Source organism: Coregonus clupeaformis, chromosome 14, assembly GCF_020615455.1.
Source record: "Coregonus clupeaformis isolate EN_2021a chromosome 14, ASM2061545v1, whole genome shotgun sequence".
NCBI lineage: Eukaryota > Metazoa > Chordata > Actinopteri > Salmoniformes > Salmonidae > Coregonus > Coregonus clupeaformis.
Genome location: NC_059205.1, coordinates 13,421,880 through 13,525,132, shown reverse-complemented (window position 1 = coordinate 13,525,132; position 103,253 = coordinate 13,421,880). Strand labels below are relative to the sequence as shown.

Genomic DNA, 103,253 nt, shown 5'->3' with positions numbered 1-103,253 from the left:
ACATGTTCAAATATTGATATAAAATTGTGTAAGCGCTTACTGGGGAAACCAAAGGGTGTGCAGTGTGTGTCCCTACCCTATGAACATTCCAAAGTTGGTTTGAGGTGTCTAGGTCACATGGTCAAGGAGCTATTGATTTTTAAGTTATGTTTTCTATAAATATATATATATATTTAAAAACATAGGAATCATTTTATGAGAAAACTAAAGAGTGTGCAACATGCCTCTCTGTGTAAAGAATAATGGACAATTGAAATAAGGTTGCTAAGTCATGTGGTGTCAGAGCTATTGACATTTTAATATTGTGATCATGCACTTTGTTGACAGTTCCTAAGTAGCTGCATTGACAGTGGCCAGGCTGCCTACACCATTGCTGTGTGATTATGAAACTCGGGTCGGAATCTAGAAAATAAGACCTGTGCAATGTTGTACACCTTTTTTCCTTCATAAAGAGACTAACCTTGGGTATGTAACTCAAATTGTTCGCAAGCTATTGATGTTTGAAGGTCCGAATGTCTGGCAAATATCGAATCTCAAAGCAACTTTACCAAGGTACGGAACCGTCCTCTTTCCATTCCATCACAGCTGTCGTGATTTTTTTGAATACGGTATGACTTTACTCGCATAAAAACCGTGGATGGAAACGTGGTGACTGCTTCTCCAGTTGCTACTGCAGCACTCCACACTGTATAATAACTGTTGGCAGTCATCCAGCTCACAAAGAACTCCATGGCCATATATTGACAACGGGAGGTACTGTAGGCTATTTCTTGATATGAATGAAATTAGCCAATAGTTATTGGTCTAATGAAGCAAAATGGAGTCATTATTAATTATGGTAATAAAGGGAACGATTATCATTGTAAAATTTTATCAATTTAATAAATTTAATCGATGTTCTTTTAGACTTTTTATACTTTTAATAATTCGTGTTATTAGTATTAGTGTTGAGATTATTTGAGAATCTCGAATCTCAAATAATCTCAACACTAATAACACGAATTATTAAAAGTAGTGTAGTGTTATCATTTTATTTTCCCTCAAATATTTAAAGTAATATCTGATACACTTGCGTCTGTGCTACTTGCGTTGACTGATGCATCTCTCTCTCTCTCTCTCTCTCTCTCTCTCTCTCTCTCTCTCTCTCTCTCTCTCTCTCTCTCTCTCTCTCTCTGTCTCTCTCTCTCTCTCTCTCTCTCTCTGGCTCAATCCCTCATATGATATGTTTATAGGCACTGGAGTCGCCCGCGCTACTGTCGGATTGCCAGTTGAAACGCATTAGTGGCTCTCTCGCTTGATTATAATAAGCGCAGAGGGGTAGAGTCAGAGCGCGCTATGGCCTCTAAAGAGACCACCGCTGCAGGTTTCGTTAACGTCTGCAGGGAAAATACAGGTAAGCGCAAAACTGCTCTTTTAAAAATCACTGTCATGCTCAACACCTGCTGTAGCCGACAGACTATATTTCCTCGGCAGAATACAGAGCCTATCGCTGTTATGAATTCCAATGGTTATTTTATTTAACAGTTCACTCTGTTTGAGGTTTAGGCCTATTTGCGTTTGTGTGTGATCTCTAATGAGTTAGTGCAGCAGGCAAATTACATGTTCTCCCTGGGCAGGCTAAAGGCTGTGTAAGCCCACATCAGTTTATGATAACCTGTTATTCCTATCGATCCGAATCGAAATATGCAGGCTACGTTGAGATTGCTTTGGTTCTGCTGCCTGCTCTGTATTTACCACAATCATACTGTAAACGGTTCTTTGATCCACACTTCGTTCAGTAGCGAGTTGGTTGTATGTGTGTTACTGCAAATGCGTGCCTGCCTGTGCGTGTCTCTGGGTGCTTTGACTTGGCTTTAATATGAGTTTGTCTTTGAGTGTGTTTGTGTGTAGGGGTTATGAGCGAACAAGCATTTTGTGTGAAGCATGCAGGCATGAGTTTCTGCATTGAGAGGCTGGTCCTCTTCAGTGAAGAGATGGGCTATAGTGCCCTTAGGGTGTGCAGCGCTCAGCATACCACTGCTTAGTACACACACACAAACACACACACACACACACACACACACACACACACACACACACACACACACACACACACACACACACACACTGAGAGTTATATTTATACACACTTGTGACAAGCAGGATCACACTCACATTGGTCACACATGCGAACACAATGGTATTGTCTGACACACACACACACATTACACACACACACACACACCGACTTACACCATTGGACAGAAGGGTGTTAAAAGGGTGTCTCTCACTGTTAAATATCGTGACGGCAAATTAATCCCTTGTTTGTATCTGGACTTGGCTGCGGTAATGACCAGTCAGAGCTAAAGGTACAGAGAGAGGAAGGAAGGGATGTGTGGTGGGCACTCATGGCGAAAGAGCAGGTCCATTAGACAATCAAGGCAGTTTTTTAACTTCGCCAGCAGATCCGCTTGCTTTCAGCTACTCACAGGCTTCCTGTGTAGATTAAGACACGGCAGAGCCAGCACGAGATACAGTACCAGTCCAAAGTTTGGACACATCTACTCATTCAAGGGTTTTTCTTTATTTTCACTATTTTCTACATTGTAGAATAATAGTGAAAACATAAAAACTATGAAATAACACACATGGAATCATGTAGTAACCAGAAAAGTGTTAAACAAATCAAAATATATTTTATATTTGAGATTCCTCAAATAGCCACACTTTGCCTTGATGACAGCATTGCACACTCTTAGCATTCTCTCAACCAGCTTCACTTGGAATTATTTGAGCTGTTCTTGCCATAATATGGACTTGGTCTTTTACCAAATAGGGCTATCTTCTGTATACCCCCCCTACCTTGTCACAACACAACTGATTGGCTCAAACACATAAAGAAGGAAATCATTTCCACACATTAACTTTTAATAAGGCACACCTGTTAATTGAAATCCATTCCAGGTGACTATCTCATGAAGCTGGTTGAGAGAATGCCAAGAGTGTGCAAAGTTGTCATCAAGGCAAAGGGTGGCTATTTGAAGAATGTCAAATATAAAATATATTTTGATTTGTTTAACACTTTTTGGTTACTACATGATTCCAAATGTGTTATGTCATACTTTTGATGTCTTCACTATTATTCTACAGTGTAAAAAATTTAAAAAATAAAGAAAAACCCTTGAATGAGTAGGTGTGTCCAAACTTTTGACTGGTAGTGTATGTCTCGCAGAAAACATACCTCAATCCAGGGATGAGAAATGTATTGTACTCTCGAATTGTCCCATTATTCCAACTGTTGAACTGAGAAGATTGAATGACTGCTAAAAGAAACAAACAGTTGGGAGTACAACGCATTTCTCATTCCTGGATTGAGGTAGTGTGAATTCAGAAAGAGTGGGACAGCTTCATCCTGATACGTTTATTGCTTGGTCTGACAAGAAAAAGTAAACACTATTGTTACTAAGCACTTGCAGATAAACCACATGATCAAAAGCACATCTCTTCATTGGTGTGACATCATAGAGCAAGCTTCAAAGTGGGAGCTCACTCTGCGAAGCACACAGTAAGATAAGTGGCATCGCTTTTTTCTGTTTTGATGTTAAGGTTATAAAACGGTCATAGATAATGCACTGTGCCAAATTGTGATGAAATGTGCATACTATTTACTGATGCATCACTATACATAAAAAAGTTGCCAATATTTTGTTTACATTTTGTAATTCAGTCATTTTTGTTGTTGTCCTGCTTTACCAACTGTATCTAGCTAAAGTAGGACAGCATGGAGTAGCTAAAGTAGGACAGCATGGAGTAGCTAAAGTAGGACAGCATGGAGTAGCTAAAGTGGGACAGTCTTATAGGCTTTTCCAATGGAGGAAAGAGATCCAGTTTACATTAGGGACCCCCTGTACTTAGGTTAGGCAGGGCCCTGGTTCTTGTAGTACTAGATCCTGTAATTTATTTTGTGTAGTACTGTTATTAGTATTGTTAAATCAGAATTCAGAAAAAGTGGGTCTGTAACCTGTTCAGGCATCTATCCAACATATTAGCCCAACAAATGTTTCCTAATCACACAAAATTGAATTGTCATTGGAGTACAATTAGGATTATAATAACGGTGTCCCAGTTGATCTAACCTGCTATCCCAGTCTACCAAATGCAAACTGAAAATATGGTTTTGACTCAGTGTACACAAATGAGTGTGTCCTGCCTCTGTGAATATGATATCAACATTAGTTGTTTTGTGTGATTAGGAAACATCTTGAGGATTTCAGAAATGTGTTGGGCTAATATGTTGGATAGATGTCGAAAGAAGTTACAGAAGATGGAAATGCAAAAATGGTCCCACTTATTCCACATTCACCCTACGTTTTGCGAGACATATCTTGCGCCGGCTCCACTGTGTTTTAATCTAAGCAGGAAGCCTGTCCGACCCTAATGAAGCTGTAAGCAAGTGGGTCGGATCTGCTGGCTAGGTTTTAACTCATCCTCTCCTCTCCCATCTCTCTCTCCCATTCCCTACTTCTCTCTCTAATTGTAGTTCAGCATATGCTGTGGCCGGGCCATCTGTGGGAATGGCCAGTGTTAAGGGCTTTAAGTGAGTGGGTTTTAAGCATGAAACACACTGAGAATCTCACTGCCGATAGACTGCCGATAGGTACTTATCACAGTGGCAGGCCGTTCCTTTTCTTGCTAGAACAAAAGCGGTACCTGCTGCTTGCCGACCCGGTAGCGACGAAACTGCCGATGCTACTTGTAGAATCGCAATGCTCGTCAGTGGCCAACAACTTCACTTTGAGCTAATCAGAGAGAAAGAACCCCGACGTGGGGGAGCCAACAAAAAAAGGGAAAAATAGGGTATTTTCTCCGTACATCCACAGATGAACCAGTCACACTTCATATGCCATGTAGGCTTTGGGATGGTACACTATATATACAGTGAGGGAAAAAAATAAGTATTTGATCCCCTGCTAATTTTGTACGTTTGCCCACTGACAAAGACATGATCAGTCTATAATTTTAATGGTAGGTTTATTTGAACAGTGAGAGACAGAATAACAACAAAAAAATCCAGAAAAACGCATGTCAAAAATGTTATGAATTGATTTGCAATTTAATGAGGGAAATAAGTATTTGACCCCTCTGCAAAACATGACTTTGTGGTGGCAAAACCCTTGTTGGCAATCACAGAGGTCAGACGTTTCTTGTAGTTGGCCACCAGGTTTGCACACATCTCAGGAGAGATTTTGTCCCACTCCTCTTTGCAGATCGTCTCCAAGTCATTAAGGTTTCGAGGCTGACGTTTGGCAACTCGAACCTTCAGCTCCCTCCACAGATTTTCTATGGGATTAAGGTCTGGAGACTGGCTAGGCCACTCCAGGACCTTAATGTGCTTCTTCTTGAGCCACTCCTTTGTTGCCTTGGCCGTGTGTTTTGGGTCATTGTCATGCTGGAATACCCATCCACAACCCATTTTCAATGCCCTGGCTGAGGGAAGGAGGTTCTCACCCAAGATTTGACGGTACATGGCCCCGTCCATCATCCCTTTGATGCGGTGAAGTTGTCCTGTTCCTTAGCAGAAAAACACCCCCAAAGCATAATGTTTCCACCTCCATGTTTGACGGTGGGGATGGTGTTCTTGGGGTCATAGGCAGCATTCCTCCTCCTCCAAACACGGCGAGTTGAGTTGATGCCAAAGAGCTCCATTTTGGTCTCATCTGACCACAACACTTTCACCCAGTTCTCCTCTGAATCATTCAGATGTTCATTGGCAAACATCAGACGGGCCTGTATATGTGCTTTCTTGAGCAGGGGGACCTTGCGGGCACTACAGGATTTCAGTCCTTCACGGCATACTGTGTTACCAATTGTTTTCTTGGTGACTATGGTCCCAGCTGCCTTGAGATCATTGACAAGATCCTCCCGTGTAGTTCTGGGCTGATTCCTGCTTGGCGATGGTCTTGTAGCCCATTCCAGCCTTGTGTAGGTCTACAATCTTGTCCCTGACATCCTTGGAGAGCTCTTTGGTCTTGGCCATGGTGGAGAGTTTGGAATCTGATTGATTGATTGCTTCTGTGGACAGGTGTCTTTTATACAGGTAACAAGCTGAGATTAGGAGCACTCCCTTTAAGAGTGTGCTCCTAATCTCAGTTTGTTACCTGTATAAAAGACACTTGGGAGCCAGAAATCTTTCTGATTGAGAGGGGGTCAAATACTTATTTCCCTCATTAAAATTAAAATGTATAACATTTTTGACATGCGTTTTTCTGGATTTCTGTTGTTGTTATTCTGTCTCTCACTGTTCAAATAAACCTACCATTAAGATTATAGACTGGTCAGTGGGCAAACATACAAAATCAGCAGGGGATCAAATACGTCTTTCCCTCACTATACAAAAGTATGTGGACAACCCTTCAAATTAGTGGATTCGGCTATTTCAGCCATACCCGTTGCTGACAGGTGTATAAAATTGAGCACACAGCCATGCAATCTTCATAGACAAACATTGGCAGTAGAATGGCCCGTACTGAAGAGCTCAGTGACTTTCAACATGGCACCGTCATAGGCTGACACCTTTCCAACAAGTAAGTTCGTAAAATTTCTGCCCTGCTAGAGCTGCCCTGGTCAACTGTAAGGGCTGTTATTGTGAAGTGGAAATGTCTAGGAGCAACAACGGCTCAGCCGCGAAGTGGTAGGCCACACAAGCTCACAGAACAGGACTGCCAAGTGCTGAAGCGCATAGCGCGTAAAAATAGTCTGTCCTCGGTTGCAACACTCACTACCGAGTTCCAAACTGCCTCTGGAAGCAATGTCAGCACAATAACTGTTCGTCGGGAGCTTCATGAAATGGGTTTCCATGGCCGAGCAGCTGCACACAAGCCTAAGATCACAATGCGCAATGCCAAGCTTCAGCTGGGGTGGTGTAAAGCTCGCCGCCACTGGACTCTGGAGCAGTGGAAACGCCTTCTCTGGAGTGATGAATCATGCTTCACCCTCTGGCAGTGCGACGGACTAATCTGGGTTTGACGGATGCCAGGAGAACGCTACCTGGCCCAATGTATAATGCCAACTGTAAAGTTTGGTGGAGGAGGAATAATGGTCTGTGGCTGTTTTTCATGGTTCGAGCTAGGCCCCTTAGTTCCAGTGAAGGGAAATCTTAACGCTACAGCATACAATAACATTCTAGACGATTCTGTGCTTCCAACTTTGTGGCAACAGTTTGGGGCCCTTTCCTGTTTCAGCATGACAATGCCCCTGTGCACAAAGCCAGGTCCATACAGAAATGGTTTGTCGAGATCGGCGTGGAAGAACTCGACTGGCCTGCACATAGTCCTGACCTCAACCCCATTGAACACCTTTGGGATTAATTGGAGCGCAGACTGCGAGCCAGGCCTAATCGCCCAACATCAGTGCCCGACCCCACTAATGCTTTTGTGGCTGAATGGAAGCAAGTCCCCGCAGCAATGTTCCGACATCTAGTGGAAAGCCTTCCCTGAAGAGTGGAGGCTGTTATAGCAATAAAGGAGGGACCAACTCCATATTAATGCCCATGATTTTGGAATGAGATGTTGAGGTGTCCACATACTTTTGGTCATATAGTGTAGCTAGCCAAGTGCACAGACACAATGCACACAGCACTAAATACTTCCTCCAAGCTAGCTAACCACTGTAGCTAGTATTGCTATTATAATTAAATTGCAATGGATTAACTCGTTTCCATGAATCAGCTGCCTGTGTTAGCTGCCGAGTTAGTGCAGTGTCCTTAGCTAGCTAGCTGTGTTTTGCTAGTTAGTGAAAATGCTAACTTTAGCTAGCTAGCTAAACATTTGACTATGGGCTGGCACTGGTGTAATGGGATTATGGACAGTGAATTCTTGCTAGGTAGTTATCTAGCTGTGGCCATAGTATCAACAAGGGCTTTCTACAAACTAACAACATTAGCGCAGATAGCTTCAAATCTAGACCATAAGCAATACGCTCGGATATGCATTGCCAAATAACGCAACTGCCGACTTCTGGTTTGGAGAATTTTAACAAGGCATAGTGGCTGACGACTTCCAAGGTCTTTGCTATTTGAACACAAAATAGGTTGACTGCCGACACTCTGTTCAGAGGTGCTAAGTACTGTCGGCAGGCAAACGCTTGACAATCCTACCGGTGTCTGAGCTTTTACAGAGATTAAAGTCGATTACCACTGCGTTAACTCTCTGTTTGTCTTTGTCTGATCCTTCCTCGTCATCCCCCTCTTCCGTCTTTTGACCAATCACATCAGCTCTTTTCAAATCAGATCTTTTTCAGAGCTGATAAGATTGGTCAAGAGACCAATTAGTGAAAAAAGATCCGTATTGGGCTGCCTGTGTAAACGCAGCCTTAGTGTTTGAAAGCTTATGGTGTCTTTTGGATATGGCAGCTTAAGAAATATTGTGATGTGTATCAACTATTTGATAAAACTTTGATAAAACTTCCTTTCATATAACATTTTGCTAAAGCTGTTTGCCATGCCCCTCTGTCTTTTTTGTCTCATAATGTTCCTGTACCTCCATATCAGTTCCGTCTCTGGGGCTAAATATAAAACCAGTTTCGTTTCCTCTTGTTTTCTCCTGTGGTCATGTGTGTGCAGTGGTGTTTGTAATGTAAGATAGTGTTTTTGTGAGGGAGTAATTTACTTGCAGTATTGACTTTTGTTTTATGCCTTCTTTCCACAGAGAGCATCAGGAGTCTCATTGATAAACAATCTATCAAGTTTATGCAAGCTGTGAAGCAGGACACCAAGCACAGCAAATCAGAGGACAGGATACTGGTGAGGCCCCTTCACAATACACTCTACTGTCAGAAATCTGGTCTATCTGGTCAAGTCAATGCAGTGTATTTTGTACTTTAAATTAGAGTCCAATCCATTTTAATGGGGCATTCAAGCTTGGTGGTCCACACACTCCTCTATGAGCAAACGGTACACCAGTGGGGAATTGAGTCCATCCTTTCAACCTTTATTAGAAGTGGCAGTGTGCCTCTAATGCCAGAAGCGAGGGGATGGTGTTTATGTGTGTGTGTGTGTGTGTGCGCGTGTGTGAGTGTGTGTGCTCATGCCAGTGTGTGTGTGCCTGAGGGTGTGTAGGTGGACTAAGAGGTGTCCTAGCAGCTTGAACGAGCCAACACAGACACTGCTAGACATTGCTGCTATTGAGACATCCTCAATTAGTCACCCGCATCCGTTACTAATGACACACACACACACACACACACACACACACACACACACACACACACACACACACACACACACACACACACACACACACACACACACACACACACACACACACACACACACACACACACACGACACCAGGGTGGTAGATGAGTGAGAGCACAAGTTCATTTCCTCTTCCTGCTGAGTGTAAACTGGTGCTGGGGAGAGAGAAGACACACCGGGGAATTCAGCGGACATAAAAATCTAACTATTAACTCTTTCTCTATGTCATTCTTGTTCTCTCCCTCTTTCTCTACTCCACATCCCCTCTCTCATTTGCGTGGTTGACTCTCTCTCTAGTACATCTCCCTCTCTATCTCACTAGCTGTCATTAACACTCACCCCCTCTATTTTTCTTTCTGTCTTTGTTTCCTTTTATTCTCCTCCGTATCTGTCCATCCCTATTACTCTCCCCGTCACCCCTCCCCCTCCCTGCTCTCTCGCTTTTCTTCCTCCTTATCATCTCTCATCTTTCCCTTCTCTCCTCCCCTCCTGTCCTCCTCCATCTTTATCTCAACACAAAACTGTATTGAACCACTCTGCTCCCTCCTTTATCTGACAGAACTCAATTAGGCCTTACGAGAATGTTAGTCTAAATGGGTTTTGCTGATGCAACTTCTCAAAATACTTACGGCGTAACATGGCATGATGACAAGTAAAATATAGCATAGAGGCCTACATGTGTATTGTGCACATGCAAATGTTTGTAAATGGGCAGAGCTTTTGGAACAAAGTGTACTGTCTCTAAAACACACACAGGCATGCATGCAGTGAGCTCGCTGTTGAATATGTAGCCTACTACACTGCATCTACTCTTTGTTTGTCCCTCCCTCCCTGTCTCTCTCTCTCTATGTCCTTTCTCCCTCTGGGGTTGTGCTGGTATCCAGCTGTCTGTGTGCGTCTACTGTTCCAGCTGTCACGCTGTGCCTCACAGACACATGCATGCACACACACACACACCCACACACATACACACAGACACAGACAGTCTCAGCAAGACATCCACCACCGTGCTGGGGGCAACGTTACGAAGAGTAACAACATACGCCCAGATACACAAACAACCACATAAACACACCCTGTCATGCACACACAAACTGGAACACATACAGAGGACATGCATTTCGGAGTACTCATTTGAAGATTAGCGCCAACTCCAAAACAAAACATCTTCAAAGACAGAGAGGAGAGAAGGAGGGAGGGGCAGAGGAGAAGGAGGGGTGATGCGAGTCGAGGGGGGCACCAGGGAAAGGGGTGATGAGAGCTCAGAGCAGCGGAGGAGAGGGGGAAAGGAGACGACGGAAAGGAAGGAAGAAATCTGATGTGTTTTGATGCCCCAATTGCTGCCTTTTCTACCCTCGTCCATTATTTTTCTCCATCCGTTGCTCCGTTTTACCCGCCATTGATTCCCAGCTCCATCTCTCCACACTAATAATGCCCTATTACTGGGATGTGATTGCTACAGTGTGACACTCCAAACACACTCGGATCACTCAAACCTTCTCTCCACTTCCAGTCGCAAAAACCTTCAAGCGCTATGATGAAACTGGCTCTCATGAGGACCGCCACAGGAAAGGAAGACCCAGAGTTTCCTCTGCTGCAGAGGATAAGTTCATTAGAGTTACCAGCCTCAGAAATTGCAGCCCAAATAAGTACTTCACAGAGTTCAAGTAACAGACACATCTCAACATCAACTGTTCAGAGAAGACTACGTGAATCAGGCCTTCATGGTCGACTTGCTATAAAGAAACCACTACTAAAGGACACCAATAAGAAGAAGAGATTTGCTTGGGCCAAGAAACAGGAGCAATGGACTTTGGGCCGTTGGAAATCTGTCCTTTGGTCTGATGAGTCCAAATTTGAGATTTTTGCTTCCAACCGCTGTGTCTTTGTGAGACGCAGTGTAGGTGAACAGATGATCTCTGCATGTGTTGTTACCACCGTGAAGCATGGAGGAGGAGGTGTGATGGTGTGGGGGTGCTTTGCTGGTGACACTGTCAGTGATTTATTTAGAATTCAAGGCACACTTAACCAGCATGTTAACCACAGCATTCTGCAGCGATATACCATCCCATCTGGTTTGGGCTTAGTGGGACAATCATTTGTTTTTCAACACGACAATGACCCAACACACCTCCAGGCTGTGTAAGAGCTATTTAACCAAGAAGGAAAGTGATGGAGTGCTGCATCAGATGACCTGGCCTCCACAATCCCCTGACCTCAACCCAATTGAGATGATTTGGGATGAGTTGGACCGCAGAGTGAAGGAAAAGCAGCCAACAAGTGCTCAGCATATATGGGAACTCCTTCCAGACTGTTGGAAAAGCATTCCAGGTGAAGCTGGTTGAGAGAATGCCAAGAGTGTGCAAAGTTGTCATCAAGGCAAAGGGTGGCTGCTTTGAAGAATCTCAAATATAAAATATATTTTGATTTGTTTAACACTTTTTTGGTTTCTACATGATTCCATATGTGTTATTTCATGGTTTTGATGTCTTCACTATTATTCTACAATGTAGAAAATAGTAAAATATAGAAAAACCCTTGAATGAGTAGGTGTATCCAAACCTTTGACTGGTACTGTAGATCTCCACATTCCCTTTTAGTCTCCCTAATGATATTAGCTGTCTCTTTTCTCCTGTAACTACAAGGTACAAGGAGGGATCTGTCGACAACTTAGGCTACTTGTAGAGACATTCAATGGCAGGAGAGAAGGAGAGCTGTTTATCTTAAACACAGCAGAGTACCTCTCTCCGATTTCTATTAGCACCACATATTGAAGAATGAAAAGACTTTAATTGAATCAAGGACGCTTTTTGTCATGTGAGTTCTGGCAGTCAGCTAAAGAGGTTGACACATGCACATCATTGTTGGATAAAACTGTTGGGGAATGCCGTAATGGTTCGATGTCTGTAGATGGCAGGCATCTAATGGTGGTATGATTGATCTGTTGATCTGATGATAGATGTCTTACTACAGGGATATTACTCTGTCTATAGAAAGGGATGTGTTAGTCTCCGTACCCTCCCCCCTCTCTCCCCTCCCCGGTTGCTCGGTTGCAAGTCTCTTTGGATTAGGTTTGTGCAGACTTTTATGTGAGCAAAAATCTGCAACAAGATGTGTTTTTAAGCCATGCTTTTTCTCCCTCATTTGCCTCCTCTCTCCATCTATCTATCTAAATCCATCTCTCCCTCTTTCTCTCCGTCTCTTTTTAAAGGCTGCTTATAGAGCAGGACCTGGGGCAGCTGTGCTTTCAAATGCGCCCTTACTCTCTGCCAGGGAAGATGGAAGGGTTGTGTCCTTTTGATGCTGGGTTCATCTGGGTGAAAGCAGACTGTCCCCAGTGTCTCTTGGGGATTGTGTGTGTGTGCACACTAGTGTGTGTGCGTGTGTGTGTGCGCATGTGTGTGTATATGGGTGCATGTCTCCGTGAGTATGTGTGTGCGCACAAGTGCGTGTGTTTGGGTGGCCGCTCGCACTTGTTTGAATGCAGGCGCGCACACCCGTTCTTCAAAGCTGTCTAAGGCAGAGCCAGAGAGATGGGATCCTAGATCAGAGCAGCCAGGTCCCGGTTTCTCAAAAGCATCTTAAGGCTAAGTTCATTGTTAGAACCTTCTTAGGAGCATCGTTAAATCTCAGAGCTGTTTCCCATTTCCATCGTTACTAGTTCAGGTTTCATTAGTTGTACGGGATACACATGGTATACACCGTCCAACAAAATACTTAATTGCAGGTTCCTTCTCGACAATGCAACAACAATAAGAAAGAATAAAAGATAAGAATACGAACATAAAGTAAATGGTTCAGTAGAATATAATAAACATTTTAGCATAAGTATAATACAGGAAGGCTGTCACGGTTTCGGCCGAGGCTGCCTCTCTCCCTTGTTCGGGCAGGTTTCGGCGTTCGTCGTCTCCGGAATTCTAGCTGCCACCGCTGTTTGTTTCTTGTTCGTTTGCTTTGGTCTGTTTGTTTTTCACACCTGTTTCTGTTTTGGCTTAATTAGTGTCCTATAAGTTTCTCGTTGTGTTTGTCTAGTGTTGTGTGTAATTGATTTCCGTCAGTTGTGTGTATTTGCTCGGTTGAGCTTCTCTCCATTATACTGGAGTATTTCCGCACCTGTTTGTGCGTGGTTACTATTTTGTCGCACCTGTTTGTGCGCGGTTACTATTTTGTCGCACCTGTTTGAGCGCAGTTTCTTTTCGCCTTCGTGCGTATTTGTTGCCCTCCGGGCAAAGTTTCCATTTGCCTTGGTTTGGCCTAATATACAAGCCTTTGGGAATATCGTTCTGAGTCCTGCGTTTGATTCCACTATTACACCTACCGCACGCCTGACAGAATTACACACCTTCAATGGAATCAGCAGGAGCCGAAGCAGCTCAGACGAGACTGGAGGCCCAGGTTCGGGACCAACGAGAGCAGATCCAACAGATGGGGACCGCCCTGCAGGAGGTGATTTCCACCATCCGAGGCTGGGGTACGCCTCCACCACCTCCCTCCCTGCCAGCACCATCGGCCAGCCCGCTCATTCCAGCGCCGGAACCTCGAGGGAGTCCGACTATCTCTCCCGAGGGCCTACGACGGGACCGCGGCTGGGTGTCAGGGATTTCTACTCCAGGTGGAGTTATACCTGGCCACCGTGCACCCGGCCCCTTCGGGGCATGAGAGCGTGTCCGCCCTGATCTCCTGCCTGGCCGGTAAAGCGTTGGAGTGGGCCAACGCGGAGTGGAGGAAGATCGACGCCACGACGATTACATACGACGAGTTCTCCCGCCGCTTCAGGGCGGTGTTTGACCATCCCCGGGGGGGAAAGCGGCGGGGAGCGTCTGGTCTTCCTCCGGCAGGGGAGGAGGAGTGCCCAGGAATTCGCTCTTGAATTCCGTACTCTAGCGGCAGATGCAGGGGTGGAATGATCGGGCCCTCATCGATTTATACAGATGTAGCCTACGAGAGGACGTCCGTCGGGAGCTTGCTTGTAGGGACACCAGCCTCACTTTCGACCAGCTGGTCGACATGTCCATCAGGCTGGATCACCTGCTGGCTACCCGCGGACGTCCTGCGGAGGGTCCGTCCATTTCACCCTCCAGCGCCTCCGAGCCGTGTCCTATGGAGCTCGGGGGCGCTGGCGCTAGAGAAAGGAGGAGTCGGCAGGCTAGGGGGTCCATCCACTGCACCAACTGTGGTCGGGGAGGACACACCGCGGCTAGGTGCTGGGGATGGCCTCCTAGGGGAGATGACGACAGGTCCCGCACTGGGGATTCCCTCCAGGTGAGAAGGCGCCCCCACTCACCCAGAGCTCACTGTTGCCCATTTTTGTATACCTGTCAGTTTTCCACAGGTAGCACCTCATTCCCAGCATAAGGCGCTGGTAGATTCAGGCGCGGCTGGGAATTTTATTGATAGAAAGTTTTGTTTAGCGTTAGGGATTCCCCTTACTCCTGTTGATGTTCCTTTCCCCGTTCATGCCCTAGATAGTCGTCCGTTGGAGTACGGGCTTGATCAGGGAGGTCACAGCGCCACTTAGGATGTGTGCGCAGGGGGATCATCAGGAGATGATTCAGCTGTTCCTGATTGATTCTCCTGCGTATCCGGTGGTGCTGGGCATGCCCTGGTTGAGTACCCATAACCCAGCGATTTCGTGGCAGGAGAGGGCTCTGATGGAGTGGTCTGCTCAGTGTGGGGGTAGATGTTTGGGCGTTTCCGTAGGGGCTACCTCGGTGGAGAGTCCAAACCAGGTGCCCGCATTGCCCGTTCCACCTGAATATGGGGATTTGGCTATTGCGTTTAGTAAGGCGAGGGCGACGCGGTTGCCACCCCATAGGCAGGGGGATTGTGCGATAGACCTCCAGGCAGGAGCTGCGCTCCCACGGAGCCATGTGTATCCTCTGTCTCAGGAGGAGAAGAAAGCTATGGAGATTTACATAGACGAATCTCTGAGACAAGGATACATACGGCCTTCCACTTCCCCTGCGTCCTCGAGTTTCTTTTTCGTGAAGAAAAAGGATGGTGGTTTGCGTCCGTGCATCGATTACCGTGGTCTCAATCAGATTACGGTGAAGTATAGTTATCCACTCCCGCTGATTGCGACCATGACTGAGTCGTTGCATGGGGCGCGTTTCTTCACGAAATTAGATCTCAGGAGCGCGTACAACTTGGTGCGCATCAGGGAGGGTGACGAATGGAAAACAGCCTTTAGTACCACCTCGGGCCATTACGAGTATCTGGTCATGCCATACGGGTTGATGAACGCTCCGTCAGTTTTCCAATCCTTCGTGGATGAGATCTTCAGGGACATGCAGGGGCAGGGAGTGGTGGTGTACATTGATGACATTCTCGTGTACTCGCCTACCCGGGTCGAGCATGTGGCCCTGGTGCGAAGAGTGTTGCGGAGGCTGGTGGAGCACGACCTGTATGCGAAGGCAGAGAAGTGTCTGTTTTTCCAGGAGTCGGTCTCCTTTTTGGGTTATCAGTTGTCTGCGTCAGGGGTGAAGATGGAGGTAGACCGGGTGTCGGCCGTGCGTAATTGGCAAACACCAACTACTGTGAAGGAGGTGCAGCAGTTTTTGGGGTTTGCAAATTACTACAGGAGGTTTATCCGGGGTTTTGGACAGGTGGCAGCTCCCATCACGTCTCTGTTGAAGGGGGGTCCGGTGCGTCTGCAGTGGTCGGCCGAGGCGGACAGGGCGTTTGGGAGGCTGAAGGACCTGTTTACCTCGGCCCCGGTGCTGGCGCATCCGGATCCCTCTTTGCCGTTCCAGGTAGAGGTGGACGCGTCGGAGGCCGGTTTAGGAGCCGTGCTTTCACAACGGTCTGGCGCGCCACCTAAACTCCGCCCCTGTGCTTTTTATTCCAAGAAGCTCAGTCCGGCGGAGCGGAACTATGACGTAGGGGACAGGGAGCTGTTAGCCGTGGTACAGGCTCTAAAGGTGTGGAGGCACTGGCTTGAGGGGGCTCAACACCCTTTCCTCATTTTGACGGACCACCGTAACCTGGAGTACATCCGGGCGGCGAGGAGGCTGAACCCTCGCCAGGCAAGTAGGAGTATGTCCTTGACCAGGTTTACTTTTAAGATCACGTACATCCCTGGGTCACAGAATGGCAAGGCAGATGCGCTGTCTCGGCGGTATGACACGGAGGAGAGGTCCGTGGAGCCCACTCCCATACTGCCTGAGTCGTGTCTGGTGGCACCGGTAGTGTGGGAGGTCGATTCTGAACTCGAGCGGGCGTTACGCACCGACCCTAGTCCACCACAGTGCCCGGAGGGTCGGAAGTACATTCCGCTCGAGGTTCGGGATCGATTGATCTATTGGGCTCACACGTCACCCTCCTCTGGACATCCGGGTATCGGCCGGACAGTGCACTGTCTTAGTGCCAAGTACTGGTGGCCCACGTTGGCAAGGGATGTGAGGGTTTATGTTTCCTCCTGCTCGGTTTGCGCCCAGTGTAAGGCGCCTAGACATCTACCTAGGGGTAAGTTGCTACCCCTGCCCGTTCCACAACGACCATGGTCCCACCTCTCAGTGGACTTTATAACAGACCTTCCCCTCTCCCAAGGGAATACTACCATCCTGGTCGTGGTGGACCCGGTTCTCTAAGGCCTGTCGTTTGCTCCCCATGCCGGGTCTTCCTACTGCCCTACAAACTGCCGAGGCACTGTTTACCCATGTGTTCCGGCACTACGGGGTACCCGAGGACATTGTGGCTGATCGGGGTCCCCAATTCACCTCCAGAGTCTGGAGAGCGTTTATGGAGCGGTTGGGGGTCTCGGTAAGCCTCACCTCGGGTTACCACCCGGAGAGTAATGGGCAGGTGGAACGCGTAAACCAGGATGTGGGTAGGTTTCTCAGAACATACTGCCGGGACCGGCCGGAGGAGTGGTCGAGTACGTTCCCTGGGCCGAGATGGCCCAGAATTCCCTACGCCATTCCTCCACTAACCTAACTCCATTTCAATGTGTGTTAGGTTACCAGCCGGTTCTGGCACCCTGGCAGCAGAGCCAGATCGAGGCTCCTGCGGTGGATGAGTGGGCGCGGCGCTCGGAGGAGACTTGGAACGCTGCACACGTCCACCTGCAGCGGGCCCTCCGACGTCAGAAGGCGAGCGCTGATCTCCACCGCAGTGAGGCACCGGTGTACGCACCTGGTGATCGAGTCTGGCTCTCTACCAGAAACCTGCCCCTCCGCCTGCCCTGTCGGAAACTGGGTCGGCGGTTTGTAGGGGCCATTTAAAGTCCTGAGAAGGTTGAACGAGGTATGTTATAGGTTAATGTTACCTGTGGAGTATAAGTGTATTAACCCCTCGTTCCATGTGTCCCTTCTCAGGCCGGTGGTAGCGGGCCCACTCCAAGAAGATGAGATCTTGGAGACTCCTCCGCCCCCGTTGGACATCGAGGGGGCACCGGCGTACTCCGTGAGATCCATCTTGGATTCGAGACGTCGGATGGGGGGGTCTCCAGTATCTAGTGGAGTGGGAGGGGTACGGCCCGGAGGAGCGGTGCTGGGTGCCGAGGAGAGACGTTTTGGACCCGTCGCTCCTGACGGAATTCCATCGGGGGCATCCGACGCGCCCTGCGCCGCGTCCTCCTGGTCGTCCCCGAGGCCGGAGTCGGCGCACGTCTGGAGCCGCGCGTCAAGGGGGGGGTACTGTCACGGTTTCGGCCGAGGCTGCCTCTCTCCCTTGTTCGGGCAGGTTTCGGCGTTCGTCGTCTCCGGAATTCTAGCTGCCACCGCTGTTTGTTTCTTGTTCGTTTGCTTTGGTCTGTTTGTTTTTCACACCTGTTTCTGTTTTGGCTTAATTAGTGTCCTATAAGTTTCTCGTTGTGTTTGTCTAGTGTTGTGTGTAATTGATTTCCGTCAGTTGTGTGTATTTGCTCGGTTGAGCTTCTCTCCATTATACTGGAGTATTTCCGCACCTGTTTGTGCGTGGTTACTATTTTGTCGCACCTGTTTGTGCGCGGTTACTATTTTGTCGCACCTGTTTGTGCGCAGTTTCTTTTCGCCTTCGTGCGTATTTGTTGCCTCCGGGCAAAGTTTCCATTTGCCTTGGTTTGGCCTAATATACAAGCCTTTGGGAATATCGTTCTGAGTCCTGCGTTTGATTCCACTATTACACCTACCGCACGCCTGACAAAGGCACAATTTATAGTCCAATATTGACATGTTTTAGGAAAGGGGTGATTGGGGGGCATGTGCTTAAATTCTGCAGTATTTTGCAATCATAATAAGCGTTAGGTAGCAGCAGTTGTGATGTGTGTGTAGCATGAATGTAGATATGTGTGTGTGTATGTGTGTGTGGATGAGTGTATATCTGTGTGGGTGTGTGCATGAGTGAGTGCATGTGTGCTAAGGTGTGGAGAGTCAGTGTAGGTGGTCAGCAGTCTGATAGCTTGTAGATAGAAACTGTCTCTGAGCCTGACGGTAAGGAAGTGAACCGCTCGTGGCTGGGGGTGTGGGGTCCTTGATGATGCGGCGGGCCTTCCTTAGGCACCGTTTCGAGAAGATGTCCTGGATGGGTGGGAGCTCGGTCCCAGTGATGTAATGGGCCATCTTCACCACCCACTGGAGGGCCTTGTGGTTGTGGATGGAGCAATTCCCGTACCAGGCCGTGATGCAACGTGTCAGGACGCTCTCGATGGTGCAGTGGTAGTATTTGGAGGACACAAATTTCTTCAGCCGTCTTAGGAAGTAGAGACGCTGTTGCACCCTATTGACAAGTGTGTTGGTGTTGTTGGTCAAGTTCTCAGTGATGTGGATGCCGAGGAACTTAAAACTGCTGACTTTCTATATTGCAGTTCCATTGATGTGGATCGGGGCATGTTTCCTCTGCTTCCTGAAGTCAACAATCAACTCCTTTGTTTTGCTGGCGTTGAGGGCGAGGTTGTTGTCCTGGCATCACAATTCCAGTTCACTTACCTCCTCCCGATAGGCTGACCCGTCGTTGTTGGTTATCAGGCCTACAACCGGGGTGTCGTCAGAACTTGATGATGGAGTTGGTGTTATGCAAAGCCACTCAGTTTTGGAGAATCTCTTATAAAATGGGTCAAAATCATGTATAGTAACCCTAGGTGTAAAATAGTAAATAATGGCTATTTCTCAGAAAGTTTTAAACTGTCAAGAGGAGTGAAACAAGGTTGTCCACTATCGGCATATCTATTTATTGTGGCCATCGAGATGTTAGCTATTAAAATCAGATCCAATAATAATATCAGAGGATTAGAAATACAGGGCTTAAAAACAAATGTGTCATTGTACGCAGATGATTCATGTTTTCTTTTAGATCCACAACTAGAATCCCTCCACAGCCTCATAGAGGATCTAGATACATTTTCTAACCTCTCTGGATTAAAACCAAATTATGACAAATGTACTATATTACGTATTGGACAATACAATTTTTACATTACCATGTAGTTTACCAATAAAATGGTCTGATGGTGATGTGGATATACTCGGAATACATATCCCAAAGGAAATAAATGATCTCACTTCAATACATTTTAATAGAAAGTTAGCAAAAATAGATAAGATCTTACTACCATGGAAAGGAAAATACCTGTCAATTTGTGGAAAAATCACCCTGATTAACTCTTTAGTACTATCCCAGTTTACCTATTTGCTTATGGTCTTGCCTACGCCTAGCAAACAGTTTTTTAAATTATATGAGAAAAAAAGATTCAATTTTATTTGGAACGGCAAGCCAGACAAAATTAAAAGAGCATATTTATATAATGAATATGAATTCGGAGGACAGAAATTATTAAATATTAAAGCATTAGACCTATCACTAAAATCTTCAGTCATCCAAAAGTTATACTTAAATCCGAACTGGTTCTCAAGCAAATTAGTAAGATTGTCTCACCCACTGTTCAAGAAAGGCCTTTTTCCCTTTATTCAGATTACAACCTCTCACTTTCAGTTATTTGAAAAGGAAATAATCTCCCAAATGTCACTATTTCTAAAACAAGCCATAGAAAGTTGGTTGCAATTTCAATTTAATCCTCCAGAAACGACAGAACAAATAATGCAACAAATATTGTGGTTAAATTCAAATATACTAATTGACAAAAAACCTTTATTTTCTGACAGAATGTTTAAAAAAGGTATAATCTTCGTAAATGATATCATCGGTAGGACTGGTGGAGTTATGTCGCACATGCAGCTAACAAAAACATATGGAAATGTCTGCTCTATCCAAAATTACAACCAAATAATTGCAGCCTTACCGCAAAAGTGGAAGAGGAAAGTTGAAGGGGGGAGAAAGTAAGGAACTTGTCTGTCGGCCTTGCATTAAAGAACATAATTGGTTAAGGAAAACTGTGATAAATAAAAAAGTATATCAGTTTCACTTAAGGACCAAAGGATTGACAGCCGTCCCATATAGATTGCAAAATAGTTGGGAAGAGATCTTTGACGTACCGATCCCATGGCATAGTGTTTATGAACTGACACGCAAAAACGACACCGGATTCAAAAATTAGAATCTTTCAATTTAAATTATTATATAAAATTCTTGCTACCAATAGAATGTTATTTATATGGGGGATACAATCTTCCCAGCTCTGCAGATTTTGCTGTGAAGAGATAGAATCATTAGATCATTTGTTTTGGCTCTGTCCATTTGTAGCTTGTTTTTGGACACAGGTCCAGGAATGGCTAAAGGATTGCAATATTTACCTGGAACTAACCTTGCAGATAGCATTACTGGGTGATCTGAAAAGTCATAGTCAATCAATCAATAATATAATAATACTTTTAGCAAAAATGTTTATTTTTAATTCACAATCTGTAGAAGCAATGAGAATAGAAAGGTTCAGAACTTTTGTAAAACATCACAGTACGGTTGAAATATATATGGCAAATAGAAATCCTATATGGATGGTGTTAAGAGATAGATGGGAGGTATTGAATAGAGTTGAAGGATGGGACTAATAACAAATAACAACAAATAATAACAAAGATAGCTAATAATGTAAGCATACTGTGTCCATAATAAGTATATAGGTTGTATGTTGGGAGCTTTTGGGAAAGAGCACAGTTAGAAAGATATGGCATTTAGAAGCAAACCGGATGGACATCATGAAAATGATCGGAGAGGTTGAGAGTAGAAGAAGTTCAGGAGCAAAAAAAAAAAAATATATATATATATATATATATATATATAGAATTATTGTAAAATTAACTCTGTCCATAAGGTGTAGATAGTAAGTATAGACCGGAAGTAGAGGCCTGGGCGTTGTTGTTCACTAATTTACTCCAAGTAGGGAAAGAATGGTGGGGTTGAAAAGTAATAAAGGGGAATATATATATAAAAAATAAAAAAAACATGGGGGATTGGAAGTGATGCAGACAATTACATTAATAGAAGATACAATCTATCTGCAATATTAAGCTGATCTATCCCCCCCCCCCCAAAAAAAAAAAAAAAAAAAGCCACTCAGTCGTGGGTGAACAGTGAGTACAGTAGAGGGCTGAAGACACACCCCTGGTGGGCCCCTCTGTTAGGAGTCAGTGTGGAGGAGGTGTTGTTGACCAGCCTCTCAAAGCACTTCATGATGACCGGGGTGAGTGTGACAGGGCGATAGTCATTTGGGCATGTCACCGTGTTTTTCTTGGGCACTGGGACGATGGTGGTCTCCTTGAAGCAGGTGGGAACTACAGCCTGGTGACTGGGACAGGTTGAAAATGTCAGAGAAGATGCCCGTCAGCTGGTCAGCACACTTTGAGGATGCGGCCAGGGATGCTATCTGGGCCAGCGCCTTTGTGAGTATTCACTCTTTTGAGAGTTTTCCTCATAGCCTCGGAGATCGAAAGCACCTGGTCATCCGGAGCAGTGAGAATCTTCCTGGATGTCCCTAATGGATTTGCGGAGCTCGTTCGTTCTGCTAACATTGAATGCTGCGGTACGGGCTCTAAGCATGGTACGGATATCTCCGTTCATCCAAGGTTTTGGTTAGGGTATGTCCGTATTGTTATTGTGGGTACAACATCATCAACACATGTCTTAATGAAGCCTGTGACTGATGTTGTACAGTATATTCCTCAATGTTGATGGATGAGTCCTGAGTTGATGAGTCTTTGAACATATTCCAATCAGTATTCTCAAAACACTCCTGCAGCATTGAGTCTGCCTCCTCTGTCCAGCGCCAAACTATTCTCTGTGTTGGTGGCTCCTTCTTGATTTGCTGCTTGTAGGCGGGGAGTAGGAACAGAGAGACGTGATCTGATTGGCCGAAGTGGGGGCGGGGGATTGCTTTGTATGCGTCACGGATGTTTGTATATACATGGTCCATCACATTGTTTTTGTATTTTGGAATTTTTTTTAGGGGTACTTATTACAGCGTAATTACCTGTGTAATTACACTGTAACAAGTATTGTAGGTAATTGTAAAAACTCATAGTTACACTGTAATGACAACATGTAACTGATGGTAATTGCAGTCTGTAATTACAGAGGTGTAACAACAAATGCTTGTTACCATGTTTGTTACAAATGGGCAAGTTTCCACTAAATTCACCAATTTAGTGTTTTGTTTCTTCTCAGCTGCATCCGATTCAGTACCAACTGTCACAAGGTTGTAATCTCTCGTAGACCGAAGCACTGGGTGTCCAAGATTAGAATGGGTAGAGGCTCAACAGGCTCTGATTACCTACCCGTGAATGCACACTGTTCAAAATCTCCACTCAATGTTGTTGCTAGCAGTTGCCCCCCAAACGTGTATCATCTGGATTAACTTGGTTGAGTTTACAAAAACAGATCAGATATCGGTCAACCTAACTGACAGGGGTCTACGATATGGGTGTCACCCCAGATTATAATCAATAAAATAATTTATAAGCCCTGCTCTCCTTTCTTTTCAAAAAATTTTTTAGGGGGTAGATCATGTCACACCCTGGCTCTGGGGACTCTATATGTTGAGCCAGGGTGTGTAAATTCTATGTGTTTGTGTTCTATGTGAATTATCTAGTTGTTCTATTTCTATGTTGGCCAGAGTGGTTCTCAATCAGAGGCAACGAGTGTCAGCTGTTGCTGGTTGTCTCTGATTGGGAACCACATTTAAACAGGCTGTTTTCCCACAGTAGTTGTGGGATCTTGTTCCGTGTTGGTTGTATTTTGTAGCCAAGGACTTCACGTGTCGTTATCGTTTGTTGTTTTGTTCTTGTTATCACTATTGATAATAAAGTATGTTCGCTCATCACGCTGCGCCTTGGTCCTCCTCCTTCGACGATCGTGACAGAAGATCCCACCATACCAGGACCAAGCAGCGTGTCCAGGAGCAGGCAGCCTGGACGTGGGAGCAGATATTGGACGGGCAGGGGTCCTGGACCTGGGAGGAAATCCAGGCCGGGATGGATCGCCGTCCGTGGAAGGAGACGGTGGAGGCGCGACGGAGAGAGGAGCAACGGCGTAAACAGTGTCGTCGTCGGAAGGACGAGAGGCAACCCCAAAAAATGTTTAGGGGGGGCACACGGCATGGGCGACGGGGCAGCAGGAGGCAGCTACAGGGCGTATTGGGAGGTTGGGTGAGGAGGCCACCAGGTTAAGGGGGCTATTGGTCCAGAGGGAGCAGGAGTTAGTGGTTCAGAGGGTGGAGCTACTGGAGGCGATAAGGGAGAAGGTGAGAGTAGAGGCACGGCGAGAGGAACTGTGTAGGCAGCTGAGGGAGCGGAGGGTTATGAAGAAACCCAGTCCCGCTCCTCACACCAAGCAAGTGGTGTGCGTCACCAGTCCGGTCCGGCCCGTTCCTGCTCCCCGCACTAAGTTGATGGTGCGCGTCGCCAGCCCGGCCCGGCCTGTTCCTGCCCCTCGCACCAAGCCTACGGTGCGCGTCGCCAGCCCGGCCCGGCCTGTTCCTGCTCCCCGCACCAAGCCAATGGTGCGCGTCGCCAGCCCGGCCCGGCCTGTTCCTGCTCCCCGCACCAAGCCAATGGTGTGCGTCGCCAGCCCGGCCCGGCCTGTTCCTGCTCCCCGCACCAAGCTAATGGTGCGCGTCGCCAGCCCGGCCCGGCCTGTTCCTGCTCCCCGCACCAAGCTAATGGTGCACGTCGCCAGCCCGGCCCGGCCTGTTCCTGCTCCCCGCACCAAGCTAATGGTGCGCGTCGCCAGCCCGGCCCGGCCTGTTCCTGCCACTCGCACCAAGCCTACGGTGCGCGTCACCAGCCCGGCCCGGCCTGTTCCTGCTCCCCGCACCAAGCTAATGGTGCGCGTCGCCAGCCCGGCCCGGCCTGTTCCTGCTCCCCGCACCAAGCTAATGGTGCGCGTCGCCAGCCCGGCCCGGCCTGTTCCTGCCACTCGCACCAAGCCTACGGTGCGCGTCGCCAGCCCGGCTCGGCCTGTTCCTGCCACTCGCACCAAGCCTACGGTGCGCGTCGCCAGCCCGGCCCGGCCTGTTCCTGCCACTCGCACCAAGCCTACGGTGCGCGTCGCCAGCCCGGCCCGGCCTGTTCCTGCCACTCGCACCAAGCCTATGGTGCGCGTCGCCAGCCCAGCCCGGCCTGTTCCTGCCACTCGCACCAAGCCAGGGGTGCGAGTCGTCAGCCCGGTACGGCCCGTTCCTGCTCCACGCACCAAGCCAGGGGTGCGCATCGTCAGCCCGGTCCGGCCCGTTCCTGCTCCACGCACCAAGCCAGGGGTGCGCATCGTCAGTCCGGCACAACCCGTGCCTTGGTCACCGGTGCCTGGTCAGGTACCGGTCAGCTGCTCCACACCGGAGCCTAAGCAATCTGCTCCTACGATGTCCAGTCCAGCTCCAGCCAGCGGGGCCAGACCGGACCAGGGGCGCTACGAGGGGATGGTTGAAGGGTGGTGGTCAAGCCCGGAGCCGGAACCGCCTCCGAGGAGGAATGCCCACTCAGCCCTCCCCTGTTTGGTTTATGTTGAGGCGCGGTCGCAGTCCGCGCCTTTGGGGGGGTACTGTCACACCCTGGCTCTGGGGACTCTATATGTTGAGCCAGGGTGTGTAAATTCTATGTGTTTGTGTTCTATGTGAATTATCTAGTTGTTCTATTTCTATGTTGGCCAGAGTGGTTCTCAATCAGAGGCAACGAGTGTCAGCTGTTGCTGGTTGTCTCTGATTGGGAACCACATTTAAACAGGCTGTTTTCCCACAGTAGTTGTGGGATCTTGTTCCGTGTTGGTTGTATTTTGTAGCCAAGGACTTCACGTGTCGTTATCGTTTGTTGTTTTGTTCTTGTTATCACTATTGATAATAAAGTATGTTCGCTCATCACGCTGCGCCTTGGTCCTCCTCCTTCGACGATCGTGACAGATCAGCTTAAATATTGCTGATAGATTGTGGCTTCTATCAATGTAATTGTCGGCATCATTTCCAATTCCAATTTTTTGGTAAATATATATATTTGTATATATTTTCCTTATTTATTATTTTCACCTAAACCCTATCATCCCTCCCCTAATTGGAGTAAACTAATGGACATCAATACTTAGGCTTCTACTTCCAGCTTTGACATACTATATACATATATTTTACATTAGCATCATTTTACATTAGTATATACAGTATATTTTACATTAGTTGTCTTGTTTTTTTGTTTTTGTTTTTTATTTTCAGTCCTACCCTTCAGCTCCCCTCAACCCCTACCATCTATCTCTGAACACCATCCAGTTTAGATTTTTATTAGCCATATATTTTTTCAACTGTGCTGTGATGTTTCACAAAAGTCCTGAACCTTTCTATTCTCATAGTTTCTACAGATTGTAAATGAAAGATAAAATGTTTTGCTAACATTATTATTATATTATTGATCGATTGACTATGACTTTTCAAATCACCCAGCAGTGCTATTTGCAGAGTTAGCTCCAGGTAAATGTTGTAATTCTTCTGCCATTCCTGAACCTGAGACCAAAAACAAGCTACGTATAGTGCATTCGGAAAGTATTCAGACCCCTTGACTTTTTCCAATTTTTGTTACGTTACAGTTTTATTCTAAAATGGATTTTTTTTATCCTCTTCAATCTACACACAATACCCCAAAATGACAAAGCAAAAACAGGTTTTTAGAAATTTTTGCAAATTTATAAAAAACAAAAAACAGAAACACCTTCTTTACATAAGTATGTAGAATCTTTGCTATGAGACTCGAAATTGAGCTCAGGTGCATCCTGTTTCTATTGATCATCCTTGAGATATTTGTACAACTTGATTGGAGTCCACCTGTGGTAAATTCAATTGATTGGACATGATTTGGAAAGGCACACACCTGTCTATATAAAGTCCCACAGTTGACAGTCATGTCAGAACAAAAACCAAGCCATGAGGTCGAAGGAATTGTCCGTAGAGCTCCGAGACAGGATGGTGTCAAGGCACAGATCACAGGAAGGGTACCAAAAGATCTCTGCAGCATTGAAGATCCACAAGAACAAAGTGGCCTCCATCATTCTTAAATGGAAGAAGTTTGGAACCACTAAGAGTCTTCCTAGAGCTGGCCGCCCGGCAAAACTGAGCAATCGGGCGAGAAGGGCCTTGGTCAGGGAGGTGACCAACAACCCGATGGTCACCCTGACAGAGCTCTAGAGTTCCTCTGTGAAGATGGGAGAACCTTCCAGAAGGACAACCATCTCTGCAGCACTCCACCAATCAGGCCTTTATGGTAGAGGGGCCAAACGGAAGCCACTCCTCAGTAAAAGGCACATGACAACCCGCTTGGAGTTTGCTAAAAGGTACCTAAAGGACTCTCAGACCATGAGAAACAAGATTCTCTGGTCTGATGAAACCAAGATTGAACTATTTGGCCTGAATGCCAACTGTCATGTCTGGAGGAAACCTGTACCATCCCTACGGTCATGCATGGTGGTGGCAGCATCATGTTGTGGGGATGTTCAATCTAGTCAGGATCGAGGGAAAGATGAACGGAGCAAAGTACAGAGAGATCCTTGATGAAAACCTGCTCCAGAGCACTCAGGACCTCAGACTGGGCCAAGGTTCACTTTCCAACAGGACAATGACCCTAAGCACACAGCCAAGACAATGCAGGAGTGGCTTCGGGACAAGTCTCTGAATGTCCTTGAGTGGCCCAGCCAGAGCCCGGACTTGAACCCGATCGAACATCTCTGGAGAGACCTGAAAATAGCTGTGCAGCGACACTCCCCATCCAACCTGACAGAGGTTGAGAGGATCTGCATAGAAGAATGGGAGAAACTCCCCAAATACAGGTGTGCCAAGCTTGTAGCATCATACCCAAGAAGACTCTAGTCTGTAATCGCTGCCAAAGGTGCTTCAATAAAGTACTGAGTAAAGGGTCTGAATACTTATGTATAAATGATGTAAACTCCTGTAGCTCAGTTGGTAGAGCATGGCGCTTGCAACGCCAGGGTTGTGGGTTCGTTTCCCACGGGGGGCCAGTATGAAAATGTATGCACTCACTAACTGTAAGTCGCTTTGGATAATAGCATCTTTTAAATGAGTAAAATGTAAATGTAAGATCCCCGCTGAACACAGAATCAAGATGTTTATCTGTCTCTCTGTGACCACCGATAACTTCAGAATGAAGTTGACTACAAATACAAAGTTACCAATGTCTTTGCAATTGTTACAAACGGAGTATAAAAAGATGCTTCAAAAGACTGCATTAAAAGATAAATACAGTATAGGCTACATGCCTATTATGTTTAAAACATATTGAAATAAATGTAATGTTCATTCAATTGAGCTCTATTTTGTTTGTTCTATTTTGTTACAACTTCGTCCGTTGTAGGAACGATGCATTGTTAAAACGCTCGTAAGCCTAAGTTCCATCGCTATTGGGAAACCGGACCTAGGTCTGGCAAACTATGTGGCTTCGTCTCCCAGAGGCAGCGCTGTGACGCGTTGCAGGTCTCGTTTGAAGTGCAGACCCAGAGCTTGATGATTAATATAAGCCAAGCCATCCCCCTCCCTTCCAGCCTGCCTACCCACATTCCCTCCACACAGACCCACTCTGGCTCTGCCTGGCTCTTTGAACTGTGAGTGTTCGACTCTGTGCATTCTTGGCTGGAAGGGCACCTCTGCAGCCCCCATCACAGACACTCACGTCTCTAAAGATTCTCTTTAAGACTCGAATCCTCTGCCTCTTTAAGATTCTCCCTGTATGTCTCAGACAGCCAGGTTAAAGTCCCCCTATCTCATCACACAGGTATCTCATTGGCTGTCTGATCCGGCTCGGCCAAAGTCATCTCCCCTCGGATATTCGGATTCTGATTGGTCATCTCAGAGCAGCTTGGAGAACCGTCTACTGAGGAGTCTGATGAGATTTCACAGACCGTGGGGCAAAGTTATATTTTTCCTCTCTTCAAGGTTGTGATTGGACAGTTCAATCAATCAATCAATCAAGTGTATTTATAAAGCCCTTTTTACATTAGCAGATATCACAGAGTGCTTATACAGAAACCCAGCCTAAAACCCCAAAGAGCAAGCAATACAGATGTAGAAGCACGGTGGCTAGGAAAAACTCCCTAGAAAGGCAGGAACCTGGGAAGATATCTAGAAAGGAACCAGGCTCTGAGGGGTGGCCAGTCCTCTTCTGGCTGTCCCGGGTGGAGATTATAAGAGGACATGGCCATTAAGGTCAGATCGTTCTTCAAGATGTTCAAACGTTCATAGATGACCTGCAGGGTCAAATAATAATCACAGTGGTTGTAGAGGGTGCAACAGGTCAGCACTTCAGGAGTAAATGTCAGTTGGCTTTTCATAGCCGAGCATTCAGAGGTCAAGACAACAGGTGCGGTAGAGAGGGCGAGAGAGGGAGGGAGAGAGGGAGGGAGAGGGAGTGGGAGAGAGAGGGTCGAAAACAGCAGGTCCGGGACAAGGTAGCACGTCCAGTGAACAGGTCATGGTTCCATAGCCGCAGGCTCAGACCCCTGTCTCTGATTAGGTCCGCTAACCTAGATTCTCAATTCGGTACACAGTACCTTGAATGTACCAAACAAATGAGTGGTTCATTCGGTGTTCGGTATGGGGCTCTTGACTTTTAAATCAAGTGCAAAATCCATACACCTGGGTCGGAAAAGGGCAATCCTGCTTTGTGAATAATGTACACAGACTCAGAAGTGACCATTCCATCCCAAACCTCAGTGGTTAGATCGTAGGTCACATTAGATGACCTTCTATTAGATACTACTTGAGATGGTATAAAGTGCAAAGGTGGCCGGTGGCACCTTAATTGGGGAGGACGGGCTCATAGTAATGGCTGGAACAGAATTAATGGAATGGTATCGAATACATCAAACACATGGTTTCCATGGTTTCCATGTGTTTGATACCATTCCATTTACTCCATTCCAGCCATTATTATGAGCCGTCCTCCCCTCAGCAGCCTCCTGTGGTACAGTGGGAGTATTACAGGACCAGCCACCAGTCCAAAAGACAAAAGTGTATTTAAAAAATGTTTTATGGGAAGAATTCTAGATGTATTGCTTTCTCCGATGTTCATATTCAATTCTAATATCCAACATGTTACCCCTGATTTTGATTGACACTTATTTTCGAAACAAACATACTCTTAACCAAAATCAACAATCCATTGATTGGTATTAATAATGATATCTGAATAGATGGTGAATGATATTTGAAGAGAGCGAATACCATGTCGGGCTGTGTTCAACCTCACACTCAATCAAATCAAAGCCCACCATAAGACCTACATTATTGATGCCCGTGTTTACGCACCTATCTTTTGTGTCTGATGACAAAGGCTTTGCATCTCTGTCTCCTTTCTCTCTCTCTCTTTTCTCTCTCTCTCTCTTTTCTCTCTCTCTCTCTCTCTCTCTCTCTCTCTCTCTCTCTCTCTCTCTCTCTCTCTCTCTCTCCTTTCCCTCCCCCTCTCTCTCTCTCTCTCTCTCTCGCTCTCTCTCTCTCTCTCTCTCTCTCTCTCTCTCTCTCTCTCTCTCTCTCTCTCTCTCTCTCTCTCTCTCCTCCCCCCCTCTCTCTCTCTCTCTCTCTCTCTCTCTCTCTCTCTCTCTCTCTTGCTCCGAGCCTCTCAACCATCATCAAAACGTGTTCTCTCCTCCTCTGATCAGAGAACAGGTTTATATAACTGAGTTTTCCAACATGTCAGGGCATTCTGACATCAGTAACAATCTCTGTAATAGGGGCTCTCAAAAGGCCTCGTTTCAAAGGGGGTTTATTGAGTCTTTCCTCTGACATACCTCAGGGTCTACTCCCTGGCTGCCTAGCTGTCCTGGCAGTCTCATCAGATACAGCTTGATCCACCATCAATGTGCTAACTTAGCTAAGAATAGCATGGAGAGATGCCCAATATGAGGACTTTATTCATGAGAAATCTGTTGTCTCCATCTCTCCCTCTCTCGCTCTGTCTTTCTCCTTAGCCTCTCTGTCTCTCTCTCTCTGTCTCTCTCTCTCTCTGCCGCACAGTGGGGTGCCATTAACGATTCAGCACAGAGAGACCTTGAGGAATTGAAAGTGACAGAGCAGAAAAAGAAAATAAACCTCCAAGCGAATAAGAAAGGCAAGAGAGACGGGGAGGAGAGAGAGAAGAGGAGGGCGGCGGGGGCAGGGAGGGAGGGAGGGAGGGTACAATGCACAGAGAGGTGGATGGCGAGATGGGAGGCTTAAGAAGATAGTTCATTGGAATAAAGAACAGATTTCTATAGAGAAAGAAATGGAGGGATGGCAGGGGGTGAGAGAAGAGAGGTGTTAAAGAAAATGAGAACTTACTGGAATTGGGTTAAGATTTGGGAAGGAGAGGGCAAAGTATAAACTTAAGGATGGAGGGAAGGATGGGGGGATGCAGGGTGTGTGTAATAAAGGCGTGGACGGAGTATGCTAATTAGGACATTTAAATTATGAATGAGATTAATTACTTCTTCAGACTCGACTTTGAATATATGCACACTTTCCCACCCGCCAACCACTTAATGGTAATCCCCTGCTCTGGATAAAACTGGATTTATTTTTGCCTTTTTCTCCTGTTTCCCCATGTGTCTCCTCAACTCCTTCCTCCTAAATCAATTCAAGCTATGACACATTGACAGTAGAATCAATTGAAAATAACTGCCTTAAGTAATGAAATGTCACCATCACAATGTCTTAAAATGCTAGGAAGTAACGTCTAGGCAAGACTGAGTAATGTGATGTTTGAGTAAACAGATATGATGGTTGGTCCCCTATATTGGTGTTTGTGCTGTGTTATTTGTTGCGATGATGATTTGCATTTTGTATTTCCTTCTGTCTGACAGCAAAATTAATCTCTTCCCTTTATAGGTTCTGGCAACATGGCGAATGTATCTATTTGCTGTCAAAGTCCCCACCAAGGTAATTCACAATTGTTGACGTTTAATAAACTAATAGTGTTGTTTTTGATGATGATGAGTATGATGTTGATGAGTATGATGATGCTTCTGAGGAAGATTATCATTCACATTTTTCAGTAAAGGGAAGACTTGGTCATATTGATTACTATAATAACTATCAATATCATTTCAGGTGGAGGTTACTTTCAACTTCCTGGAGATTCGGGCAATGAACACTTATCCAGATCATCAGGTGAGAAACTGTTTTATTCCCACAACCAACCATCTGCCTCGTTTCACATTTTCGATAAATGTTTGTTTACCAAAACTCTTTGAGGGTACTGAGTTTCAACGGCATTAATATTCCTAAGAGTGTTTATTGGGCATAATTAGTTTTAGCTTTACCGATTTTTGTCAACTGAGAAACAACCACCACAATGATCATTTGCATTTAGCTCTGCCTTAAATTTAATGAGGTCATCTCACCCCTTTCAGGTTGTCATAGACACAGACAAGTCGACCCACTCCTTGAGACTGCAGTCACAAGACCACCTTGATCACATGATGAACCATATCAACGTTGCCCTCTCACGAATATTCAATAACTCCATGTATGCGTAAGTCTCACTTGTGAAATCCCCTACTGCTTCGAACCGTGCTATGTAGTCTGTAAGAAGAGAGAGCCTGGCTGCAGAATCATCAGGATTGACTCTGTACTGAGTATTGACCTTTGAGACTCATCTACAGTATATTATATTCCAAAATATCTGTTTTCCAATAGATAATTTAACAGGATACAGAGAGAATGTAGTTAAAAGAACTACAGAAGGTTAAAGTAAAGACTAGTTAGGGCTATTGAGCTAAAGTAAGGATTAGGGTCAGTGATTAAGTCAGACAGGAGAGTAGTTGGGTCTACTATACAACTTGATTAAGGATACTGTGTATTTAATGTAGTAGTAAAGTCAAGTCACAAACATGCATAAGATGCAGTATACTGTATACATATTGCTTGTTCACTGACTGAGATGTTAATATCTTTCTATTTCTTTCTCTTTCCTCCTTGTTTCCCTCCCTCCTTCTCTCGCAGTCCGACCATCTGTCGAGCAGAGGGGGACGTCTCTGATGGAGTCCTCCAGTTTTCACCAAACTCTGAATCATCTGTAGAGACTCAGAAAACCTGTGGTGAGCCACCTACTCACTCACTCACTCACTCACTCACTCACTCACTCACTCACTCACTCACTCACTCACTCACTCACTCACTCACTCACTCACTCACTCTCAAACTCACACTCTTTATTGAGTCAGTGACACATTTTGAATTCACCTGTAGCATATATTATTATGTTTAGAACCAACTAATCTATGACTGTATCTGATCAGTAATCATTTTAATCTCTCTAACTCAAGTTCTTTCAAGCTCTTGTCTTTATCTCACCTCAACATGAACTTTGTTTCTCTTTCTTCTCTATCCCTCTCTTCTCATCCTCGCCCTCTCTCTCTCTCTCTCTCTCTCTCTCTCTCAGGTGGTTTCTCTGAGACCTACGCAGCTCTGTGTGACTATAATGGCATCGGCTGTAAGGAGGAAGTGCAGTGGGTAAGAATACCACATATGCATTACATCAACCTAATGTCGTACTCAATCAATGGAGTTATACTGTCAGTATCGTTGGGACCATCATATTTGTAACCTGACTCTTTCTATCTCTCTCGCTCCCTCTCTCTCTCTCCCCTCCCTCCCACCCTCCCTCCCAACTTCGCCTCTCTCTTAGGATGTGGACACTATCTATCACTCTCAGGACAACAGGGAGTTCAACCTGCTGGACTTCAGCCACCTGGACAGCAGGTACACCACCTGTTCTGTATGCATAATGATGCTGCTGAATACTGCTGTTCTATGCCCTTTCTCTTCCCCCGTCATCCCCTCATCCTGTCCACTTACATTCTAGCCCTACTCTGCTCTCAGATGTGACTATGTCAGTAAGTGAGTGTCAGGGGTACAGTGTAAAGCTTTTATGGGACTTCACCTGTGTTAGGTGCTCTAATTAAAGCCAGGATCCACCACCTCCTGTGGGCTGGCACTCCCTAACTCTCCGACTACCCTGTCTCCCTGGCAGGAGGCAATTGTGGTGCATCCCTCTGGGCTGTGTCCTTTCACATTCCCCCAATCCTTTCTGATTCCTGCCTTCTACAGTTACAGCCTCTGACACGGCCATGCTTTTTCTGCTGACTGTCGTCCTCTTCTATTTCATTTCATTCTTCATGCTATGAAAGTGGACACATTTCTCTCTCTCTGCTGCCTGTGTGGCCCTGCATGAATAGCCCAGCAGGTTCACACATCACACTGGGCATGCTGCAGTAGCTAAACCTGGTTCCTGTGTGTGTGTGTGTGTGTGTGTGTGTGTGTGTGTCTAGGTGTGTGTCTCTCTCTGGAGTATAGCTGGCAGACTGTCATGCTCAAGAGCCCTACAGCCCCCAAGGGGACCAATAGTGGTTGTAAACAGTACTCTTCTACACATGGGCTGGAAGAGCAGCTCACACTTTTAATGGAATTGTTGATTCTGTTTTGGACTGTTTTGCTAGCACAGACTGGACAATGTTCCGGAATTCTTCCGATGGCATTGAGGAGTACACGACATCAGTCACTGGCTTTATCAATAAGTGCATCGATGACGTCGTCCCCACAGTGACTGTACGTACATACCCCAACCAGAAGCCATGGATTACAGGCAACATCCGCACTGAGCTAAAAGGTAGAGCTGCCGCTTTCAAGGAGTGGGACACTAACCCGGACGCTTATAAGAAATTCCGCTATGCCCTCCGACGAACCATCAAACAGGCAAAGCGTCAATACAGGACTAAGATCGAATCGTACTACACCGGCTCCGACGCTCATCGGATGTGGCAGGGCTTGCAAACTATTACAGACTACAAAGGGAAGCACAGCCGCGAGCTGCCCAGTGACAAGAGCCTACCAGATGAGCTAAATTACTTCTATGCTCGCTTCGAGGCAAGTAACACTGAAACATGCATGAGAGCATCAGCTGTTCCGAACGACTGTGTGATCACGCTCTCCGTAGCCGATGTGAATAAGACTTTTAAGCAGGTCAACATTCACAAGGCCGCAGGGCCAGACGGATTACCAGGACGTGTACTTCGAGCATGCGCTGACCAACTGGCAAGTGTCTTCACTGACATTTTCAACCTCTCCCTGTCTGAGTCTGTAATACCAACAGGTTTCAAGCAGACCACCATGGTCCCTCTGCCCAAGAACACTAAGGTAACCTGCCTAAATGACTACCGACCCATAGTCACGTCTGTAGCCATGAAGTGCTTTGAAAGGCTGGTCATGGCTCACATCAACACCATTATCTCAGAAACCCTAGACCCACTCCAATTTGCATACCGCCCCAACAGATCCACAGATGATGCAATCTCTATTGTGCTCCACACTGCCCTTTCACACCTCAGCAAAAGGAACATCTATGTGAGAATGCTATTCATTGACTATAGCTCAGCGTTCAACACCATAGTGCCCTCAAAGCTCATCACTAAGCTAAGGACCCTGGGACTTAACACCTCCCTCTGCAACTGGATCCTGGACTTCCTGATGGGCCGCCCCCAGGTGTTAAGGGTAGGTAACAACACATCCGCCACGCTGATCCTCAACACAGGGGCCCCTCAGGGGTGCATGCTCAGTCCCCTCCTGTACTCCCTGTTCACTCATGACTGCATGGCCAGGCACGACTCCAACACCATCATTAAGTTTGCCGATGACACAACAGTGGTAGGCCTGATCACCGACAACAACGAGACAGACTATAGGGAGGAGGTCAGAGACCTGGCCGTGTGGTGCCAGGACAACAACCTCTCCCTCAACGTGATCAAGACAAAGGAAATGATTGTGGACTACAGGAAAAAGAAGAGGACCGAGCATGCCCCGGCTGAAGTGGAGCAGGTTGAGAGCTTCAAGTTCCTTAGTGTCCACATCACCAACAAACTAACATGGTCCAAGCACACCAAGACAGTCGTGAAGAGGGCACGACAAAACCTATTCCCCCTAAGGAGACTGAAAAGATTTGGCATGGGTCCTCAGATCCTCAAAAGGTTCTACAGCTGCACCATGAGAGCATCCTGACTGGTTGCATCACTGCCTGGTATGGCAACTGCTCGGCCTCCGACCGCAAGGCACTACAGAGGGTAGTGTGTACGGCCCAGTACATCAATGGGGCCAAGCTTCCTGCCATCCAGGACCTCTATACCAGACGGTGTCAGAGGAAGGCCCTAAAATGTTTCTAAAACTCCAGCCACCCTAGTCATAGACTGTTCTCTCTGCTACCGCACGGCAAGCGGTACCGGAGCACCAAGTCTAGGTCCAAGAGGCTTCTAAACAACTTCTACCCCCAAGCCATAAGACTCCTGAACGTGTAATCAAATGGCTACCCAGACTATTTGCATTGTCCCCCCCCCCCTCTTTTACGCTGCTGCTACTCTCTGTTTATTGTCTGTGCACAGTTGTTAATTATCTATGCATAGTTACTTTAATAACTCAACCTACATGTACATATTACCTCAATTACCTCGACTAACTGGTGCCCCCGCACATTGACTCGGTAGCGGCACCCCCTGTATATAGCCTCGCTACTGTTATTTTTATTGCTGCTCTTTAATTGTTTGTTACTTTTATTTCGTATTATTTTATATTGTATATTTTGGTGATTTTTTGGGGTATTCTTTCTTAAAACTGCATTGTTGGTTAAGAGCTTGTAAGTAAGCATTTCACGGTAAGGTCTACACCTGTTGTATTCGGCGCATGTGACAAATTTAATTTGATTTGATTTGATTCAGGGAACTCGTGCCAGTAATTTGGTGTATGAGGGAGCTGCTGTTGGCTTGTTGGGAACACTGGTAGAGGTTGTGGATAGTACACACGCATACAAACACACACACACACACACACCCACCCTTTAGCCAGCCAGAGTGAAGTCCCCTCCACAATGGCATGAGAAATGAGAACACAGCCCTCAGCCATGCTACACTGGACTGGGCCCTAATGATTTACAGTAATGGAGGGAGGGCGTTCCCCTGTAAGAGCGCTCTCTCCCCCTCTGTTGGTTTCTCTGTCTGCTGCTTCATCTCTCTCTCTCTGCCTCTCTCTCCCCCTCTCTCCCCCCCTCTCTCTCGCTCTCTCTCTCACTCTCTGCCTCTCTCCCTCTCTCCCTCCATCCCTCTCTCCCTCCCCTCTACTGGACATATGGTGTTTTGGGCAGGATAAAACGGTTTTAGGCCGTTGGCCAAGATCGAAACATGGCTGTGTGGAACCTCACACTGAGTAATCCACTGACCTGGCCTCTCTCAGTCAGCCCATTGATCCTTCTCTCTGCCCTCTCTCTTTCCTCAGGCCCTCTCTCTCCAACAAGGAGAGTGTGCTGCAGAATCATACATCATTTCTGAAGCCATCCATATGGCTCTCTCTGATTAATTTGTTTTGCCAGAGAAAAACATTTTGTTTTGTTTGGCTGTGGGAATGTAATGAGTTTTTGATGAGTATTTCGAGTTGATACGGCTCTATTGTATAAATGTAAGCTTGAAATTGTGTGTGTCTATTTCAGGGACCTGGCGGTAATTGTGGCTTCCATGGCATACAACACTTGGTTCAACAAACTCTACTGCAAAGACATGCGCATTGTAACTATCCACTTTACATTACTGATTGCATGTGATATCTACATGTCCCCTGTAGCTCAGTTGGTAGAGCATGGCGCTTGCAACGCTTGGGTTGTGGGTTCGTTTCCCACGGGGGGCCAGTATGAAAATGTATGCACTCACTAACTGTAAGTCGCTCTGGATAAGAGTGTCTGCTAAATGACTAAAAATGAAAATTTAAATTTCTGGTTATGTTTCTTAAACCTGTCAGCCTGAGAACATCCATCTGTGTTTAGACTGGACTAGCAGGGTTTATTTATTTGTAGTTGGTTAAAACTGTGTTTTATCCATCAGGAGCCGGTCCAGTTATGTAACACTGTCTCTGTTTGATCTCCCCAGGGTTCAGAGGTGGTGGAGCAGGTCCTTCACACCGTCAGCAAGTCCAGCAGTCTGGAGGAACTCACTCTGGAGAACGCTGGCCTCAAATCGTGAGTCTCCTCATCTCCTCACCTCCTCCTGTTCTGCCACTTCTCTCCCTTTCATCTCCTCTCTTTTTATCTGTCTAATTATTTTCTAACCATCCCAACTTCACTGCGGAGTTGAGCTTTTTCTCTTCCATGACTCAGATATACACAGATGTATAATGTATCACTGGAATCATCAAAGTCATCTTTTATCCCTCTTCTCTTCATATTTGCTATTTTAGAGATTTCCCTCAGAAAATGGCGACGGCTCTGTCAGAGAATCCTGCCTCTGCAATACACTCTCTCAACCTGGCCCACAACACCTTAGACAACCAAGGTACTTGATTAGTCATGTGTTTGAATACCAGTCTGGGTGCATCTTTCTCCGTGTTTGCTGTTTGCTTGGCAGATGTGTGTGTGTGTGCGTGTGTGTCCTCTATTCATGTTTGTGTGTCAGGGTTGTATGCGTGCCAAGAACTCTCGTTAGTACATCCGAATCTGCCTCTGACACCTGTCACTTCCACTCACATGACTGTGTGTTTGTGGCTGTGTGCCTGTAGACGCCATGTACTACGATTAGCTTTTTTGTCTGCGTGGATTATGCATGGATGTATGTGTTGATCTTGCTGATCATGTATGGGGTTGTCAAGGGTGTGTGATTGTGTATGTTTTCTCTGATCTATTCATGTTCATGTGTGTGACTGTTTGCTTGTGGACGTGAGTGTGAGCAGTGTGTGTGTGTGTGTTTCATTCTGACACTCTCATGTGTGTTTATTTTCTCCAGGAGTGTCCAACCTCATCCAGCTGGTGTGTCGTCTCAACAAAGGCCTTCGTCTGCTCAACCTCTCCAAGACGTCCCTCTCTTCTAAGGGTGTGTTAATCCGTCTGTCCTCCCTCTGTCCCCTGGGCCACAGTGCCCCCCTGTGGTGGTCACCTCTCCTCCATGAACCGACACGTGCGCAACTATAGGGCGGAACAGACAGGGTTGGCTTAGATTGTTGACAACATGTAAACTATATTTAGTCTCCAATGTTTATTGAAAACATCATGTTGCACAATGAGCACTTGGTGTCTCTCAAATACATTGTTACAGTTGTTGGTTAGCTAGCTAGCGGATTTTAGCCATATTAGCATAGACATGACATCAGTCAAAACACCTCAAAACAAGACATGGTATGAAGAAAAATATAAATCTAACTGAAACGAGCCACTCACGATTCCCCTCATTGCAGTTTCTTGTCATTGTTGCTAGCTATCTGGCCATCCAGAATCACAACAACTCAGACTTCTGCCCCATTGAACCGTGCGCATTGTTTTCGTGACGTTCTCAGCTAACCCGTCTATAGGGCCTGGGGTTTTCAAGAGAATTTCATTCTTGAGCCATTCAGGGTCCTAAGGTTTATGTTCTCTTATATTTGTCAAGTGCACATTTATGATCAAAGTCTATTTATAGATTGATAGATTTACAGATGACTCATCAAAAAGACAGTCATAATACACTACCAGTCAAAAGTTTGGACACACCTACTCATTCAAGGGTTTTTCTTTATTTTTACAATGTTTTACATTGTAGAATAATAGTGAACACATCAAAACTATGAAATAACACATATGGAATCATGTAGTAAACAAAAAAGTGTTAAACATATCAAAGTATATTTTATATTTGAGAATCTTCAAATAGCCACCGTTTGCCAGCTTTGCACACTCTTGGCATTCTCTCAACCAGGAATGCTTTTCCAACAGTCTTGAAGGAGTTCCCACATATTGTGAGCACTTGTTGGCTGCTTTTCCTTCACTCTGCAGTCCGACTCATCCCAAACCATGTCAATTGGGTTGAGGTCGGGGGATTGTGGAGGACAGGTAATCTGATGCAGCACTCCATCACTCTCCTTCTTGGTAAAATAGTCCTTCCACAGGCTGGAGGTGTGTTGGGTCATTGTCCTGTTGAAAAACAAATGATAGTCCCACTAAGCCCAAACTAGATAGGATGACGTATCGCTGTAGAATGCTGTGGTAGCCATGCTGGTTAAGTGTGCCTTGAATTCTAAATGAATCACAGAGCAAAGCACCCCCACACCATAACACCTCCTCCTCCATGCTTTATGGTGGGAAATACACATGAGGAGATCATCCGTTCACCCACACCACATCTCACAAAGACACAGCGGTTGGAACAAAAAATCTCAAATTTGGACTCCAGACCAAAGAACAAATTCCCACTGGTCTAATGTCCATTGCTCATGTTTCTTGGCCCAAGCTGGTCTCTTCTTATTATTGGTGTCCTTTAGTAGTGGTTTCTTTGCAGCAATTCGACCATGAATGACCTGTTTCACACAGTCCCCTCTGAACAGTTGTTGAAATGTGTCTACTACTTGAACTCTGTGAAGCATTTATTTGGGCTGCAATTTCTGAAGCTGGTAACTCTAATGAACTTATCCTCTGCAGCAGAGGTAACTCTGGGTCTTCCATTCCTGTGGCGGTCCTCATGAGAGCCAGTTTCATCATAGCGCTTGATGGTTTTTGTGACTGCACTTGAAGAAACTTTCAAAGGTCTTGAAATGTTCCAAATTGACTGACCTTCATGTCTTAAAGTAATGATGGACTGTAATTTCTCTTTGCTTATTTGAGCTGTTCTTGCCATAATATGGACTTGGTATTTTACCAAATAGGGCTATCTTCTGTCACAACACAACTGATTGGCTCAAACGCAGTAAGAAGGAAAGAAATTCCACAAATTAACTTTTAAGAAGGCATACCTGTTAATTGAAATGCATTCCAGGTGACTACCTCATGAAGCTGGTTGAGAGAATGCCAAGAGTGTGCAAAGCTGTCATCAAGGCAAAGGGTGGCTATTTGAAAAATCTCAAATATAACATATATTTAGATTTGTTTAACACTTTTTTGGTTACTACATGATTCCATATGTGTTATTTCATAGTTTTGATGTCTTCACTATTATTCTACAATGTAGAAAATAGTTTTAAAAAATAAAGAAAAGCCCTGGAATGAGTAGGTGTGTCCAAACCTTTGACTGGTACTGTATGTGAACATGAGGTATCACATTGATGGGCAGAGGATTGCCTACCTGCTCCCTCTCAGAGCCACATGCCTGTCTGCTCTGCTGTCTGCTCTGTTGTTTGCTCTGTTGTCTGCTCTGCTGTCTGCTCTGTTGTCTGCTCTGTTGTCTGCTCTGCTGTCTGCTCTGTTGTCTGCTCTGCTGTCTGCTCTGTTGTCTGCGCTGTTGTCTGCTCTGCTGTCTGCTCTGTTGTCTGCTCTGCTGTCTGCTCTGTTGTCTGCTGTGTGCTAATTTCCTCTTTAATCTGGGCGAATTAGGGATGTGCTTAATCTACTGTAGTAGAGTAGAGCACAGGCCTAACTATTCCACAGTCTTTGCCTCATTGCTCTAACTGTAACCTTTCATTCCAGGCTTCAAAGTAAACATGAGAGTACAAGGTCTGGCCCTGCAAGTCTGCTTTCATTTTGGCCAAATGTTGTTTTTTGGGCTTTATTGAGTTCACTGCTCACTGATCCTGTTCTTGTTACTGTTTTCTTTCTCTAAATCTCTGCAGTGAAGAGATTTGAATTGGCTGCTCTAATGTAATGGACCAAGGGCCATATTTGTATTTTGGTTTCAGATGGAGAGTTTTATGTGATTAGTAGTTAGCTTTGATAGTTGGCCAGTTAATAGTGGGGATCTGAAACTCTTTCCCTCCTCCACTGCAGTTACTTTATTTCTCTATGTCAACAGGCTATTTCGACGTATGCATATTTATTTTTCATTCATCACCCTCTCCCTTCCTCTATCTTAGGAGTGGTGTCTCTCTCCCAGGCCCTCTGCTCCAGTGATGACTACTCCAACTCTCTCCTTCACCTGGACCTGAGCAAAAACCCTGGGATTCTGTCTGGGGAGGAAGCCACGGTGAGACCGACACATAAACGCCACATGTACACGCCCACGCACGTATTGTAGCTCGCACGTAGCACGCACCCATGCACACAACCACACAAACACACACACACACACACACCTCTCGTTAAAGGCGCTCTCTCTGTCTATCTCTCTGCAGAACATGTACCTGTTCCTAGCCCAGCCAAACTGCCTGGTTCATTTGGACCTCTCTGGGACCGACTGCACTGTGGACTCGGTTAGTAGTGTCTCCATTCTAGAGTGCTTCATGCTTTGATCATACAGTTAAAAGTGATACATGCTTTGTCTGGTCAAGGGTCAGGATAGTCTTAACTAACATACTTATTGAAGTGGACTTTGTGATAATTAAAGTGGAAGTGTGGACGCCCTGATCGGGATGTGCAGTATAACAGTTCTGGGATTCTACAAACGTATAAACATTAAGTTTAATCTGTATAATTTGGGAAGGAACATTCTGCCCCAAAAACAAGAAGATTATGCCTCTTATGTTGAGCATGAATTTTGTAGAGAATATTACAGTGTGTTCTAAAACAAGAAGCTTCTGGTCTGCCATAGCTCGTTCCCAACTCATTCCTCTTCCTCTGATGTCTCTTTGGGATGAAAGGAGGCCACTCTCTGTTATGGATGATTTTTCGTGACGATGTTATTGTGTTCATATCTTGTTTTCTCCAGTATAATCTCCCCTGTAGAGAGTCTGGTTGACTTTGTTAGAATGTCACTTTATTGTAAAATGACTTACTGACGGTGTTAGCAAAATTATCATGAAATTGCCAAGGTTATTTACATGATTGATCTTTGTATGTATTTGTTGATGTGTTAACATAATATGTGATTACTAATGCTAATATATTGGTTTCTCTCCATAACAGTTATTTGGTGCTCTGTTGAGGGGATGTTGTGCTGATCTCTCTTACCTGAATATCTCCAAGAATTGCTTCTCTCACAGGTGAGGTGACTGTCTTTCCCCTTGAATGGACCGTAATCCAATTCTATTCACTTAACTTTTTTTATCCCTGAGGGGCTACCAGCAGTAAGCCTACACTACAGCTTATCCTCCCTCAGGAAAGTGTCCATGTAGACATTTCAGTAAGAAGTCAGCACAACATATTCTGTCAGAGATAGGCATTTACCCCTGTACCACGTAGACAGAATTAGATTGAAATGTGTACAACTGTACAAGACGCCCCCTCATCCATCTATTCTGTCTCTGAGCCAATGTTTACCTAGAGCAGGCTGGAGCAGAGCATCCATGATCCATCTCTCATCTGCTCTCATCTGGCCTCCCTCAGGACTGGCAAAGCAGCAACCCCATCTCCGCTCCGCAGATTAATCCATTATGGAAAAGTTTGTGAAAAATGAGGCTAATTTTGGAAGGGAATTATTGTTCAAACCCCAGGCTCTCTACGCACCAGCACTTTCTCGCTCTGCCTCACCTCCCCCGCTCCCGCTCTCTTCTCTCTACTATCTCTCTCTCTCTCTCTCTAATATTACAATACAGCAGGTTGGCATTTATTGTCATGAATCTTCTCCTGGAGGCACCTCTGCAGAGTGGTCAATAGCTGGCATAGCCACAAAGTCATCAAATCTGATTTTAACCCTAACCTTAACCACACTGCTAACCATAATGCCTACCCCTAACCTTAAATTAACCCTTTACACTCGTGGTAATTGGCCTATATGGATAGGACTAAATTGAAATGTTTCTTATAAAATAAATATGAAATGCATAAGCATGGTAGCAATTGAAAGGGAACAGTTTGGAGATTATGGGAAAATGATTAGACCAAAGTTGAGGACACACAGTTCACCTGACACAAGACTGAATCCAAACATTACACTGTTGATTTTACAGTATGTGCATTTTACATTTACTGTACTTTTCACTGCATTTGTTGATAACGACATCTGAAAATACTCTGGATACATTCAGTGACATGATAAGAATAATCCTGGAAATGTGGGGTAGGTGCAACATATGACAAAACAATTACAAGGGTTTGAGTGAGAGGACTAACTGGTGTCTCCAAGTTCAACTATAAGGTGCTTTTCTGAGCTCTCCTAGCTGTGCCATTAAGGCACTAGAGTAAGCACAATTGTAGTTGTTTTGTTTGGAACAAAACCCTGCAATCCTGTTTATGCAATCCAAAAAGGGTCCATTTTAAATTGCAATCTGGGTCAGCTGGGCATTATTTGAATGCTTGTTCTACTGCCAACATGACTAACTATGTTATAAAATACAATCTTACAGTGTTAGGCTTTCACAAGGCAATTCAGAGAAACAGATCGTAATTTTGATGCGCATAGAAAGGAGTCATGAGTGCATTCAGGTTTGTGTTCCGTATTGCTGTTCAGAACAACCCAGGGTATGTTGCCATGTCATCTTGTAACTGTACTGTGCCTTCTGAAAGTATTCACACCACCTTTAACTTTTCCAACTGTTACAGCCTGAATAAAATGTTTATTCAATTGAGATTTTGTGTCACTGATCTACACACAATACCCCATAACGTCAAAGTGGAATTATGTTTTTAGAAATGTTTACAAATTAATAACAAATGTAAAGCTGAAATGTCTTGAGTCAATAAGTATTCAGACCTTTTGTTATGGCAAGCCTAAATAAGTTCAGGAGTAAAAATGTGCTTAACAAGTCACATAATAAATTGCATGGACTCAATCTGTGTGCAATAATAGTGTTTAACATGAGTTTTAAATGACTACCCCATCTCTGTACCCCACACATACTGTACAATGACATACAAGTACAGATTTAACCACAAAGACCAGGGAGGTTTTCCAGTGGTTCTCAGAGAAGGGCACCTATTGGTAGATAGGTAAAACAAAAGCAGACGTTGAATATCCATTTGAGCATGGTGCAGTTATTAAATACACTTTGGATGGTGTATCAATACCCCTATTCACTACAAAGATACAGGCGTCCTTCCTAACTCACTTGCCGGAGAGGAAAGAAACTGCTCAGGGATTTCACCATGAGGCCGATGTTGATTTTAAAACAGTTACAGAGTTTAATGGCTGTGAAAGGAGATATCTGAGGATGGATCAACAACATTGTAGTTACTCCACAATACTAACATAAATGACAGAGTGAAAAGAAGGAAGCCTATACAGAAAAAAATATTCCAAAACATGCATCCTGTTTGCAATAAGGCACTAAAGTAATACTGCAAAAAATGTTTCAAAGACATTAACTTTTTGTCCTGAATACAAAGTGTTATGTTTGGGGCAAATCCAACACAACACATCACTGAGTCCACTCTTCATTTTTGGTGGTGGATGTATCATGTTATGGGTATGATTGTCATCTGCAAGGACTAGGGAGTTTTTAGGATAAAAAGAAATGGAATAGAGCTAAGCACAGGCAAAACCCTAGTGGAAAACTTGGTTAAGTGTGCTTTCCAACAGACACTCAGAGACAAATTCACCTTTCAGCAGGACAATTACCTAAAACACAAGGCCAAATATACAGTCGTGGTCAAACGTTTTGAGAATGACACAAATACTAATTTTCACAAAGTCTGCTGCCTCAGTTTTGATGATGGCAATTTGCATATACTCCAGAATGTCATGAAGAGTGATCAGATGAATTGCAATTAATTGCAAAGTCCCTCTTTGCAATGAAAATTAACTTAATCCCCCCAAAACATTTCCACTGCATTTCAGCCCTCCCACAAAAGGACCAGCTGCCATCATGTCAGTGATTCTCTCGTTAACACAAGTGAGAGTATTGACGTGGACAAAGCTGGAGATCACTCTGTCATGCTGATTGAGTTAGCATAACAGACTGGAAGCTTTAAAAGGAGGGTGGTGCTTGAAATCATTGTTCTTCCTCTGTTAACCATGGTTACCTGCAAGGAAACACGTGCCGTCATCATTGCTTTGCACAAAAAGGGCTTCACAGGCAAGGATATTGCTGCTAGTAAGATTGCACCTAAATCAACCATTTATCGGATCATCAAGAACTTCAAGGAGAGAGGTTCAATTGTTGTGAAGAAGGCGTCAGGGCTCCCAAGAAAGTCCAGCAAGCGCCAGGACCGTCTCCTAAAGTTGATTGAGCTGCGGGATCGGGGCACCACCAGTGCAGAGCTTGCTCAGGAATGGCAGCAGGCAGGTGTGAGTGCATCTGCACGCACAGTGAGGCGAAGACTTTTGGAGGATGGCCTGGTGTCAAGAAGGGCAGCAAAGAAGCTACTTCTCTCCAGGAAAAACATCAGGGATAGACTGATATTCTGCAAAAGGTACAGGGATTGGACTGCTGAGGACTGGGGTAAAGTCATTTTCTCTGATGAATCCCCTTTCCGATTGTTTGGGGCATCCGGAAAACACCTTGTCCAGAGAAGACAAGGTGAGCGCTACCATCAGTCCTGTGTCATGCCAACAGTAAAGCATCCTGAGACCATTCATGTGTGGGGTTGCTTCTCAGCCAAGGGAGTGGGCTCACAATTTTGCCTAAGAACACAGCCATGAATAAAGAATGGTACCAACACATCCTCTGTGAGCAACTTCTCCCAACCATCCAAGAACAGTTTGGTGACGACCAATGCCTTTTCCAACATGATGGAGCACCTTGACATAAGGCAAAAGTGATAACTAAGTGGCTCGGGGAACAAAACATCGACATTTTGGGTCCATGGCCAGGAAACTCCCCAGACATTAATCCCATTGAGAACTTGTGGTCGATCCTCAAGAGGTGGGTGGACAAACAAAAACCCACAATTTCTGACAAACTCCAAGCATTGATTATGGAAGAATGGGCTGCCATCAGTCAGGATGTGGCCCAGAACTTAATTGACAGCATGCCAGGGCGGATTGCAGAGCTCTTGAAAAAGAAGGGTCAACACTGCAAATATTGACTCTTTGCATAAACTTAATGTAATTGTCAGTAAAAGCCTTTGACACTAATGGAATGCTTGTAATTATACTTCAGTATACCATAGTAACATCTGACAAAAATGTCTCATAACACTGAAGCAGTGAACTTTGTGAAGACCAATACTTGTGTCATTCTCAAAACTTTTGACCACGACTGTAAACTGGAGTTGTTTACCAAGACGACATAGAGTTTTCCTGAGTGGCCTAGTTACAGTTGTTACTTAAATTGGCTTAAAAATCTATGGCAAGACTTAAAAATGTAACACATAAAAAGGTCAAGGGGTGTGAATATATAAAACGTAGTGTTCATAAACGTTGACACTGTATATGACATGAGTTTTATTATATGGAAATGTGAAGTGCACATTTGGACTCACAGGTGTTTGGCTTGCTTGTATGACATCAAAGCGGCATTTATTATAATTCTCAACGTCTTGTCTTTCAAAATACATCGAGTCCTTATAATTTACAGCATTTCCCTCACTCAGACAACAAAAACATTTCAAAAGTTGCCCAATTTGCGGGAGGAATGGGTTGCAACTTTTTGTCACTTGCGTTGCTCAAGTTCAGAATGGCTGTCAGTCAAAACCCATACAGCGCTCTGAAGCACAGTGCCTGAGCTCCCATGGATAGCATGTTACTGTACAGCCACTGCATTCCAATTTAGGTGCTTATCAGTGCCCAAATCTGCAATTTTCAACACAGTTAAGACCAAAAAGCACGATTTTGTTTTCATGAACTTTTACGATATATATCCAATTTTGCAGCTGGCCCATCTAGCGGAAATCTCTCATTTCTTCCTCCAGGGCAAGATTCATGACAATTAACGTCAACCTGCTACTATAGAGTTCTCTCACCCTCCCTATCTATCCTCTCTTTCTCCATTCCTCTCATGCCTCTCTTTCTCTGTCTTTTCTCTATTGCATCTCTTTCTCACTCGCTCTCTTCTCTTCGACATGTCCCCCCCAATCCCTCCCCCTCTGTGTGTCTGTCCTTCACTAGGTCATGGTATTCAGCTGTATGTGTGGCAGTAGTCAGTGGAGCCTTGGTTGCTCTGCCTGAGCTCTGATCTCACCACATGAAATAGAATATGAATCGGTTTGAGCTGATAAGAATGAAAGACTCATGGAAATTAAACAGCCAGCACTATCCTCTCTCTCTCTCTCTCTCTCTCTCTCTCTCTCTCTCTCTCTCTCTCTCTCTCTCTCTCTCTCTCTCTCTCTCTCTCTCTCTCTCTTTCTCCTCTCTCCTCTCTCTTTCCTCCATAGCATTGACTGCAACACTGTTCAGTGTTTACCCTGGCCCCTCTGTGCTGTGTGTATCTGCTGCCCATCTCTGTGTGACTGAAGCCAGTCTTAAGTCCCCTGCAGCCACGCTCTGACAGGATTTATGCTGATGAGCGCATAGGTCGGCAGCACATGTTGGGAACACGGACCTGTTATTATGCCATGCTCTGACATGAGCCCCCATAAACCCATCTCTTTCTTTCCTTATTTCTGTCTGTCTGTCTGCCTGCCTGCCTGCCTGTCTGTCTCTCTCTCTCTCCCTTTCTCTTTCTCTTTCTCTTTCTCTTTCTCTTTCTCTCTTTCTCTCACACACTCTTTCTTTCTTTCTTTCTTTCTTTCTTTCTTTCTTTCTTTCTTTCTTTCTTTCTTTCTTTCTTTCTTTCTTTCTTTCTTTCTTTCTTTCTTCCTCTCTCTCTATCTCCATCTTCCCCTTGTTTCTATCTCTACACCCTCTATCTCTCTCTTTCTGTCACTACCTGCTGAATTATTTGTATGGTCAGGCTAAAATGAGTGTTAGTTATGCTGTTCTACAATTTAGGAATATACCGTCCCCTGTATTACAATGAAATGCCTGGACGCTTCCGTTATCTGGTATGGCTCAGAGGGCTTTTCCTGACATGCTCAGAATTAGTTCGCTGGTGTAAAACCAATATGGGCCGCTGAAGTGTGTGTATGTGTCCACAAGGAAAATATTTCACGCTCAGTTGTGTTAACAGATGGTTTGATACAAAACTATGTTTGTAAATTAAACTTGTTTCGTGTTGTTGACATTGTCTTATGTTATAGTATTGTTTTTTGAAGGTTTGCCATTTACTGCAGTTGAATGTGCAATAATGGTGACCAAGCCTAAATATAAAATGTATATTCTTCTCACTTCTCTGCCTCTGTCTATATCTCTGCCTCTGTCTTCAATTCTCTCTCTCTCCCTCCATTTCTCTCCCTCTCTCTCTCTCTCTCTCGCTCTCTCTCTCTCTCTCTCTCTCTCTCTCTCTCTCTCTCTCTCTCTCTCTCTCTCTCTCTCTCTCTCTCTCTCTCTCTCTCTCTCTCTCTCTCTCTCTCTCTCTCTCTCTCTCTCTCTCTCTCTCTCTCTCTCTCTCTCTCTCTCTCTCTCTCTCTCTCTCTCTCTCTCTCTCTCTCTCTCTCAATTTCAATTTGAAGGGCTTTATTGGCATGGGAAACATATGTTAACATTGCCAAAGCAAGTGAAATAGATTGTAAACAAAAGTGAAATAAACAATACAAATTAACAGTAAACATTACACTCAGAAGTTCCAAAAGAATAAAGACATTTCAAATGTAATATTATGTATATATACAGTGTTGTAACAATTTGCAAATAGTTAAAGTACAAATGGGAAAATAAATAAACATAAATATGGGTTGTATTTACAATGGTGTTCTCTCTCTCTCCCTCTCTCTCTCTTTCAGGAAAGTTAGGGAGACTCTTCCTGTCTTCAGGCAGTTCTTCAGTTCAGCCTTCAGTCTTACGCACGTCAACCTGTCTTCTATGAAGCTCCCTCCGGACACTCTGAGGTGAGATAGGGACTACGCTCTGGCCACCTGCCAAAATGTCGGACTCACTCTGGGCTACCTCAGTTTACGTCAGTCCATAATTTATTTACCTACACTTCATGAATTCTTTAACATGTTTGTATTGTTAAAAGTGTTTTGTTGGTAAATCCAATCTCCCTATCAAGCGAAGGTGTCTTTTTTTGTGGAGCACTTTACCACGCTTCCTGCATTTTAGTTTAAGCACTTACTGTTCCTTGGCGAAGTAGTTTTAGAAATATATAAGCTCCTTTTCTCCCAAATCCTTTAAGATTGCTGTAGCACCCCTCAGTGTTTGTGAATAGAAATCCACATGGTTTCATTTTAGGGAAGTTAATGGAAAATCAGTCACGGTAATTAAGAAAACAATTTGAAATGAGTTTGCTATGCATTGACCTTTTTTGACCTCCTCTTTCTCTTTCTCTCTCTCCATCTCTGCCTCTCTCAGAGCTCTCTTCCTTGGCCTGTCTTCCAATCCTCACATCAGTGACCTACACCTGGATATCAGCGGCTGTGAGGTACGGTGCCTGTCTGTCTGAATTACCTTGCCTTCCTGTCTCTCCATTTGATTGATTTAGTCCTCTCTCTCTCTCTCTCTCTCTCTCTCTCTCTCTCTCTCTCTCTCTCTCTCTCTCTCTCCCTCCCTCTCTCTCTCTCTCTCTCTCTCTCTCTCTCTCTCTCTCTCTCTCTCTCTCTCTCTCTCTCTCTCTCTCTCTCTCTCTCTCTCTCTCTCTCTATTTTCTCTCTCTCAGTTGAGGTCTGTGGGTGCTGGGGTGCTCCAGGAGCTGTTTCCCAGAGTGGCCTGTATTGGTACTCTGGACATCTCAGACAACGGTGAGCGTACCCTTCTCTTCCCTACGCATGCCACAGTCTTATGAGCCTTCTTATGAGCTAAAGTAAATGCCAGTTTATATGTATCAGCTGATATACTGTGTATATGTGTCTCTCAGGGTTGGATACTGATCTGCTTGGGGTCATCCCAGCCTTCTCCAGACACCCCTCCCTCAAACATTTGCTGCTGGGCAAGAACTTCAACATCAAGGGCAGGTAGGGACAGTAATCCATCCTTCACAGGCACTTAGAAGCACGCACTGGGAAGATATATATTTTATCTAACACTGCCAATTCTGTGTCTGCAGGGTGCTGGATGAAATTCTGCAGAAACTAGTGCAGTTAGTGCAGGAGGAAGAGTGTGTGAGTTTCATAATGTATTTGAACACATACTGAGACACACACAAACTCATACACATACGATACAGGTATATTTATGTACTCTCACCCACACACTGCCATACTCTACACAGGCACACACACACACACACACACACACACACACACACACACACACACACACACACACACACACACACACACACACACACACACACACACACACACACAAACTTTTGTATGTTCTCTCCAGCCCTAGTGAATGATTCATTGGGACGTGCTTTATTCTCTCAGCTCCGGGCTTCTCTCTCAGTGCAGATACACCATCACCATACACCATGATGAGCTCACTCAATTGTTTACTGCTGTTGATGCTGATCACTCACAAACATAACACAAACATACAGCACTCATACACACACACACACACAAATACACACACTTCCCAACTTATCCTCTCTTGCCCCTTCTCCCTCTCATCCCTCTCTCCATCTCTCCATCCTCAGGCCCTGCAGTCCCTCTCTTTGGCGGACTCGCGCCTGCGCTCTCGGGGCACAGTGCTGGTGAACGCTCTGGGCAGCAACGCCTGCCTGCGCAAGGTGGACCTAAGTGGGAACAGCCTGGAGGATGCGGGGGCTAAGATGCTCAGCAAAGCCCTGCAGATCAACACTACACTCAGGTTAAGATAGAGGGAGCTAGGGAAAGTAGGAGAGAAAGAGAGGAGGGAGAAAGGGGGAGGGAGAGAGGGAGGGAGAGAGGGGGAGAGAGAGAGGGAGAGAGAGAGAGAGAGAGAGAGAGAGAGATGGGGAAAGCTCATTATACAGTTGCTAAGCCGTAGTTAATGCAGTGACAATGCAATGATACGGGTTGTGTTACGGCTGTCAATACACTCTGTAGTGAACACAGTGCAACTTGCAACATACAAGCACTTCTTTGGTTATTCATGCTGTGCTAGTTCTGAATTTGTAATTTGACAGGTGTCATGTATGTGAGCTTTGGTTTTCAAGTCAATTATTGATCTAATTATGTCTCCTTTTCTCTTTCTTCCTCCAATTTCATCCTTCTAAGGAGTGTGACGTGGGATCGCAATAACACCACGGCTACAGGATTTCAAGATGTGGCTCGGGCCCTGGAACAGTAAGACACAGACACCCCAACACACACACACACACACACACACGCTCTCACCCACCCACTCACTCAAACAAACTTGAACACGAGGGACATAGATAAAAGTCAAAAGACAGAGACGTATATCTTTGAGCTTGCCTTGCAGTCAAGTGTTTGTCATTGCACAGCATTTCATCAGCACCCTGACCTGTTTGTGAGGCAAGGCTGCCTGTTTAAGTTCTAATGACAAGAATTAACATTTGTATTTATTTTATTTTACCTTTATTTAACTAGGCAAGTCAGTTAAGAACAAATTCTTATTTACAATGCCTGCCTACACCGGCCAATCCCGGACGACGCTGGGCCATTTGTGCGCCGCCCTATGGGACTCCCAATCACGGCCGGTTGTGATACAGCCTGGAATCGAACCAGTGGGTCTATAGTGATGCCTCAAGCACTGAGATGCAGTGCCTTAGACCGCTGCGCCACTCGGGAACCCAAATATAGAGGACAAGACATTAGAGCGATATCTGCTACTGCATCAAGCATTTCCATTCTGTGCTAGTTAAAGGCAATTACTCATAATTATTCATAGAAAAGGTATAGAGGTATTTTTTTATTTTTTTTTATTCTCAAAAAAAATTTGCTCACTCATTCTCTTGACAGTAACTTCACCCTGCAGTACATGGCCATTCCCCTCAGTGATGTCACACAGGCTTACCGGAGTGCCCCTGAGAAGATTGACCAAGCGCTGACCAAGGTGGGTCACCTGGGGTGTGACATCACACCATGACATCATCACACCATGACATCTTGACTGTTGTCAGCAACTTATGTCTCATATCCATCTCTCAGACGTTCTTATTTCTGCCCTATTCACTTTGCTTTGTGAAACCATCTCTTCTCTTTTGCTCTTCTTCTTTCACCTCCCACATTCCTCCTTTCCCTCTCTCTCCCTCTGTTTCTCAGATCCAGCGTGCTCTGCTGAGGAACAACCAGACCCAGAGGTTCTCTCAGAAACAGTCTCTGCGTCTGCACCAAGGCCTGGTCACCAGCACTGCTGAACAGGTACAAATACTGTGTGTGCTTATGTAAACTGTGACATTTTGGCGAGAAGACAATCTTTGAGTCAAAACCCCACTGACTGACGGCTGTGTGTGTCAGGTGATGGAGCGGCTGTGTGTGCGTGTGCAGCAGCAGGTGTGTGTTCTCCGAGGCTCAGAGGAAGGAGAGGAGCTGCAGGCTGCCAGACAGGTCCTGAAGGAGGCCAGAAACTCCCGTGCGGTAAGTGTGTGTGCGTATGCGTGTGAAGTGTGTGTGTGCGTGTTGAATATGGATATGTATGTGTGTTTATATATTCTAAACCACTCTCTATGTCTCTCTCAGCTATACTGTGTGCGTATGCATGTGTGTGTGTGTGTGTGTGTTGAATATGGATATGTATGTGTGTTTATATATTCTAAGCTTCTCTCTCTCCCTCTCTCCCTCTCAGCTCTATCCATCTCTGTGTGAGCTGGCCCATGTTCTCTCAGTGGACGGGCCTGTCAGACAGAAACTGGATTCTCTAGCAGGAGAGCTGGCCAAGGCTGCTGACAAGGAACTACAGGTAGACCACTCAACACTCTTCTCCCCCTGCATGGTTGGAGTTAGACTATGATGGATTAATTAAAAGATAGATGGATATATACAGTGGGGAAAAAAAGTATTTAGTCAGCCACCAATTGTGCAAGTTCTCCCACTTAAAAAGATGAGAGAGGCCTGTAATTTTCATCATAGGTACACGTCAACTATGACAGACAAATTGAGAAAAAAAAATCCAGAAAATCCCATTGTAGGATTTTTAATGAATTTATTTGCAAATTATGGTGGAAAATAAGTATTTGGTCACCTACAAACAAGCAAGATTTCTGGCTCTCACAGACCTGTAACTTCTTCTTTAAGAGGCTCCTCTGTCCTCCACTCGTTACCTGTATTAATGGCACCTGTTTGAACTTGTTATCAGTATAAAAGACACCTGTCCACAACCTCAAACAGTCACACTCCAAACTTCACAATGGCCAAGACCAAAGAGCTGTCAAAGGACACCAAAAACAAAATTGTAGACCTGCACCAGGCTGGGAAGACTGAATCTGCAATAGGTAAGCAGCTTGGTTTGAAGAAATCAACTGTGTGAGCAATTATTAGGAAATGGAAGACATACAAGACCACTGATAATCTCCCCTCGATCTGGGGCTCCACGCAAGATCTCACCCCGTGGGGTCAAAATGATCACAAGAACGGTGAGCAAAAATCCCAGAACCACACGGGGGTACCTAGTGAATGACCTGCAGAGAGCTGGGACCAAAGTAACAAAGCCAACCATCAGTAACACACTACGCCGCCAGGGACTCAAATCCTGCAGTGCGAGACGTGTCCCCCTGCTTAAGCCAGTACATGTCCAGGCCCGTCTGAAGTGCATTTGGATGATCCAGAAGAGGATTGGGAGAATGTCATATGGTCAGATGAAACCAAAATATAACTTTTTGGTAAAAACTCAACTCGTCATGTTTGGAGGACAAAGAATGCTGAGTTGCATCCAAAGAACACCATACCTACTGTGAAGCATGGGGTTGGAAACATCATGCTTTGGGGCTGTTTTTCTGCAAAGGGACCAGGACGACTGATCCGTGTAAAGGAAAGAATGAATGGGGCATTGTATCGTGAGATTTTGAGTGAAACCCTCCTTCCATCAGCAAGGGCATTGAAGATGAAACGTGGCTGGGTCTTTCAGCATGACAATGATCCCAAACACACCGCCCGGGCAACGAAGGAGTGGCTTCGTAAGAAGCATTTCAAGGTCCTGGACTGGCCTAGCCAGTCTCCAGATCTCAACCCCATAGAAAATCTTTGGAGGGAGTTGAAAGTCTGTGTTGCCCAGCGACAGCCCCAAAACATCACTGCTCTAGAGGAGATCTGCATGGAGGAATGGGCCAAAATACCAGCAACAGTGTGTGAAAACCTTGTGAAGACTTACAGAAAACGTTTGACCTGTGTCATTGCCAACAAAGGGTATATAACAAAGTATTGAGAAACTTTTGTTATTGACCAAATACTTATTTTCCACCATCATATGCCAATAAATTCATAAAAAATCCTACAATGTGATTTTCTGGATTTTTTTTTCTCATTTTGTCTGTCATAGTTTACGTGTACCTATGATGAAAATTACAGGCCTCTCTCATCTTTTTAAGTGGGAGAACTTGCACAATTGGTGGCTGACTAAATACTTTTTTTCCCCACTGTACATTCTCTGGCAGGAGACCTGGCCAAGGTTGTTGATAAGTAAATGTGGGTACTGTGATTCTTATCATAGACAGGACTTATTGAATGAGGGAATAACACATTGATGGCTTTATTGACTGATAATTCCCAGGTGATAGTGGACTCCATGGTGTCTCTGTGTCGAGAGCTGTGTCCCATGTCCTCCTCCGCAGCTGAGCGACTCAACCCTCCGCTCTCCTCCATCTCAGAACGCGTCTCCATCCCTCGCTCCACCATCCGCACCGCCCTGATGGAGAGAGCAGCACAGGACATCAACAGAGCCCTGGAGTAAGAGGGGGAGGAAAGAAAAGAGGGAGGGGATGAAAATGGTCTAGACTAAAGAGAAGGATGTGAATTGAGAATGAAGGAAGTATTCACTCCCCCCCCACCACCTCCCCTTCTCTCTCTCACAATTCAATTTCAATTTAAGGGGCTTTATTGGCATGGGAAACATATGTTTACATTGCCAAAGCAAGTGAAATAGATCATAAACAAAAGTGAAATAAACCATACAAAATGAACAGTAAACATTACACTCACAAAAGTTCCAAAAGAATAAAGACATAACAAATGTCATATCATGTCTATATACAGTGTTGTAATGATGTGCAAATAGTTAAAGTACAAAAGGGAAAATAAATAAACATAACATAGGTTGTATTTACAATGGTGTTTGTTCTTCACTGGTTGCCCTTTTCTTGTCGCAACAGGTCACAAATCTTGCTGCTGTGATTGCACACCGTGGTATTTCATCCGATAGATATTGGATCTGTTTTCGAATTCTTTGTCGGTCTGTGTAATCTGAGGGAAATATGTGTCTCTAATATGGTCATACATTTTGCAGGAGGTTAGGAAGTGCAGTTCAGTTTCTCATTTTGTGGGCGATGTGCACATAGCCTGTCTTCTCGAGAGCCAGGTCTGCCTTCGACGGCCTTTCTCAATAGCAAAGCTATGCTCACTGAGTCTGTACATAGTCAAAGATTTCCTTAATTTTGGTTCAGTCACAGTGGTCAGGTATTCTGCCACTTGCTTTGCTTTATCTTGGCCAGGTCCCAGTTGTAAATGAGAACTTGTTCTCAACTGGCTTAACTGGTTAAATATAGGTAAAAAAAAAAAAAAAAGTACTCTCTGTTTAGGGCCAAATAGCATTCTTGTTTGCTGTGTTTCTTTGTAAATTCTTTCCAATGTGATTATCTTTTTTTTTGTTTTCTCATGATTTGGTTGGGTCTAATTGTGTTGCTCGCTCGCTCTCTCTCTCTCTCTCTCTCTCCCTCTCTCTCTCTCTCTCTCTCTCTCTCTCTCTCTCTCTCTCTCTCTCTCTCTCTCTCTCTCTCTCTCTCTCTCTCTCTCTCTCTCTCTCTCTCTCTCTCTCTCTCTCTCTCTCTCTCTCGCTCTCTCTCTCTCTCTCTCTCTCTCTCTCTCTCTCTCTCTCTCTCTCTCTCTATCTCTCTCTCCCTCGCTCTCCCTCTCTCTCTCTCTCTCTCTCTCTCTCTCTCTCTCTCTCTCTCTCTCTCTCTCTCTCTCTCTCTCTCTCTCTCTCTCTCTCTCTCTCTCCCTCTCTCTCTCTCTCTCAGGGACGTGAAGCTGTCTGTGGTCTCCTATCTGACCAACTCCATAGTGGATCAGATCCTTCAGAAGCTCTACACCACTCACAAAACCCTGGTACTAACACACACACTACTCTCTATCTGTGCTCTATGTGTCTTTACCTCTATGCACTGTGTACCTCTGTGTACCTCTGTGTACCTCTGTGACCTCTGTGTACCTCTAGAACAAGTGACGTTTCATCTTCCCACTATCGCACACTAGTGAGCATAGTCTAAGACCAGACCAGTTCCCACCAGTATATAGTATTGTAAATCTCTCTGTTGTCTTAGCTGTGTCAGGTGTCCCAGGTGAAGCGTTGGGATGGCGCAGGGACAGACAGACGCACCATCAGAAACTTCAGAATCACAGACTCACTGGACTTCCCCGACGAGGAAGGCCTGGGCATGAACATTGTAAGTGTGTGGGCAGGTGTATATGTGTGTGTGTATGAGTGCATTTTTCCATTGCTCTATCATGTTGCCTTTCCTCTCTCTGTGTCTTACTAGGACACCATCGCCATCAAGAAACGTAGCTCCAGAACCAGAAGGATTCGTCCAGTGTCAACCAGATTGAGTATCTTACCTTAATTATAAGGTTTTCATGCAGGGCATTTTATGTGGATTAACATGAATTTGACCCAACGTTTATCTCCTCTCCCTCCCTTAGGTCTTGGAGACGATCCCACCTCCTCCCCGCCTCCCTCTGCCCCGTCTCACTCTGCCCCCCTATCCTGCTCATCATCATGGGAGGGTCTGTCCACCCTGCCTACCCAGGGTGCACCACTGCGCCACGTGACACAGGTCAGGCCACGGCCCCCGCGAAGGCACTGTCGAGGACAAGTCCCCCTGGAAACAGTGAGTCACCTCTTACCTGTTAAGAATAGCCAGACCCAATCCCAAATCAACCCCTAGCCCCTAAGGTTAAGCACTTCATGCAGATCTGAAAGCTTGTAAAGTTGAAAGTTCCAACTTACCCACTAGGCTTGGTGAAATGTGATACATACACTACCTATCCAATCATTTTAGTTCTACTTAAGTACCTAGGGGGTAGGGGTTGACCACACCTCTGAGTCAAACAAAGTTACATGTATTTTCTATCCACCTCTCTAATACCATTTATTTGTATTTTAGAATTTTAGTCATCCTGGTTTTTCATGCCAGAGGCATTCCAAAAATAAGATCCTTTATGACTGTGAATCTGTCGCATTAGCTCATGACTCACTAGTTTATGATGTTCTCCAATCTGCAATGTCCCAAGGCATCTCTCTGTTGGCAGCATATCAGATTGCTCGGCAGTGTCCCAAATTGCACTCTTTTCCCTATATAGTGCACTTCTTTCGACCAGAGCCCTATGGGCCCTCGTCAAAAGTAGTGCATTATATAGGGGATAGGGTGCATGTAGATGATACATGATAATTGTACATGATAGCACGGCAGTAGTTTCAGTGTGACAGCAGCATTGTGTTGGTGGCTGTAGTGTAAACCTGTTATCTCTGTCCTCTTAGTACTGTTCAGAGAACGGAGGAGTCAACATGCTGGAGGATGGACTGCCTGATTTCTATACCAAGAGAGTCCTGCCTGACAGGTAGGCTATGCACAACTCACACACACACACACACACACGCACGCACCCACACACACACATATACACACACACACACACGAACTCTCACTGACCCAGCTGCCCATATCTTTATCTCTCCCCACCAGTCAACTGTCACTACTCCATCAAGCTCAGTCCCTGAGGAGGAAGAAGAGACGCAGCGTGCTGTCAATCTTCTCCGGGTTCCGCAAGAATCGCAACTCCACCATCTCCAATCAGGAAACAGAGTACGGAGAGTCATGAAAAGTCATGCACACATTTTATTGATTTATTGACTAAAATATGATAACAGGTCCTTGTTATAAATGGTTCATGAATTGTTAACAACAAATATTTAGTAATTGTTTATTATCAGTTTATCAGTTTACAATAAGTCTCTCTCTCGTTCTCTCTCTCTCTCTCTCTCAGTAGTGGCTCAGAGAACGTGTACTCTATGATTCAGCATCCTAAGGATCCTGGGAAGGGGGAGGCCATCATTGAGGTGGGAGCAAATGGGAGGATGATGCCGTCCCCTAGGCCCATCCAGGGCACACCACTGCCTGGGATGAGGGGGGCCAGGCCCAGTCCCCAAAGCCTCACACAGAGACAGGTAGGAACGTACCACTGAAGGTCTGTCCCTGGCTCATGAATAGGGCCAGAAGTTTAGATCGAGTTTAAGCGAGGTGATATGTGAGAGTTGTGTTTGTTTTGATTAATCTTGTTGTATTCATTGTATTATATTGATGTTATTATCTTACATTATATGTATTCAATTTTGTATGTTCATGTTCGCAGGGCTCCCTTGTAAATGAGACCCTGGTCTCAATGGTGACCCACCCTGTAAAAAAATAAATAATTGTATATACGACACAATGTAAGCCTTACAATCGACGCTCTTCCCTCTGTCTCTCTCCTACCTTCCAGCCTTCAGATCTGGTCGGCATGGTATACAGTTGTATCGGAGCAGAAGATGAGGACTCAGACAGTAGCTTTGAGATCAGACCAGTGGGCAGAGACACAAACAGACAGAAGGACAGACAGACTGCATCAGACACCAAGACAGAGACCCATGCCAATGGACATGCGATGTCCTCCGCTTCTCTGACAGACAAACAGGCTGACATACAGACTGACAAACAGACTAACAGACAGACAGAGCCAGTCAGTCAGGACCTGCCGATGCCCAGCGCTCAGACAGACACACAGACGGAGGTGGACAGAGGGACAAAGGGGACAGAGGGGACGGAGTCCATGGAGGACAGGCAGGAGAGCGCCCCCTGTGGACAGAAACCAGAACCCCCTTCTCAAAGCAGCAAGCCCAGCCTGGCCAGCATTAGACAGAGACACCTGCAGGGAAGCTCCGGTACTGCAACATAAATAACAAGGTGTATTTGGCTCTGTGTACTGCATGTGCTAGAACTTGGATGTGGAGTTGTTATAGAATTACAATTTAACTTTTGTTTCACACTCTTTTACTTTGTAGAGAAATCAACAGATGATATAGGATGGATAGAGGGAGACAGGGTGGAAGAGAAGAATGAAAAGAGACGTGAGGGTGTGCAGAAAGACAGAGGGGCAGAGGGGCAGCGTCCCCCCATTCCTGAAAAGGTGTGTGTGTGTGTGTGTGTGTGTGTGTGTGTGTGTGTGTGTGTGTGTGTGTGTGTGTGTGTGTGTGTGTGTGTGTGTGTGTGTGTGTGTGTGTGTCTGTCTGTCTGTCTGTCTGTCTGTCTGTCTGTCTGTCTGTCTGTCTGTCTGTCTGTCTGTCTGTCTGTCTGTCTGTCTGTCTGTCTGTCTGTCTGTCTGTCTGTCTGTCTGTCTGTCTGTCTGTCTGTCTGTCTGTCTGTCTGTCTGTACTTCTTGTTTCTTGTATTGTTGTTTGTGTGTCTGTCTGTCTCAATTACTCTTAACAATACATACAATCTCTCTCCACAGCCTGGTAAAGATAAGACCTCTCCAAAGACACTGCATGCTGTCACTCCGCCTGAGGAAACCACCAATGAGAAGAAAACCATGCCTCCTGTTCCACCTGCCTCTGCCAAGCCCTCTTTTGATTTGTCTAATGCTCCTGTCAGTCAAGATGAAGGGACTAATGAGAAGAAAAGTCTTCCTCCTGTGCCACCTGCTTCTACCAAGCCTGTGTTTGAATCTCCTGATCGTGCTGGTTGTCAAGGTACCACTATGATGTAATATCACTGAAGATGGATTTATTAAGAAATTATGATTCATTGTTGTGATAATTGATAACGCTCTGGAAAAGAGCGTCTGCTAAATGACTAAAATGTTAATATAAATGTAATGGGGACCATGTGAATGCAGTCCCAAAAATGATCAATGGCTATGAATATTGTAGTATTGTTGTTGATGATGATGATGATGATGATGATGGTGGCTGGTTGAAATGTTGACTATTTAATCAGATGAGGAGGGAGGAAGAAATGGTTATCCACTGAAGCTGCATCGCAATAGGAAGGCAGACACAATTGACATGGGTATGTGTGAGCGTGAGCGTGTGTGGGTTCACTGCATGTGTGAATGTGTGCTGTACATACAGTGCCTTCGGAAAGTATTCAGACCCCTTGACTTTTTCCACATTTTGATACGTTACGGCCTTATTCTAAAATTGATCAAATAGTTTTTTTCCCCTCATCAATCTACACACAATACCCCATAATGACAAAGCAAAAACAGATTTGTATACATTTTTGCTAATTTATCAAAAATTAAAAACTGAAATATCACATTCACATAAGTCAGACCCTTTACTCAGTACTTTGTTGAAGCACCTTTGGCAGCGATTACAGCATCGAGTCTTCTTGGGTATGACGCTACAAGCTTGGCACACCTGTATTTGGGGAGTTTTTCCCATTCTTCTCTGCAGATCCTCTCAAGCTCTGTCAGGTTAGATAGGGAGCGTTGCTGCACATCTATTTTCAGGTCTCTCCAGAGATGTTCGATCGGGTTCAAGTCCGATCTCTGGCTGGGCCACTCAAGGACATTCAAAGACTTGTCCCAAAGCCACTCCTGCGTTGTCTTGGCTGTGTGCTTAGGGTCGTTGTCCTGTTGAAAGGTGAACCTTCGCCCCAGTCTGAGGTCCTGAGCGCTCTGGAGCAGGTTTTCATCAAGGATCTCTCTGTACTTTGCTCCGTTCATCTTTCCCTTGATCCTGACTAGTCTCCCAGTCCCTGCCGCTGAATAACATCCCCACAGCATGATGCTGCCATCACCACGCTTCACCATAGGGATGGTATTGGCCAGGTGCTGAGCGGTGCCTGGTTTCCTCCAGACATGATGCTTGGCATTCAGGCCAAAGAGTTCATTCTTGGTTTCATCAGACCAGAGAATCTTGTTTCTCATGGTATGAGAGTTTTACGGACGTCCTTCGACCTCATGGCTTGGTTTTTGCTCTGACATGCACTGTCAACTGTGGGACCTTATATAGACATGTGTGTGCCTTTCCAAATCATGTCCAATCAATTGAATTTACCACAGGTGGACTCTAATCAAGTTGTAGAAACATCTCAAGGATGATCAATGGAAACAGGATGCACCTGAGCTCAATTTCGAGTCTCATATCAAAGGGTCTGAATACTTATGTAAATAAGGTATTTCTGTTTTCTATTTTTAATACATTTGGTACAATTTATAAAAACCTTTTTTTGCTTTGTCATTATGGGGTATTGTGTGTAGATTGCTGTTTTTTTAATCCATTTTAGAATAAGGCTGTAACGTAACAGAATTTGGAGAAAGTAAAGTGGTCTGAATACTTTCCAAAGGCACTGTACATGTTTGTCTCTACAGATCCCTGCATGCATGTGCCTTGTTTTACACTATCTTTTGAATTCCGATTTGTGATTTGATGCATTTATTTGCTTGCTATTTCAGCCATTGAATGGTGACTCATTGTGTCTGTTAGGTACTCTGTCCATTCCTCTGTCCGTCACACTGCCATGGACTTTCCAATAGAGCTCTGCTTATCATGACTCTTACATTACTGCAACTAGCCCCTGTCACCAGTCACTGTCTGTGTGGCCCTGTGTGTATGTCTCATATCATTTCCCTTCAGGCATGGAACGGGACAGCCCCAACGATCTGGAGACAGTGTCCTCAGATCGCAAACCCCCTGTGAAAAAACCCAGACTCCCCCAGAACAGAAACAGATCTCTGGACTACCCCAGGACTGTCTGTATGTATCTGCTTCTCTGGACCCCTCTCTGTGTCATACTGTATGAGTATGTGAAAGCATGTGAATGTTCATAAGCTACTATACTGTAAGTACAGAAAGTGTGTATGTGTGTATGTGTTCAAAGTCCATTTCAGGACTCAGTGGTGAAAGAGAGAATTGACATGGCATTGACAGTCTACCCAATGTGTCACATGGTCAGAAAAAACACTGGACTGTGCTGGGCCATTAAAATCCAGTTGACTGTGTCCTAGGCATTGTTTGGGAAGATGAGTGAGAGTGACGTTTCTAATACTTAATGGCAGACAAGATGAGGCCAAACAAGGACTCTGACATTCAAATCTGTCTCTGTCTAGGTCCTGAGAGTCCAGAGCCCGCCAACGACAACGGTAAGACGTCGTCATAACAACAACGGACAGGAGGCGAAGACAACATTCTGGACAACTAGAGGGAGAGGAGAGTGAAGAGATGGAAAGAAGACAGAGAGAGCAGCGAAATTATGAACTTGGTCACCATAGACCCAACTGTGGTTATACAGTATTAATTTATTTCAAATTTACGAAACATGCATGTACACTCTGCTTTTTTCCTCCCTCATACTTAGTTGCACTTGCTTTCATTCCTTTGCAGAGGACACGCACACACAAACACACACACACACACACACATTTTTACATTTATATTTCAGCCATTTAGCAGACGCTCTTATCCACACACACACACAGAGGTCTCTGAGGGCCCTCTGGTATTCTCATGCCCTGTTAGTTCTTGCACTTCTTGTTGTACAAAAATCTTAGATCATATTTCTTATTCTCCCTCCGCTCTCTTTTATTCTGAACCAGTATTATGTAAATATTGAATATAAGTGAACAAACTCTGCACTAACCATTGTTATTACCAATTCATTACATGGTAACAGGTAACATTCATGTTTTTATTTACAATAAGGTTAAAATGAATATGAGTGTGTTGTAAGGATGTTTTTCCTATGGTGTATGATAACAGTGAAGACTGAGAAGATGGCAATGACGTGTATTGTTTATCATTATTGTTTCTGTAATCTAGTAGTTGGTCAATTGAACAATGGCAGATTTAATCTGTTTAATTCATATTTTACAGGACTGAAATTAGTATATTTTCTAAAAATGCAAATAAAATTAAACAATCAATAAAATGTACTTAACCAAAGGAACCAAACTGATGATGCACTCTCTCAGGTAAAAACAATCCTAACCTGACATCTGCATTAAGAACTCATATTTTTGGTATGCGAGATTAGGATCTGACCCTCTATGAAAACGGCATCCATGGATTTTGGAGCAATACTATGTAGGGGCAGCAGAGGGCGCTAAATACTTAGAGCTGAGTGATGAAGCAATACTTGGATAAAACACTAGTTAGAGGCACAGACTATGCCTGAGCAATGTCTGTGAAAAAGTATTTTAATAGAATTGGTAGCGTCCATTTGTTTGAAGTAGGTTTAAAAGGGATTTCAACTGACAGACAGGCCAAGAAGAAATGAATCAATGAATTAGGCAAGGATTAAATTGGTTGTGTAAAAAGTCCCCTTCATTAATCATGTCATGAATAATGTCACAAATACATATACACACACACACACACACCATTTGGATTTAGAGACTAGAAAGCGCTTTTCCTCTGACGTCAAAAGCTCCTCTTTTACACCTGAGTTTGACAGAGTGAAAGAGCACACCTCTTTAGCAGAGGACAGTGCACATTCAGGAGCTTAGCTAATCACATTCATTAGTCAACATGTGGGATAAGTTAGTTTAAATCTGGAATCTTTAATGGTGAATCTACCACGTCCGTTTGTGATATTACACCAACAAATAAGTTACTGCAAACAAACACTGTTTTTTCCCCCCTCGGACATCATTGCAAGCGCGATAGAACATCAGCATATGAAATGCACTTTTTTTATTTACCTTGATGCGCGACACACCTGTAGTTTGTCTACAAAACAAAAACCATAACAACGCCTGTGGGGTGGACAGTGTCGCTGTTTCCCCCTACTGCAGATTCCATCTTTATATATACAAAGATGTTTTCATGTGTAAGACACCATGGCTACAATTAATACACATACAATCATATATTGAAAATGAGGGCCATCTTACAGTAGTTCATCTCATCATATAAACAAAAACAATTAGGCCATTTATTTCAGCAGATTCCCATTTTGATTTATCCCAACTATAACAAATACATTGACTTTATCTCTGGTCCTGATTTTAGTATTTTGAACAGCCCCTGGGCTATATAGAAAGATTCCCAGAAAGTAACAATGATCAAACATATTTTTATTAGATACACCACCCCGTTCATGAAAATGGATCGCTCCTACAGACAGTGAGTCACGTGGCCGTGGCTTGTTATATAAAGCAGACAGAAAGGCATCAAGGCATTCAGTTACTGTTCGATTGAACGTTAGAATGGGCAAAACGAGTGACCTAAGTGATTTTGAGCGTGGTATGATCATCGGTACCAGGCGCGCCGGATCCAGTATCTCAGAAACGGATGCCCTGCTGGGCTTTTCACGCACAACAGTGTCTAGGGTTTACAGAGAATGGTGCGACAAACAAAAAACATCCAGTCAGCGGCAGTCCTGTGGGCGAAAACAGCTTGTTGATGAAAGAGGTCGAAAGAGAATGGAAAAATTAGTGCAAGCTAACAGACGGACCACAAACAGACAAATCATGGTGCAGTACAACAGTGGTGTGCAGAACGGCATCTCGGAACGCACAACTCAACGATCCTTGTCGCGGATGGGCTATAGGCCCTTTTCACGTGACGTCAGACAACTTCCGTTCTGCCGCGATGCAGGTTATGTTTACATCCGGTGTCGCTTAGGAACGCTTAGCTAGTAGCACATCATTATGGAGTTCACCCAGTCCCTTTCACATCTGCCACCAATACGACTTAACGACGTAGAACGACTTGCTGACAAGTGGTCCCTTACTTCAAGATCGAAGCTTGATAAAGGCTACAAGTTCTTCGTTGAAGGTTACCTGTTTGATTATGAAGGTACGTGTTTATCTTTATTTAGCTTAAATTAGCCCTATGCTAGCGAAGGTTATGAGCTGACGAGTTTCTGTTTTGCAGCCTCTTTTTAATATTACTGCTGTTTGTATCGACCGTAAGATAAGAGTCAGTAATGTATTAATGGCTAATGCTGCGCCCTTTCTCCCAATCACTGTATTGAAACAGTCTCAAGTGTAGTTAACGGTGAGGTGACAGTGAGAGGGCGATGTTACAGGTCCATGAAGAAAAATGAGGAGGCTCATCGGCTTCAGGTTTCTCAGATAAACAGTTCTCTAACATTATGATAAGATAGGTTAAGATAGATAAGTTTTCTTTTTGTTGTGTTTTGCTGCGGTTGCAGATTTAATAAGAATGATTCCACAAAGTTCCACTGTGGATCAGTTTGTTTCTCAGTCTGAGCTCTGATTTTGTATCATTAAACTTAATATACAACGAAATTCTTACAAACCGATGTGGGTTGTTGACGGCAATAAAGACTGGGAAAGATTCTGTGATAACTCAAAATGTTCAAATTTTCGATAAGTGTTGGCACTACTTGTCAAAGGTTTCAGAACAGCCAATTTTTCTTAATTAAAAAAAGAAATTGGGTTTTGAAAATTGTGTACAGTAGTTTATAATGAAACGCAGAAAAAATGTTTTGTAAGTACAGCACTAATTGTTATGTCTCTATGAACAGGTTACACTAGACTCTGCAGAGGTTCCTGTGGTACTCAATCACATGTCATGTTCCTGCTCTGCTGGGAAAGCACTATGTAATCACATAGTAGCACTTCTTTTCAAAGTGCTCACTATGTTACCATGGGCTTTAAGACAGTGCCATTGCCTCTGTCATGCACCAGCGCACTGCAGACCTGGCACCGGCCTAGGACACAGGTCAGACATTATTTGTTACACTGATGCAGAACTTTGCAGTTTGTATTGACTTTTGACAATGTATTGTTCATCATTATTATATCACAGGGAATTGTACCAGAGGCCACCAATGATATGGCGGTGTGTAAACCAGCGGCTAAGAAAAAAACAAGTGTCAGAGCTGGTGTGAAGTGCACACTGTACCGAGCCTATGATGGTGAGTCTGAATGAGCCCCCCGCCTGTACTAGAGCACAAAGACTTTAGTGCATTTCTAAAATAATACAAACATAAAAGTGATTATTATTTGTTACTTTTTTATATAGACTTTCAGTGGATATTTTTTTATTTGTATTAGAAGCATGTACGAGACTGGATGAGTGTGGTTGTCTTTTTTTAGTGAAAAGATAAGGTGGCATTTAATGAAATCTAAACTTGACATATCTCACTTTCATGCCAGGGCCTATTCCGGATCCTCACGTCATGGCCAGTGCTGAGAAACTGAAAGACATCCGTCCACAACCAGGGATTTGCAAATTGCTGCACGGGCTTGAGGGCCTTAATTTGGTGGACTCTAAATTTGGCCCTGTGCCATTTGGGTCTGTGCTTTCTTACCAGTGCCCTCTAGAATTAAGTAGAGATATTATTAAACACCCTGGTGCCAGTGAGTTTCCTCAGTTGCCTATTGAAGGTTACAACTTTAAATTTCCCATTGATTTTGAGCCCAACTACATACAACAATGTCATTTGGACAGCCTGATTGTGTCAGAGGAGATGTCTGCTGCTATTGAAGCAGAAACAAGAATGCAGTCAGAATGCCAGCTGTGGAGCCAGGTACGCAAACCCCGACTGACAGCCAGCAGATTCCGTGAAATATGCCATGTTCGTGGGGGAGTTGTCTGCCAAGGCTTTGGCAACCCGCATTCTGAGAGGAACTCCTCAGACAGCTGCTATGAGAAGAGGGTTGGATCTGGAACCTGAGATACTGAGGCAATATTCTGATTTTTGTGATGTCTCTCTGAAACAATGCGGGGTCATCATCCACCCTGATTCACCTCACCTTGCAGCCAGCCCGGATGCTAAAGTCTTCTGCCCAACAGAAGCACCACCATTTGGTCTTGCTGAGGTTAAGAGTTGCGATGTTGAAAATGTTACCCAAGTTAAACACCTGATCACAGTTAAAGGCCAGGCCTGCCTTAAGAAGAGCCACAAATACTACTATCAGGTTCAAGGCCAACTCGCCTTAAGCGGACTTCAGTGGTGTGACTTCATTACAGATACCCGCACTGACTTCACAGTTGAGAGAATCTTTAGGGATGAGGAGATTATCCACTCAATGCGACAGAAGCTTGATCATTTCTATTATAACATCTACATGGATGTCTTCTTAAGTTATAAAACATAAGGCAGAATTTTATGTGTAAATAGTGTTAAGGTAAATGTGGAAGGTGAACCTTTGACATTTTTTCTTTAACTGCAAATTAACTTGTCATATACTGTATATCTCCTATGTACTGAAACACACATTTTGAAAAGGATTGTGATGTAAATGTCGACATGTTTTTCTTTAACTGCAAATGAACTTAATTGTGTTATATACTGTATATCTATGTATTGAAATACAAATCTTGAAAAGGATTGCGATGTTGTAAATGCTCTTACCAAAATCAAAAGGATTGGAAGCAGTTGCTTGCAAACATATATTTAATAGTTCCATCAGTGCCATGACACATAAGCACATAACATGGTTAATAGTTGGATATTTTTACAATATATCACATTAGGTTCATTAATAGCTATGAAAAAGTTATTACCCTTAACAAAAACATACAGTATAACATTAGATCAATTAAATTACCAACAAAGTTAATTCATATTTAAATTTTTTTGTACATACAATACAGTAATATAAAAGTACTTCTATTTACAGCCCATCTAGCTTACTCAGGAAATATACAACTTCCAGTTGACAAAAACATCAGACTGGTTTGTCTCCTTTAATGTCAAGAGGTCCCTGATAGTTCGACATGAGGCAGCAGATGGCCCACAGCTGATTCACTGAACCCACTGTGGAAAGAGGAACAAGCCCATCCCAGATATGGTACTCCTTCACCCTCCGTATGGCCCTCTCGACTAAAATCCTCAGCCGGGCGATGGCCTGGGTCTTAAGAGTGTCCTCCCTGCTGAGCTGAGGAGATTTTTTTTAACATTCAGCTTTGACCAGGAATCAATATTTATCTAGCTATCATGCACAACAGTATTTGAATAGGTGAGTTACTATACATTCATGAATAAACTAACTGCCTAACAAAGGGTTAGATAGCTAGCTAAGTAAACTTGTTACATTACAGCCAGGCAGCAATGTAACGCTACCTTTAACGTTATCGGTATCTGGTACTAAGTTGTTGTTAGCTAACGTTAGCCCACTTTTAAGTAACTAAGGCAGTGAACAATTATGAATTAACAATAACGTTAGCAAGTTACAAACCATTGCATATACGTAAACATTATTACTCTTAACTTTACTAATTTAACTTAAACGTACCTTTTGGAATTTCTTCAAGTAGCTAGCTGTAAAGTGGTTATCCCACTGGCTATAGGGTGAACGCACCAATTTGTGAGTCGCTCTGGCTAAGAGCGTCTGCTAAATGACGTTAATGTGCCCTTGAGCAAGGCACTTAACCCTAATTGCTCCTGTAAGTCGCTCTGGATAAGAGCGTCTGCTAAATGACTAAAATGTAAAAAAATGTAAATGTAGTGGTCAACAGTTGTATTTTCGTTGAGAAGTCTCAGGTTACGGGCGAACGGAAGTGAAGTTAACCTGCTACGCGGAAAGGCGGAAGTTAGATGACGTCATCGTGAAAAGGGCCTATTGTAGCCACGACCACACCGGGTTCCAATCCTATCAGCTAAAAACAACAAGAAGCTTCTCTAGTGGGCAAGCAATCACCAACACTGGACAACATTGCCTGGAATATGACAGCGAGTTCAGTTCATTTGAGTGGCCTGCGCAGTCCCCAGACCTCAACCCAATAGAGCATCTTTGGGATGAGACGGAACGGTCTGTTCGCAGCATGAGTGTACCGCCGTCCAATCTGCAGCAACTGCGCAATGCCATTGCGTCAGCATCCACCAACATCCCTGGGGAACGTTTCTGACACCTTCTAGATTTCCCCAAATATTTCAGGCTGTTCTGGAGGCAAAGGGGTCCGACCCGGTAGTAGATGGGTGTACCTAATAAACTGAGAACACTCAAATATCAGATTATTTTCCCAAAATACAGGATCTTAATTTGAGCCAGTTTGCTACAGCAGGAAAATAATCCTGCGGCAACAGGAAATGTGAATTATTTTGTGGATTATAATTAATGGACATTTTTGTAGGGATTGATACCTTTTTTGTAAGGGAAAATCAAGTCTGAGATTTCAAAGTGGAAATTACAAATTTCATAAGCCTTTTTAAACCTCAAATACACATATACATTTTATATTTCCTGATCAAATTAAGATCCTACATCTGTAGATGATGATAAGAAACAAACACTTAACTCTTAAAACATGTTATTTGGAGTGTCCACTAAGTATGTTCATGGATGAATGGATATACTTTATTGATTCAGAGCTAGTCCCGTGTAGCTCAGTTGATAGAGCATGGCGCTTGCAACGCCAGGGTTGTGGGTTCGATTCCCACGGGGGATCGGTATGAAAATGTATGCACAAACTGTAAGTTGCTCAGGATAAGAGCGTCTGCTAAATGTCTAAAAATGATCCAAAGAGGCTGACATTTCGTTGTAAAAGTCATAGACCACTGTGTCAAATGATAGACATTATGTTTCCTCTCATTCTTCTTTATATATTGCAGGCTACATGTGAAAGGATGGTTGTCATCTTACTAAATTTCCAATCGGCTGGTATTTGACCCATGTTGCTTTGCCCTTGTAGAGGATCATTCCGCACAACATGGCAACAGCTGTTAGGAGACACCCAGCTATGAACACCATGTTCATGTTCATGTTGTTCACTGGAAAGACAAGAAAACAAGTCAACACCCTTTTCACCAAAACTCTTTGCGAAACACAAAAACACCTTTCCATCCAGACTGAGATGTATCTTGAGATGCTAATGCCTGTTAGGACTAGACTGCAGATAAGAACTGTTGTAACTTCAACCATTCAAAGTACAACATTTGATTTCTAGCTTGTCCTGAGCTATAGTTACCCTCAGCTATAGTTACCTAAACTTTCGGAAGTCTTTTTCAGGCGCAAAGGACCCTGGCAGATGGGGTGCATGGCTGTTAACATAGGGGCCTCTCTCTTGCAGTAGTGGTGACCAGCAGACTGGGGCGAGGTGGAGTTCACGCAGCCCTGGGCGCACCGGGTGTTAAGGTTCCCAGCCTCACACAGGATTACTGAACAGCTGATATACACCTACAGCCAGAGAGGTCAAAGGTAACTGAACTGAGAGGGTATCACCCAGACATGACCATTGAATGATCCAGCAATCTGTCCCCATTTATGTGCATTCCGATGAATTTGAAAGCTTCCATTCCGAACCGGAAATGTCTCTCTTGAAGGGGTGAGAAGATTTGAACAATCTCGTCCACATTGCATCTGGTAAAAAAAAAGTGATATTACAGCGTTTACTAATACTCTTTCATTCAGACAAATCTGTTAATGGAATATCTCGTATTCATAAAAAGAGAAATTGGCGTAAAAAAAAATTTTTTGCTGTCGGGTTCAAAAGACATATACATATTCATAGATGACGTCACATTGTAGTACTGCTTCTTTCTTTTTTCATGATTTACATATTTTTTATACTGGTTTTCCACAAGCACTTCGAAATGAAAAATTATAATAAACAAAGAAAAGTGCACCTGTTGCTTACAGGAAGTGACCTAACAGGGGTTCTTCATCAACCTCTAAAAGTCTAAGCCGTTGGGAGGGGTTCTACTAAGATAACATATGGAATTGTTTTAAGATGGTCATACCATTAATCATTTAGCTATGTGATTTTGAATTGTAGGACACCGGCCCACTCCTCATCAAAACCCTATGTATTGACCCTTTCTCTGAGGGAACCCATTCAAAATCAGTCAAGCACGTTTGTCTTTGGGGAGAATATTCCATTAGACCAGGTTCAATATTAATAATCCAGACAAACACCCAGGAGTGAATAAATCTCACCCAAAGAGATATCCATATACAGTGCCTTGCAAAAGTATTCATCCCCCTTGGCGTTTTTCCTATTTTGTTGCATTACAACCTGTAATTAAAATGATTTTTATTTGGATTTCATGTAATGGACATACACAAAATAGTCCAAATTGGTGAAGTGAAATGAACAAAAATAACTTGTTTCAGAAATGTCTAAAAAATAAATAACGGAAAAGTGGTGCGTGCATACGTATTCACCCTCTTTGCTATGAAGCCCCTAAATAAGATCTGGTGCAACCAATTACCTTCAGAAGTCACATAATTAGTTAAATAAAGTCCACCTGTGTGCAATCTAAGTGTCACATGATCTGTCACATGATCTCAGTATATATACACCTGTTTTGAAAGGCCCCGGAATCTGCAACACCACTAAGCAAGGGGCACCACCAAGCAAGCGGCACCATGAAGACCAAGGAGCTCTCCAAACAGGTCAGGGACAAAGTTGTGGAGAAGTACAGATCAGGGTTGGGTTATAAAAAAAAAATCAGATATTTTGAACATCCCACGGATGTTAAATCCATTATTAAAAAATGGAAAGAATATGGCACCACAACAAAGCTGCTATGAGAGGGCCGCCCACCAAAACTCACGGACCAGGCAAGGAGGGCATTAATCAGAGAGGCAACAAAGAGACCAAAGATAACCCTGAAGGAGCTGCAAAGCTCCACAGCGGAGATTGGAATATCTGTTCATAGGACCACTTTAAGCCGTACACTCCACAGAGCTGGGCTTTACGGAAGAGTGGCCAGAAAAAAGCCATTGCTTAAAGAAAAAAATAAGCAAACACGTTTGGTGTTCACCAAAAGGCATGTGGGAGACTCCCCAAACATATAGAAGAAGGTAATCTGGTCAGATGAGACTAAAATTGAGCTTTTTGGCCATCAAGGAAAACGTCAACACCTCTCATCACCCCGAGAACATCATCCCCACAGTGAAGCATGGTGGTGGCAGCATCATACTGTGGAGATGTTTTTCATCTGCTGGGACTGGGAAACTGGTCAGAATTGAAAGAATGATGGATGGCGCTAAATACAGGGAAATTCTTGAGGGAAACCTGTTTCAGTCTTCCAGAGATTTGAGACTGGGACAGAGGTTCACCTTCCAGCAGGACAATGAACCTAAGCATACTGCTAAAGCAACAGTCGAGTGGTTCAAGGGGAAACATTTAAATGTCTTGGAATGCCTAGTCAAAGCCCAGAACTCAATCCAATTGAGAATCTGTGGTATGACTTAAAGATTGCTGTACACCAGCGGAACCCATCCAACTTGAAGGAGCTGGAGCAGTTTTGCCTTGAAGAATGGGCAAAAATCCCAGTGGCTAGATGTGCCAAGCTAATAGAGACATACCCCCAAAGACTTGCAGCTGTAATTGCTTGTCACGATCGTCCAGAACAGATGAGGACCAAGGCGCAGCGTTGAATGCAAACATTTTATTTAATTTGATGATCACACGATCAAAACAACAAAACGATGACGTGACAGACAATGGTCATACACAAACCAAATACGAACAAGAAACCACAAATAATGAATGCCTAACGGCTACCTAAGTATGACTCCCAATCAGAGACAACGAGCTACAGCCGTCTCTGATTGGGAGCCACCCTGGCCAACATAGATATACAACAACTAGAACATAAACAAATGAAAACTCACACCCTGGCTCAACATACTAGAGTCCCCAGAGCCAGGGCGTGACAGTACCCCCTAGAAAGCGCGGACTCCGACCGCGCCAACCAAATCACAACAGGGGAGGGACCGGGTGGGCACTCCGCCTCGGCGGCGGATCCGGCTCGGACATGACCCCCACTCCTTCTCTAACCCCCCAAAGTACCCCTGGTCCGGTCTGGCCCTGCTGACCAGAGCTGAACTGAACACTGGTGGAGCGGATTGCTCTAGCTCCGGCGTGACGCAGCACCTGACCGGTGCCGGACCCGCCACCGGTGGAACAGGCACGGGCCGTGCCGGACTGACGACGCACACCACTGGCTTGGTGTGGGGAGCAGGAGCGGGCCGAGCCGGGCTGACGAAACGCACCACTGACTTGGTGCGGGGAGCAGGAGCGGGCCGGACCGGGCTGACGAAGCGCACCACTGACTTGGTGCGGGGAGCAGGAACGGGCCGGACAGGGCTGACGAAACGCACCACTGACTTGGTGCGGAGAGCAGGAACGGGCCGGACAGGGCTGACGCAAACGCACCACTGACTTGGTCGCGGGAGCAGGAATGGGCCGGACTGGGCTGGCGACGCGCACCACAGACTTGGTGCGGAGAGCAGGAACGGCTGGACAGGGCTGACGAAACGCACCACAGACTTGAGTGCGGGGAGCAGGAATGGGCCGGACTGGGCTGGCGACGCGCACCACAGACTTGGTGCGGAGAGCAGGAACGGGCCGGACAGGGCTGACGAAACGCACCACTGACTTGGTGCGGGGAGCAGGAATGGGCCGGGCCGAGCTGGCGATGCGCACCGTAGACTTGGTGCGAGTGGCAGGAACAGGCCGGACCGTACTGGGAACACACACCACTTGCCCTCACGTGGGGATCAGGAACAGGCCGGACCGGACTGGCAACACACGCCAGTACCTCTCGCCGTGCCTCTACATCTTCCACCCCCTCTTCGACCAGTGGCCCCCGTAACCTGGCGGCCTCCTCTGCCAATCCGCTGGGCCGCTCTGCCGCGGTCTCCTGCTGGCCCGTCGTCCACGGCGTTAGCCCCCCCCTAAAAAATTTCTGGGCGTTTCTCCTACCCGTGGACCAGGTCTCCATGTCCCTCGCCAGCCTTTCGCCCTTCTGCCACAATGTCAAGCCCTTCTCTTCCTCACTCGGCTTGACCCAGTCGAGGAGGCGAAGGAGATCTGTTAGGGATCTCCCTGGCGATGGCTCCTGGACACGCTGCTTGGTCAAATCAAGGTGGTTTCTTCTGTCAAGATCGTCCAGAACAGATGAGGACCAAGGCGCAGCGTTGAATGCGAACATTTTATTTAATTTGATGATCACACGATCAAAACAACAACACGATGACGTGACAGACAATGGTCATACACAAACCAAATACGAACAAGAAACCACAAATAATGAATGCCTAACGGCTACCTAAGTATGACTCCCAATCAGAGACAACGAGCTACAGCCGTCTCTGATTGGGAGCCACCCTGGCCAACATAGATATACAACAACTAGAACATAAACAAATGAAAACTCACACCCTGGCTCAACATACTAGAGTCCCCAGAGCCAGGGCGTGACATTGCTGCAAAAGGTGGCTCTACAAAGTATAGACTTTGGGGGGGTGAAAAGTTATGCACGCTCAAGTTTTCAGTTTTTTTGTCTTATTACTTGTTTGTTTCACAATAAAAAATGTTTTGCATCTTCAAAGTGGTAGGCATGTTGTGTAAATCAAATGATACAAACCCCCCAAAAATCTATTTTAATTCCAGGTTGTAAGGCAACAAAATAGGAAAAATGCCAAGGGGGGTGAATACTTTCGCAAGCCACTGTAGCTATCATCCCCATATAATATTTTACACTAGAGCCTGCCCGCCCTACGGCCGGTAAATCAATGGATCTAATGAATGTGATTCAATGCAATTTCATCTCGTGGTCTGCAACCATAAGAGAATTGTTCATTCAATAACCCCCTCTGCAAAGCAGAAATTCATGCTGCTAATAAGCTATTTGCTATTTCCAGTTCAGTTAAAACTCACCTGTATCTGAGTGCCACAGGCATTGAGGGGGATGACTCCGATGACATGGGTGCTGTTGGAGAGGCGTTGCAGGTCACAGGTAGAGACGGAGATGGTCCTCATGAATTCCAGTGATAGAGCACTTCTCCACTTCCACTGTAATTGTGGTCTCGTGGCAAACCACACTTATCTGTTATTAAGGTGCATATGTACACTGCAACATATCATCCTTGATCATAAAATAATCTACAAACCATTTCTGCATCCATCAGGACACATCTCAGCTCTGACTGATAAATGCCAGATATGAAAGAGAAGATCAGGGTAAAACACAGAATATGTCATATTTGTATTGTGAAACGTCCACATCAAATAATAACTTCTCTCAGCTGCATTGGGAAATGACAATTTAATAAAAGACATGAAGCTCTAGAGGAATGTAGCCTACAGTGAAGTACCAGAAAGTAGCAGAACGTATCGAAGTACCAGAGCAGTTCTGGTGATGCTGCAAGATCATGAAACATGATGCCATGACACCAACCCATATGCCTCCTCAGCAATGAAGCAAATGGGGAAATGTTCTGCCAGATCTTGAGTGGGACTCCACTGAATTACAAACTCCTATTGGGTGGTCCTGTGGTTGGTGATGTTCTAAGGTCCACTGATGATGACCTCATTAATCCTAGCAAGGGGGCAAAACAGACAACCACACAAATCCAAATCAATCAGAGATATCAGTAGGAAGTATGATTTACTCTTGGTTTTTAGACCGTTTGGAGATTAGTAAATTGTCCCTTACGTTGAGAATGTAGCCTGTGCGTTGACCCTGATCTCCAGCTCCTTGTTGACCTCGGCATGGAGATGCTCTACATTGCGTGGTGTCGGCTGCACGAACCTGGTTAGGTACACTCCCTCATTGCAAAAGTTAGCAGAAGAGCACTGAATTGGAAAATAATACCAACATAAACAAGTAAATGACATGCTTGTTGTATAATAAATATCTCCATCCAATCAATGCATTCTCTACCACCAGAAGAAGATTATCTTTCTCACCCAGAAAAGAGAACTGCAGAGGGAGTTTGCTGAGGGGAGCAGTGAAGGGATATATGCTTCCTGGAGTGGTGGTGGAACTCCATGGACTGGCTAAAGCGGGTTGGCGGGTGGTGGTGGTTGCTGTCCACCACCAGGGGGTGGAAGTGGTATTCACTGCTTTGGTTGTGGTTGTGGGGGATCTTGTGGTTGTTCTCAACCACCAAGAGATTGATTGGGTAGGTGGTGTTGTTGTCTGTGTCTGACTCCACCACCAGGGATAGGAGATGGTTGTTTGTTAGATGGGAGCACGTCGACTTCTTCCTGCATAGAGCGGAGCACTGGAGGACCAACAGCCATCGGTGTAAGACATGGTGATGTGTTGGTTGGGGAAGTCCTCCACAACTAGCTCAAACGGGTAGACACCAGGTGTCGAGGTGTAGCCGTATCGTAGTGCAAGAGCCCTATAGACTGAAGAGGTTATAACACAAAATGTTTCAGTTGGTTGAGACCAAACACAATATGCTTCACATATAAATTGAATGTAAATGAGTTGTGGTTAGTCTTACAATGACAGGTCAGCACAGCCCAGGACATGGTTGCAAACACTTACCTGATCCAGGTAGAAGCCTGAGGGCTGGTCACACCTATCACACTCAGTGACTCTGGCCACTCCCACAGGAGGTTGGTGGCACCTTCATTGGGGAGGATGGGTGCATAGTAATGTCTGGAATGGAATAATGGAATGGTATCAAACTCATCAAACACATGGTTTCCACATCTCATTCACTCCACACAAGCCATCCACTCAGCAGCCTCCTGTGGCCACTTCATATCTGCATCTGACACAATCACCATCAGGGTCAAAGGCCATGAGGTTGTAGGACCTCTGACAGATCTGGGGAACACTACAATGACATATACTAGTATGCGGACACCTGCTCGTCGAACATCTCATTCCAAAATCATGGGCATTTATATGGAGTTGGTCCTCCCTTTGCTGCTATAACAGCCTCCACTCTTCTGGGAAGATTTTCCACTAGATGTTGGAACATTGCTGCGGGGACTTGCTTCCATTCAGCCACAAGAGCATTAGTGAGGTCGGGCACTGATGTTGGGCGATTAGGCCTGGCTTGCAGTTGGCATTCCAATTCATCCCAAAGGTGTTCGATGGGGGTTGAGGTCAGGGCTCTGTGCAGGCCAGTCAAGTTCTTCCACACCAATATCAACAAACTATTTCTGTATGGACCTCGCCTTGTGCACAGGGGCATTGTCATGCTGAAACAGGAAAGGGCCTTCCCCAAACTGTTGCCACAAAGTTGGAAGCACAGGATCCTGTAGAATTTCATTGTATGCTGTAGCGTTACGATTTCCCTTCACTAGAACTAAGGGGCCTAGCCCGAACCATGAAAAACAGCCCCAGACCATTATTCCTCCTCCACCAAACTTTGCAGTTCGCACCATGCATTGGGGCAGGTAGTGTTCTCCTGGCATCCACCAAACCCAGATTCGTCCGTCTGACTGCCAGATGGTGAAGCGTGATTCATCACTCCAGAGAATGCATTTCCAATGGCGTCAAGCTTTACACCACTCCAGCCAACGCCATGTAAACCTATTTAATGAAGTTACCGACAAACAGTTATTGTGCTGACGTAGCTTCCAGAGGGAGTTTGGAACCGAGGATAAACAATTTTTACGTGCTACGCACTTCAGCACTCGGTGGTCCCGTTGGGTGAGCTTGTGTGGCCTACCAAGGCTAAGTTGTTGTTGCTCTTAGATGCTTCCACTTCACAATAACAGCACTTACGGTTGGCCGGGGCAGCTTTAGCAGGGCAGAAATTTGACGAACTGACTTGTTGGAAAGGTGTCATCCTATGACGGTGCCACGTTGAAATTTACTGAGCTCTTCAGTACGGGCTATTCTACTGCCAATGTTTGTCTATGGAGAATTCAAGGCCGAATCCACTCATTTGAAGGGGTGTCCACATACTTTTTGCCATGTGGTGTAAGTGAAACAGTCAGACATACAGCAGTTGAATTAGGTAGAATCTAAACTTAACCCCAAAAATCCAAGTGAATATGAAAAGTAACCTAAGCAAATAAATAAATAAATAATATATATATATATATAACACATTATACTTCTGTTACATTAATCACAGAGCAACCTGATCAGATGAGGTTAGTTGTTTCTGAAGTTATCAAAGAGGTATAGGGAGTTAGAATGTTGTTAATTACCGTATGAAAGGAAGAATGCCTGTGACTGGATATCTATTGGATTCACCAGTATCGGTGTCAGAAGTCTCCAATTATTAGGATTTCAGTATACTGTGTAGATCCAACAGCAGCTGGCTTCCCTGTTACATGGACACAACACATTGCATCATTGAACATTGAACTCACAAATCAAAGTTGTCCAATTTGTTGTATCTTTAATTCTACAAACTCACAGATGAATTACTAACTCACCACATTTTAAGAGGTCTATCACAGGGGACATAACAGTTTCAGTTTCAAACCAGGCATTTCCCCAACTCCTCCCATTGGTGCTGCTGTCAATTTGGAGTCTCACTTCTCTGGTTGAACCCCCACAGTTCCCTGAGTAACAACTATAGGTAATATAGTATTGACAACTATCAAGGGTGTTCTTGTAGCGAAAATCCACCTGGGTAACAGAATAGTACAATTTAATTGGACGAGGAAAATTGTGCCAGTATTAAATAAATTGCATGGCTTTCTGGATAAGTATTTTAGAAAAATATGTGTTTAATTTCCATAGCAGCATGTCCTGGATGGGGGAGTTGACTGTTGATTTAGTAATTTCAATGTCTATTCCACGTTGGTTCAACGTAATTTCATTGAAATGACGTGGAAACAACGTTGCTTCAACCAGTGTGTGCCCAGCCGGTGGTAATTCCGTGGCATGACCAGTTCAGTACTGAACAAACCTGAGAGGTCCTCCAGCTCACACAACCAGCATGAAAATGTCTAAATCAAGTGTCAATTCCTTCCATTTAGGCATAGCCGCAGGAAGTATGGGTACTGTATTATATACAGTATATTCTGAAAGTATTCAGACCCTTTGACTTTTTCCACATTTTGTTACGCTACAGCCTTATTCTAAAATGGATTAAATTGTTTTTTTCCACCTCATCAATCTACACACAATACCCCATAACGACAAAGCAAAAACAGATTTTTATACATTTTTGCACATTTATAAAAACTAAATATCACATTTACATAAGTATTCAGACCCTTTACTCAGTACTTTGTTGAAGCACCTTTGGCAGCGATTACAGCCTCAAGTCTTCTTGGGTATGACGCTAAAAGCTTGGCACACATGCATTTGGGGAGTTTCTCCCATTCTTCTCTGCAGATCCTCTCAAGCTCTGTCAGGATGGATGGGGAGCGGCGCTGCACAGCTATTTTCAGGTCTCTCCAGAGATGTTCGATCGGGTTCAAGTCCGGGCTCTGGCTGGGCCACTCGAGGACATTCAGAGACTTGTCCCAAAGCCACTCCTGCGCTGTCTTGGTTGTGTGCTTAGGGTCGTTGTCCTGTTGGAAGGTGAACCTTCGCCCCAGTCTGAGGTCCTGAGCGCTCTGAAGCAGGTTTTCATCAAGGATCTCTCTGTACTTTGCTCCGTTCATCTTTCCCTCGATCCTGACTAGTCTCCCAGTTCCTGCCGCTGAAATAAATGCTTCACCGTAGGGATGGTGCCAGGTTTCCTCCAGACCTGACCTTTGGCATTCAGGCCAAAGAGTTCAATCTTGGTTTCATCAGACCAGATAATCTTGTTTCTCATGGTCTGAGTCCTTTAGGTGCCTGTGGCAAACTCCAAGCGGGCTGTCATGTGCCTTTTGCTGAGGAGTAGCTTCCGTCTGGCCACTCTACAATAAAGGCCTGATATAAGGTATGGTTTGGGATGAATCGGACCGCTGTATGAAGGAAAAGCAGCCAACATGTGCTCAGCATATGTGGGAACTCCTTCAAGACTGTTGGAAAAGCATTCCAGGTGAAGCTGGTTGAGAGAATGCCAAGAGTGTGCAAAGCTGTCATCAAGGCAAAGTGTGGCTACTTTGAAGAAACTCAAATATAAAATATATTTTGATTTGTTTAACACTTTTTTGGTTACTACATGATTACATATATGTTATTTCATAGTTTTGATGTATTAACTATTATTCTACAATGTAGAAAATAGTAAAAAATAAAGAAAAACCCTTGAATGAGTAGGTGTGTCCAAACTTTTGACTGGTACTGTATGTGTGTATGTATATGTATTTATATGTATGTGTATATGTATGTATGTGTATGTATATGTATATATATATATATATATATATATATATATATATTGTGACGTCACGAGAGGCTACACAGCTTTCAGCGGGGTTGCTCAAGTAGTGCAAGGAGACAAGGTTCAAACAAAACAAGGATTTTATTATAGGTCTTGGGAAATTAACGAAAATATAACAAAATTCTGTTCTCTTGTGGCTCTTTAAGGGTTAACAGTTCAGGGATGTCTCTTCCACATCCAAAGTCATAATTCTCACTCGCTCAGATAACTTTTCCCCAGCCTTACTGTAGTCCACGTGGCAGCTAGTGTCCAAACCAGCAAAAAGTCCTTCCAAATGTCTCTCACGTATTTCCACAGGTGCATATATCCAAAGGTGAGTATTTCCCAAAGGTAAGTATCTCCAAATCCTTATATTCCTCATGGAAGTGGACGTGCAGCACTCTTGTCCTCCAGAGAGCCCAGGTTGGAGACTGTGTTTCTTCACCCCCCACACACTCCCTCAGTGTGTCTCTTCCCTTCCCAAACCTTCAGCTCATCAGCTCCTCATTTGTTTCAGCTGCGTGGGAAGATTGGCCATAGAGGGGTGGAGTTCCCGACCATACCAGCAGATGGAGCCATAGCTGTCTGGGTTTGCAGCCACCTCAGGGGGATGTAACGTCCCTCCAGGACACAGCCTCTCGTGACATCACACATCCCCCTCCTCGGGACCGACGTCCTCGTCGGGGTAAAGGCAGCGAAGAAGGCATCACGCCGGGAGAGGGCGTCCGCATTGCCGTGGTGCTTGCCAGCCTGCTCTCTCTTCAACTCCTCCACCTCTAGGACCAGGGACTCAGCCTCCTGTTGTCTCTCCTTGAGTTTCTTACTGAACGCATCAGCCTTGGTTTTAGCAGAGTTTAGCTTCTGTTGAGCAGCTTTCAGTTCCTTCTCTCTCTCTGCCTCCGCATTCTTCATCTTGTTCTCCAACACCTTGTACTTCTCCTCTGCCTTCTTCTGGACCTCCTTACTACTGCGCAGGGTCTCCTCACACTCCTCGATGGTCCTGCGCAGCCTCTCCAGCTCCTCCTGTTGCTTATGGAAGGAGCTCTGTTGGAGTTTAGCCTGGAGGATATCTAACTCTTCTGTCTTCATGTCTAACTGTTGCTTTAACAAACGATACCTCTCAGCGGTCCCCTTCAGACCAGACAGTTCTTTGTCCAGATTCTGTAGCTCCGTCTCTGTGTCGGTCTGGGCACCTGCCATCCCTATCAGAGCCCGGGCGGGAGTGAGTAACTCGGAGGATTGCACCGGAGCCTTCCCAGGATGAGTCTTGCCTCTCCGTTTCCGAGGTACTCGGGTTATCCTCTCCTGAGACTCTCTCCAGAGTGGGTAAAAGGCTGGGCAGTCTCGTCCAATTAGGACAGGGACGGGGAGGGAATCAACCACCCCCCGCCGTCGTGTGTATGGCTCCCCGTGTGCTGGTCATTGTAAGTTCAGTAATGGGGTATTCTCTGGTGTCCCCATGGACACAGGAAACTGGGAGGACTTTCCCCGGGGTCAGACACGTTGGGCCCACCAAATCCTTACGCACCAGGGTGGCCCGGCTACCAGAATCCAGTAAGGCCTCCACATCATGGTGATTCACAGTTACCGGGCAGGTGGGGGGGTCGATCTGGGCCGCCATCTACGACTCCCAAGAGCGAGGCAAAACGGTGTGTGGGTGCTGAGCTGGAGGACTCCGCAGTGGGCATAGGTTCATCGGCTGGTTTCCCACACTGCCAGGAGATATGTCCCATCTCCCCACACCGGTAACACTGTCGAGTTTCCCCCCTCCTGGTGTACTCTTCTTGGACCCGCCTGGTTTCTGGCTCCCCCTGGAGCCGGGATAAGTCCTGACGTGGCTGGGTTCGAGACCTTGGGGTCCTTTGGACGGGTTCTTCCCATTTGTGGTGGGGCCGCACTCCTGGGGTCTTTTCGGGAAGCATTCAGCATCTCCGCTGTGGCCTGGTACTTTTCCACAGCTTCCACGGTCAGATCAGCCGTGGTCAAGGCCTGTTGACTGATGAACCGTTTTGCCTCATAAGGCAGGGCGCGTAGGTAACGATCCACCACAACGGCCTCCACCACCGCCGCTGCTGTATTCCTCTGCGGATCCAGCCATTTCCTTGCGATTCGGACAAGTTCATGCATCTGCGCCCGAGGAGGTTGGTCTGGTTGGAAGGTCCAGCTGTGAAAGCGCTGGGCCATACCAAACTTTGTGAGTCCATATCTGCTGTGGATCTCAGACTTCAGGGCATCATAGTCAGTAACCTGGTCAGGGGCCCAGGTCCCGGACAGCATTCAGCGATTCCCGGTTAGAAAGGGGGGCTAACAGACCAACCCACTGTTGCTTGGGCCAGGCTTCCCTAGTGGCCGTGGCCTCAAATGCATGCAGGTATGCCTCAATGTCATCGGTAGCTCCCATCTTAGATATAAAGTCACTTGCCTTTATTGGGCGGGTATTTTGGACAACCCTCTGTCTCTGCAACTGCAATTCCTCTGCCTTCAGAAGGTTGGCTTTCTTTTGCTCCTCCAAGAGAGCCACGTTTGCTTGCATCTGGGCTTGCTGGCCAGCAACAAGGGCTTTCAATATGTCCTCCATTTCAGTCGGCGGGGAGCCTACGGCCAACTTGGAAAACTGGGTGATCAAACCTTCGGTATCCTCCTCTGACATGCACTATTAACGCTTGAGCGTGCCCGTATTCTCCACCATCTGTGACGTCACGAGAGGCTACACAGCTTTCAGCGGGATTGCTCAAGTAGTGCAAGGAGACAAGGTTCAAACAAAACAAGGATTTTATTATAGGTCTTGGGAAATTAACGAAAATATAACAAAATTCTGTTCTCTTGTGGCTCTTTAAGGGTTAACAGTTCAGGGATGTCTCTTCCACATCCAAAGTCATAATTCTCACTCGCTCAGATAACTTTTCCCCAGCCTTACTGTAGTCCACGTGGCAGCTAGTGTCCAACCCAGCAAAAAGTCCTTCCAAATGTCTCTCACGTATTTCCACAGGTGCATATATCCAAAGGTGAGTATTTCCCAAAGGTAATTATCTCCAAATCCTTATATTCCTCATGGAAGTGGACGTGCAGCACTCTTGTCCTCCAGAGAGCCCAGGTTGGAGACTGTGTTTCTTCACCCCCCCACACACTCCCTCAGTGTGTCTCTTCCCTTCCCAAACCTTCAGCTCATCAGCTCCTCATTTGTTTCAGCTGCGTGGGAAGATTGGCCATAGAGGGGTGGAGTTCCCGACCATACCAGCAGATGGAGCCATAGCTGTCTGGGTTTGCAGCCACCTCAGGGGATGTAACGTCCCTCCAGGACACAGCCTCTCGTGACATCACAATATATATATATATATATATATATATATATATATATATATATATATATATATATATATATTTGCAGGAAAAAAATATATGGGGGATTGGACGTGATGCAGACAATTACATTGATGGAAGTTACAATCTATCTGCAATATTTAAGCTGACCTACCCCCTAAAAAAACATTTAAAAAAACATATAAAAAAAACAATCAACAGGTTTTAAAAGAGGACATTGGACTGCAAAAAAGGGGAACTGGAACGCTACATAGAAACCAATAGACTTGTCTAGCTATTCTCTAGCCATTTAAAGGCAGCGTGACAAGGTAGGAACCCCAGTTGTTGTCAGTGTTTCCCTGGGGACCCTTATTAGTGGACAGCCAGGAAGACATAAAAGCACCCCTAGTCAGTTGCTGGTGATAGCCACAGGAGGACCAACCAGTGCTGTACTGAAAGTCTAGTGTGTAAGTCTGTGTGGTGTTACCAAAGATGTTGGAAAAATGAAGAGTTCATGCTGGCTGTATACCATTGAAAAAAATAGGAGTTCTGGTCTACTTAACTGGGTGTGTCTCCCATAGACACCAATGCAATAGCATCTGGGTCTGGTATACTTAGTTCATTGACTTTCATTGAACCAGGGTCTGTTTGTGCAAGTCTATTTTGTGAGGGCAACCAATTTGTGACCATGCTCTGGGGAATTGTTTGGGGTGTGGTTGTTTTGAAAATGTATGTTACTTTAGTTGCATCAGTGTTTATTTGACTGACAGTATTCAAAAGGTTTATGATTGTTTTGTGTGACTGCAATGGATTTTGTTTTCAGGTTAGATTTTTGTCTTTGGAAAGGCTTTTGCAGTACAAGCATAGTAAATCAGACCTCCCTGATTTGTTTATGTTCATTTATATTTCAGTTAATATTTACTATTATAATGCAGTGCCTGTCTTTTTTTTTAAAGGTATCAATAATGTAAAGGTGTAGTTTGTCAAATTAATATTTGAGTGATAATGCCTCATCAAGAGAACTGAGTGACGGCTCGGGATATAGATAGCAAACTATTCTCTTTGGATGGCTACTACTAACTACAAAAATATTAGCACAATGAAAGGTATGGCTTGCTAGTCTCCTTCAAAATTAACTTGCTAGTTATGAATTTGGTCTACCAATGGGCCTATGTGGTTATTAGCACAGAGACCCCATGTAATTATATGGTGGTTAGCTTGTAGAGTTGGACTGTTTCTTAGTGTGTGTCTTAATTCAGATCAAGGATGAGCCGAGCATCCAGCAGTAGGCTCTCGGAGGCCCCTCAGAATGAGCATGGTTGATGCAACACCTCAGGGGTAAGTTGGCGGCCTTGGCGCTGCTTCAAATAGGTACAATTGTTATGTCTTTGCAATGATAAGACTTATGTGGATATTTGTTTAACTACAGCAAACAACCGGCCTTCGGAAAGTTGAACATTCCTAAACCCCAGTCTGGAACATCTGAGAGAACCAGCTTTTTTGGAAGTCGGTAAGTCCCACATACTACCTCAGAATGGTATGTCAGATGACTGTTATAGATACGTACTCATCACCATGGAAGACCTCTCTTGCACTGCCCAACTAGACGACTACATATTGGAGTAATACAAAACTATTTGATGGAGAGCCTGTCAATTTGCATACAGTCAGTCACTAAGAGCTCTTGGTAGCATTTCCATATGGTTGCATACTAATGATCTGATTAACTCTCTTCAGGACCAGTGGTGCTGGCATGGCTCGCGACAGTGCCTTTGGAGGTGCAGATAAAGTGAAGGATCCCCGGCCCTTACACGATAAGGCCTTCGTTCAGCAATGTATCAGACAGCTGTGTGAGGTACAGTGAGGGAAAAAAGTATTTGATCCCCTGCTGATTTTGTACGTTTGCCCACTGACGAAGACATGATCAGTCTATAATTTTAATGGTAGGTTTATTATTTATGCATAGTCACTTTAACTCTACCCACATGTACATATTATTTCAACTACCTCAACTAGCCGGTGCCCCCGCACATTGACTCTGCACCGGTACCCCCCTGTATATATAGCCTCCCTACTGTTATTTTATTTTACTTCTGCTCTTTTTCTCTCAACAATTTTTTGCTTTATTTTACTTTTTTATTAAAAATAAATGCACTGTTGGTTAAGGGCTGTAAGTAAGCATTTCACTGTAATGTCTACACCTATTGTATTCGGCGCATGTGGCCAATAAAATTTGATTTGAACAGTGAGAGACAGAATAACAACAACAAAAAATCCAGAAAAACACATGTAAAAAATGTTATAAATTGATTTGCATTTTAATGAGGGAAATAGGTATTTGACCCCTCTGCAAAACATGACTTAGTACTTGGTGACAAAACCCTTGTTGGCAATCACAGAGGTCAGATGTTTTTTGTAGTTGGCCACCAGGTTTGCACACATCTCAGGAGGGATTTTGTTCCACTCCTCTTTGCGGATCTTCTCCAAGTCATTAAGGTTTCGAGCCTGACGTTTGGCAACTCGAACCTTCAGCTCCCTCCACAGATTTTCTATGGGATTAAGGTCTGGAGACTGGCTAGGCCACTCCAGGACCTTAATGTGCTTCTTCTTGAGCCACTCCTTTGTTGCCTTGGCCGTGTGTTTTGGGTCATTTTCAAGCAGGAATACCCATCCACGACCCATTTTCAATGCCCTGGCTGAGGGAAGGAGGTTCTCACCCAAGATTTGATGGTACATGGCCCCGTCCATTGTCCCTTTGATGCAGTGAAGTTGTCCTGTCCCCTTAGCAGAAAAACACCCCCAAAGCATAATGTTTCCACCTCCATGTTTGACGGTGGGGATGGTGTTCTTGGGGTCATAGGCAGCATTCCTCCTCCTCCAAACACGGCGAGTTGAGTCGATGCCAAAGAGCTCGATTTTGGTCTCATCTGAACACAACACTTTCACCCAGTTCTCCTCTGAATCATTCAGATGTTCATTGGCAAACTTCAGACGGCCCTGTATATGTGCTTTCTTGAGCAGGGGGACCTTGCGGGCGCTGCAGGATTTCAGTCCTTCACGGCGTACTATGTTACCAATTGTTTTCTTGGTGACTGGTCCCAGCTGCCTTGAGATCATTGACAAGATCCTCCCGTGTAGTTCTGGGCTGATTCCTCACCGTTCTCATGATCATTGCAACTCCACGAGGTGAGATCTTGTATGGAGCCCCAGGCCGAGGGAGATTGACAGTTCTTTTGTGTTTCTTCCATTTGCGAATAATCGCACCAACTGTTGTCACCTTCTCACCAAGCTGCTAGGCGATGGTCTTGTAGCCCATTCCAGCCTTGTGTAGGTCTACAATCTTGTCCCTGACATCCTTGGAGAGCTCTTTGGTCTTGACCATGGTGGAGAGTTTGGAATCTGATTGATTGCTTCTATGGACAGGTGTATTTTATACAGATAACAAACTGAGATTAGGAGCACTCCTCTCAGCTCGTTACCTGTATAAAAGACACCTTGGAGCCAGAAATCTTTCTGATTGAGAGGGGGTCAAATACTTATTTCCCTCATTTAAAATGCAAATCAATTTAAAACATTTTTGACATGGGTTTTTCTGGATTTTTTTGTTGTTATTCTGTCTCTCACTGTTCAAATAAACCTACCATTAAAATTATAGACTGATCATTTCTTTGTCAGTGGGCAAATGTACATAATCAGCAGGGGATCAAATACTTTTTTCCCTCACTGTATATCTAACTCATAATACAGGTTTTTAAACAGAATTCCTCATAGCACAAATTATTTCCACCTTGTTCTCCTAGTTTCTGATAGAGAAGGGGTTTCCTTGTTCTCCTAGTTTCTGATAGAGAAGGGGTTTCCTGGTATAGTGTCAGTAAAGTCTCTCCAGGGTCCCTCCACCAAGGAGTTCCTGAGGATCTTTGAGTTCCTCTACTGCCTCATTGATCCCACCTTCCAGATGCCAACCTCCAAAGTGGAGGAAGAGGTCCCCAGGATTCTCAAAGACTTGGGGTAAATCAATAATTTTGAAATAATGTGATGCAAACATCAACTGACAATTTCTACATGTTTGCATGCTAGCAGGTTCATGTCTACTGACAACTATCTCTCTGCTGGCAGGTATCCATTTCCACTCTCTAAAAGTTCCATGTTCTCTGTGGGAGCTCCACATACCTGGCCACAGGTGTTGGGGGCTCTGATCTGGCTCATTGATACTTTGAAGGTGGGTATTAGACAGCCCAGTAGGAGATGACCTCTTAAGGTTCTACATGTGACAATTCCACCTGCAATTAGTGTCAAATGTCAATAACCTACCAGTAGTAATGACTGAGGTAAACCAATTAGATACATACATACATGCCCTTCTTTTTTTCTGGCCAGTTTAAACAACTTTCCATATTTGACTTGAGACTGACTTGACATTATCTGGCCAGGTTTTGTAGTGTTTTGGCACTCATTTCATGGCAGAGTCTATGTGGATTACTCTACACACAGCCAGAGACGGTTGCAACAGATTGGCTAGTGAAACGCACACTCGGCACTGAATGGACCAGCAAACTGTCAATCAACACAGGTTGGATGAGCTAGCGAACAGATTGCTGATTTGCTGTACAGCTATAGGCTCGGGTGCAGCTCAAATGTCAAATTGTAGTGAGAGGATTGACATAAATAAATATGCAGTACCAAAAAATGTTGGTGATCAATAATATTAAGTTTACTTTGCAAGCTCCCCAGCAATGGGGCAACAATTACTAGCATAGGACTACTGGTCTTTTGGTGTGTAACAATTACTTGAAATTTATGATTTACTTATGAAGCTTGCATTTGGAATTTGTTAAAATGAATGATTAGCCTACTGTGGGAAGAATCTCAGAATTCCTGCAAGTGGAGTGCTTTTTCTCTTGTTGAAATGTTTAAATGCACAGGCCCTATGTGGTAAATCTACATTCAATTTAATACTAAAATAATTGATAGCGTATCATTCCATACTGTTTATTGCAACACATGGACATTTCTGTTTCATGTTTGATAGGCTTATGATACATTTTCATTTAGCCAACCATTTCTTACCCTGCTCTGAGTGGACGCAATGTTTTTATAGTGCACATGAACGTTTGCAAGACTCATGAGGTAGAAGTGCTGTTTATTTAATTAAATGTATGGTTTCCTTTGTTCACATTTTCCGGGGTATGTCGGAGTTCCGTGTGCCTATGTTGCTGTCATTTTTGTTGTGGGTAATAGGAGCTCGCGCCTCGGTGCGCATAGAACGCTTTGGCGTCAGAATGTTGAATAAGATAATGATTGTTCCATGTATGTGTGGTGGTGAAATGGCATTAAAAATAATTACATCTGATTTTATGAGTAATGTATCAATGGATGTAAAAAATTCCTTTTCCATTGTAGAACCAGTTTATTGGTTGGAATTGTATGGTCCTGGGGGCCAAGCGCTTATTATGTAGGCCTACCTGTTTGAGCTCCTGTTAGACAGATTCGGGCTGTACAGTCTTGCCCTTTACCTTTGTTCAATCAGATAGGACAGGTTAAGCCTGAGAGGCAATTTATTTTGGGCTCTTGCCCGTGTATATTTGGTAAATCTACTTGTATATTTTGTATTATATGGCGCTTTCACCATTGGCTCACCAAGACCTGTAAATAAATCTACACTCTGAGCACGTCAACCTGCCTTGTTTTCTGCTGACTTCATGCTACAAGGTCCCTATTTTACAATTGGAGTAGACAAAATAATGAAAAGGGACGTCTGGTAGCCTCAATAAATAGACAAAGATTTGTTGTTGGACAAGTCGTTGCATGTATAAGTTTTTATTTTACTTGACTTGATTTGGAAACTTGTGACTTGACTTGCTCTTAGAATGCACGACTTGGACTTGACTTGAGTATTGACCCGTTCTACTTGGGACTCAACTTGAGAATTGCTTGTGACTCGACTAATCGTGACTTGCTCCCACCTCCGCTAAGCAGTGGCTAAAATGTGACCTGTTGCTCCTTCAAGAACATCGATAATGATCACCAAGATGTCATGCACACTGTATTTTGCTGATATTTTGCAGCATGGCTGAACAACAGGACATGCTCTTCTCCAATTCTGATGGCAGCACGGAGATCGAGGAGGGTATTGAGTTCGGCAAGGTAGTGTTATCAAAGATGGTTTAGCATGAAGATGCCTAAACTGTTTCTCCAGTAGAAATCCCTGATCACGCTTGTAGGCGACATCAGCTAAGCTTGTGCGCAAAAAAACGTCATTTGTCTAATGGTCGTGTCGCATCGACCTGCGCATGTGCATGCCGTCAAATCACGGCACGCTTTCGATGAATTTTGACGAATCAAAATGTGTTGATTTGTCACCTTTGCGGTTGGAGTAATAACATGTTCAGCTAAAGACGTTAGCTCGAATCTAGGTTGTGCCTTTTTAGAAATCGAGAAAATTCACATCTAAGGAAGAATTTCACTTCGCTCATTGCCTTCCCAAATCCCGGTTTGGTCTGCTTCGGGAGCGTTCCTGGAAGATTTGCGATGTTGGGCCTCTGGTGTTATCTTACTCAACACAGCCATTTAGGAAACAGGTTAGGCCTCTAGTTAACACTACTTTTATACCCCCTCCGTCTCAAGCTCTTTCATGACTACAGTGCTGAAACCTACCACAAGTTCATGCAAGGAGCAGACACATTTGAAGAAGAGGACAATGAATATCTCGCTAATTTAAGTAAGCAGTGGTGACTGACATCGCTGTACAAAGTGAATATTAGTAACATGCCATATGTAATAACCGCAAAGTAAAACTCTAACCTATTTCCATAGAGAAACTGTACAGTGTGGACAAAGATCTTCTGGTGTCAATGGAGGAGAAGTATAGGATGCTGAGTGACAAGGTTGCGCGGATGGAGAAAGAAAGTCAAATGGTTAGTCACTCACTTTGAATCCATAAGGACGTTGGTCATTGACGTACTGCGACAGCATCATAGCTCTAGGTCCAGTTTAAGCTGTTGAGTACAGTAACTGTACTGATTCCTTTTGGATGGAACATGGAGGCTTGGATGTTTAATTTTTTTAATAACTATTTCTTGTTGAGCAGGATAGATTGGAATCCAAACGAGTGGAGAAAGTGAAACTGTCCACAGACCTGCAGAAGCTTAAGAGCTATCGCAATGAGGTGATGTCGTTCAAAGCCACCTTGGAGAACAAAGCCTCAGGACTGTCTGAGGAGCTAAAAGCATCAGGTAAAAATCTGTAGTGGAGAAAGTATTGTCTGGAGTAAAAGTAAAGATTCCTTAATAGAAAATGACTCAAGTGAAAGTCACCCAGTAAAATATGATTTTAATAAAAGTGTTTTATTTTAAATATACTTAAGTATCAAAAGTAAGTCATTTCAAATTCCTTATTAGGCTAATCAGATGGCACAATTTTCTCTTTAATTTATGGACCCCAACAGACATTTACAAACGAAGTATTTGTTTAGTGAGTCTGCCAGATCAGACAGTAAGGATGACCAGGGATGTTCTCTTGATAAGTGTGTGAATTGGACCATTTTCCTGTTAAAATGTAACGAGTACTTTTGGGTGTGGGGGGGATACATTATTTTCTTAAGGAATTTAGTGAAGTAAAAGTTAAGTACAGACACTCCAAAATAACTACTTAAGTACAAATACTTTAAAGTAAAACTTAAGTATTTTACACCGCTGAGAAATCCCCTGGCGGAATGGTGTTCCTTGTAACATGTTAAATCTTTGCTCAGTAGCAGCAATGCTGATATAGGATCAGTTTTGCCTTAGACCGTTTTTTTTATACAAGCCCTGGTCCTGTAACTGGCCGTTGGAAGACTACTAGCAATTGCTACTCTTGAAATGCTGAACAGTTGTCGTCTAATGTCTCCATTTATTTTGTCCCTTGCAGGTCTGCAGGTGGAGACCCTGAAACAGGAGCAGTCGAGGCTCCAGCACATCCTGTCCAACCAGAAGTTCACCCCTGCAGACATCGAGCGGGACATCTGGGAGAAAAGGGAGCTGCAGAAGACCATCAACAGCCTAAACAAGAGCCTGGAGCTGGCTCAGCAGCACATGTGGAAAGAGGAGATTGCTCTGACCAAGGTCAAAGAGACAGTAAGTGAAGAGGATGCTGGAGGGGCTACTTAACTGGGGTACATTCATTAGGACATGCTACTGACAGTTTTGCAACAGGAAATTCACTACAACTTTCTCTCCCTGTTTCAGTCCATTTTATGCCATTTGGTGCCTAATGAATATGACCCTGGTGTTGCCCAATGCTAATCCAAAATATGTAATAAGTATGATTAATATTCTCCCGCCTTGTTTAGGCTGAAGAGAAGCTAGCCGAGTACCACAAGCTGGCTCGCAAACTGAAGCTCATACCTGTGTCTGCTGAAAATGCTTGTGGCCATGACTTTGAGATCAGGACCACGACAGAATACAAGCCATCGACTATGAGTCGAAGTCTGTGGAACAGGTATGAGACCAGTCTGTACGTAAAAAAATAAATAAAAAATAATAATAATAAAAGATGGAACATGCATGTTTTGCTTTGAGGTTCTAATATGGACTCGTTCTCTTTCAGGTTAATTCAAATATTTCAGAAAAGGCAAACGACTTGAAACAACTGAGAGCGCAAATTCGTAGGGTAGACAAGCAGCTTGAACACCACGTGCAGGTATGTTATCACAACATTATCCAAGTGTAAAATATAAAAATGTAAGTCTTTATCCATGGGTGTGTAGAATAGGGACCTTGTGCCGGCCCTTTCTGCTGAAGATATTGCTCCCCTGCAGCCACTGGATCCCACCACTGCCACCAAATGTAGAATACTAACTTGTGTGGCCGAGGGCTGTCCTTTTGTCACAATGGGAACAGACGTGCTGTCATGTTTAATGGTGTAGCAAATGTTTTGCAGAAAGGGGAGTAGGTTTTTCTCCTTCGCTTATCCATGGTGTGTAGGAGATCGACAGTGAGGAGCAGAAGTGGGCTGCTGAGATGGAGAATGTGGAGAAGCACAGGACGCTACTGGAGAAGAAGGTGACCTTAGGATATGATGACGCCATGGAAGAGTTGAAAGCCGCCAAGCAACAGTGAGTGCTCCTTTCACCATTATCACATGAAGTCTGCAATGTTTTTAACTGTTTTTTCATTGCGCATAGATTCATTTTACGGGATGTTTTTCCAGTAATTTTTACATGTTTTTCTTAACAGATACCAGATTGTGTTGCAAGAAACCAAAGAGGCACGGCGGACTGTGGTGAACAACCTAGCCGGCGTGTTCACCACGGCTTTCGACCACCTGTCCATTGTAGACGTCAGTCCTAAATGGGGAACCGTTTGTAACATGCTATATTTTGTCAAATATTAATTCTGTGCCACAAATGCAAACGTTCTCATCCCTAACATTAATTCAAGGCCTCATTCCTTCATACGGTGACTTGTTTAACCACTGATCCTGAATATGAATTTTGACCCTTTTCCAGAAATTAATGGATGACCAACTCAATAGAGTGGATCGTGTCTACAGGGAAGCCCTTCAGGAGGACAAGTCAGATCTCCTAAAGCTCAAAGAAATCGTGGCGAGCTTTATTGCTAAAGCCAACAAATGCTGTGTGGACGACTGATTTTAACCATACACTGTGTTAATATTCATGCTGTGTAAATGTGCAAAAAAATATAAATATAAAAACCACTAGCATTCATTTTAGTCTTTTTTACTATTTTGGTTTTAATACTAGTGTGCCATGATGAACATGACCCAGGTTTGCAAACCTGTTGCATTCTGGACTGATTCTCTCACTGCAAACACCTGTGCCGGCTTATAACCAACATGACCTGCTTTGACTGCAAGAAGGATTACTTTATACTATTCCAGGTATTCCTTAAAGAGGTAGGGTTTCCAGTGTCTCCAGAAGGTGGTCAGTGACTCCGCTGTCCTGGCGTCGTGGAGGAGCTTGTTCCACCATTGGGGTGCCAGAGCAGCGAATAGCTTTGACTGGGCTGAGCGGGAACTGTGCTTCCGTAGAGGTAGGGGAGCTAGCAGGTCAGAGGTGGATGAACGTAGTGCTCTTGTTTGGGTGTAGGGTCTGATCAGAGCCTGAAGGTAAGGAGGTGCCGTTCCCCTCACAGCTACGTAGGCAAGCACCATGGTTTTGTAGTAGATGCGAGCTTCAACTGGAAGCCAGTGGAGTGTGCGGAGGAGCGGGGTGACATGAGAGAACTTGGGAAGGTTGAACACCAGACGGGCTGCAGCGTTCTGGATAAGTTGTAGGGGTTTAATGGCATAGGCAGGGAGCCCAGCCAACAGTGAGTTGCAGTAATCCAGACGGGAAATGACAAGTGCCTGGATTAGGACCTGTGCCGCTTTCTGTGTAAGGTAGGGTCGTACTCTGCGAATGTTGTAGAGCATGAACCTGCAGGATCGGGTCACCGCTTTGATGTTAGCGGAGAACGACAGGGTGTTGTCCAGGGTCACGCCAAGGTTCTTTGCACTCTGGGAGGAGGACACAATGGAGTTGTCAACCGTGATGGCGAGATCATGGAGCAGGCAGTCCTTCCCCGGGAGGAAGAGCAGCTCCGTCTTGCCGAGGTTCAGCTTGAGGTGGTGATCCGACATCCACACTGATATGCAAATCGCCACCTGGTTATCAGAAGGGGGAAAGGAGAAAATGAATTGTGTGTCGTCTGCGTAGCAATGATAGGAGAGACCATGTGAGGATATGACAGAGCCAAGTGTCTTGGTGTATAGAGAGAATAGGAGAGGGCCTACAACTGAGCCCTCGGGGACACCAGTGGTGAGAGCACGTGGTGCAGAGACAGATTCTCGCCACGCCACCTGGTAGGAGCGACCTGTCAGGTAGGACGCAATCCAAGAGTGAGCAGCGCCGGAGATGCCCAACTCGGAGAGGGTGGAGAGGAGAATCTGATGGTTCACAGTATCAAAGGCAGCAGATCGGTCTAGAAGGATAAGAGCAGAGGAGAGAGAGTTAGCTTTAGCAGTGCGGAGAGCCTCCATGACACAGAGAAGAGCAGTCTCAGTTGAATGACCAGTCTTAAAACCTGACTGGTTTGGATCAAGAAGGTAATTCTGAGAGAGATAGCAGGAGAGTTGGCTAGAGACTGCATGCTCAAGAGTTGGAGAGAAAAGAAAGAAGGGATACTGGTCTGTAGTTGTTGACATCGGAGGGATCGAGTGTAGGTTTCTTGAGGAGGGATGCAACTCTTGCTATCTTGAAGACGGAAGGGACATAGCCAGCGGTCAAGGATGAGTTGATGAGTGAGGTGAGGTAAGGGAGAAGGTCTCCGGAAATGGTCTGGAGAAGAGAGGAGGGCATAGGGTCAAGCGGGCAGGTTGTTGGGCGGCCGGCCGTCACAAGTCGCAAGATTTCATCTGGAGAGAGAGGGGAGAAAGAGGTCAAAGCATAGGGTAGGGCAGTGTGAGCAGGACCAGCGGTGTCATTTGATTATTATTATTTGTTATTTTTATTTTGTACAGGTGAATACAGGATCTCGAAAATAGATAAATAAACTGTGAGACTGACATTTCTTAGAGACAATTGATAAAGAAATCATGGTGTCCTAAGGGGGCTGCTGTGAATCTGCAGTTGAAGTCGGAAGTTTACATACACTTAGTTTGGAGTCATTAAAACTCGTTTTTCAACCACTCCACACATTTCTTGTTAACAAACTATAGTTTTGGCAAGTCGGTTAGGACATCTACTTTGTGCATGACACAAGTAATTTTTCCAACAATTGTTTACAGACAGATTATTTCACTTATAATTCACTGTATCACAATTCCAGAAGTTTACATACACTAAGTTGACTGTGCCTTTAAACAGCTTGGAAAATTCCAGAAAATGATGTCATGGCTTTAGAAGCTTCAGATAGGCTAATTGACATCATTTGAGTAAATTAGAGGTGTACCTGTGGATGTATTTCAAGGCCTACCTTCAAACGCAGTGCCTCATTGCTTGACATCATGGGAAAATCAAAAGAAATCAGCCAAGACCTCAGAAAAAAAACTGTAGACCTCCACAAGTCTGGTTCATCCTTGGGAACAATTTCCAAATGCCTGAAGGTACCACGTTCATCTGTACAAACAATAGTACGCAAGTCTAAACACCATGGGACCACGCAGCCGTCATACCGCTCAGGAAGGAGACGCGTTCTGTCTCCTAGAGATGACCGTACTTTGGTGCGAAAAGTGCAAATCAATCCCAGAACAACAGCAAAGAACCATGTGAAGACGCTGGAGGAAACAGGTACAAAAGTATCTATATCCACAGTAAAACGAGGCCTATATTGACATAACCTGAAAGGCCGCTCAGCAAGGAAGAAGCCACTGTTCCAAAACTGCCATAAAAAAAGCCAGACTACGGTTTGCAACTGCACATGGGGACAAAGATCGTACTTTTTGGAGAAATGTCCTCTGGTCTGATGAAACAAAAATAGAACTATTTGGCCATAATGACCATCGTTATGTTTGGAGGAAAAAGGGGGTTGCTTGCAAGCCGAAGAACACCATCCCAACCGTGAAGCACAGTGGTGGCAGCATCATGCTGTGGGGGTGCTTTGCTGCAGGAGGGACTGGTGCACTTCACAAAATAGATGGCATCATGAGGAAGGAAAATTATGTGGATATATTGAAGCAACATCTCAAGACATCAGTCAGGAAGTCAAAGCTTGGTCGCAAATGGGTCTTCCAAATGGACAATGACCCCAAGCATACTTCCAAAGGTGGCAAAATGGCTTAAGGACAACAAAGTCAAGGTATTGGAGTGGCCATCACAAAGCCCTGACCTCAATCCTATAGAAAATGTGTGGGCAGAACTGAAAAAGCGTCTGCGAGCAAGGAGGCCTACAAACCTGACTCAGTTACACCAGCTCTGTCAGGAGGAATGGGCCAAAATTCACCCAACTTATTGTGGGAAGCTTGTGGACGGCTACCCAAAATGTTTGACCCAAGTTAAACAATTTGAAGACAATGCTACCAAATACTAATTGAGTGTATTTAAACTTCTGACCCACTGGGAATGTGATGAAAGAAATAAAAGCTGAAATAAATCATTCTCTCAACTATTATTCTGATATTTCACATTCTTAAAATAAAGTGGTGATCCTAACTGACCTAAGACAGGGAATTTTTACTAGGATTTAATGTCAGGAATTGTGAAAAACTGAGTTTAAATGTATTTCGCTAAGGTGTATGTAAACTTCTGACTTCAACTGTATGTGGACCTACAGTGTGCCATCATAGATAATTATTTGGGGTCCTAAGGCCACTTTTTATTTATTCATAATTATTTTTAGGGGGTAGATCAGCTTTAATATTGCAGATAGATTGTAACTTCCATTAATGTAATTGTCTGCATCACTTCCAATCCCCCATATGTTTTTTTTCTCTCGTAAAGATACATACATACATACATACATATAAATACCATATATATATATATATATATATATATATATATATATATATATATCCTTTTCTTAAAAATATTTTCATTTATTACTTTCCAACCCCACCACCCCTCCCCTAAATGGAATAAACTAGTGAACAACAACGCTTAAGCCTCTACTTCCAGCTTATACATACTATTTACATTTTATGGATACAGTAAATTTTACAATAATTCTATTTTGTTTGTTTTTACTTCTGAACTTCCTCTACCCTCAACCTCTCCGATCATTCTGTGCTCTTTCACAAAAGTTCTCAATCTACATACTTATTATGGACACAGTATGTTTTACATTTGTTATTTTGTAGTTATTAGTTGTTATTATTCCCAACCTTCAGCTCCATTCAATCCCTCCCATCTATCTCTTAACACCATCCATATTGGATTTCTACATGCCATATATTTCTCAACTGTACTGTGATGTTTCACAAAAGTTCTGAACCCTTCTATTCTCATTGTTTCTACAAATTGTAAATTGAAAATAAACATTTTTGCTAAAAGTATTGTTATATTATTGATCGATTGACTATGACTTTTCAGATCACCCAGTAGTGCTATCTGCAAGGTTAGCTCCAGGTAAATATTGCAATCCTTCAGCCATTCCTGGACCTGTGACCAAAAACAAGCTACAAATGGACAGTACCAAAACAAATGATCTAATGATTTTGTCTCTTCGCAGCAGACGGCCACTTAATTAAAGAAAGACGAAGTCTTACAGAGACTGTCATTAAAAACTATGAAGTCCTAAGGGGAGCTGTCATAGATAGAAAGGTAAAATCATTGTTTGGGGTTCTAAGGGGATTGCCACTCAATTAAAAAATACAAAATCTCACGGAGACTGTCGTTAAGAACTATGAAGTCCTAAGGGGAACTGTCATAGGTAGTTAAGATAAATAATTGGAAGTCCTGTGTGGTACTGTCATTGAATTAACAAAATGGAGTCCTGCGTGGTAAGGAAAGGAAAGAAAAACGCTATAAAAAAATGTGTAGGAATGCATTGAAATGATATGGTATGAAATAGTAAGGTGCACCTGTGATAGCTATAAACCAAACCCCATTTTAGAAATAAGAAAATACTTGCGTGTGGACTTCCATTTACAATTACAAGATGACAGACTGAATTGGCTGGATTAAGTGAAGTTTAGCAAATGTAAAAAGCATGTGGGCGTTGTGCCCATCCCTTCCCCAAGTTCCTGACTGAAAAAATAATGGCGAAGGTATGTAGAAAAATTACCATTAACAGCTTGGTGCAGTAATGACTGCGGTGGGGAAATGATTTGTGGGTTAAATTAGCGGGTTATAGTTGTTTAAGGTTGCTGTAGATGTGATTTCTTTTGATGATTGTTTTGTAAGGGAAATGTACTGCTTGAAAAGCATTTACTGCTGTTAGCGGGTTATAGTTGTTTAAGGTTGTTTTAGATTTGTAAGGGAAATGTACTGCTTAAAGCATTTACTGTTGTTGTTTTTATTTAAGGTTGATGGAAAGTAAAACATTTTTAGAATTATTTTCTGTCTGCCTGCTAGTTGTAGCAGTGTTGTAACCGCTAACCTTTGCTTTCACAGCACTACCGGTGAAGACTTTAGAATTCTAAGTTTTAAAAGTTAAATGTTTTGAGTCTTGTGTAGAGAAGGCCTGTGTACAAAAAAGGGTTCTTGATGTAACCGATTCCTGGTTTTCAAGTGAGTTGATATGTGTAGTAAGAATACCTGTATTTTCGGGAACTGAATTAAAGTAGTGAGAATTGTGTTGACTGATCATTGGAATTGATTTTAAGTGAACCAAATTTAATTGGAATGAGTTAACTGATTGATCAAAGAGTTGACTGCTGTTAAGAAATGTAGATACCATTAAAGAACTAAACAAAAAAGGAGGGGTACCCCATTAATTAATGTGTGGACACACACAATAACAGAATGATTGTGAATGAATGATTGCATAATGATGAACTGTTTGAACTGTTTAACACATGTTGACATTTACAGAAATGGCTGAAATCACTCAACCATTTTCTGATCTCAAACATGGCCACAAGATGGCGATGAAGGACAAGATAAAGTGGACTCCTGATGGTTTGCAGGCAGTTCACAAAATTTGACACAGTTGCTAAACTTTTCTCCTTGTTTAGGTTTGCCTGATCATTCTAAACCATTTAATCTATTGGTGTTTGAAAAAAAAAAAAAAATGGTTATGTCATCTGTCCTTATACAGGATCACAGTGGGAAGCAGCGGCCCATTACATAATACTCTAAGAGACTTGACAGTGTGGTGAGAGGGTTGGTGTGTTGCCTCAGAGCTGTAGCAATGTCAATGTGCCATGTCCCTACCAACTGACAATGATGGTGAGCCCCATGATTGTGCTGTCCTAGTTGACCTGGTCTGTAAGCCACGCCCCGATTTATCGGATGTACCTTTAATGAATGCAGATTTGGAACTATTCGTTGATGGTTCCACTCAAAAATCACCTCAAGGCGAACCATTAGTGGCTTATGCAGTAACTACGGCTGCTACTACCTTAGAAAGTGCTAAACTACCATCCCATCTGTCAGCTCAGGCTGTAGAATTGTTTTCTCTTACTAGAGCATTTATTTTGGCTAAGAATAAAACTATTATGGTTTATACTGACAGCATGTATGCATTTGGGGTTGTGCATGACTTTGGTGCGCTCTGGAAGCAACGTGGGTTCCTCACCTCATCTGGTTAGACAATTTCACATTCTAAATTGGTAGAAAACTTGTTGGAGGCTATTTTGTTGCACTTCCTGTCTCTGTTAAAAACATGTTTTCTTTACAGGATGTGTCTGACCTACAGTCTACTGCAAGGCCAGTGGAATTTAGTCTCTGGAACACAAAATGTACATATGATTCACGCTCAGCTGTGGATGGGCCCAAATGTCCTGCCTGCCTTGCCTAGGTCCTATTTCCCCTATGTTGCTAAATTAGCACATGCTCCAAGTTTTTCTGTATTTGCGGAGCAATTTTGTGCAAAATGTGTAAACCCCTTTTCCACAGAACAGATTGACACTGATGGGTTGCGAGGATTTATTTAAAAAAAAATGTTTTGTCATTTAGCAGACGCACTTATCCAGAGCGACTTACAGTTAGTGAGTGCATACATTTTTCGTACTGGCCCCCCATGGGAATCAAACCCACAACCCTGGTGTTGCAAACACCATGCTCTACCAACTGAGCTACACTGTGCTGCACTTAAGAATGTTCTGAAGTCTATTTTCCCCAGGATAAAAGCGGCTTTGCCTGAACCGAAGGGAGGACAGCTCCACAAATTGCAGCCAGGAGATTGGGTGGTCATCAAAGACATCCGCAGAAAGACTTGGCACCAACAGGACTGGTCCATTCCCGGTGCTCCTGATGTTGCAGAGAGGTCGACGTGGGTTTATGCCAGCCACTGCAGGAAGGTGCCCCACAACCCAGACGAAGATGTACCAGCCGATGAACCGTCATAGGCGACCCTAGTGGCCATGGGAGGACCAGGACCAGACTCTACGCATCATGTTTGTTGCTTTCGTCCAGCAAACAATAGCTGCCCCATTGTTTAAGAAGACTGAGATCGATGCATCAATGAGATGATTGTCCTCCTTGTACAGATAATACCTTAGATGCTACAAAGGAATCAAAGCTCCGTCTGTGTCACCTTGACAGACTTCATATTAAAATGTCAGTTTTCATCAGGGCAGAACATGTCCCATCCATAATCACTTTATCTAATCGTTATCGGTTGAAACAATGCCTGATAGGCTTCCATTAGTCTACTATCAATGAATCTCTTACTCAGTGGATCACTATCTGGTTATTGTTATTGGCACAAAGTCACTTTGTTTTGGTTTTGTGTTTACTGATCGGTAAGGGTGTGACTGACAGATGGAAGGTGTGTGGAGATGGAATACTGTAAAAATACAGCATGTGAGATATACTTACACAGGTCGCTCATTTATACCTCAAAATATTGCAATAATTCAGAATTAGAGATGAGTTACTGCATACATTTCGAGACAGTTTTCCAGACCCAGATTAAGCTTAGACTAGTCCTTGATTAAAAATCCTTATTTTTTAAATGTAAAATCAATATTGAAAGTGTTTATAGGCTAGGACAAAGATACATTTCGGTCTGGGAGACCGAATATATGAGTTGTGTGTGTTCAGTGTAGACTTGGATATTTTGTTAAGAAAAGTAGCTATAATTCTAAAGCATTAGACCCAGGCCCGGCTCCAGGATGACATGCCTGAGGGGGCACAACTAGTATTGCTTTAGAGCCCTAATATCACAATGTAGATTGGTCCTAATACTGTTCAAATGTACACAAAATGTATCTGAAATGTAGCCGTACACATCAACAACCAATGTTTTATATAATAACACCAGAAAGATATGCGCCCACTGGAACATACAAGCGTATCTGAAATGCAGCCGTAGCTGCATTAGGCCTACACATAATTTGCGTCTACCAATACGCACAGATCAAACTCGACACTATGAGCACCACTAGGCTATCAAAGATTCTTACAGGCTTCATAACTTAAACTTCAATAGTTAGAACTAGGCTACATTGTTGTCGAATTTGTGACACTATGCAATGAGCCAAGCCGCAACTTCTCCAGGTGGGAAATATTTTCTGTGTTGGAGAGTTTTACACACACACTATAGCAAGAGAACAGGGTGGGGGCGAAAAGGTAGGCTATGTGGCGTTTTAATAGTATTGACATCACTTTTACAGTAGCCTATCACTCAACGACTGTGTAATGTAAATTAATGACAACAGAGTGAACGTTGCATCTAAGATGTAGGCCTATCTGAAATTCAGCCATATACACAACAACTGTCATTTTGCAAGGACGATGCTGAAGAGAAGCCCCACGAAGACTGGTAGCCCAAGATGCGCTCATTAAAACAGCACACACCGTAACCATCAATTCAGGACCATGGACAGAAGGTTACTGCCAGTCAGCACGATGAAAGGTTAACGTTAGATGCGCTGACCATTTCAGCACCACTGTAGTGGATAGCCAGGAAAACAGGAGCACTGCACCAAGGCTCACCTCAGAGGACCACCAATTAGGCTACATTGATCATTGTTCCTATACCCATCAAATAATGCGAAGCTGTATTTCTATCAATAGCAGTTAGACCCGCAAAAGCAAGCAATGACGTTAAGAATCACAGATAAATCTAAAAGATGCATTGAAGTAAAATGCAGAGGCCTAAACTATACATTACAACAACAACAAAAAAGGCAAACCAATGAATATATGAATCTGGCACGGCGGCCAGGGCCATAAAGGTTGCAGCTTACCCTTGATGCAGCCTCATGAGAAGTTTCTGATTCCATTCTCCTTCCTGGCAAAATGTACTTGTCAGGTCCCTCTCAAATGCCAGCTGGACAAGCTGGGCTTTTTGTTGATGTAACATGCTCTGTGTTCAGACCCTGTACTCACTAAATACACTGCTCAAAAAAATAAAGGGAACACTTAAACAACACAATGTAACTCCAAGTCAATCACACTTCTGTGAAATCAAACTGTCCACTTAGGAAGCAACACTGATTGACAATACATTTCACATGCTGTTGTGCAAATGGAATAGACAACAGGTGGAAATTATAGGCAATTAGCAAGACACCCCCAATAAAGATGTGGTTCTGCAGGTGGTGACCACAGACCACTTTTCAGTTCCTATGCTTCCTGGCTGATGTTTTTGGTCACTTTTGAATGCTGGCGGTGCTTTCACTCTAGTGGTAGCATGAGACGGAGTCTACAACCCACACAAGTGGCTCAGGTAGTGCAGCTCATCCAGGATGGCACATCAATGCGAGCTGTGGCAAGACGGTTTGCTGTGTCTGTCAGCGTAGTGTCCAGAGCATGGAGGCGCTACCAGGAGACAGGCCAGTACATCAGGAGACGTGGAGGAGGCCGTAGGAGGGCAACAACCCAGCAGCAGGACCGCTACCTCCACCTTTGTGCAAGGAGGAGGAGGAGGAGCACTGCCAGAGCCCTGCAAAATGACCTCCAGCAGGCCACAAATGTGCATGTGTCTGCTCAAACGGTCAGAAACAGACTCCATGAGGGTGGTATGAGGGCCCGACGTCCACAGGTGGGGGTTGTGCTTACAGCCCAACACCGTGCAGGATGTTTGGCA

General features: G+C 44.5%; 1 protein-coding gene, 1 long non-coding RNA gene and 1 pseudogene across 6 annotated transcripts; 2 read left to right on the top strand and 1 right to left on the bottom strand.

Moving 5' to 3' along the window:
• Nucleotides 1-353: 353 nt before the first annotated feature.
• Nucleotides 354-63,657, top strand: LOC121581117 (capping protein, Arp2/3 and myosin-I linker protein 3). Of its 5 annotated transcripts, none has more exons than XM_041896508.2 (41): nucleotides 354-753; nucleotides 1,233-1,393; nucleotides 8,685-8,779; nucleotides 31,440-31,490; nucleotides 31,662-31,721; nucleotides 31,964-32,085; nucleotides 32,556-32,650; nucleotides 32,995-33,065; nucleotides 33,241-33,314; nucleotides 37,081-37,156; nucleotides 37,514-37,602; nucleotides 37,821-37,915; nucleotides 38,363-38,449; nucleotides 41,391-41,500; nucleotides 41,649-41,726; nucleotides 42,379-42,455; nucleotides 49,111-49,215; nucleotides 49,679-49,748; nucleotides 49,983-50,064; nucleotides 50,181-50,277; nucleotides 50,370-50,424; nucleotides 50,907-51,079; nucleotides 51,469-51,537; nucleotides 52,177-52,270; nucleotides 52,480-52,578; nucleotides 52,675-52,794; nucleotides 53,003-53,116; nucleotides 54,923-55,098; nucleotides 56,385-56,472; nucleotides 56,688-56,810; nucleotides 56,904-56,970; nucleotides 57,064-57,251; nucleotides 57,902-57,981; nucleotides 58,107-58,226; nucleotides 58,411-58,588; nucleotides 58,903-59,341; nucleotides 59,462-59,586; nucleotides 59,911-60,148; nucleotides 60,396-60,467; nucleotides 62,042-62,161; nucleotides 62,515-63,657. In XM_041896508.2, exons 2-41 carry the CDS (start codon nucleotides 1,336-1,338, stop codon nucleotides 62,562-62,564), a joined length of 4,380 nt encoding a protein of 1,459 aa, XP_041752442.1. In that variant the 5' UTR covers nucleotides 354-753; nucleotides 1,233-1,335; the 3' UTR covers nucleotides 62,565-63,657. The 5 variants fall into 5 exon arrangements, with proteins under 5 accessions (XP_041752442.1, XP_041752444.1, XP_041752443.1 ...); XM_041896509.2 differs by having other exon boundaries at nucleotides 355-753; nucleotides 31,964-32,079; nucleotides 58,408-58,588; nucleotides 62,515-63,656; XM_041896506.2 differs by having other exon boundaries at nucleotides 355-753; nucleotides 58,408-58,588; nucleotides 62,515-63,655.
• An 11,909-nt stretch (nucleotides 63,658-75,566) lies between these two features.
• On the bottom strand, nucleotides 75,567-76,379 carry LOC121581555. Its single transcript, XR_006003223.1, has 3 exons — nucleotides 76,025-76,379; nucleotides 75,771-75,910; nucleotides 75,567-75,653 (listed from the first exon to the last, which is right to left on the bottom strand). It is a non-coding gene; the product is annotated as an uncharacterized LOC121581555 (long non-coding RNA).
• An 8,067-nt stretch (nucleotides 76,380-84,446) lies between these two features.
• On the top strand, nucleotides 84,447-93,299 carry LOC121581337 (annotated as a pseudogene).
• Nucleotides 93,300-103,253: the final 9,954 nt, after the last annotated feature.

Bases quoted from the DNA above. Each gene is read 5' to 3' on its own strand.
- LOC121581117 (XM_041896506.2), top strand. From the start codon at position 1,336: ATGGCCTCTAAAGAGACCACCGCTGCAGGTTTCGTTAACGTCTGCAGG. The intron at 33,066-33,240 runs GTAAGAATACCA...CCTCTCTCTTAG, and splicing joins GTAAGGAGGAAGTGCAGTGG to GATGTGGACACTATCTATCA. The intron at 62,162-62,514 runs GTATGTATCTGC...GTCTCTGTCTAG, and splicing joins GGACTACCCCAGGACTGTCT to GTCCTGAGAGTCCAGAGCCC.